At 36.9% G+C, this 112,943-nt stretch overlaps 4 protein-coding genes and 1 non-coding gene across 12 annotated transcripts; 2 read left to right on the plus strand and 3 right to left on the minus strand.

The window, feature by feature from the left end:
* Positions 1–8,136: 8,136 nt before the first annotated feature.
* Positions 8,137–11,781, plus strand: LOC131663183 (uncharacterized). Of its 2 annotated transcripts, none has more exons than XM_058933382.1 (3): positions 8,137–8,223; positions 8,846–9,019; positions 9,257–11,781. In XM_058933382.1, the coding sequence occupies exons 1-3, from the start codon at positions 8,206–8,208 to the stop codon at positions 11,408–11,410; spliced, it is 2,346 nt and encodes a 781-aa protein (XP_058789365.1). In that variant the 5' UTR covers positions 8,137–8,205; the 3' UTR covers positions 11,411–11,781. The 2 variants fall into 2 exon arrangements, with proteins under 2 accessions (XP_058789365.1, XP_058789366.1); XM_058933383.1 differs by having other exon boundaries at positions 9,392–11,781.
* Positions 11,782–13,071: 1,290 nt separating this feature from the next.
* LOC131663127 (sialin-like) lies at positions 13,072–21,194 on the minus strand. 4 transcript variants are annotated; one of them, XM_058933242.1, is made up of 9 exons: positions 21,140–21,194; positions 20,890–21,053; positions 16,690–17,117; positions 16,424–16,508; positions 16,164–16,330; positions 15,787–15,936; positions 15,294–15,426; positions 14,754–15,007; positions 13,072–14,402 (listed from the first exon to the last, which is right to left on the minus strand). In XM_058933242.1, the coding sequence occupies exons 2-9, from the start codon at positions 21,014–21,016 to the stop codon at positions 14,103–14,105; spliced, it is 1,644 nt and encodes a 547-aa protein (XP_058789225.1). In that variant the 5' UTR covers positions 21,017–21,053; positions 21,140–21,194; the 3' UTR covers positions 13,072–14,102. The 4 variants fall into 4 exon arrangements, with proteins under 4 accessions (XP_058789225.1, XP_058789226.1, XP_058789228.1 ...); XM_058933243.1 differs by having other exon boundaries at positions 21,152–21,168; XM_058933245.1 differs by lacking the exons at positions 20,890–21,053; positions 21,140–21,194 and adding an exon at positions 19,995–20,227.
* Positions 21,195–30,710: 9,516 nt separating this feature from the next.
* On the minus strand, positions 30,711–33,616 carry LOC131663119 (uncharacterized). Of its 2 annotated transcripts, none has more exons than XM_058933225.1 (3): positions 33,478–33,616; positions 32,693–33,226; positions 30,711–32,432 (listed from the first exon to the last, which is right to left on the minus strand). In XM_058933225.1, the coding sequence occupies exons 2-3, from the start codon at positions 33,127–33,129 to the stop codon at positions 31,952–31,954; spliced, it is 918 nt and encodes a 305-aa protein (XP_058789208.1). In that variant the 5' UTR covers positions 33,130–33,226; positions 33,478–33,616; the 3' UTR covers positions 30,711–31,951. The 2 variants fall into 2 exon arrangements, with proteins under 2 accessions (XP_058789208.1, XP_058789209.1); XM_058933226.1 differs by lacking the exon at positions 33,478–33,616 and adding an exon at positions 33,319–33,392.
* Positions 33,617–37,247: 3,631 nt separating this feature from the next.
* Positions 37,248–109,629, plus strand: LOC131663163 (uncharacterized). Of its 3 annotated transcripts, XM_058933346.1 has the most exons (21): positions 50,180–50,306; positions 59,334–59,886; positions 64,078–64,223; positions 75,864–76,039; positions 81,948–82,112; positions 94,145–94,637; positions 96,286–96,578; positions 97,299–97,675; positions 98,958–99,138; positions 99,690–99,788; positions 102,079–102,299; positions 102,497–102,635; positions 104,914–105,222; positions 105,445–105,956; positions 106,152–106,243; positions 106,366–106,976; positions 107,044–107,293; positions 107,391–107,633; positions 107,754–107,928; positions 107,994–108,265; positions 109,497–109,629. In XM_058933346.1, the coding sequence occupies exons 3-20, from the start codon at positions 64,079–64,081 to the stop codon at positions 108,259–108,261; spliced, it is 4,749 nt and encodes a 1,582-aa protein (XP_058789329.1). In that variant the 5' UTR covers positions 50,180–50,306; positions 59,334–59,886; position 64,078; the 3' UTR covers positions 108,262–108,265; positions 109,497–109,629. The 3 variants fall into 3 exon arrangements, with proteins under 3 accessions (XP_058789326.1, XP_058789328.1, XP_058789329.1); XM_058933343.1 differs by lacking the exons at positions 50,180–50,306; positions 59,334–59,886 and adding an exon at positions 37,248–37,354; XM_058933345.1 differs by lacking the exons at positions 50,180–50,306; positions 59,334–59,886 and adding an exon at positions 37,248–37,354 and having other exon boundaries at positions 96,289–96,578.
* Trnae-uuc (transfer RNA glutamic acid (anticodon UUC)) lies at positions 99,401–99,472 on the minus strand. The gene has a single exon. It is a non-coding gene; the product is annotated as a tRNA-Glu (tRNA).
* Positions 109,630–112,943: the final 3,314 nt, after the last annotated feature.

Below are 112,943 nucleotides of genomic sequence, written 5' to 3' on the forward strand. Positions count from 1 at the left end.
TATACGACTTTAAAAATTTTCCAATCAGCGCAGTTATTTTCGAACGATCGATTCTTCTATCTCGAGACAATCTATTTCTTGTCAAATTATCACACTTGTCCACGACCAACTCTTCAAAGATTTCCAGGAAAACAATGCTTCGTACTTACAACGCGTACTATTGGCGCGCGCAAGGTACACCGCAAACACCAAGAGACAGCGAGCTCTCTGATATACAGTGCAGTCTTTCTTCCAGTGGTAGCCGCGAGCGAGTGCACTTTACTTTCATTGGGTCGTATTATAGACACGCGAAACCAAACGAAGCAGCATTCTATAACGGTCGCTTACTCACTTACACTCACTTATGTGCACGTGCAGTTTCGCTTTTCACGAGTCACAGACCTCAAGGGATTTTGCTTTCTGTGTAACGAGGAAGACCAAGACACCTTTCCACTTTAGAAGAGATAACACGATCTGCATGACAATTAATGTCTAAGCTGATTCAAAGATTCTCTCAGGATTTATGAGAAAATAACCCAAACAAAACTTTCTCGCATTGTCAATGTACTATTGCAGATCGTGGTCACTTCAGTTGATGATTACTTGACTCACCACTTTTTTACGCACAATAATATCTCGGCGTAATGGCTAATATCCCTCAGCCTATATTAATTGTGAACTTTATTTATGTACTTATCATTATACACCGTACTGGCAATTTTATCATAAATTTTACCATTGTAATCTATCTATTTTGATCTGTAAGCAACATTATGGTCAGATGAATTTATCAAAATTAATTGTTAATGCTTAGCGAATATTTGATACTGCTAAAAGCCGCCAGTACGAATAAGTCAATGCCTTGTATTGCGACACTAATGGATCGTCTAGTTTCATGTAAAGAAAAATGGAAAGAATGGGAATAATTGTGTTTTTATTTTTAATTATTTTTCAATTTATTTCTTTTATATTGCATTCTACGAAACAATCGTTCAATTCTAATTAACTTTCAAGATCCATTTTGTACATATAATTATATTATTATTATAAACATATTATTACGTAAGATTTAATGTGTACTTATTAGACATACTTTTAATTGTAACGACTACGATTTATCAACTTTTATCAATCAATTATTATGAATAATCGAGATTATTTCGTTATAGTTTTTTTACACTGTTTGTAAGTTTATGATCGTGAAATAAAAAGTAAAATAAATACGTTAAAATCAGTGCGTTTTGTAAATACCAGGTATATGTTTGGGACATCTTTTACTCACCTACCTTTATATTTTTAATTTTGTGCATTTGCGCGGATAAATAATTTTTTTTAACCAAAAGTTTTCTATAAATTATTAATGAATGAAGTGAGACATAAATACGATCAAATATTCTTCATTAGTATAAAAATTACTGTTATATACTTTGTTACACTTAAATTAAAAAGATTCTTTTATTTGAGAAATTATGACTCACAACAAGATATTATGACTCGGCACCAATAATGGCACCATAAAGTAAACCGCGAAAATAAAATACTCCACACTACAAAGAACGTTGCTATGTTTCGAATATTTCGAAGCGATATTTCGAAATATCGCTTAAAACTTAACTACAATTTTTCTTGTTAATGCATAATACTCATTAACAGTGGTTAGAATTTGTACCGTAGAGGTTGTACATACGGATTATTTGCCACAAGCAGTGTAATTATTACTTGGTGCGTGCCGGCTTCGTTGGATAAACGAAAAGTTGTCGATAATATACCAAGAATTTGGTGGTAATTCCTTATTGAATAATTAAGCGTTACGCTCAACAACATACTTCATTTCGTAATCTTTCTGTATACATCACCATCGCTAACCGACTGAGCTATGGAAACAATGATTCGTCTCTAAAAATTAAACAGTACACCGTATCTATGTATCACCAGAAAGCTTTAGTATAAACTACTTATCACTTATAATTTCTAATAAGTTACAATAGCTTTATTTTCGTGTCAACTGCGCTCATCGTAATGAAATTCGATGCGCTCTTAAGCTCATGCACATTGGACTTATATGGAAATAGTTTCCGCATTTGGAAAATTAAACGGTATAAGCGAAAGAAGAAAAACCAGTGAATATACGCGAAAGCATTAGATTCCAAAGGAGTAATGGGCAGGTTCGTTACGATACCACATGCACTTACGTGAAAAACCAAGCGTTTGTACGATCTAATTCTATTACGGGAAACTTGTTTTTAAATTTTCAACATTCCTTACAGCTATTACTATTATTATGTTTTAAACAGTTTTTAGTTGAATATGTTAAGCTTTATAACATAATATGTGATATGAGTATTTCGTAATTTTTTTCAATTTATTCAGTTTAACAGAACATAATATTGATGGTGAAATTTAAAATATTGCCATAATAAAAGAAATTAATCAAGCATATTCTTCCGTTTCACAGTAATATTCATTATAGATTTTTAAGCTGGTCACATTATCAAACAAGACGTTTCAAAATTATTATAATGTAATCCAATGTCAAAAAAAACGATACGTTTAATTACTCTGTTTTGGTCTGCACTCTCGTGCAATAAAATCAGGACATGCGTGGGCTTATTATTACTAAAGGACTAAAAAGCTGGAAGATACGAGTTATGAAATCGAACCTTGTCTAGTAGATCTTGTTCTATCCCAGACACTTTGCAGAGATCGAGTTTAGCTAATCATGAGACTTATATCGATCCAGACATTTGCAGAACCAACATATAACATATAGAATAAGTAAATGGATGAGATAGCTGATACCTGTGCAAGCTAAAGAACAGAAAAGAAAAAAGATAAAATATTGATAAAAATTAACTTTTATTATTACAGTTTTTACTGATTCTTTTATAATAAATTTGTACGAATTCTTAGTATATTGAAAGTTGAAGGAGTCCCCTTTGAAAATACAAAAAAGAAATGTGTTATATTGCTAGATGACATTGCAATGCCGCTTCGAAGCGAGTTTTTTATTAATTTAAGATAGACATCATCTTTCTTATGCTCCTTTTTTTTAAATCATGTTACCATAATTGTAATTATCTTAAATAGACTTCCGAATTACTCGAAAAGACAAGAAAATTGAGCCATAATTGACCGAAAGTGCGATTGCTTTCAGCGACATTATTTTAAATTGAGTTATTTTAAACGCATAAATAATATTTGGATCTCTATAAAGAAAAAGGTACACATCACATATATTGAAAAGAGAGAATATTAAGATATATCCAAATATTCATCCACCGCCATAGTAAATATTATATACGTGGAATACGGTAAACATCCCAATAAAAAGTAAAAGAGAATAAATAAAATTATTCAATGTGAAATAAAAATTATATTCACTCTTAACACAAGTTCTTTTTAATATTAATTGTTTAATATTCTTTTTAAGTATTGAATAGTAGGAAAATAACAGTAATTCTCATAATAAGCCTTGGTTTTCACTTAATTTTTTAATGCTATAATAAAATTCCAATTAGTACTTTTCCAATGTATACATTTCGATACATAAGAGAGAACGTAAATTGCTTCCTAGTAAGGAATTTTTCATTACATATTTTAACGATCATGACTTGACACTCCTAATTATAATAAAAACATTGTATTTATTTAGAAAACTAAAACATCTAAAATCTATTTATAAAATTTTGGGAAATGAAATTTTTTTACTATATTGCGATTTAACCGGAAGTAAATGATAATTTGGGAATTCTGAAGATCATCAAATCAGTGAAAGTAAATGAAAGCAAAGAATACAGAGAACATGTAGTTAGCTACACTGGAATGTTAGTTTTATCTAATCACTGTAGTTTCTTTTCTCAAACGAATAATTAGCGTTTAATTTAAATATATAATGTTTTTTTCATCACAATCGAGCTACGGAAAATTGATCATTATTTTTTACATTATTTTATTATTCATTAAAAATAGAATTAGTAGAAATTCAACAGTTGGGTTATTTTATTGAACAAAAAACAGAAATATTTTAGGGTTGGGTTTTTCGTACATGAGATCGATGACAATATTTGATGAATTATTACTATAGTATATCAAAAGAAATGAGCGATATATTCTTACTATATTCTTTATTATTTAAATACAGTTCATATTTAGCTTAGAATAAAAAAAATAGCAAAATCATAGATTACAATGAATTTGAGGTGCACGTAAGGCCACAAATACTGAAAGATTGCTTTGACAAAGATGATACTATACTAAAACTGTATACCACATAATTTCTGAAAATTCATTTTACATTGATTAATCTATCTCCTTTTATAATAAACATTTTGAAATATCTATTCAAACGTACAGAGACATTTTTTGTCTTTATTCAAATTTATACTTGCTATATCTTTTAAAGCTTAGGAATACATTTTATTTCTGATTAAATTATCTTTTTGAACTCCCGCACACTAAACAGTACTCTTTCGTACCGATTTATCGACAATCTTCAGTGTCATGCGAATATAAAGATGTTGAACGTCGATAAATCGATAAAGTAGAACAAAATTTAAGGGCGCGAGATTTAAAGTGATCAGCCAGTATTGTGCATAGTTACAAGTTCCCAGAAAAGAGGAGAGACATACGGATGCAGTGTATATTCCGTATGTGCAATAAATCAATCGCGCACATAGATGATAATTGCCAAATCGTGGTTGCATATTTACGTCACTGAATTTCCACATTCCAGCACAATCAAGGAAATAGCCAATAAAAATAAGGGAAAATGGGTATATGTTTCAGGCATCATATCCATATCACACCAAAATCCCCTAAGATATATGTCGCAATTTTTAGAGATGCATCAATCCGAAGTAATTAGCAAAGGATAATTTATAATAATATAATTGAAAGTATCCACGGACGCTAATTAGTTCCTTTGTTCTTAAATTCTACATATATATATATATATATATATATATATATATATATATATATATATATATATATATATATATATATATATATGTCTAAAATTCACTTAATATAAACATATCCAAGTTTCTAATGCCCATCACACCAAGTTTTATAAACCGCCACCTATCAACAAGTAAAAAAATTTTGCAAGCAATGCATAACAGTCGATCAGTCGGTACGTCAGAATGTTTACAAGACCCATGAAATTTCAACAATAGAATTGGGTCAGGTACAGGAGAAAGGTAATTCTTACGGAATAGGCAGAGGCCGACTGACTTCCGTTTGCCTACCTGGTATACTAGTATAAACGCAAGTTTGAAACACGGAACTAGCAACTCATTATTCCTGATTTCATTAAGCGGCATTGCAAACATATTTCATTGTATATTGTATATGTCGTCAATTATCAAATTTTTATTTTGCTCTAATTTTTGCTTAATTATTTTTATCGAACGTTCATCATATCAAGTTATATAAGCTGCCACCTACCTACTATTTTTTCATTTGAATGCACTATATTTAATTTTAATAATAATAATTTTGTTCTATTATTCAATTCGAACTAATGAGAAATTACAAAGCTTTCTTTTGCTGCTAATTTTTTGTTTGTTTTACCATTTTTCTGTACGTGTATCATCGTCGGGATATTTGAAAATTTTTAAGTTATCTTTTTCAAACTGTCTATGTAGTTTTCGTCTAGCATATCTATGTAGTATGCTATTTATGTCCATTTGTAAATTATTGTTAAATATTTATTCGATTTTGAAATTCAGAAACCAATTTCCTAAGAAAAAGGCTACAGCTAACAATAGAACTGAGAACAATTATTGCGTACATCTTTTTCTGTTTAATTTGGTTATGCTGCAATATGTTTGCAAGTGTGCGTGTACCCTTCTTTTGTCAGATGCAATGGTTTTTGTAAGCCTTGAGTGCCGAAAGAAGAAAACAATTGGTTGATTCACATGCCAAGAATGTTGGTCATTTCGTGGGTAATGAAAAAGGCGTGTCAGTACTAAATCCAAACTTATATGTAGAATGCATACATAGTTCAAATCCGCCGCTAATCATTTTAAAGTTAAAATAATAAATCATCCCCTTATAAAAATACTAATTATTTAAAAACAAAGATAAAAATATAATAAATTAAACTATTTTACTTATGCCGATAATAAACAAATTTTTAATAACGATAAAAATGTTTAATTATTTCAAGAATTATCATTTCATTTAATATTAATTTATATTAATTCAGATTTTACGTAAGATTTTTGATTAAATTTATTTTTATGAAATAATTATTAAAAATCACATACAAATATTAACATAAATGAAATGTTACGCTACATTTATTATTTTCCAAACATCAATTAAACATAACAATGTTACGTAGTAAAAGTAAGTGTTATGAATTTCTGAATAGATGCAATTACTACTAAATAAGAGACCAACATTAATGCTTTCGTATCTGATAAAACACTCAAAGTTTTTCAAATAATGTTACTTTCTCGTGAATAAATCCCCACCAAGATCAGTAGGAAGTTTCAATCATGTACGATACAAAATATTTTCGAAGTGTGTGAGAGTGATGAACGTAGATGATAAGACAACTTAATCGATGCATATTAATAGGAAGTAGTACGCAAAGGAGTCTAAGATGGAAGGGCATGCAGGGAGTGGGGCGATTTAAGTAAACCCGTCACCACAGCTATCAGTAAGGAATCAAAGCCGTTCTACGGAGATGCGAAATATCCCCATAGGAAATTGCGTGGTGTAATAATTGTCCTGTGGGAGTGACTCTGCTGAGATTCGGAGTCGCGGCACGATGTGACACAATGCTTCACCGCCGTTATTGCTGCACAGTATGGGAAAAAGCCGACCATTGTTACACATTTTACAGTCTACTACCACTGTTCCTAAGAGCCCTCGTCAACTCCCACGTTTGGCTTTCACCTGTCCCCGCGAATCTCCGAGTCGTCTCTACGGGCGTTTCTTAGTGTCTGCGACTCTACGCGCTTATTTTGTGTATTTCACGTGTGCCTCGTTTTTCTCTCTCTCGCTAAACAAGCCTCTTACTTTTTTCCACCAATGTGTAAGTATCTTCTGTCGTAGATGCTATTTCTTATTTTTCCTTCACAGAAAAAGAAACGCATTACTAAATATAATTTTTGCAATTCTTGTGCAGAACCTTTATATACAACTGTGTGTGCATTCATTATAAGTTTTCAATTACTCAGGGTGTAAAAAAACTCTGTTCTACAAAAAACTCGTACAACTTAAAAATCCAGTTGTTTTTATTAAATTGTAACATATATTGATACTCAGCACTAAATAATAAAAAAAAGTTCAGCATCTAAAAAAAATTCATAGAGGAATTTAAACAACTAATAAAACAAAATTAAATTTAAAAATTCTGAATGAATAATTATAGTTTTTTTATTGAAGCAGTAATTTACATTGAAACAATAATAATTCAATGATCGATAAAATGAAAATAATTAACTAATTCTTAGTCAATGATCATTATCATTAAATGAGTTAGTTTTGGTAAATGGCAAAATTAATAAATTTCGTATTAATTTTTTATTGATTATATTTTACGATTATAAACATAACGATTCCTTATTGTTTACATAATTAATTTTTCTGTTCGTGTATGCATTTGTAATTACTTATCCATTAAGTAAAAAACTCTGAAGAAAAAGAGCAGTAAAGACATTTTATGTAAAATAAAATAATCGTGAGAAAGTATTGTAATGTTTAGTAATTTTTCATTTTTTATACAATAAACCCAATTTTAATTATTTAGAACAAGGTAGTGACGTTGATTCGGTGTAAAGAAGAAATATTTTATTATGATTGCTATAATTAATTTTCATTTGTTAACAATTACTCTATTCTTATAAACAACTGCACCTTGTTCTTAGAATATAAAATACTGTATTTAATAATATGTTTCAGATGTATAAAAAAAGTAATATTACGTATAGAAGAAATATTAAATAAAAAAGAATAAACTTTAATATAAATAGATAAGTTTTAAATAAATACGACGATACTTATTTTTCAGCGCAATGGCTAAAGATTTTCTTTTCTTAGGAGATGATGATTTGGGGAGTCGTCAAGGTTGAAAGTGTGAAAGAAATTGAGTTTGCGTACATTCGCCGAAGGCGTTGTAGTAGGGTAGAGGATAAGTATTGTGTCAGTCTATATAACGGCGCGTAACACCTCGCTCACATCATTGTCAACATTCACCGCATCAGCGGTACCATGGTTTCCAGTCCCAAGGTACTTGCGACGTTTTCTTACCGTGTTCTCGCTTCACTTTTCTTCTAGCAGTGATTAAGTGTGTTCGTTTATCTACATGTGCTGGCGAAGTTTATGTGCCATTAGTTTATTATGGATGTATTACAAACGTTCAATATCATTAGTGCATATTTGATTCGAATAAATGAAAATTTAATTTAAATTTGTTTCTTATGAAAAATTGTTGTTGCTTGGTTAATAAACATTAAAATTTTTAAGTGTTGAAATCAAAAGTGAAGTTTGAAAAATGAACAAAGTTAAAAAAAAATACTAAAAATGAAGTTATAAAAAGTAGCAATTTAAGATTTTATAAAAGTTTCAACATATAATATTGCTTTTGAAATTTATTTAAGTAGAATTAAGATTTACTTTTTTAATTTTTGAGCATAAATACATTGTGTGTATATATATATATATATATATATATATATATATATATATATATTACTATCATTACGTTATTTTAAAATACATATAATAATTTTTTTTGCAATATTATTTGTTCTAATTTATATTATATTATATCAGATAAAAAGTTGAAAAAAGTCATGTTTATTTGAAAAACTAACTAAATTATTGATTAATCTTGATATTTTTCATCAAGATGACGCCATTAATGGCATTCTTCTTATTGGTGCCGGCTATCTATGGAAGTGAGACAGATCAACAAACTTCTGAGAGTCAACACGATCAAGTAGCAATTCTAAAACAAATTCGTAAGGTCAATGATGACGGTTCATATACGTATGGATATGAAGCTGGTGACGGATCTTTCAAAGTAAGTTAAATATAGTAAACAGTCGCGCCAATATACATATGTAGCTTTGGCAAAGCGGAATTATATTTTTAATGACAATTTTGAAATATAAATCAATGTCATTTTTACGTTGTCAAAAAAATATTCGTGGTATATCATTATAAAAAATTTTGATAAAATCTGTTTAAAATTAATCATTGAAAAACGACATGTGATATATTAGATAAATATTTCGTATATAAATATAAAATTTGATAGGTCGAGACCCGCGACGTATTAGGCAACATCAAGGGTACATTCGGGTTTGTCGACGCGACTGGTGAAATAAAGAGAGTCTCCTATTCCTCATCAAATGGAACTGGATTCAAATCAACCACCGTATCACCATTGCAGGAACACGTATCTGTTGCTCAGAATATACCACGGAATAATAGGACTTCTACAACAAGAAGACCTACTGCTGTTTATGCTTCATCAACTGAATCGTCAACTAAATCTACTGTTGTGCAACCAATACCAAGAACGCGGAAAACTACAACGATCCCAACAACTTCTTCTACCACTGGGTCAAATACAGAAAGTGTCACTCGACCAAATTTCATACGTCAAAAAGGGAGACCTCGTTTCATTATCAATGGACAACAAAGGCCGCTAGTACTCGAGGAAGAAGCAATTATTGATGAGAATTCACCAAGTACTAAAACAAATACCGGCGATAAAGCATCTGCTTTACGAAAAGTAGTGTTTACCAAACGACCTCTTGATCAGTCTTTACGTCCAATAACAGAGGAGTTCGAAGACAAGGAAGAAGAAACGAAAATAACTACTGGTAATTCTCTAAGAAGACAACTTCAAGACGAAACAACTAAAGCGACTCCAGTCGTCGAACAAGAAGACGATCATGCTGACGTGTACGGTGGAGCTCTATCTACTTCTCGACCATTATTTACGACAACGACTCCACCAAGGGTTATTCAAAGACTTTCTGGTTTGCAACAAGAAAGACAGAAAAATGTATATTCGAATCAAGAAAAAGGCCCAGCTACCTTCGAACAACCACGAGCATATGAACAGCAAGAATCTAAAACAAGTACTCAAGAAGATAGGAATCCCGCTCAACAAGTGCTGTTTCGTACGGCAACGAAAGCCCCAACTGAAACAAGAGAATTCGTTCGACAAGCCGTAGATCCTCTTTATGTTCGTCAACAGCAAGAAGCCTACCTTCGTGAAGTTCAACCTGGAGGACTTTTAGTTCAAGGTCCAAGTAACAATTTAGAGGAAGATCCAGCTTACCGACAAGTTCCTTTGAGTAGATTACTTTCGAGACCAGATCTTGGGCGTTTACTCCCTAATCAACAATTATTGTACTCAGGGGCAACTGATGCCAATGTACATTATCTTACAGATTCTCCTCCGGCAGCTTTAGAACAGGAAGAGGCATCTCCTCGAATACCACCAAATCCCATCCATCCAGCATATTTGACGAGACAAAGACTTGGCTATCAACGACAAGTCGCTTATCCCGAAGGACTCGCAGATCCCCGAAGGCCTCTTTTACGACAGGTGCCAATACCTGGGCCAGTTCCTGGACCATTACCTGGGCCAATATCTGGACCAGTGCCGAGAACAGTATTGTCACAAGATGAGCGAGAATATCAAAATCTCAATATAGATTACCCATACCGCAGTCACTTGGCACTTCCCCCAGAACCACCAAATCCTATTGCACCACCATTGAGTCGACGTGATTTTCAAATTTTGCTTCGCCGTTTATTAGTCAGTCAATATGGCATCCAAGCATTAAACTATCCAAGAACATACTTAGAAGACGCGCTATACGATCAGCAACCATATCCATCTTATCAACCAGGTTTACAAGCACCGGTTCCAAGAGGAGAAGTACCTTATCCTCCAGAGCCAGGATTACCAATAGGACCTGGAGCACCAGTGGGACCAACTGGATCGGTGGTACCGGGTGGACCAGTACCTCCAGGAGCACCAATAGGTCCTGGTGGTCAAATCGCTCCTCTTCCTCCTTATCCAGAAAGAGTAGCTCTACGCAGAGCACATGTATATTCGCAAGCTCTTAATCCTCTTTATCAAACAGCCGGCTACGAAGATTATCCCGAAGCGAGGTACTCAAAACGAGTCTACAGACAAAAATATTATACACCAGAAGTACTGTCAGAGGAAGGTGAAGAAATTTTACCACCGCAAATTAGAGAAGCTCTTCTTTTAAGAATGTTGCAATTGGCTATAAATGCTGAAAGGCCCATTGCTGTACCCAACAACATGATCATGACCACAGCATTGCCAATGAATTCAAGATATCGTAAATCAGGACCAGTTCGAAGTGTTCAGATCTTAGGAGAAGATATGGAGCAAGAAAAAGAAACTAGAAAAAAAATGTAGGCTGATCATCATATTTTTTAAGCAACAAGAGCTTCACCGAGCGATTGTAACACTTTTTTAAGTATTATTTATTATTAAAATGATTATGTTATTGTGTATGAAACAATTGTTGTTCAAGTGCATAAATTATGACTTTTACATAAAAATAATATATTTTTATATAATAAGGTATAAATTTCTCAAGACTTTTTTTTAATTATTTTAATAATTGTCACATATATACATTTCAAAGTAACATAATAGTAGGTATTCAACCTTTATGTCTTTGAGGAGCTTGTAGATATTAATTGATATATTTTTGTATCTTATTACTAGTAACGCTATAAGAATGTGGGTCGTTATGTAAGCATTACAACTAATCATTTAGTTTTATTTTATAAATATATCTTATATAAGATCGATCACGAAATGTCATTGTAAATAAGATAAATTATGTAAACTATAGTGTAATAATATAGATATATCCGGACGTGCGTTTTACGTCCTTTTCCTTTCCTTACATTTACGAATAAAAATTGAAATAAATGGATAAAGTGTGAGAATTCATTTCGTAAGCCTGAAAAATCCTACAACGCAGACTGCGTGTACGCGAGGAAATATAATGACGTGCTGCTGCTCTTACTAGGTAATAATTAGCATCACCGCGCGACATGCAATTGCAACATTAGCCGCGACGCACTGTAGGGCGTAGTTCCATGGGATTTTACACGTATAGTTTTCCACGCATTGAAATCTCGTACGCGCGATCGCCGGTGAGCTATGTGGGATACGACTTTTTTTCGCATATGGAAGTGGCCTCGCGCGATGGCTCATTTCTCGAGAACGTCTCATAGTATGTACAGATCGCTTCGAGTATTAATCTTATGCATAATTATTGTCAAGTTATATTTAATTTTTTATTTGCATTTATTTTAGAAGCATACTTCAACATAAAATAAATTGGAGTAAATGACTGCTCTTTATAAATTATTGTGCAAATAAAATAAAAAAGAACATTTTTATTTTTATAGGACTCATGTCATCACATTTTTAATTGCTATAATATAATTATGTACGTATCATTGTTTACTTTTTAGTATATATTGAATTTATATGCTTCATTAAATCGATAATTTGTATTTTATAAAAATATAAAAAGCTTTATTACATCAAGACTTTGTCAACAGAAATATTCAGGTAGAAAAAAAATTATTTAATTCTCTTTTTAACAGCATATAACTTTAAGAAAAAAAATGCACTTTCTTGTAAATACTCTTTTTTTTAATTGGGTTACTATGTACAGTAAGCATGGCTCAAAGGATTTTTATGTTTGATAGACTATGCATGTCACATTGCCAAAAGTTGTCTTACTGAGTTTGTAAATGTAACATAACAAGAGAAAATATAAACAACACATCATTTTCAATACTTTTTCAAGTGAAATTGTATATTTTTTATACTTTCATAACTAATAAAAAAATAATAGTAGTATAAATAATCATAAAGAAATTAATATTATTACGTTTTTAACACGTAAGTAGAATAAAATATTGCTCGTTAGCAAATCAATAAAACTGCGCAAATTTCTATAAATTTTATAATGTTTATAAATAAATCAGCAGAAAATAAATATAATCTTAATTTTATTATAATAATACTGACGGTATTAAGCAAAATCAGTATAGGTATACAGGTATAAAAAAGAGGTGCGGAGTGGTGCATCATTCAAACATTTCTTTAATATTTTTTCAGATATACTTCTACATAAAATTACTATAAAGGTGCACTCTTGATTGTTTAAATAATTTCGCAAATACTCCGTACAACACATTTCTTTTACTGAATTTATATACAATTTTCTATCTATAAATAATAAGTTTTATATGTTACGTAACCTATTTAATAATAAAAATAATTATATACTTAATGCACATTAGCAGTTATAAAAACAAGGATTTTTTCGGTAAAAACTTCATACCAATAATTACAAATGATACATTTTCTATCTTAAAATATTAATATCTCATACATATACTTGAATAACTTGAATGATGAGAAAAAGTTATAACATAAAGTAAGATCACATTCAATCTTAAAGGCGGATAGGATACCACGATCACTGATAATGAACGGACGAAAGCAATGTCGATATATACTTTACAAGATGCAATGAAAATATTTTTTAGGATGCTATCTGTAAAAGAGCTTGTGAAATTAATTTTAATCAATGCTCGCCACCTCAAAAAATATAAAAAATTTTCAACAAATGATTAACCTTTCAAAACCCATTCTAATTTTTTATGAATATAATTTTATACAAATTATAATTTTAATTCTGTTTTTGAAACAAATGATTTTATTCCATTTAGTTACTCTAGCTTTGTATTAACTGACAAAAAAACATCTTTCGGTTTGTTTCTTCTTCTATAACACAGTAACTTTAGATAACGAACATGACTAGAAATTGTAAGAAAAATGGACTCTTTAGTGCTTCATTTATAATATTTGTGATTTATCGATGATGCGTACGGACGAGAAAAATAATCTAAGTTAAGCATAACAATGTAAAGTCAAAGATCTTTCACAAATATCTTGATTTTGAATTTGAGTCAGTCTGGCTTTTGATCAAATTCAATGTATCGATGTAATTTCTGCATTTATAATTGATACATAGAAAAAATTATCATTTTTTAAAATATTACCACTAAAAAAGTTATTTTGGTTGTTCTTCGTTAATGACTGAAATAGTCGATTGCACAGATGTCATTTCTTTCTGTTCTTCTCTCGCATTGTCTTCTTCTTCATACAGATCGAATGGTTCGGTCTGTACACCTACATCTTCATAATCAAGTTCATAAACATCCTGCTCATATATAACATCGTGGCTTCGCGGTCGAGCCACAGACGGTATCCACGGTTGCGGTACTCCTTTGCCAAGAGCCAAAAATACTGCTGCCGTAAGAAGTAATACAATTGATGCTACTCCAAATACCAGACGCCAAGATCCAGCAATCTAGAAAAACATGATTCGTAAAGTTTCAATCATTTTAATTAAATTCTATGCAAATAGAAGAATACGAAAAATAATGTTTCTTAATAAACGAAAAAACTTGTCTTTAAATTTGGACGACACATATGTCTTTAGAAAGATAGAATGATATCATGTTGTGCAACAGACAAAAGAGAAAACCATAAATCCATAAAGCTATCTCAGACACCTCGTTAAGAAAGATAGGTGAATTAAGTAATAAATAGATTTCAGTTGAGATGTAAAATGTATGTTTCTCACGCTCCGATTCGATAATAGCTTTGTCGCAATTGTATCTCAAGCAAGCGATGCTTCATACGCATGTCACATACTTACCGATCCGTGAAGCGCCTGCGTAACGAAGTAATTAGCTGCAAGAAGACCAGCAGCTCCGAGAGTTGAACAGAGTGCACATGCAGCTGCAGCGCACGCGGGTGATTCAGCTGGTGCCAGATCGGCAATTGCCGCGAGAGCACCCGCCGGCGCAGTGCCGCTTACGAGGAGGGCGGCAATGCCCAGCCAGGCTGCACCGAGCGCTTGGCAGCCTGCGTAACCAGCGACGAATAACAACGCTGCTGGAATGAAATGTGCTGCAAACAAACGTTCAATTGATATTTTTTAAATGGACTACTGAGCTTTCTTTGAAATTTGAGCTATAAAAACTGGTGACATTTCGAAAAATTGCAATTCCGTTATCAAATTTGATCATATAATATTCATTTTTCAATTGTTCAAGTGTAACTTAATTGAATGTTTAGCATACATTACTTTTAAATACTCACCGTAAAAAAGAGAAATTTACAAAAAATAAATGTAAAATCGGATCTCAGAGAAGCCATAATATCGTCAAAAGAAAAAGTATCGCAATTTACTCACCGGTGTAGACAACGAGTTTCCTTGCAGTGGTTGTAGAGACTATTTTAGATTCTCTCACGTGATCAACAAGCAAACCACACGTGAGTGCTGCCATAAAGTGCCCTATGTGTGGAAGAGTTGTCAGTACAGAATCCTATATACAGAAAGTTACGTAATTATACACTTTCATAAAAAGTAAATGGTCAATTTGGAGAATGTAGAGCGTTGAACAAGGTCAAGCTTTTAATCGTGCCGTTAGACCGACTGATGCAGTAAAATGTTATAATAATTATTACGAATAGTATGAGAAAAGAAGCGGTAAATTTTTTTATTTCATAATTTTTGTTTAATACTCAGCATGTTTACAAGCGAATAAAAAAATGAAAAAAGTAAGTTTAGTAAACTCAAATAAAATAAAGTAGAAAATTAAAAAAAAAAGGTCTCTTTAACAAACTAATGATCAATAAAAAAAATATTTTGCAGTAAGATTGAACAATTAATGAATGTTACTTACATTAGCAGTCGAAAAACCATAAATAAGTTTAAGGTACTTTGTCATTCCAAGCGCGAGAGTAGCATCACCCCATTGGTTTCCCATTGTCGCAATAGCAGAAGCCCAGACAGGAACAGACCTTAGTAACTTTCCCCACGGTATTACTGCAGCCTATTAGTAGTGTAATAATTTACTAATGATGACAACGTCTGCATAGAATTATATATCGTAAAAGTAAATCATTTAACTACTCTATTGCGTTAATTTTTTCAACGAAAAGAAACAAGGTTATTCCTTTGATTTATGTTACCACTGCAAAAAGTTGAAAAAGTTGCTAGATCAAAAAAGATTATGTGATCAAAATGATATTGGCGATTAAATATGACAACATGCCTTACATTAGTATCATGCTGGTAGGATTTCGGACTATCTTTCACAAGTCGCCCAAATGCAAAATACCAACATAATGCTAATATCGTGAGACCATAGCACAATGAATCTCTGCCGAAAGCTCGTACTACTGCCGTTCCAATCCAGCCAGTCATACAATAACCTACGCTTACAGCTACAAAACAGACATTTTCAATTATGCAATTTTGCAAAGTATGAATTACTCAATCGACGCTAAAGATTTTTTTGATATTTATAATTTTGTTACCTGCATAACAACTAAAATACCAACTTCTATGAGTACTCTTGAACCACGTCATGGCAAGCATGTGAGCAGCAGGCATTGTTGCCCCCTGAAATAATGATTGTAATTATTCACTGTAATTATCAATTTTTGTTACAGATCTATTTTCATATTCAAATAGGAGTGTCAGATACGAATTTTTTGCTTGTAAAATAATTTAATAAATGATCCCACATAAGTTAGTCTTTCGAAAATGCAAAAGACTGTGCCCCAAAATAGTGTGATCTCACCGTACAAAGACCTTGAAACAATCTGAGCGCCACGTGCGAAGGTCCCCTCCAGGCGGCTGGTATGAGTAATGATGCCAAACAAGCGCTCAACACTGCTCTAGAAAATACCATTGACGGACCGGATCTTCCCCAAACAAGACATCCACCAAGGATAGGTCCGGCAACCTGACCCCATAGAAAAGCCTCGCGCATTATCGACTCGGCACGCTCTTCTTGTGGCAACTCCATAAGAATGATCTCCGTATCTTCGGTTCGATTTCGACTCGATATATTGACCAGCATATCACAGTGCCATGATTTATCGATGATTGCATGGTTGTCTTCTTGATTAGCAAGTAATGCTACCGAAGAACTGACTTCTACAGCGCCGCTTAGTGCAAAGCCTACAGCTACCAAGCCTGCTACTATGTGCCTGGCTCGAACGGCCGCTAAAAATAATAAACAATTATTTTTAATCAGTTTATCATTTTATTTGAAAATATTCATCAAAATCTATTGTCATATATTTTTACACGTTTTCGTCAGTCATAATTAAACACTACCGGAAAAATTAAAAAATAAAGTAACACAGATCAAACCAGTGCAATGAGATTCAGGCCGACTATGTGATTTTTTCCTAATTTCATTAAGGCGATGGTTTTGAAAAGCTCAAACAAAGATTGAAAGACTGAATAACTTAATAGACTGAGCTTTTTTGAATAGTTATTAATACTTTTATATCGCATAAAGTAAATTAATTTATTTTTAGGAATAAACTAGTTAAATAATATGCTAAATGACACCTTGAATTATCCCCGATCATAAAGTCTATTTTATATAATGACTTTAAGCTAATGTTTTAAAATAGTCAGCTAATAAAACCAGAAACGCCGTCAAAAACATGCAGGATTAACAAAAGGACAAAACTATTTTCGAAAGTACCACAATCAAAAGAATTATCCATAATTTGCTGAACAATCTTCCTCAAAAAACATTATAATAACAATATATAGATGCCAAAACAATTTCAATAGCTTAAGAGAATCGCTTGGAAAGATAGGGGTAGAGTTGGACCTCAAATGCGACTGTGATTGTGAAATATAAGATCTGAATTATTTAATTTGACGGTGTCCTATCTACGACAAAGACTGGAAAAAACTAATAAGAACATTATTCAAGAATAAAATGTAACTTCCACTCGATATAAAATGCTTTTTAGGTGAGCCAAATATAAAATGTTATGCAGATAGTATACAGGTTACCACATAATATAACTTAAACCATATAACTTAAGCGTATAATTATTAAGTTTCTAGAGGGAAAATATCGAAATAAGTGGCTGTATAAAGTGAAAGCCTAAAGGTATACACATTGTAATGAGAAATAAACATATACGATAATTCTTTATTTCTTTTATAATTATAATTTTTATTTTTTGTATACAGCTAAATAATTTATATAACGAAAAGTTAATAAAGTTTTAAATTAAAAACAAGTAAATTAATTAATGTTCATTTAGGTTTTTCAAGTTTTCCAACTTTATAGATATTTTGTGTTACAGCGCCTTCTTTAAAATATTAATTTTGGACTACCTTTGACGCTTTCATTGTATACAGATTAGGATTACAGTTATATTTTCTATTATAAAACCATTTTTTTCAAAGTACAATGTGAGAATTGAATTCAAAGTTGTTTTTATGCTCTATGTAAGAAGATTACTAACATTATAAAGTATATGAACCGTTCATATTCATCAGTACGTAATCCATATATGTACAATTATATTTAGATAATTCATGTTTCAGTTGAATTGAGATAGCATAAACTATTAATTTTATGAATTTATTGTTAAATATTCAGCGTATAAAAGTAAAATTAATTTATTTTGGTGATACTTGAGAAAATAAGCAAATGTGTTGGTCAGTATATAATATCTACACTGTTATTAAAAAAAAAAGCACGGTTTGCTTACAATTATAGAATCGACAGTCTATATAAAAACAGAATAGATAAACCAGTCCGATGTTATCTACCAACAACTCACGAAATCATATCAGATCTAAAAGATTCCTAATAAAACACACTGACACATCACGAGTTACTCGACGTAATTTCTGGATATTCGATCAAAGATCAAGCGCACAGAACTGACCTTGCACCTCTTTGGCGGCCTGCTTAATTTGAACACTACTTCTCTTAACCAGCTGCACACTGCCTCTCTTGACGAACTCGGCCATTTCACGAATCCGCGCCCTCGACACTACGCGACAAGCAATTCAAGTATTTCGTTGCGACAAGTGTTCCCCTTATCTGTGACTCGTAGCGTCTTCTATTTGATCGAAACCAACACGCTATCATTTTTTCCTTCATTTTGACGTTTTTTTAGATTTCCCTTCAACTTGGTGTACTGCAGAGGATTATAAATTATAGCGAGTAGCTTTTTACGAATGCAATTGTCTCAAGTTATTTACCGATACGTGAGCGAATTTACGTGTCGAGTACACTCATATCGTTATTTCTTTTGAATTATTACTGGAATTGGGTAAGTCTATCAAGTTACGTGCAGATTTCCGCGTCACTTTTTGTGAAGTACTGCTTGGTAAACATTATCATATGCCATGTGCTTATGAAAATTCATACTGGAAATAATTTCTTGAGAACTGAATTTTTTGTGCTGTCGTTTATCGATTAATTGTCTAATTTATCAAAATAAAGTATTGTTAAAGCTTCCTAGCTGATAAAAATCATGTTCTGAGCAAATATTTGCAAGCGTCGATATTGACGACGATACGTTATATTGTTAAAATTATGTTGCGGAGCGAGACACATTTATTGTAAGTTTCTTGCTACCATATTGTCTGTGTTTCGTAAGAATTTTTTTTAGGATTAATTTTAGCAAATGGCGTGGTGTAGCACCAAGTGAAGAATGATTGAATACTTGCTAAAAATATTTACTGTTAGCAAACTGTATCTGTTTACAAAATTTCATTTTAAAGTACGGTTTGTTAATAATACAAAATGCTCCTGGTTTTCATTGAAAAATCTGGTTAAAGCAGTAATTTAATAATATACTACGCAATTGCATTTTGAAATTTTTTAGATCGGTGCTTACTACACGTTTTGAATCACTATCAATTCTTCACTATCATTCAAAACAAACATAACTGTTGTTCCACCTCTTATTTACCCACTCTACGAACTATTTTCAAATCTTGAGTTAAAGCTACGCTTCCTTAGTGATAGTTGAAATTAAGTAATTTCACAAAATCATGTAATACTTGACAATCACTTAAAAATGGTTTTGCACAGATTGCTGGTAGAATTACCTGCACGTTTTTTTGATTCTTCTTTGAAATTTATCGTTTTTCCATTTTGTCCCATATTCCCATATGAGTGACTCGTAAAAAACTCGTGAATACGACAAATTGAGAAAAAAAATAAACAACTTTTTAGCAAGTGAGTATTAATGAAAATGTCGCGCACAGTAGCGTTAAAACTTTACCGGATATCGGTTGATTATCCAGACAAGTAATGGCGTGCGTCTCACGGTACATATAGCACCTTTCGGGCTGTATGCCAGCGCGTAAAACATCTTATCATTGATGTATGGATTTTATTATCTAAGATACCAATGTCGGTGTCTTGTATTGGATTTCTTTTTATTTACTTCCCTCGTGACTGTAAGAGGTGCTCTCATTAGAAAACAAATCTGATTATCTTTATGGCCAAATTTTATTTTTGGAGCCTCACGGTACTACCGGCAGCATGTATAAACGTTGAGTTTTCCCAACAAACGATTTGATTAATAGCATAGTTTAGTGATAGCGTGATTTATCAATTTATTATCGATATCGTTGAAAAAACTTCAACATATAGTTTCTGTGTAGATTGCGTAATTACTCAATTATAAAATCTTTAAACGTAAAAGTTGAGTTTTGAAAAAAAGGTCATCGTGTGACTACCATAAGTTTGGAAAATCTTCGAAAATAGGTAACACAATGTAAATACAAAATAATCATACGCAGCCCATTCATAATGAAAACTAGACACATTATAAAAGTGATTTCACTCAAGTAAATAACCTAAAAGGATCTTATTTGATATTAATTCCTCTAATTTTTCAATAAGGGGTAACTAAATTGACATAGCATAGTTGGTCAAAGTAACATGATTTAAAAACTCCTCAGTGTGCGAATTTTGTCATTTTTCATCCATGTGTACCTTTGACTTCGCGAGCAGCAATCCTCAACTGCACGCTACCACGTTTAAGGCGTACAAGAGCAGCCATTGTAGTGAGATTGACAGTTGCGCCGATGGGAATCTCACAGGCTGACGGAGGCATCGCCATGGATGTGAGCAGCACGGCATCGCTACCGCGACTATCCCTTGAGATGATTTACAATAGTACAGTAGCTAATCGATCAACGACTGTACGCCTACCTAATCGATCTGTAATTACATATATAATTACTTTTATACAGACTTGCGGATGAGAGTGAACACGTTCGCACGCACGCACTTCGGACAGACTAGATCAATCTGTCGAGTGCGGGTCAGTCGAGCTCTACATTTCGTTCTCTCTCTCTTTCTCTCTCGCTCTTTTTGCCTCTCTGCGGTTATCATCATCATCATAGCCATCATCATCGAGTGCGCGCTTCGTAGCAAACCGAGTGAATGAACGTCTCCGTTAACGAGACTTGATACAATAAGTACCTATGGCTCTCTCGCGGGCAGCCTTGAAACGCTACATTGACGCGTATGTATGAGAGAGACGGCGCTCTATGTACCTATATACCTTGCCACAACCTCTCTGCTTTGAAGTACTGTCGTTTGATTCGTCGGAATCATACGTATGCAAGCTGTGCAAAAAATAGACAAAGAGATTTGCGGACTTCCATTTTGTCTGAATTGGACGCCCACTATGAGATTTATGAATAAAGTATCTTTTACGTGCTATTATTGAGCTGTTTTGATGGTACTATCAACACTTGGATTAAATAACTACTTGCTGCTGCTCATACGCATTTTTATTTTATTTTATTGTAGTTCATGTTCATTTCAAAAGATAACGAACTTTATCTTAAATAATATTACAATATTGAGATTGTTTTTTAATTAAATCCTATCATCAAAATAATATGTACGAAACGTAAACATAATGGTGAAATTGTATTATAAATTTATCTACAATTAGTATGAGAACAAATACAAGAGCAATGAAAGCTTAATTTCAATGTATTTAAAAAAAACGATACATTAAGTGTACTGGACTTTTCAAGTTTTTGATTTTCACTAAAGTATCAAACATTACGAATTATACACAGGAATGTTATTCTCAGTACTGGGAGTTATTCAATGTAACGCATAAATAATGTATCGCGTGCCGAGGATAAAATTCCTATGTACATGCGCGCGCACACACGCACACACACATTGTCCATGCTGAGCGTGAATAATGGTTTTTTGATTACGCAGTGTATCCTCTGAATCCGGTCTTATATTCGGATGAAAATTGCTGTTTCGAACAATTAAGATAATAATAGTAAATTTGGATACTAGTGCGAAAAAGTGATTTCAGCCTCGTGTGGACGTTTGAACCGAAATTGACTCGAGCAAAGCGAAGGTGAAGAGGCCGCACGAGGGTGAAATTATATTCTCGCATATGCATATAACTTTATTTTTCGATACGATGAGTGTGGGTCGAGATTTTAAGCATGCTCTATTCCTCGAGCGTGCATAAAGTTTCCGCGCAAGCGGAGTGTCGAAAATCACTTTTTTTACGTGTCGTGTCTTCGGCTACAATACACTCTTGTATAAATAGAAGTTTTTATTTCATCAGAAATTGAAAGGTATAAGTAAATAGCATTGGTGCTACTTCATTCTTCAAATGCTGTGATTCAGGCTGCTTCTACAAGGGAATGGCGGCATGTCTAGGCGCAGGCGTTGTTTCAATAATTCGTTTTTGTTTCCCAAAGTATACCATTTGGAAAGTAAAGAAATATAAGAAAGAAAAGTAACGCAACAAAAAGTACCCATCAGTTTTTACTAATCTAAGATAAATCAAAACATGAAAACTTCATTCTTCTTGCGTTAAAAATACATTAACTTTTAAAATTTAATATTTTTCATTGAATTAGATAACATTTGAATATTAAGAACTAAATTTAGGAACCTTTTTCGACGTATATATTAATGTAACAGAACTTGATTTTTCATATTCAGATTTTTTATCTCCAAAAAATTTAGTTAAAAATTTTTATTTTTTTTTTTAGTGATTTTTTATATTTGGTAATATTTTTTCTTAAATAATATAAATTTTGAAATATGTTATTTATCATGTTGAAATCGAACAAACGATAGGAGTTGATAGTTTACAATATATTGAAATAGTATGGTTATCGGTCAATGTAAATTTTAACGTTGTCTAAATAAAAAATAAAAATACAATGTCGTAAATATTATGATTTATTATTTATAAATAATGAAGGGCCAGATTGAAATGAGATTGAAAATTATTAAATAACGAGAGGTTTTTCAAAAACAATGAAACAGACATTACATGATCATCAATGATAAACTGTTTAAGTAAAGCTGAAAAGAAATCACTATTGCAGATGGTTGGTATTGAAATTGACTGTAGACAATAAGTGATTTTAAAATACAAAAGTGAACGTTATCATAAGCGCGCAAAATAAATTTCTACCTGCCGGCAATGGCGTGTTACAGTTGCGGCAGATTCGCCAGCAGATCGCGTTGCAAGTAGTAACGTAGAGAGCAAAGGTGTAGTATATATGGGCCCGTTTCTTCCCCCTCGCTGTGCCCCTCTCAAAGAGAAAGAGCAGCGCGGTCCCCTCGGCTCGTATACCTGCGCTACGATTGGCCGGCCGAGTCTAAACGGTATAGTACTCGCGTTGTAGCAACACAGCACGCGAGATTCGACGCGCTCTCCTCTCTCTCTGGCGTGTAGTCGGAGAGCACAAGCAACAGCAGCACGCGTGCTGTTCCACGCGCATTTTCCACCGGCTTTTCGTGTGGGAAAACGCAAGCATTGGAGCATTCCTCGTCTGCTCCGATTTGTTCTCATAAGCAGTTGCCTACGCTCTACAACAGCAGACGGGGAAAAAGCTGGGATAATTCAGCATCTCTCGCGCAGTCGAGAGCGACAGAAGCGAGAGACGCTCGAGATGCTGCGCGTGGTTTTAGTTTCGTGTGCATTGTGAAAGCGAAGTTACAGTGATGCAGTGGTGCAGTGTAAATTGTCGAGTGTTGTGAGCCAAAATTAGGGAGGAGTTCTGTTTTTTCTCTTTGCGTTTGACTTCAGGCAACGATCGTTCGTGAAGCAGTCGTTCGAAGGTGAGTCGCAAAACGGTCTTTGAGTTTGTTTCTCCTTTCTCCTCGCGCGAATGGAGGAGAGAAAGAAAGAAAGAGAAGAGATTCGTTGGCAATGTCGCGAGGCTCGCTCATGAGGCCCCGTAAGAACTTGCACCATGTGTCACTGCGAGCGCGTATAGATATAATTTTAGTGTCTCCTGCCGTTGGTGTATGCAGCACTGACAGAGCGACTCGCGCGCGCTCGCTCGTTTTACTCTGTTTTCCTCGGGTCCCGCCGTCCATATCTCTCCTCATCTCGCCTCCTTTTACTCTCTGTTTATCTTCCTCTCTCTCTCTCTCTCTCTCTCTCTCTCTCTCTTTCAGTCTTTTATACGTTGGTCCGCGCGACGCGGGCGCACTCACTCGCCGCGAGTCCTTAAACTCGTCGTTTTGTCCGAATAAAACCAAAACTCTTTTGCAGGCCCTTTTTTCCCCTCCCCATCCGCGCAGCCTTACACTCGCTCCTTTCTCCTACTCTGCATCACTCCTCTCATGCTCTCCCTCGCAGACTCTCTGATAGCGTGCACTTTTTCGCTTTTTGTTATCTCTCTATCTCGCACATTTCTTACCCTCCTACTCCGTTTAATCTTTTTTTCTTTCGCGCGGGCTGCGGTCGCCGCACGCTCGAGATGCCGAGGGTTTATGTATCTCTGTCTCTCTCGGTCTCATCTACACACTGCCACGGCCACTGCACAGCCAACAAGAAACGACCAAGATGCCCCGAACAATACTGTGCTGTCGGACGAGGCCAGCTTGCCGGCCTCCTCGTCGTTTCCTTGCTTGCCTCTCAGGACCTCCCTGTTCAATTTTCGAATTGCCTCTGGTCAGCCCTTCCATCCTTTCTTCGAATCCTAAACAGACACGTCACGTTTCATTTGCAATTCTCGGGGCGCAGCTTCTCTGTTTTTTCTTTTCACATTTGTCTCACAGACGCTAATGAGTTGTCTGTACGTTAGTTTCGGTTTTCGAAAAACGGACCGTGCACGAGTGGTTGATTTTCCGCTTGAAATTAGTACTTGGCAACGCATTCCGACACATCAAACGAGTGCGCCCAGTATTATTGTCTCGGCGAAATTAACTGAATCGTACAACAGGTGTTTATTATTCATCGAGATTGGAGTTTACGTTCAATTAATATTCGATTGCGTTACGCGAGCGAGAGAGAACTGCATTGTTCTTCGGCTTCGGTTTCGCCACGACAATATTAATTTAAATCAAACAATGAGATCCGTATACTCGCTGTTGAAATGGAATCGTACGCAAACATTTATTTTTTTCGCAGTAGCGGTCATAATGAGCAGATCCCATCAAGAGTCAAAAAATGCGCGAATAACGTTGCAAGGCACGCTTTGAATGTAACTGTAAATCGGTTGCTGAGTTAGTTTCATTCCGTTACCGTGCTTTCATATTTAGTCAGTTCTCTTATCGCATTCTCTCCAGATTTTAAGGTTACACCTTCAATAACGTATTTCACATAGTTACACGAGAGCACTGTCGTTGCCTTATAAACTTGAGTATTAAGTTCGAAGGAATAACTATTCACAGCCTACAATTTTCCACGCTGATTTGTCGATGGCTTATGATTTGGGATCGAGAAAAAATCTATCTCGTTAGTATCTTGGAAAAATCTGAGTGTGGATGTTGGTTATGATCCGATGAAATGAAAGAGAAGTCTTTCACCCTCGGCTTGTAATGGTTGCGAGGCCCGCACAACAGGTAGACGCGCCCCACCGGGCGCGTGCATGGTTCTGTTGGGTCTTGGCCGAGGTGACCGCATTCTTCAGCCTCGAGGTTTGTGCATTCCAATGAACCCCGAGTCAGAAAAGAAAGGGACCCACGCGAAGCACAGTGAGTCTCGTTTCCTGCCCCAACGACGACAGGTCTTACACACAGAGACACAGTGAGTTGTCCTCCGGCAAGAAAGTCCCCCTCACGAGTTTCGTTGCGCGCACGTGTGAAAACCAGACATTGTACTTTAATGCCGCGCACGTTCCTTAGCTTTTATTATTACCCTGCTACGCGTGAAGAGAAAGAGAGAGAGAGAGAGAGGCAGGCACTTGTTGAGGGAACGACGTGAGAAAAAACCACCCGAGTTATTCCGGAATTGGGTTATACGAGCTGCTGCGGCTTTTGCATATTCAATCTGCTCGCGAACCTCCCTCACGCCTTTTTGGCCGCCGCAGCGGCAAAACGTGGCTAATCCCTCGGATATAATGCGCCGTATAATTAACCACTTTGCTCGCGCTTATTTACGTGTAATGTAAAATTTTTTTCCAACTCGTTCTTTCTTTTTCTTTTAACGTCACGGCAACGACGCACACGCTCTTAATATAGAAGTATATTTATGGGCGTTAGGCAAGTTATATTTATTTAGCGGGTTGCGCTGCGATGATTCAAAGGCGCGCGGAATGCATTTCAATGTTGATGGCCCCGTAATTGTAGTTCTGATTTACATGCGCACAGTTATCGTTGCTCGTGATCGTCGTATGGCGCTCGCGCGCGAGCTGCGGCAACAGCAGCTGCTGCTGCTGCTGCTGCTTCCTGCACTCTAATTATTACTTGTAAAATCTTACAACTTAGTAATGAAATACAGCGCGCGTCATTTAAACCAACCGCGTTATTAGAGCCGACGCAGTGTCACCCCTTTACCTATAACGCTAAAGAGGCTAATGTTCACGATTTAATTTGTATACATTGAATTACTGCGGCAGACAGCTGTATGCGCTGTATAGTAGACATAACTGATGAAATAAAGCTTTATTACTAGAGTAGAGCTGACCTTTTTGTGTAAAAGCAAGCACAATTATGTAACATTTACAGTTCACGAGTGCAATTGATTATGGCGATCGGAAATAATTAATCGCAGTTGTGGAACGAAATAAAGGAGCATTGACCAAATTCTGTTCCACCCTTTTCATGGCACATACATAGCTATTCTTCTTCGGCAAGTCAGTTGTATTTGAATAGGGGGCTGAATTGAAATGCCAAGTTGAATTAAATTCCTAAAGTTTTGTAAATACTCACGAGGGGAGAGAAGGATATCAAAGTCGAGATTGAGATTGGCACTCAGTTCAGAAGTGCCCTTACAAACGAAATGGCATTGAAATGTCTATGTTGAGCTGGAAGAGAGGCGCACGTGGCCGTTAAAAAAAGGACATCTAAGAAACCGGATACCCCTGTAACTGCCGCAAAATCAATCCGAACGGCAGCGCCCGAGGTACTATGGGCTCGACCCTGCACGTGCGAGCGAGCTCATTTGAGATTATTGAGAAAATGTGCTGCTGCACCTTTTCCTAATATATAAAAGTCCTTTCCAAGAACTTGACTGCTTCGTCTTTGAACATTCCTTTGACGGAGCTGCAGCTCGTAACGTACGCTACTGTTAGCCCGAGAACAGACGCCTCGCATGCTTAATCGGACGATGTAGATTATGTGGCTCGCGCTCCTTTACGACGGCCAAGCAGCTCGCACAAAGGGATTACACCTACTGCGCCCGCGGGCAACAGATTGCCAAGAGCTAAGCCGACAGTGAAATGCGAATCAGTGCCTCCTCTCTCTCTCTCTCTCCCTCCCTCTCTCTGTGCTCATCGCACTGGAATCGAAATTTATCGTGTGTTATGTACTGCATAGTTGCCGTTACCGCCGCAAACGCAAATCCAACGTTATTTTTCCTTCTCCACCGCAGTTGCCGACTTTCCTGTCGGATAATTAGAAGGTGTCGCTTTATTAGCGCCCCCAAGCCACCTGACTGCACTTTCTTGCTTGCACACAGGTTCTCCGTGTCGCAGAGTTTGCGATTCGTCAAAACAATGCGAAAGCCGTGTGCACAAGTATGCAAGCAATTTGCGATAAGTGGAGCGCTTGCACACTCGTTGAGCTCGGCACGGCACGGACGTTTTCGCGAAATCGATATGCCCAGATGGAAAATATTATTTTAAAAATTATGATGATGCCTCGGAGCACTTTCTATCGTGTATAACGCATAGCGTGCGAACTCGGCATAAATCATTCGTCACACGAGATGTACCGCTTTCTTGCTCGGTACGCTCTGCGCTATTATCGAGCTATACAATTACTACTCAATTAATTCACTTCGGCGCGCAAACCTAAGCTCGCCTATCAGCAGCACCAAAGCGAGTCAATAGCAAGTCGATGATTGGAAAGCTTCATAATAACTTAATTGCCCCTAGCGGTGAAGAAACGTCACATAACTGCTGTGCACGCCAAGTATTTCACTTACAAGCGAATATACCAGCCCAGAATGTGTAAGCATAAAGACAATGGGGCGCTGTCAAGGTGGTTCACCGAGTCCCACATAGCAAAACTTGAATCGTAAACTACACAGACAACCTATATCTATATTGGTATACATATCCTTTCGGGATCGTTGCATAGCAATAATCAATATTTATTAGCCACTCGTACCCGTCTATCTTCGCGATGACTCCATCGTGAAAACTTGGAATGTGTAAATATTACATTATTAAAATTTTCAAAATCATAGTTGACATTTTCACAGGAATTTTATTAGAGAACCTTTTATTTTTCGCGTTCACTAATTCGCTACAATCGCTGTACATTTATACAACAATTACGGGGCATTAGAGAGTGAGATCATAGGAATTTTGGCAAAAACTGCTGAAGACGAGACTGTTGCTTCCCTTTCTTAATAGCATCATGCATAAAAATGTTCCCATAGTAAACAATATAATGAAATGAAATGCACGTACATAATTTCTCACAATTTACAGAGAGAGAGAGAGAGAGAGAGAGAGAGAGAGACAATTGAATTACACGCGATTACGTAAATTAAATATTATGTCCTTGATAGTTGCGATTAAGCGTTGATTCTGCTAAATGTTTGAAATGAGGTAGCAGCAAATGAAGGAAAAAAGAAAAAAATTAAAAACGAGTGTGCCAAGCTGTAAGAGTCGTGGCAAGCGATCCTACAGAAGCTTATCTCAGCGAAAAGAAAAAGAAAACGAATCAGCCCTCTCAGCAGAGTTGAAAAAGTTGGCCGCGTAGCTGTTGTCGTAAAAGGTGTAATTGCTATCTTTCGTGAAGCAAACGCCGGTGTGCTGTTTCAGTTGGCTAGGCTCTAGAGTAGCGCAACGAAACCTCGCGTTCCATCTTTGCCGGCAGCTATATAGCGAAAGAGAGAAGGAGAAATACGTATTGCACTTGGAATCGGAAAGTCGTCACGGTCAGTCAGCTCGCGTAATCGAACCACGCGCACTCAACGGTTGCATCTCTTTCGCCGGCGCGAGTGCTGTTATTGTCGCCGAGACACCGAGCACCACCGCCGGTTTCACGCTCGCTGACAGAGCAATGGGCTAACAGTTTGAACGCCCGCTCGAGCCAATGATCTCCGAGCCTTTCCTTCGGAACGGTTGAATTCGTAAAAATCGTCCGGTCGGCTGCACCTTTTTCTTGTACGTAGACGCGCGGCGCACTTTCTGTTATTTCACGCGGACTTGGCTTTGTGCGCTCTCCTTTTTCTCCGGCTACGATTTTCCCACTGCACGTTCTTTTTTATCGCTTGTTTGCTTGATGCGCTTTCTGCAATGTGCTTTTAATTGACACGATTTCCTAACGAAACCACTTTTTAGCGCAGTCCATTGACTTAGTTCCAAGTTGCCGGCATCTATTATCAAGCGTAAGAAATAATTGCTCGGAAAAAGGGGGCATTAGATAGCTGAAAAGATGAGAGTTGCACACTAATAGATCTTTCTTACGTGAAATTTATGAAAGAAATGGCCAATCTCTTTTGAAGAACATTCGGCTTTAATATCAAATAATAAAAACTTGGCAACTCTTTTTGCTCTTACCAGATTGCTTGTTAATGATCTCTCGCGAGGAAAGTGTTTATTTTTTATACACCATGCTAAAAACAACTACCAGCAAATGCACCCTGATGTAATTAACTTTTTGCGATGAAAACTGCATTACACAGCAGTCCACATTCATCGATTTTGTCATTAAAACTAGCAACTGAAATAATTTCGCTTCCGAAATACCAAAGCGGAACAAGATAACGTTCGGTATTATTATATAGTATCTGTTGCATGGAAAATACAAGTACGAATACTCTACCAGCAGGAATAATATCATTTAAAAAGCAGTGTCTCTCGTATTCGACATTCAGCAGTAACAGTACTTTTTGAAATATATTGAATCCATAAAATACATTTTCCAAGTGAATAAATCTTTGCGGAAAGTTATTTTTGTACCCTCTTCTGCAATGATGAACTCGTATTTGCGCTGTGTTCCATTTATTTCCTTTAAAAATTATAAACTGTCTCGACTAGTGCTGAGGAAATAAGTGCGATGCTTTAAATGCAATAACTTGATAAGCATCGAAACTTTGTAATCGAATTTCACGCCTTTTCCTTTGCTGATTTGCTATATACGTACTCCTGCAATAGAACACGTAAGGTTTTTCTTCGATGGTTTGCGCGGATGTGAGAAAATCACTACAACTGACCTACTTTTTTGCTACTACTTTCTATTACTATCAACATTGATGTTTGCACTGTAAAGCTGTAATATTATTGAATAATACTATTATACCATTATGAAATAATGTAGACACTCACGCATGTATAAGTCAACTCTACTGAAAAAATAAATGATCCGTATGAGAAAGAATGTTTTATACAACAAATTTCTTATGATAATGAAGTATAAATATCTTTATTCACTATTCCTTTAGAATTACAACAATTATTACTTCGCGTGCTCTATTCCATGATATTCCTATTTACCAGTAGTAAGCATTTTTTAAATGCATCAATCATCCAATCAAAGTGAACTGTTACAAAATCATTATTTCGTCCAAGAGAGAGAGAGAGACAGAGAATGAAAGCGAACTCTTACGCTAAAATGGTAACCAGAAAGCTTCCGTCTGTCGGCGGCTTGATAAATGACGTACCGCCACTTTATCAAACGCGTAATTACAATCTAGCATTTTAAACGCTTTGCACCATTGTTTGACTAGAGCATATAGATGCACATACAAAGTACACGTCCAAACTGATTGCAACTCTATAAATATTCATTTTACACATAAACTTAGCACCAACGTGTCCGACTACTTACAATCACGTTACATCGAGCATTCATGACATACTCTACATAGTACGTTTAGTAATTTGAAGACTTGTCGAAAAATTATTTAATTATTATACAGTTTGAAATAAAAAATTGTCAGATGAATTTTCAATACCGCATTTATTACAGAGTTCGGTAACTTTTTGTCTGTTTTCGCTTGAGTGAATATATGTCAAATGAAACCTATTCAGTTAACTTTTTTGCTTACTTTAATCGCAGTATTATATGCCCCACGTAATAACTGTCATGCATCGCTTCATTCATTTTACCTCAAACTTGTTTAGAGTGACACTTGAAACTGGTAGGTAGTACATTTACTCGACTAGTAATACGCTTTTGAAAGTTTTAGTGCAATAACTCATAGACGAAATCTTGAATAAGTAAGTTTTAGCTTTGATCCTAAGTATATTTCGGATAACGTAACATTCTTTTCAACTTATTTGATATTTTAAATATAACTGGCAATACTTGCACCTATGTACTAAAGTTGAATGGCTCTTTAAGAATTCACAAACAATCGTTATTTTTATGTAATCAATCTTTTCTAGCAATAGTAATTGAGCTGAAATAAAAAAATTAAAGTATAACGCTCTCCGACGTTAGAGTAACGTTAAAAAGTTTTTGAAATGCACAGGAAATAAAAAGGGTTGCTCTATATACGTTCGTTGAAAATAAAATTGAACAGAAGAGACATTTTTTACGAGCAGCTAGAGATTTCGTACCCTCGATTGATAGTAACAATTTTATTTGCCAGCCATAAAATCAAACGAGCTAACGTACACGTGTCAATCCCTATGCGCGCTTAAGGCCAAAATTGCAGCTCGTCACAGGTGGGATCGTCGTCAAGGCTGAGAGGGCAGTACTCCTCCTCCGAGATGCGCTCCAGGTCGTAAACGTCGATCATTGGCTTGAAGGGCAAATCCTTCAGGGAAATCCCATCGAAATCCTCGTTGTCAGCTTCGAAATCATCAATAAAATCCCGATAGTCATCCTCCCGACCGAACTCGAAAAATCTGGCAGTGTCCTCGAAATCGTCCTCGGTCAGTTGTAACATCGGGATTTTCAATCGTTGTTTAATCTTGCGCTCAGTAGTCACTTCTGACTTCGCTATAATCTTCGGCCTCTTCTTAGCTTTCGTCTTTTTCGGTGCATGCGGTGACGATTGCTTTTCGTCTTCTTTCGGCATTTCCCCCATCTCTTGCTGTGGTTTCCGTTCAAGAGCTGGTGTTTTTTCGGCACGTTCAGTTTCGCTGAAATTCGATGACTCGTCGATTTGGTAATCCCTGCGACATTTTGAAATTTGTGGAAATAAAAAAAAGAGAAAAAAAGAAAAAAAGGAAAAATCTAAAAACGTCAATTGAACAGCTTTTCGATTGTGCAATTGCTTGATAATGAAATTGAAATGATCGTAATGCAGCCAGAGTCGAGTACTGTTAGTCGACCGTGACTTCTCGGCAAATGACACGCAGAAATAAACAAGCTTAAAAATCCGCAAGAATGACAATCGGCGCGATAAAGAGGCAGAAACAAAAACAATAATTACCGAATAGCCTCTGGGGACGGCGACGGCATTTCCATTGAGAGCATGGTCGCGTCTACGGGACTATCGTGGAATACCGGTTGGTCGGTATGCGCTGGCCTGGCAACCTCGATTTCGGCTGCACCTGCTTCAAAGTCAGCCAGCCCACTTTCTTGGCTTTTCACCTCTAGCGCGACGAGCTCTGCTTTATCGATCGGATAGCGGGGAGATATTTCGGCAAGCCGCTGCTGCGTCGTCCCGGCGATAACATCGCTCGCAGCTTTGTCGGCAGTGGTGTAGGCGCGCACGTCATCGCGCATTCGCGGGTTTCTTTGATATTCTTCTTCGAGGTAGCGTTGAAATTGACCCTTAAAGTAGTTGTCCACGACTTTCCAGAGACTCGCGCTGTACCAGCCGATCACGCCCAAGAGGAAGACGCCACGGAGCAGTAACGCGAGCATTATCCCGACTAGCCCGAGGATATTGGTCTTCGCCTCGAAAGCTTTGACTTGGGCCGCCGATGAGGATTAGCGTTGAGCCTGCGCGCCCGCGCTCGGCCTGCAACGTGCGAGATAGTTATTTTAGACGGAACTTTGAGCACATTTATAATTAGCTTGGTGAGCTTAATACGCAATTATGTATCTGCCTACCAAGTGATCAGCTCTTTACATATAACATAATCTCGATTAGTTGATCGTCACTGTAATCGTACTAAACTGACTTCTATTTTAATAACTACACTTGAATGGGAAATTACATTGATATCGATTTAAATGCACAAACCAGTCTTTTGAATATCAGTAATTTACCTTCCGCTACAGTTTCCAAGGCGAAATATTCAATTGCTCTCTACTCTTCTTCTCCATAAATAAGTTCCAAGATAATATTGTAGCTCTGTTTCATCTGCGGCCAAGCCATAGTGATAAGTACAACAAGTGAATTGGCCAGAACAAAAAGTTTCATCATATCAACCCCATCGGTCGAGCGCAGCCAGTCTCCAAAACCCTGATTATCTGCTTCATCGTCATTCGAGATTATCGAGCATGATTTGTCCTTTGACTTTTTATTTTCCTTTGAGTTGCACTGATTATCAGGCTGCCGGCTTGATTTGCTGTCTTTCACTGAGCTGTCGAAAGTTATGCGCTTCTTGGCTATGGAACGAGTTTCTCGTCTGTAAAGCATAATTGTTTTTAGGCTTTCTCTACAAATTCTCTATTCGCTTTCAGCTTATCAAAACGTAAAAGTACGAAATAAAAAAATTACGGTGAATTGAAAATCGATGCAGTCTAAGTCTATACAAGTAATAGTTTTTGTCTAAAAATGCTCAATGCTTTGCAAACCACGTAACAAACAGATTTATAATTTACGTGTTTATAATGCGATTCAGATAGAAGAATGTATTTATTCGAACAATAGCATAAAGTCTATACAATATTTGTTTGTATTATTGATGTAACCTGCTTTTATTCCACGCAGACTAATATATAATATCCAAACGTCTCATAACAGGCACGTATATCGATGACAGATACGCGCGCGCGTATAATTACTTCTTCGCTTGCGGTGCCCCTTATATTCTCTACTTTCGTAAGTCATAAAAGAAAATGGAGCTGGCTGATCGATCCTCATAAATCCAGAAATTCAGCAGGAGACAAGCCGTCAAATGAAAAAATTACTGAGGAAGAAAAATGTGCGTGGACATCAAGGACATTGTAAATCTTTAGCAAAAAGATGTAAGAACTCTTATGTTTGGGTTGCTAAATTTTCCGTGGAAAAAAGAAATTAATAATATATTCATCTGGCAGTGAATCCGAAAAAAAGTTGGTGAAAATAATTGTTGAAAACGTATTAGATCGTGAAACTTATGACAAATTAAGAGGTTGAAGATACGTTCAGCTTGTTTGAATAGTTAATTTTCACAGTTGCGAAACTCCTTGCTGAAGAATGTAAACGCGCAACAATGCTTGCCGCGCAGCAAATGCACGACCGAATTTCTCTGGTGACGCGCGGCTCGAGCGAAATCTGTGGTCAGTTGCTGGTCACTGCCTCCCTAGCCAAGCGCGAAATAGCCAGGCTGCCCTGCAGAGACGCCAGGAAAGCTAATGTTATCAGCTAGATGCAGACTTGCTAGTGCTTGCTGCATTCAGCGAAATTCCCACTTGTATCGGCCTTATTTCGACGCTGCCCGGCTGTGTATACACTCCATCAAATTACTTTGGCTGAACTACTTTTATTTCGACTATTTGCGAGTTTGACAATTTTTCAAAATTTACTTCACCTTTATTTTTTACATTTAATTCAATAATTTTGAAACGTCATCAAATTAGAGCGACGTATGCTTGATTCGTTCGTTGTAAATTTAATGCTATTGTATTATCTGAATGCATAATACTACGCATCAACGATGTATAACACCATATATTATCCAATAATCTCTCGAAAAATTAGTTCGTTTGTCCATCAAAATATCGATCACGGGCTTGACACGACAATTTATATTACATAACACTATCAGTTTCCATGAATTTCATTCATAAATTTATCAAATGTCGGGAAATTCACGACGAGCTCCGGCTCAGTCCCGTCGGTCCATCCCGAACTTGCTATTGCTCTTTGTCAATGGCATCGCATATTTATCGAATTATCTCCAATTTCCAATTTTCCCGATATGATGCCCAAAGTCCTACAACGTTTATCGAGCTAACTGAACTGCACTGTCCACTCGTATATAATACACACAGAGCATCGCAGGACATACGGACGAGTATATATCGAACGCGACCACAAAGTTTGTGGTTCCATTATTCTCATTTGATCGGGAGCTAGCGAGAGGTAATGGACCGTCGAACTTAGCCGTGGAACGACAAAAACGCTTCGCCACCGCCAACTTTCAGGTGCTGCTGGCAACCGACTATCAGGACATTCGACTACTAAGCAAAATGACCGTCGCTTGTAGTCCTGACCCATGCTCTCTATTCGTCATACGATCTCCTCTCCCGAATTTCCAGATCTAAACTTTGAGCTCAACGATTATGTAGTAAGTGATTGCTTTCGCAATTTTTTAGTCGATTCTCGTAATTCGCCCTATATACGAGCAAATGTTCATTACAATAACGAAAAATACTAATAAGAACGTACCAAATAACTTTGTTCATATCTTCATTTAATCTTTCAATAAATTTATGAGTTTTTCAATGGATTATTTAATTCAATTTCATATTCGAGGTGAATTTCAGTACCATAATGTTTCTTATGCATTATATTTTATTTGAAATATGTTACTTGAAAATACAATACATTTTTCACGAGTTTTAGAAAAAAATTGTTAGAACAAAGCTAAAGCTTTAGTTTGATGCTCTTGTCCAGACGAACTTTGCACAGCTTTTCTCTACTTTCGTGGATTTTTTCTATTTTTTTTCGTGCAAACTAGTGCATTTAAATTTATTCATATCTCAGTTAACGTGTGTGAAAGCTCTGCAGCACTAGCCAGATTTTCGGCTTCTACGCGTAAAACTTTTCGAATGTATGAAATTGCATGTAAACAAAAATATCGTAGAAAATATGTATGCGTTATTAAAGTAAAAAATAGGAAAATAAAATTTTTCTATTAATTCTGTTACTAATTCGATCAAGCGAATTAACTAGCAAAGACAATAAGAAATAATGAATATCCAATGATTTTTACCCCTTACTTAGTCCGAATGCCGTCAAACTCGACAGTGTCCATCGTAGTAGTACTAGCAGCCACGAGTGGCGGAGTGTCGAGTAGAAACGTATGCGTCCACGCAGGCGGGAGGCTGATTATATCGATACCATGCGACCGACGTTTCAACGGTTTGCTCCCGCAACTGTAGCCTGTAGGAAATTGGATTGGGCCAAATATGAGGTGTGTGACAGAAACACACCAGCCGATGCTAACAGGATAGATCGTTGTGCAACACGCATTTCATTCCGAGAGGCCGACTCTGTCTCTCACTCAGTTCAATTTTGCAGTTAATCAGTGCAATACGCGCAAGCCACACAGAACTCTCATATAGATTATTTCGTTTGCTGATGACTCACAGATTTTTTGTCAACCGTACTGCAGCTGCTGGAGGTATATATGCAACTTGCGAAGACTTGTGAGAGCTTTTCTGGCGTGCCAGACGCAAAAAAGAAGTCTTTTCGGTTTGATTTACGATCCGGACACACGCGCCGGCCACTGACGCTCGAGTACACTCGCTAAAGGAACTGCTGTGGGCGAGCTACCGGGTTCCTCGTCCGTCAACTTGTGACGAGCATTAAAAAAGCTGCTAAGGTTTCCTTAGCCATGTAGTCTTGTTCGCTTATGCCTCTTACGTATATGTACCAAGATAATCGCATTAGCGATGCCCTACGGCTGCAGAAGTTCTTATTCCTATTGGTTTTCTTTTCTATATACTTCCCGAGGCAAACCGCGTCATTAGGTCAATTTTTTATTGCGTGAATGTTTGCCGACGATCAACAGTAATAGTAATTTTATTTTTGTAGTTGGGGGGGGGGGGGTTTAGGCTGATGCTCGCGTATCCTAACTTTCAAGCTCGTGGAGGACATATCGATGACTACTCCCTGGATGCTCTCTCATCGTGAAGCGAGACACATCGACTTCCTTAGTCTGAAGCACAATATCTCGGCCATCGAAGCCCGTCTGAACAATATTTTATGTTTGTAAGTAACGTCCGTCATCACCTACTCGCTAACGTGAAATTATTTTTCAACATTATTTCACTGCTGACGATCTGTGCTATCGTCTTTAACGACCTTCTGTCCATCACACCCTATTTCATCTAATATCTGTCTCCTGCTACCACTACGCGGTGCAACTCTAATCCTCAAGTAAACTTTTTACCTTCTTCTTTAGTATCCTTCCCGTGTACTGCGCTATCAGATTCTAAGGTACCGAAAGTCATCAAGTTTGGTAAGAGTAGACCCAGCATGGCACCCTGAATCACCCTGGCTGTAATAATTTCCCTTATGATCTATCCGTTATCTATCTCGTATATATACTACCTTCCTCTACCTACCTATTTCACAAGTAATTGTTCAACAACTTCAACAGAAATTTAAGCATACCAATGCCTGGAGGTCTTCAGTACGTCTGTCCACCTAATAGAGTAAAGGCATTCTTTATATCCAATGTTGCTATGAGCCCAATGGTCTCCTCGTCTAGTTTCGTTCATCTCGTTCGTTATTTGTCAAGGAGTACCAATCACGGAATTTCTCTTAGAATGCCGTCCGAAACAGAAGCCTTCGTTTCAATAATAGCTGGCCTTTTAGTGAACCAGATTGGCGTTTACGCCGAGCGTGGTAGCGTTGCAAATTCTTTTCAGCTTATCGTCCACGAGTAAATCTGTTTCCTTGTTGAGTTTCTTTAGATTCCACCTTGAAGCCCGAAATAGCGTTCTTTAAATTCATTCTACGCCACCTATCACCTCAAAATCGATGGTACCGGTAATTATCGATTACTCAACCATAGTAGTAGTAGTAGTAGAAGTAATAACAGTAGTAGTAGAGAGCTTCAGGAAGCTTCAGGGAATTGCAAACATTTTGAGTATAATCAGGCCAATTTCTAGACTAACGGAATTCCAAGCCCCGGTATTAAAGCCACTGTAGGGCCATCACTTGCTATATTTGTGTTTGCGTGCGCGCGCGTGCGTGTGCGCGTATGTGTACCTTTGCGCTTGATCTTCAATTACAGCGGCAAAGCTGAGGAAGCGAGATTGAGAAATTTACGCGCCAACTCGTTTCTTCTCTCTCCAAAGTGCACGCTATAGTCTGCCGGATAATAGATCGACACGCGCAGGACCCGTCACTCGCTCTATGCTGCAACTCGATCAACGTCTCCTCTCCCTCCCGAACTATATACAGTACATTCGACTATACTATCGCTGCCGCTATATTCGCACGTCATATCGAAAAAGCTCCTGCGCACGATTGATCGCCAATCGCCTGGCCAATTAGCGTCAGCGCGCTGTTAAACTATTACGCTTGCGAGTTTTTATTTTGTCTTCGTTGCGCGCGAGGTCATATATTATCCAGATTGTCCTATACGTAGATACGCGTTGTGGCTAGAAATAAGGAGGGTGTAGAAGAAAATTGTGTAAGTTTTATAGGTGGAAGGAGGGACACAAGTTTCTAGGTTTACGACGGGACACTAAATATTTTAAAGCTTATCAAGTTGTAAATCACGCGAAGTAAGAATCCGTCAAAATATTATGAAAATTAGTCATACTCGATTGAACGACGGCATTTTATTGCTACAGCTGTGAAGATCACGAAGCATTAATTCGTTAATGCGCGATCAACTTCTAACGAAGGAAGAAACGAAGTATGGTATAAGCTGTTTTTTTATTCTCGGATGATCGTGAAGATCATATCTCAGAACAATGCCGAGTTCCAACGAAGAACAACTTTTGCTCTCGATATATTCGAAAAGGAAAATTGGCAATAAAGCACAAACTGTAACTAGTTTAACGTTGTAAACGCGGCGGTCGCTGGAGCAATGTTTGAGTTTATGATATTGATTTAAAGCATAGCATTGGTATATACACATATAATAATTTAGAAAGCAATGTAAGACAAGGACAGTAGCTATGAATGATATATTGAAACGTGAGTTTCTTACATAATGGAAGAAAGAACGTTTTAGTAAAAGATCTTGAGGAGAAAGCAACTGAGCAGCTAGCGAAAATATTCGGTTATTTCGCCCGAGCGAGTAAAATTACTCGATACACTGAGCAGTGTTCTCGGCTGGAATAAAGCAATTATTCGAAATATCTGCGGGGGAAGCGGAAAAGAGTATATAGTAAAGTTATTTTATAATCGGCGCCTAAGCTCTGTAGCTTATCCGTAACAAAACAATAGCCCTCCGCCGAAGCACGTACGCCCTTCTAAACGAAGTTTACCTAATTCGAATAAGCCCGTCAATTTAGTTGCTCGGGTATGCTTATAGTAGCGAAGCTTCCGTAGGAAAGAGCAACGGGAACTGAGATTATTCAGAACAAGTTGCGCGGAGCAGAAACGCTTCGGCTTACGCTTTCGGCCGCACGTTTGCGTGTTGGTATGTAGATGTACGCCACTACAACTTGACGCTAATGCGGCTCCCAGGGTCAATACATCCGCCGTGCCCGACTCTGCTCTATCGCTCGCTAAAAAGAGCGTGATTTATGATCCTCGTGAAAACTATTTCATAGGACTTGTTACGCCCCGGAATCGAATCATTTTTTACGAGCTCACAATTTAGCAACCGTTCGAACTCAGCAAATTACGTAAGTAGGTCGAAAAATCAAGGATCTTGACGACACCTTGATTTTTCGGTAGTCGGGCTGCGACGCGCGATAGCCAAACAACTAATTTCAGTCGATACACTGTCCTCATATCTCAACTTTCGTCATTCAATTTATAATTAAAGTGCTCATGTATATTTATTTTTAATCCGTTAAGCTTATCGAAGAGGATAGCAATCAAGCAGCGAAACTACACAAGGCTCAACAATTACGTAAGGTCTAATATCATATCGAGTAGACATGTAAGATAATTAAAGAATAAAATAATAAACACAAATTTTTCCCGATATGGTTACGTTATCGTTTGCATATTGGGCAAAAAGTTTATATCACGAAGTTCCGTGTTTTTCGATTATTTATTTATTTTTTTGTTTTTTTGTTTCTCGATTAAGAATACATACTCTTAAATAAAAAAAGAATACTACTACAATGATCCATCAGTTATTAGAAGCTTCAAAATTATAGTCAGAACAATAAACTTTAAAAAAGTTATTATCAGGCACCTATCGAAGTTATTTCGTTTATATCGATGGGTTTGATCAATTTCAATGCACAGCTGCCGTTAGGTTTGCTTCATATTTAATTAAGAATTTTACTTTGTAAATAATTCTGTATAGTACACTTTACGTTTACTTTCCACGCATAAAAATGAACGTGAAATATGCAAATGAAATTGCAAATGAATTATAAATTATTTGAATTTTACTGCAACGTAACAACTTATCATATCACAAAATTATTTTCAAATTATCGAAGAAAGAGTAGAGTTAACTAGGTTACGCCCAGTCGGAATACGAAAATGTTTAATATTATGACATTTTGAACTGGTCGGACAGGCCCTCTTCGAAGTTATAAGATTGCATTACTTCAGAACTCGAAATTGCATACAGCTCATTCCTTTAAGACAGTTCACGCTCGCCGTTACTTTATACCGTTGACAGTTAGGATTTTTGGCCTGAAAAGTCTTTGAGGCTATTTTTATCGCACTGTACTTTACTGAAAAAAGTAAAAATCTGTGAAACTTTTAATTCCTCTGGCAATGTTGTTAAAAATAAAGAAAATAATTTACGATAACTACGAAAATCTCGACATTTGGTTCTATGTTCACAATAGTGAATGCGTTGGTAAGAATTACATTATAAAAATAACGAACCATTTTTGTACATCGCTTTGTACATATTAGAAATAATTGTGAATAAATGCCAGTTCAAGCTACGAACGAACATATTCAGTGCTGATTGGTGTGCCCGCTCCACTGTCGCACGCAGCCAGCGAGCTCCGCACAACGTTCTTCACTCAAGGAGGTAGATTGATTAGTAATCGAGTTTGTCTCGAGGCCAACGTCGCCAAGTTTACCCCTCGGCTAATCTCATTTCCATTGTGATGGCATTTAGCTTCGTTGGCGATGCTTCGCTTTTTATCGCAGTGCTCGCTCTGGGCGCGGACGACCATTTCTACGCAGGATTGAACAGGGAGACTGGAACGATTTGAATTAACTCGTCGATTATCTTGCGCGCTTAATCCACTGGGAATTAGCTTGTCAACAAGTCCAGACTGAAATACGATTTTAATGGAAAGCCAATCTTGACAGTGTCGTTGGCTGAAAGTGTAGCCTGATGATTCACGATCATAATGCCTATTTTGCTTTGGATTCTCAATGCATCGTTCCACTTTAGTCATTAACTACCGGAATCATATGTTCTCGTAGTCTTACTGTCTCGTAGTTTTAGTTATCTGTAATAAATAATCACTTGGTTACGAAGTTCCAAACTCGGATTCACTGGCAACTGGGAAAGCCTTCGAATAAAAAAAGGGTCGACACCTTAATTCAGGACAGATGCAAATGAGCATATATTGATAGCAACTGAACAATTATACATGCGCAACGTAGTGCGCGTAGTTGCAGTGAATGCCAAAAGAAGCCAAGAGTTGTCAAACAATAGAGAGAGAGAGAGATAGAGAAGCATAGATCATGCACTGAGAGAGATAGAGAAGCATAGATTGCGGACTGAATCAAGATAATATCTCTGCGTGAAAATGGCAAGCTTGGAACTTTAACAACGGGCTCAACCTCCAAAAAAATTATTTCATTCCACGCGCAAGTTTAGAACTCGTGAAAAGAGATGCCCTCAAAACTGTACATCGAAGAACAGTAAGCTTCTTAGATTGCGTATGTGAAATCGTGCTTGCGCAAGTTTGTGTACGCTTTAAAATTTCAGCTTGTTTACCGAAGCGCCCGAAAGTAAGATTCTACATGTATCCGCAAAAGACGATGCGGTTCTTGTTTGGACTTGTGCTGTGCCATAACGCATTTATGCGCTTCACTAATAACAATCAAAAAACAAAAACCAGAAGATCGTTCAATGCTGTTAACTGTAATAGCATTAGAGAACAAATACATCTCTATATAGCGAAAAAGAAAGAAGGCTTTTTGTAAAAACTTGGTAGGAAAAGGGCAAAAGGTCGAGAGTATCGACTCAGCTGAGAAGCGTTACAATTGGAATGCACAGGATATCGATAAGACTTTCCAGGTCAGCCTCCCGCTTCGCAAGCTCGAACTTGGGGGTATCTATAATACGCTTGGGTCCAACGAAAACGACTTCTTAATAAGATCCGATGGAAAGTCTTCCCTCCCACGCTGTCTTATGATTGACCGAGCACCGCATAAGTTCAGTTGAAATTACGTACCTTTCTATGCCTTGTGAAATTGAACAATTATTTTTTCTTGTTCTTTCTCTACTTTGAAACTCGAAAATGTTGTTTATATTTACCATCTAGAAATATATCTTAGTAGATACCTATTCAAATGACGTTAACTATTCTAAAGGATATATCCACAAAGTAAAGGTTAACAATCTATGTAAGTAAAATAACAAACTTTGTAATGAATCACCACTCTTGAAAGAAATTTTAAAAATAGAATGAAAAAAGGTAGCAAGTTATATCTTATCTAGGTTTTCTGAGCGAACCTGGGGAGGATATCCGATATCAGTAGTATTGCTATTTTCAGCATGAGAAATCACTCTGGATTACTTCGCCCTAATGCACGTGTAGAATTACTTTCAATCTAAAAGTGTTCTGTCTGCTACACTCGTGCAACTTATACTTGCTTGATCAGTGGACAAAAGCGAGAGCAGTGGCATGTACCAATATATAAATTCTTAATTTATCTTTTTTTCATCCTTGGCCCCACTTACCGAGTTCCCTTCACAATTTGGTTTCCACTGACCCTTGAGCTTTCAATAGACATCAGCCAAGAATAGAATATTGTACATCTTGCATGCAGTCCCTTCATACTAGATAGACCATTGGAAGAATCAGTTACGTGTTATTTGGTTATTTAGATTTTACCTTAACTGATTTGAAGCTATTAAAGTCTGCTGTTCGACTGCCAATCTTAGTTTTTCTCGTTCTCTTGCGTGCTGCATTGTAAGCTGCAAGTATTACGCAAGAGTTTGTAAAGTCAAAAATACATTTTTTCTGAAAATTGAAAGTTACGAAAATAGAAGCAAGAGAGAAACAAAGGGATAAAATACGGAAGACAGATGTACTAAATATTTTTGACAGCTTGCATCTGAATTGTCATTGTATCATTATTCTTAAATGAATGAGCGACCTTACACAGCGGAACTTTAGCTGATATGCATCGAATAATTAGTAAAAATATAAAAATTTAAAATAAAAGATACATTTTCATTATGAAAATAGAGTTATTTTTTCAATGTTTGATGTCGCGCTCGCGAACAAAAAGAAAAGAGTCGAAATAATTCGCTGAAACTTTCGAGTGTCTCTCAACTGAAGAGAGCCCGAGCGAAGAACAATATGTGTTTTCATTAGAAACTTCAAAAATTAAGACTGAAAGGCGTTCCTCGCAATTAGCCCAATTAACTCATGAAGTTTTCTTTTTTACACTTTGCGAAATAAAAGTTGAAAAAGCGTGAGGCTTTTCAAGTAATGTCGCGCATCCGACGCCATCGTAACTCATGATTTTGTCCCAGTGCGCTCTTCTCGCGCGCGCTCGTTACCAAGGGAGCCTCGGGGGTACAGTGACAATGAAAAACTTGGCTCCTTCGCGCCCCGGGGGCCAGTACCGCTGTATCTTTTTCCAAGTCTACGTGCGTGCGCATAAAAAAGAATTTACTTACATGTACGGCCCACCTCACTGTGCGAATTACGACTCCCTTCTCATGAGATGAACTTGCACGTGTTGCCATCCGTTTTTCCGCAGATTCAACTTTCGCTCTTTATGTATATCCTTCGATAGCTCTGAAATTTACTGCGCAAATGAGGCTTTGCATAATGTTTGCGAAACTAATTTTTCGACGAATGAAATACTTAATTGACTCATTTGAATGCTGGATCCATCTTTTATTTTATTTAAAATAATATGTCGATTGATTATCATTTTAAATGACATATGAGAATGTTCTTCTGGTGTTGTAATTGATTTGGAAAGTTCTTTCGTTTAAAATCACTTAAAATTCTGGAATGAAAATGATTTAAAATAAAAGTTTTGAAAGGAATCTCATTTTCCTTGTAACTGTTAAGATCACGAGCAAAGTCTAAAATGCGTTTGGAAACGACAGCTTCCAACATAGCGTTTCAGAGAAATTACTTCCTTGCCATCTCTTGTTGCTCGTAGTATGAAAAAAATGACGTGCAAGAAGCCGAAACTAGAGCAATTTAAGTGCTATAAAATTAAGCGTGGTGAATGCATGATTGTAAAAATAATAATAAAAGCTGCATAATAGTTATTATTTTAAGTCTGTAAAGAGGATAATATTAACTCACGTAAATTCGCTGGATAGAAATTATTATAAATACCGGTATCATAGGACAGTGCATATTTTGTTCCGAAATTAATTTATCTTATTGCAACAATACAGTCCACCAACACAACAAATATACTTCTATAATATCGTTGACGAGCGTTACAAGTATGTGCGTGAAAATTTTGGCAGTCGTATTATTCTACATGTGTAGACTTTAATGATTTCTTTTTGCACTTGCGCCTTTGCCTGATGAAATCGTATCTGCAGCTGCATCATGTTCATGCTTGTCGGTTTGAAATTTCCTGACAGCCTTTAGTGCTCTTCGTAGATAAGCTTCGTCGGTCTTGACCCCAGAATTAGTACTTAATGAGAACCGACTGACACTGAGTAAATTATGCGAGGGTGTTTATTATACTGCGACGGTGGGTCCAGCCGTAATTGCGACCGAGATTCCTGATGTCGCGCTCTATGTTCCATTTCTCTTTGGGCAGTACTTACTTTTTCTATTTAATGACAGAGCTAGTCAGTATTAACAGTGACCTCATGCTAATGAAAAGTTGATATTTAAACGTTTCTTTTTGCCTCGTTTTTTACATCAAAATTATCCTTAGCTAATGAACGAGGTGGAATGATATTGCTTCAAAATATGAAGAAAGTTACATTACCTCTCTTATATTGTTTGCATTAAATAGTATTTTGCGCCCTCAGTACAAGAAAATATCTTTATTATTTAAATTTATAACACTATTATTATAAAAAATTCTCAAGGTTTTTTTGGTTACACTGTTTAAAAAAATTATAATCATTTCTTCCCAAATACAATTTATTCCATATTAATAATGTACGCATAAAAATACCCAAGTTAAAACTTTTCAAATGTCAATGATTTCTAATAAATATAATGGAGAGTGATTTAATGTTAATGCGCAGCAACGAGGAGTAGAAGATGGGACTTTGTGTTGGGTGGCACTCTTACATTAAAGCTAATCCTTGAAGTCCCCAGACTATACGGCTCGTCGCAAGCGACGGCGTAGCTGTTCTTTTCATTTTGTACGTTGAGATAATGGATCGTTCCTGCAAAATTCATTATTTCTTTGATTCGAAATTTTCATTATCAATTATGGGTCGGCAGTACGGAAGTTATAATTAATTTAAATTCAACGAATAGTAGCGCGAGACAAAGCATTGAAATTAAATTAAATTTGTAATGCAAAAGAATATCAACGGGTAAATTAAACATCGAGCAGCTTTTTTAATAAAAATTCTATTAGAATCCATTGTATATTTTGTAAAAATGAACGTTTACCTTAAAATGGAAGTTATAACTACACGTGCGAGTCGAAATTCTGAGAAGCAAATAGTCAGTGTAATTACCGGTACTATAATTTCAAAGGATTGATTACTAGAGGCGTGTTATACAATGTTGGCCAATGTATAAAGAACACGTGTGTGTATTAAAACTGCTCGATACAGCACGTTAAAGTTTCGAGTGCATACAGTATGCTATAAATTTATTGTACTGGAAAAAAAATACATGTTTTACCTCTCTCGACGTTCAGCATTATTGCGGAACTGTAAACCTGATCTGTAGGATTCGATATTTCCATGGTGCGACGGAAAATTGTCTCGTCTGCAAGACGCTCTCCAATTGTCAAGTCCCCGATAAACCTGAGCTCCCTTTTGTTATCTCTTAGTTGAACATCCTTTGAACAAGATGTTTTCAATATTTCAAAATTAATGGATTTTTTTTAAACATTAATTGTTAAATAGATATGCCAACACTTGTGACGATTGAAGAGATAACATTTTTTATAAAAGTGCGTTAGTTTTTAGCATAAAATTGAGGAAATCCATACTGAATATTGATATTTAATTAACTGATTTCTTGGTTATATTTCAAAATGTATATCAACTAGTTTTCAAATCTAATATAAGATGAGAAAGAGACAAAAAGATTTCAACTAACCATTTGATCTTTCGAGACAATATCCTTGTCCGTTAAAACAACACTTTCCACGCGTTTCTTGGTAACGTCGAAAGCATCAGCCGTGAAGACAGCTGAGCTAAGGCAGAGGGCGCCGAAAATTGCGATGCTGTAGTGAAGCATTTCGTGCTTTTTTTTTACTCGGTGAGCAGGCAAAAAGAACGAACGATTCGCAATAACATACCCGACGCAAGAGCTCGCAGCTTTTATAAGGCAGCTTATCTGAGCTCGCTTGCTCTTTGGATTGCGCCCCTATCGCTATGTGCGTGGCTCGCGCGACGAATACGTGAACATTGGCTGAAAAGCGGGCCACGTACTAGTCTTTCTATTGCCTCGAAAGCAACCTATGATAGAGCAAATAACACACGAAAAAATAGTAAAGAAGTTCACTTATCGGCAAGCGGAAACATGTATACACATATATACACCAGCTACTCTGGACGCGTTCACGAATTCTAACTAGCTGTATATGTTATTTGCAAGACGCTTCAAGTAGGAATCGTTCTGTTCTATATGTGCTTCGCTTATGCGCAGCGCTTTCTATTGCTTCAAATCAATTTGGATTCTGATTTTCTCTTTTTTTTTTTCTAAATTCAATTATTAACATTAGAATGTTAGTAATTGGACTTCGATCTTCTCCAAATGCAAAAAATAAAATTCTTTTTATCTCTTTCAGGTATGTGACCTCTGGCTAATCGTTGCAAAAGAGAGTGAGTAAACTAACTTTGTATGCAAGTGATGAAGCTAAGAGATAGAAAATTCGAAATTTCATCTTAAAAATTGCTAAATAGTATGGGTACTAAAATCATAAGGGCTCACAGTTAATCTTTTTCAAATGTGGTTATATATAGTACACGCGATTCCGTTCAGTCTTCCAGAACTAGTCTACTTTCTCCAAGAAAATCTGACAAAAGGAAACGCGCAGTTAGAAGTGGCATTACTCAAGCCACGAAAGCTGCTGATAAACGCAATAAGTTTTATTCGGCTTTGTTCAATGTTCGACTCGTCAATCAAATTTCCATCTTGCTTCGCAAGGTTTCCTCTTTGAATAAAATCTCCCGAAATACAACGTTATATTCGTCCTTCTCTTCCGCCATCAAAGGACAAATCGAAAATCCTCCAATTGAACTTTCTCGCGTGCGCGGGGCACAATCCTTCTGAGGAAAATTATTGGTTTTTTGTCGTGCCGAAAAAGAGTGTTCGTCGTCGCACGTCATTGCAGGCCAAGCCAGGCCGAGCCTAAGGGTACGCTGTACCTTTTTTACAGGTCTTGCCCGTAGGCGCAGGCGAAAAGGTATGTCATGCGTGGGAGAGTCGCAGACTCGAGGATGTGGCGCGAGAATGGAAGGCGAAATAAAAAACGCCGCTGCACACTTTTACTTTGTCTCTGGCTCTCTTGAGGCTTTTTTCTTCGACGTCGTCGTTTTCCTTTCTCTCGTCAAGAGAGTTGGCGAGCTTTAAGCTGACCTATTTTATGGCTTTTGTATATATTTCGCGCGCAGCCGACTCACCGGAGAGGGGGAAACGTTGAGTTCATCGTCACGCCCGCCGCTCGCCCTGAGATTGATCCAATTCAGAATTTATGCTCTTTGATGGAAATTTAATACACGCTGCCAGCCAGCTCACTAGCTTTTTTAATCGGTTTGTTTTTCTCTCGCTCTGTAATATAGAATGCACGCTCCGTCATATATATCATACGATATTTAAAAAGAATATCTCTTTGCCAATTGCCTTTAAAGGGTAATGAGATATTAAAATAAACTTTTGCATACGAAGCACGCGATTACTCTTAAAAATCAATTTTACACGCGAGTGCTGTTTTTTTCTCTTTTATGGAAATTCAATTATTTCAAGCACGTGCGTTTTAATCGGTGTTGTAAGGCGATTGCGTCACCTGCGCCTCATATAATGCGAAATGTTGTCTACTTACGTTATCCGGATTAAAATGAATTCATAATATGGGTACTATGAATGCTGATGTGCTACTCTAAAAAGGAGGTTCGGCAGTACAGGCGCGTTTGGAAAAAATCTTTTTTATATTTTTCTACTTTTATCGGATCAAATAGAGAAATAATCTATGAAACAAACAATTTTATTTAAAAGACATAATAACTTCTGATGTCTTTAGATTGACATTAAAAAATCATGCAGAATTCATATTGTTATTTTTATTTATAATTTTTAACATTAATTTTTAACATTATTTTTAATGCAAATGACGTACTTTTCAGAGAAAAGAATTAACAACTTATTCCACATAAACTTCTAGCAAACTATAAAAATAAAATACGAGAAAATTCACGCGTAAAAAAAAGAATCTTAGAAAAGCAGTAATTTTTTTCTCCGCGGTTGATTTTTTACACCTTTGACAGAAAAGCAGACTTGAAATTTCTTTTCAAAGGGCAAGGCGTCACGGGGAACAACCAAAACTTGATGGTTATTTCATTCTGGCAGGGTGTCGCGTGACTACACAAACAAGGCACTCTCACACATACACAGACACATATGTACGTATATGGATTTTCGCTTTACGGAGAATAAGCAAACGTATTAGGAATTGAATAATTTCTGACGCTTTCTCAAAGCACGTCAAAAGAGGATGTGTCAGAGTGGACACGCGAGAGCTCTACGAAGCAGACACCTTCTTCGTACATTTTGTTTGCTAATGCTTTCCGAAGCTCGATTTCTTCACTTCCATGCGTGACAAAATAAAGCAGCACTTACGTTTTGTCGGTCTTTTTTTTAAACGTCAAGCTGTATTGTTCTCGAAAAATAATCATAATAAACGAGTATAAAAGAGCAGCAGTTAGCTGCATTCGACGGCTTTTATCATGCACAGCTAAAACTTCTTTCTTGTTTTTTTAAATATAGCTAATTTTTCACACCTAGACTCTAACGGTACAATGCATTTTCGCTTGATGGTTTGTGCTTTAATGCGTTTTCCGATTGAAATGTATGTCTGCGACCGAACAAAAGAAAGAGAAGCCCCCGCAGTAGAATAAATTGCAGGCGTCACACGAATAAAGCACTGCAGGCAGTAGCAGACAAGCGTTTTGGGCAACGCATCGCGATGAGCCAAAAGCAAAAGCAAAAACAACAAAAACAAATAACGATAGCGTCATTAGGACGGTGGAACGGCAGTTAGGTTTTGGTGGAAACATCTGGCAGCGATGTGCATTGGCGAGGGGTCGAAAGCGAACGAGCGAACGAACGCGAACGCAACAGTTGCGTATAGGAACGTACGCGCGCGAGAGAGAGAGAGGGAGAGAGAGAGAGAGAGAGAGAGAGAGAGAGAAAGAGCGAGAGAGAGGAAGCAGACGAGCGAGCGAGCGCGCATGCACACGGCGAGAACGTCACGCGGGGGCGCGAAACTGCTTGGGGGCGGAGGGGGTTGCCGAGGGAGCGAGTACCCGCGAGAGCGTCAGCCCGCAGTGCCATGTCCGCGAGCAGCCGGCGCTCGTACCCGAGCCGGAGCCTGACTCGCTCTCTCTATCTGATTCGCGCGCGCTCGCTCTTTTTTTGACAACGCACCTCGGCACACGAATGTTAGTCGATAACATTGCCCAAAAAAAAAAAAGGTGAGCAGCTGCGAGCCGCCGCTCCTTCCTCTTTTATTCGATTACCAATGCTGTGCCTACACAGTGCGTCACGGATGTAGTGCGACGACCTGTTCTTTTACGAGGATCCGTTTGAAGTGCGGCACTCGCGCGTTCGGTGCTTTTCATTTCCGATGAACGGGCGTCCGATTAACCAGGCTTTCATTTGTTTTCTTTTTTTCGTACCGGCTCACGACTTGGATCACGCAGCTTTTCAGCTGCACTTATTCGATTATTTTTACTCTTTTAAACGTGTTTTCATTTAAAAATCAGTGATCATTCCGCAGTTATTGGGAGTTTATTGTGAGTCGAAGCGAAATGTTATAATAAATAGGCACAAAATCAAATTTCATTTCGTCACGGAGAAAAATTCATTTCGTTTTCGCGATGAAATATCACTGTTGAACAGGTGTACTCGACACTATATCATTATTTTGAAAAAAAAAAACATTTCACTAGTATCGTCTTCCTTTTTTTCTTACATTCTTCCGAAGTAGATGTTGGCTAGTGTGATTGGATGCAGCCCGTGTTAATGCACAGTGAGTCAGTGATTTGTTACTTCCCTTGGGATAAAAGCCAGTGGTGAAAAGAAAAGGCATCTTAGCGATCTTTTCTCCGGGAAAAATCCATTATGAAGATACATAGCCCGCAGCGATATACATATTTACTGTATACTGTAGGGAATTGGCATAGTGCTTACATCGTCTGACGGAAATGTCTCGTCGATGAATTAAAATTATACGTCGCAGATGGAGGAACGTTCAAAATGTTTTTCGATCATTGTTTTTTATTTCATCTAATACATAAATATCATTCGAGATATTCTTAAAACAGTCTGGACGTAATTAAGCTACATGGAAAAATTCTGTAGAAAGCATCAATTTTTTGTTTAAAAATGTAGTGAATGTTATAAGCATGATGATATCAATTAATCATGGATACGTCGAAATCTTACGAAAACTTAGATACTTAATCATGCTTTCAATTAAAAGTTTTCTTCTTAAATTTTCCATGATTTGTAGAAGCTTAAACGATATGAAAAAATGTTTTAAAAAATGAATAAAACGTTCAATCGATTAGCTCGATATCGGTGGAAACTCATTTTAACTTTCATTAAAATAAATTTAAAAAAACATTTTTATTTCATGAAAATTACTTGAAAGTCCACACTGCACTTAAATTTACTTTTTCTGTAAACAAAGAGAAAAATATAGGATGATAGTATCGAAAATAGCTAATAATTAACGATCACCCAACATTGTGCTTCTTAAATAGAATCCTTTTTATACCGATAATTCCAATACCTACAATCAATTCTTTTTCATAAACGAGTGCGCTGTGAATACTGAATAAGAAAATCATGACCGTACACACACACATATATATATATATATATATATATATATTTGTCAGTACAATCTTAAAGTTTTATAATATTAAAAATTGTCTATAAGTGAATGGTTTTAATGTTTGACTTTTTATGTTTTCGTTTCATGTAATAAAATATTTATTTGTTGTATAAACATCAATAAAAAGAAAATTTGTAATTATACTTTTTTAGTTCAAACACGAAATATCTTTCGATTAAAACTGACGCCTTAAAGACTATAACAATAAGAGCAAAAATGAAAATTATAAGAGGCAAATGAAAAATCGGTGTACTATGCCAGTTTAATAAAAAATTTTAGAAGCTTTTCCATTCGGCCTATCCAAGTGAATCATTTGTAAAGTAAAATGCTAAAAGAAAAAAAGCTATCATTCCCGTGAAGGCAAACAAAGCGCTTATAATCCAGTTAAGCGAGCTATCGATAATATCCACAGAAGGCCCGGCAATTTTTCATTTTGCACCGTCCTCGGTTTGCCTTGATTGAAAATGTTTGATACATAACTCGCGTGCGGCGAGTAGAGAGAGAGAGAGAGAGAGAGAGAGAGAGAGAGAGAGAGAGAGAGAGAGAGAGAGAGAGAGAGAGAGAGAGAGAGAAAGAGAGAGTTTCCAATTAGGGGGCCACTCGGTTGGCGCCGCTAGAGAATCATCCACGAGCAAGTAACTTGTTATCTACACACATACACACGCTCTTGCTCTTGTGGTTGAACACACTAGCGGCGCACGGCTACCGAGGAGCTGCACTCGGTAGCTGAGGAATGCTGACTGGACAAGTAATTAATTTAAAGAATTCATCGAGCCACGGCTATTCGCCGCTGAAAGAGCCATATCGTGCGTTAGGCTTCAACACTTCTCATGATTTCTTTGTCCAAGCCAAGCTTTTCTTTACCTCCCGTTAAGTATTCACTCGTTTTCGGGAGGTCGGCTGCATACGAATCGATCTGTTGGTCCCGACTGCGCTTTTTAATAATTCAATTTTGGAAAATTATTATTAGCCAGCAGCAATATTTTCTAATATTTCACTCACTTTTCTTGATAGTTTTTATTGACGAATGCCGGAATGAACTATATTTCAACTAGGCCTGATTGAAATATAATTTGTAACGAGATTTTATCGAGAAAAAACAAATCGGCAGAAGATACGAAGAAGAAACTTTCAAATGCTTTTGCGCAGCAGTAGTTTCCATTTATCGGAATTTTATTGAGTACGGAAAACTTAGCCTCGACGGCAAACGTAAAAAACATTAGTCGCCAACACGATCAGGACCTTTATCGAATTCAGCTTCTAGTTTCCTGAAACTTGCCCTAATTGGCCTGGTATTTAATTTCTAATAGCGAAGGTAGTTATTTAATTAGTGAGGTACATTCCAGTCCAATATCTAGTTTTTCTTACGTAAAACTCGAAGACAATCTTGGTAGAAAGGAAAAAGGCAAAGGGGCCAGCAATTCATTCGGCAGAGTGCTCATCTGTACACCTAGCGGTCTATTCTGTTTATTCTACCTTCCGTTTTCTTGTTGTCTTTGACGTACATTTTAACGCTTCATTGCTTCATTCATTTTACTGAGATTTCGATAGAGTTCATGAAAATTCAGAATAACTTTCGTTTGTTCACTTCATTGTTTGTTCGTTCTTACTCATTTTCGATTTATATATATGACGATTGGCCAAAACGAAAAAAATTAACGGCAGTTGATTTTATTTCATAACTTAATCCATTCTACTTTGCTATTTTATCTGAAACTGTTTAATAAAATGTTAAAGCGATACTTTAAACAAGATAAATTTAACTGAAAGCCATATTCTCAGAAAAACGACCTTTTACCTTGATCAGTTATCATTTTAAATAAATCATCTTGTCGAGAAAGGAGTATCACTTTTCTCAAAATTATTAAGCTCATTATTTTGTATTAAATAGTATGCATAATATTTTCATTCAATGTATTATTATGTTTTAATCTTCGTCAATGGTGGTAAAAATTAGTTTAAAGTAAAAAACTGAACACGATAGTTCACTCGTTCGCATCCGAGTAGCTCATCTTTGTTATCGACCTGGTTACGCGTCCCATTTAAGCCAGTTTCCAACATTACGTGTATTCGAGTTTCAAGTTTCGCCAATTTTCCCATGCGACAAACGTCTTGCAAATTAATCCATTCGGTACATTTCGCACGGAGCGTGCAAACAGTTGCGCGTTCAACGTCTACCCAGTAGCCGACCCTTTTGAAGCTAATTACGGTAACCTTACCTTATAGTACGAATAAGTTGTTTGTTAAATATTGTCAAAACTTTACCATTTCTTCTTCTCTCCGTTCGTTATAGACATTCATAAGTGAATAGAACCTATTTTCAAATGGAACTGAATTTTTTTCCATTTCAATTTCTCCGAAAGCAATATATAATAGCATTAACATTATATTTTCTTAAAAAATATATTTCGCTCGACTTCAGATGACAATGTCACGTAATGAATAGGTATGTGTACAAAGTGTGATGTGACCAAGTTCATTATCTAATTACTATTGAACATGAAATTTGATATGGTCTAATTCAAAATGTTAAGCAAAACTTAACCATTTAATTTGAAATATTATTCTATCTAGTAAATTAAATTTGTCATTGGAGCTTTCGCCAAACTAATCGATTCTTTGCCTGCTCCGAAATAAAAAAAATAAATGTATCTCTAGTAAGGCTTACATTTTATACAACTCAATACATTTTCGTTCGGTAAAATATTCAAACTGTACCACCGTTTTCATAGTATATTTCAACCATAGCAGAATTGCTCGTACATGTTTATATTGGTATATGACTGTGTAAAACATACATTTAATCTAACCTACACTGGTAATTTGGAAACATTTGTAGTGCGTAACGACGTAAATTAAGCTCGCTATTTCATTTATTTCGATGAAAAAACTTGATTTGATATTTAGCTTCATTAAAAGTACACTGGGTGTATTCATCGTGAAGAGATGGTCGAAATTCCCGGTTAATTTTAATGAGCATTTTTTTATCAACTTTTTCGTGTTTAAACAAATGTTGATCAAACTGCATTCAATTTAAAATAGTTGTACCATTTATTTTATCCAGTCACATACAAAACAATTTTGAATGTTTCTATAATTGTATTTCTATCTCTCAAACTCTGTATTAAATTTGTTAAAACAACAGCTCTTCTTAAAACTAGAAAACAAAATTCATATCTAATGATTTTTACAGTCAGAAAAATGTTATAGATATGCGTCGGCAAATAACAGACAAAAACGCGTCGCACTAAAACAACGAATGAAATAACTAGAGGCGAAGAAAAAATTAATCAGCAAGGAGTTTTTTTAGTTCGAGAGGAAAGCGGGATAACGAAAGCCATACTTTTGCATAAAAATAAGCGTTAAATTAATGTCTAAGTAGTTTAACACTTTACACGAGAGTTTACTCAGTTCGTATGCGTGAACTGAGCGTACAAGTGGCAGAAAAGCTCACCGACGTTTTTTTTCTTAATATTTATCGCGCTTTTTGCTTTTTTTTTTATTTTAACCACTACGTCGGAAAACACAGAACTAACTGCGAAAAGCGACCGGCTTCTCGGTAGCTCGCCTCCACACTTCTAGCTCTCGCTTTATTCTTGTCGAGCCGTTAATTCAGCTTTGCAAGGGCACGCGTTTAAGGCTTTCCATGCTCCTTCCTTTTTTTCGGGCTCTCTCAGTGTGCGAATTCTATTTCGACTTATGAATATCGTGCTTTCGACTGACTACATGCCTCGTTGGGTCATTTCAAAGGAGCTGAAGTACGGAAGCGTGAATACGGAATAAATTCAACGAAACTCAAGTACTGGAGATGCAAGCGAAATCGTGTCATGACAAAGTCATAGCTTCAAACTTATCAGATTAAGATATTTTAATAAATTAAATTATCGCATATATATTTTTTAAAATTATCTGTCTGCTACAATAAATTAAACTGATAAGTTAAAATCGTTGAAATCGCTCTGATAAATTCAATTAATTTGTCTTACTACTCGTTATTTCCACGGTAGCCATAGACGTGAGAGCTTGAATTATAATTGAACTACATTTTTTTCAATAACTCTACTGCTGTTTTTTCATCATTAGTGCGGGTGTGCGTCTTTTAAGGCAAACGAAGGGATTGCTGTAGAAATGTTCATGTTTTATAAAAATATATAATGAAATATAATTTTGAAAAACTAAATTTTCTGTACGTACTAATAACTATTTTATCAAAATATCATTAATTTTTATTATTAATACAATAAAGTAATAAACATAATGAAATTAATATTTGTCAGGACGTGCAAGAACAACTCTAAGAACGTGTTGTAGTAAAATATTGAAAAATCGTTGTTGTGATGTCGATATCGGCAAGAAATGAACGAATGACGACCTATTTTACGTCGATTTTTCATTTCCAAGGTCCTCTAGATTTATCCACAAAAGTAAGGAAAGTTGTCAACCGAAAAAGAAACAGATAAAAAAAAAATGAGAAATGCCTCGTCTGACTGGAGCTTGCAGCCTTACATGAAACAGCCATCAGGAGGATGGTGGCTTCGAAATACAGTTAAAGGTGGAACGGGGCGCGTGTAAATAAAATCCACTCGTCTCTCGCGCGCGAACGAAGCATATTAATCATATTTCCGGCATCAAGATGACGAGAAAAGAGAGATAGAGATAGAGAGAAAGAGGACCGCGAGTATACGTGAGTGTATGCGATGTGCCCGTACAAGTCCATGAAAAATAAAGCTATAGTGTTGGAGCGAGAGGTGCTCGGTCGTTCTTCAGGGAGTCGCGCGCGCGAGAGTGCAACTGACTGTGTCTGTATTATGTTTCGAGCAATGTGTCGTTTATCCCATGCCCCAGGCTTACAGCTGGAAGATAAGGGTGCACATTTTGAACTCTACGCACGAATAACGCTCGTCTCGAGTGTAGAGTATGCTGCGCTACTTCATTGTAAATTAATTGTAATGTTTCATTGTAAAATTAATCAAATGCCTACCGATATTTTTTTCGCTCTTAATTGCAAGTTTTTTCAAAATTCGACGTTTACTTTTATTCAATGTAAGTTTTAATTAAGAATGCATGAGCTTCCGTGTATTTAGGATTGCGCTAGCGTGAAACGTAATAAGTCAACTCTAAAGCATCAGCAAATTCACAGTAGAAAACAAAAAAGGAAAAAAGAGCTCAAGCGGAGGTTTGGATTAAGGCTGCGGAGTGAAACTCACGATAGTCGGCTTCTCCTCTTTAGGATGCAAATTGCTATTTGTCTGTCGCAGCGAAAGAGTCGAGTCGATTTAGTTTTTTTTTTGTTCCGGAGTTGCCGTTGAGGCCGGAATACGATCATCAGATTAAGAAGCTCTAGAGCTCTCGATAAATAGATTTATTGCAAATAGAGCCTTAGAAGTGATTTTTAATATTTTTCGATTTCTCTTACAACCGAAGCATGCAAACTCTTCTTAAATTACTTTTCCAACTATCGTAGCTTTATTTTTAATTTTTCCTCTTCACCATCAACGCCATGAAATAATTCAACTTTAAATTTACTTCTAATCAGTTAGTTTCAATTGCATTACTCCGTATTGCCGTACTTTGAAGCGTTATATTACATTGAAAGGAATACAGGTGCTATCAAGTAACGAGATAACTATACTGTTTGATCAGCGCTTATTTTTAACGAGTAGATCATTATTTTCAACACTCGAGTCTGCCTTGAAGCGAGTGTCAAGATCAATTGATCTGGAGTAACGATGCAAGGTCGTATATTCAAGGCAGTTAGAGGATATAGCGGCGCGCCGAGTATATCGTCAGGTTGATCCCATATTTTTTCGTCGGAGGTCTAGTAGTAATATGACATGTGGCACGTTGGACTTCTCCCTCGAAACGAAGAAATACCGGGCCATGATGCGCGCGACCCTCATATAGAGAGCCACATAGTCTTAGAATCTAATCTCTTTTCGATCGGCAACCTAAAAGCAACGATCCTTGCCGGCGGCTATTACTACCTCCTCTTGTACTATAACTCGCACCGCTCCTTTCTTTCTTACTTGCCCGAATGTAATGAAACGGTGAATTCGCTTCTATTGGTACTACTATAGATTTATACATATATATCGGACGTTTGCTCTTAAAATACTTTTTGCTGTACAAACATTAGTTGCTCGCTTTTCCTTTCCGCGAGCTGTATTGGTCTTTTCGAACAATGTTCTTAGTTTATCACAGCGTTATTAGTCCGAAAATACATTTCGAACCTTATCATAGCTACGATGCACTAAGCGAAGGTGAGGAGAGAACGTTAAAAAAATAAATAAATGAGAGCAGGCAAAAGTTGAGGAATCCCTAAACGAAAGGACAATGTACAATTAATCGCGTTAACTTCTATTGCGCTCAGCACTTAGCATAAAAATCGACGGTACTAATGGATACCGAAGAGCGACAGCATTAAGCACTTTCCAAGCTTTAATCTACTATCTCTCATTCTGTGGCCGTCGGTTAAAGCGAAATGCCAGAAGGAAACAAATGACCCAGCGCAAGCATTATAGCTCTGCGATGCTATCTCATCTGCACGACTACTTGCACCTAAAGGAACACTGACTCACTTCGTTCTCATAAACTTATGACAATAATTTTATTCTATACGATAAACGGAGTCGAGTTTCTGTTTTATGCTGATAAATATTAAATTAATTAAAATATTGGAGCTTATAAATTGCCAACAAAATGTTCCAGTAACTCTCGCTTAAATAATTTTAACGGAATCTAGTTTGAAAGCGTAACGTAAAAGAACGTTTAATTTTTGTTGTTGAAATATTATTAATTTTGCTTAATGCACGTGCACAAAATATGAAAACATGTTCTTCGTTTGTCAGACGAATTGGAAAAATGTTTGCCGGTTGAAAAAAAAAAATTCTTTACGCGTTTTACACTTGAGCGGAGAATTTCGCTCGTAGGTAACATTATCGGACTTGACATTTTTTTAATTTTATATTTTTTAGTTTTTTGCTTTAGCACGTATCGCCCTTCGACGAACCGACAGCTACACGATTGCTCAGGCTCGCAGGAAATTTACGAGCATGACGTAATTTCCGTAGCAGTAGTACCTACACATAGTCTCGCGAGTGAGCGCTTTTTATGAGACAGTCCGCGAAGCGCGCGTCCAACAAGAAAGTTCTGAGCGTTCATCACGCTACCCAATGCATCCTGTGGCAAGCTCTTTGGGCTCGGCAATTTATGGAACATCGACCTCTCGCGAGCTTTTTAATATTGGCCTTTTTATAGCTGTATATACTATACGCGACGCGCGATAAATATTTTCTCTACTTTTGAAGACACTAAAATGATGCTAAGGCTGTACTAAAAATCGCAGTACCGATTCATTACTTCTTGTACTTTAGAAACGGACATTTTTCATTTTAAGCGTCCAACAAATCATGAAAATAACTCACGTACAGCGAGAAATGTCATGGATATTTAAATATCCAGAAATTGACAGTCTCTATTGACTCGAATCATAATAAATTTAGGAAATACATATTATTTATATTAATAGCAAGTCGCGTGGGTATATTTATAGAAATTAATACGTGTACATAATTTAACGTAAGGCATTTAATATTAACAGCTGAAAAATGTACGTGAAATTTAAGCTTAGTCAATCATGATCAAATCGCCGATCAATATGGAGTAAAGTACAAAGGAGAATAACCGATATTTGCATGCACCTAAATGCATTATTCAGTGAGCTGAAATGAAGGAAAAGTGCGGTGTGTGTTGACTTAGATTTTGAAATGTTACCCAGAAGACTATCGAACGATCGATTGACAATGGCCTAGCGCGCGAGTTTGCGATCGAGAGAGAGAGGGAGAGAGAGAGAGAGAGAGCTAGTGCCTAGGAAGCTAAAAAGTGAGAAGGGAACAGTGCAAACATACGTACAAAGCGTGTGAAGCTAGCAAATCAGCGCGTGTGATATGGTGAAGGAGACTACACAATGCAACTGCTGACCTTGAACTCACTTCTGATGTTCGACCTGGTCTTCCTGTTCTTCCTATTTCTCGTTGGCGTCTCCTGTCTGGCATACTACCTGCCCGGCTCGCGGCTCCAGACGGTCGCTCCTCACGAGATCATCAAGGCTAAAATTGCGCAGCGTACCGATGCTCCTATCGAAGATGTTTAAGGTGGGTCGTACGACCTCAAGCATGTGTCTCATTCTCAATGTCAATATGCATGATTTGTTAATCTTTGTTATTTGTTGTTATTTTCAATAATTACGGTAGAGAGTTTTTAATGAGTTTGATGTAAATTGTCATTGTTGCACGTTGCATCGACAATCGGTATTTAATCGCTTAGTTGTACGAACACGAAAGCTCGGCTTTTTTATTTTAAACTTAGTTATCGAGTTTAAGTAGAAATAACTGAATGTGGTCAGCTCTGTTATAGTTACGAAATGTTTCAAAGTTTATACCAATTTGCGTAGAACTGCGGACATTCCAACAAGTTTTTTATGGAAAATAATCACTGTATATAATAATCTTAGGAAAAAAATTATGAGTTGTTTGAACTTTAATTAATATTATATAATTCTATAATCTTTAACCTCAATCTCTATAAAGTTCAAAAGTTTAGCATTTTATGTACGGACGTATTCAGAATCACAATCGAGATTTACCCGTCGGTGTCTATGCAAGCAGCACGCGACAACGAACGCGGGGCTTGCGTAAATTCTCGCGCAGAATACATTCTAAAATGAAAATCTGGCAAACGCGTGCCGTAGGTCGCAGCAGTTTATGCTTTTCTCTTGTAATGCATGCTCAATGTACTTTTCAAAGGCTCAATATGAAAGCGTCGATAGATGTTGCGAAGAAAGTTATACGATACTAAAGCGAATAAAAGCGTTGAATGCTATCCCACTAGCTGGCTTTAAAATTTCATTTTTATGACGACGAACAGTCTTTGACAGATATATTAACGTGCTTCTAACGCGCGAGCGTGTAAAATGTTGATTATGGCACTTTGTAAATATATAATGGTTGGGAACTTTCTGTGAAATAATAAACTACTCTTAAATTGTTTAGTTTTAATAATGCAATTAAGTCTGCGAGAACTTTGACGAATAAATTATAAAGTACTATGACGAGTTCTTTTTTTGATCCGAAAACACGATACGCGACCTTTTTATGAAATAGTAATTATACTTGCAATGCCTTAAGCGGCGTATGGTTTACCTGGCACCTCGGGCATTTATTACAAATGGATTTTCGTCGTCACGGGTCGCAAAGCTTGCTCCACTTTTGCATTATTGAATGCGCGGCTCACGCCCGTAACGTGTATTCAGGTTTGAACTTCTGAATGTGTCATTGTTTGCTTGATCAGCAAACTCGAGCGAGCGAGCGAGAGAGAGTGAAACCCATTCGAGCTTTTAACTAGGAAGCGCGCTGTGGTTTGAGTATAACCCCTATATATATATCGATTGCTCTTTTCTCTTCACTCGAGATTGCAAGGCACTCTTTCTTATTTTCCAAAACGCATTCGCAATCAAATTCTTGAGTACATTTTACCCGTCCATTGGAACGCACTCTCCAAAACAAAAGAATGTATATTTCCTACTTTTATGCGCGGAGAAGTCTAAATCACGATGACGTTGGCAAACAACGACAGCACGTCAACAACTATGTATGAGGATGCTAGCAATAAATGACTCTGCGACCTTTTGTTGATTGATTCTCAACATGAGTTGTTGAGAGTACCAAGATGTATTTTATTTTTCGAAAATCGACTATACGGGTTTCTTTTGCTCACTAAATACCAAACGCTATTCTTTATTTCCCCAGCGACGAAAAATATTTCCACTTTACCATATGCATTGCTTGTGAACTTGCAATAATACAACGTATGCCTTGTAGTAAGGTAATTTTAATTTATACTGAAAATATGCTTCATTGACACGTTAAAGTTTTCATTTTGTTATTGATTATTTTCGCGCTTGCTTTGACATTGTTAACTAATAATGTGGATACAAATATTTTTATTAACTAGCATCGTATAGCACACTCCTTTTTTGTTTTTGTAGTATTTACTACATTGACCAGAATTGTTATATGGAAATTTGAAGATTTTGATACTATAAATAAATTATGTAACTTTGCACACATTATGATCATTGATATTTATTGGTACATAAAAATTCAATTAACATTCATTATTTGTCAAATTTTAATCATTCCAAGATATATAAATAAATTATCCAAAAATATCAGTAGACCTACATTTAATAATATTTATTTAAATTTTACAGATAGAAATCTGATTAGCAATTGTATTATTTCTGATCCGATGATACTAATCAAGTAAACGATATAATTCCGAAATAATTAAACCTTCCATTTTTTTTTTAATCTGCATATTTTCATTATTCATTAGTCTTAGAGATTATTCTTAATATGAATTTTTTTATAAAGTAAATTTATTTCAAAAATATAAATTTCCTTCTACATATATGATATATTTATTTTTAAAGTATGATAAAATTAAAATCTTTGAGCCGAACCAATCATAATACTCGATATCGGTGACGTAAAATTTTTGTTAAGACAGGGGGGAATCAAAACTATATTAGTTTAAAATAAATATTATACCGTATTTACGTATCGAGCAGACCATGAAAAGATGCCTTTCAATATCAGCGTGAAACCTAATCAAAGTTTGAGCAACCTTTCGGCAGTGGATAATAGATTCATTAACGAAATTTCTAACAATATAAAGTCTCGCGACTTTGACGAAGTTTTCACTCGACATAGAATTGTGAAAAGAGACACTCGCACGCGAACGCGAGCTCGGCCTAGATATGGCGAAGTTGTTCCAGACTGTCCTAACTTGTCGGTCTGGCGCGTCTTCTCGGCTGGAAGAAATCAGCTCGCAAGCTCGACTTCAATTCTGTTGTGTCGACAAAGAATACGGATCGAGACGCACGACTTGTAACCTACTCGGCGCAAACTTTCCTTTTCTTCCCCGGACCGACAACCAAGTTCACTTCGGCTTATCGAAGCGAGGCTTCTCCTTAAAGTGCACGTCACATGCATTGCTAGCAGACTTTACTGGCCTGCCGTCATATAGTTGGCGTTTGGAGTAAAGCTGTTGAGTGCAAGTTATTTATTGTCACATTGCGCCCATCAATAACTTTATCTCGCTTTTCTCTCAAAAACTCTTGTAATCTTTTATGTGACATCAATATCTTCTCGACACGCAATATTCTTTCCTCCGCGCGTGAAAACAACCCGCCAGTCCTTAACAATCAATATTAATCTTGAAGTTGAATTTCTTTGGCTGCTTAATACTTTTAAATTTTCCAAACAACAATATCTGTCAAAACAGTCTGGAAGAAGTCTGGAAGAATTAAATAAAGCATGCTGTAAATATTGTGTACTTGCTAAACTTAAATTGTAAACCAGAGATTTCGATAGGTCTCGAAATGTTCCAGAAAAGAATGAAATATCGATTCATATTTGAGCGGCGTTGGCGTAGCAGAAAATACGATCACTGAAATTGTAAAGTAAAAGATTAACGAAAAGCACACGTGTCCCGAATAAACATCCTGGCGTACTGAGATGCCGTACGTTTGAACGTTTGCCACTGGTAGAAATCGTCGTTGTTGGTGGTTGGAGGGATTTGAACGCGACACGAGCTTGATGCCCATTGTAACTCTAAAGCTGGAAGCTCATATATAGTCGGAGTCTACGACGATTGTTCCGCGCCGAGCAGTTGCTGTCTCTATTTTCTCTCTGATATGTATTTATTGTAACCCGTACCTCTGCGTGTTCGTGAATGTGCGCGTCTGTGTGTTATGTATGTTATGTGCAATGTAAAGACCTGAAATCCAAAGCTACGCGTTCTTTCCTTTTGTATCGTCTGGCATGCCTCTTGTTTGCAGTAAAGCACGTATAGCGCTTGCAAAAGTGAACTGATGTAAGCCATCCCTCTAATTAGAGCTAATTATATCTGTGTAAGCTACTCACGAAAAGTCGACGTAGGTCGCTGCTCTTTCTTTAAATCAAACCTGTGAAGCGTTACGGATTAATACTATAGCACACAGGATACATAATTATGGTTATGTTGTCTAGTATTGAAGTAGAGTTTATTGTTAGTCTGTCTCACTGTTAGTTTTCCACGAACTAATGATGCCTATTCATACCAAAAATTTCTTTGAGATAACTTTTAAAGATGTATTTGACATTTCAGAGAATCATTACAACAATAGACAAAAACGTTATTTTTATATATTTTTGTGGTATTCTATTTGCAACTATGCAGTTTATATATTTACATTCATGGAGTAAAGCATTAGCTCACAATATTATGTAATTGTATTTCAGAATGCCAATGAAGACCGTTGGCGACGCCGGCTTAGGAGTCGTTGCGGGAGATGTCCTTGCTCTGAGAGGAACAGGATTGGCAGCAGCAGAAACTTGGGCTCTTTTGTGCCAAGCTGCCCAGGCCCTCCAAGATCTTTTTTTATCAAGTGAGTCCTTCTCTTTTTTATATTATATTCAAAATAACTTTTATTATTATGACAACGTAAGAGTGTTCAACATAGTGTTTTTATATAAAAACTGCCGCAATCATTCAATCAACGAAACAGCTGAATATTACTCACAAAAAAAGAGTTAATAGTACTAACATTATTGGCTCTATTATAAGAGTACTCACGAAAATTTACATAAAGGAATTAAAAAAATAAACAAGACAAAAAATTCCGGTATCAAGAATCGAACGTTTTCTTTTCAAAATAATTTTTATTTGCTTAATACGTTACATGTATGAGGTACAGAGATAGACGTAAAAATATTAACTATAAAAAAGCCTTAAGATTTATGATAATAGAATAATAACTATGTTTATATCATTCAACAGTTATTAACATGTTTTAACATGGTTAAATATCGATATTGGGCAATATGTATTAATAGCATCAACAAATTTTTGTTATATATTGTTTTCATGATATTAGTATAATGGTAACACGAAAAAATTAGAAACCTGCGTGACTGACCGAACGAATCATGTGTTTAAAGATACAAACGAGGGTGCAAGAGAGAGAGATAGGAAAGAATTTTAGTGAGGGTAGGATTAGGCGGAGTGAGGGAGTAGGGTGTGAGGTCAGTCTTACAAAGGCTGCAGCGCAGCTAGCATAAAACACTTTATGCTAAATTTAAATTATTTTATGTATTGGGTTATTAGTTAGTTTCCTACTTATAGAGATATATATCAATTTCAGTGATACATAACGTTTATTTAATGTTTGTGTCCGATGCGCTTGATTATTTCAGCTTTATCTGCAGATCGTCGATTAGATGGCGGTATTTCTTATTTTTTTGGTTAAAATGGCTCTTTAAAAATAATAGTCTCGCATTTTGTGAGATTGGGTTTGAGATTCCATAATATCTATTGATTACTGGCGTCATTTATTAGTTTCTGAAGTTTTGTCTGTACTACTGTCGGGTCGTTGTCAGCTACTAGTGCATTGTAGTCGTCAGCGTATTTAGTCGTGTGTATACAGCCGTCATTGTTCTCGGTAGGTATCGCAAGGATATTAAATGTTAAAATATTAGTGAGAATAGGAGTTGACAGTGCCTTGCTTTCTATGCATTCTACGTTTGAATCCGAATTGGTTGTCGGGTATGACTGTTTTTATTAGAATAGTAAATTAGAGATTTTTTAATTATGCATTCGAAAACTTTACTGATTGCGGGAGTTAAGTTTATTGGACGGTAATTAGCTGTTTGGTCCGGAGGCTTACCTTTCTTCAATACAGGTAATAATTTCACGCGTTTCTGTGCGTCGGGAAAGTATTTAAGGTTGATGCAGTTATTGAAAAGCACTGTGTAGTGATCGATGATATTCTGCGATAGATGTTTGAGGACAGTGGAGGGATATTATGTAGTCCCGATGAGGATTTGTTTGATAGGTTATTGAGTATGCGATCAGTATATCGTGGGCTAAGAAAGTGTAGCGAATTTTCTATATGATTATGACGATAGGCTGAGTTAGTATCAGAAAAAGAGTAATTGTTTTATTGCTGGTGAAATTTTCTTTAAAGGCTGCTGTGAGATTAGTTACGTGGACTTCGACGATTGTTTCATATCGGAGTTGGCATTTAAACATTTTAGAGCATTCATTCTCTCGTAGTGCGCTCCAATTACATTAAATATATGTCCGTTTTTCTGTAGTTTATTTATCATCGATACTCGGTAGATTATTGACGTCATAGGCGCTTCTTCGTAATATTTTGGTGTCTTTTCTGACAGAGAGTTTATCGATTTTTATTTGTAGTTTGGATCGGAAATTGTTGATTTTAGGAAAAAAGACAGTCGAATCCCTATAATCGATATATTTGACGAGTGTGTCCCAGTACTTGTAAGTGATCTGGTATTCGTTTTTAAGAATGTCGTTACATTATTGCATGCTTTCTTTCAAGAAGGTAATTCTATTAGAATAATTGTGTTTGCCATGTTTGTAAGGCTTATTCAATTGCGAGACAAAGTGTGATTCAGTCTTGTGAATTTATTTTATTTTGGTGTTAACGTAGTTTAAAACATTACTAGATAGCTTATATTCTGGTACGTGGATCTCTATTGTATTGTGTTTTGTATTGTAAGTAAATGTGTGTTGATTTCGTCTATTGTTGGATTTCTGTCTGTCGGCATGGTATTGGAGTAATGAAGTGCTAGTTTCTGTTAAAATTTTATCCATTGTTTTTTTTCTACATAAACCGAAATTTATTGACTGGGTCAACCGTTTTAAAGCAGAGTTAGTGGATAGATGACGATTTAGCAAAATTGCGTTGTGTTCACTATTGTAATCGCAAGTCATAAATGTATTAGTTGTATTTGTTATTTAAAACCTGTTATCAATGATACATAAACCTAAAAAGGAGTTAATGTTAGCAAATGTAGCCTCGCTTGGTGAAATGACGAGCGCCTTGAAAGCAAACGCATTGTTATCAAGCTAATTCTTAAGAAGCTTGCCTTTCGTTTATGTGACGGAGACCCCCAAGAAGTATATGTCTTGCATTCAGATCACTACATATGATGTAGAATTTGTTATCACGATCGAGCTTGAGTTGAGCGAATAAATGTTCGATTTTACAGACAAATTTTTTTCTTTCGCCGTTATTAGCGTACGCAGAAATAATAACAATATTATTGATATTTATTTTGAACTTGATTGCAGTATACTCGAGTATCGTGTTTTTCCTTAAAGACGGGGTACAAATAATTTCGTATGGTATGATTTTTTTAAAATAAGTATGGCAGTACCTCCTCTATCCCCTGTTACTCTATCATTTCTCCGAGAACTCTAACTTATGTCTATACTTTAGTTTAATTCCGAAGACCAGTACAATATCTAATTTTCTTGTCTTAATGAAAGTATAAAGGTCATAGCGTCTATTTAAAGCTACAATAGAGTTTACATTTATTGGTGACATATTGAATGAATTATTACTTATTTATACGTCAGCAGCGTAACGAGCGCCATTACATTACATTAGGAGGAAGAAACGTTTTCAGCGCGGGATAGTATAAGAGCTGAGATAGCGAGCGTACCGACCATCGCGGGTTTACATCGCGGGATAAGAGCCTATAGGCACTCGCTATCTCAGCTCTTATACTATCCCGCGCTGAAAACGTTTCTTTCTCCGGTGTAATGGCGCTCGTTATGCTGCTGACGCATAATAGTTATTTATGCGTCAGTAGCGTATCAAGTTCCATTACACCGGAAGAGAAAATGTTTTCAGCGCGGGATAGTATAAGAGCCGAGGCAGCGAGCATAGCGAACGCCGAGGCTTTTATATCCCGCGATGCAAACATTTTCTTCTCCGATGTGAAGTCGCTCATTGTTAGCTAACTTACGCCCCATATAGTGAGTGAGTTTCACTGGAGAATGAGTTGTCGTTCAGTGTAATGAATCCCCTCTTCTGCCTCCTTCTAGTTCAATAGCGCTATTACATTAGGAGGAGCTGCTGAGCGTATGGGACCCATTTACCGACCGAGTGTGCTCTGTATGTAAAAACCCGAATACGGTCGCCTGCAGTGAAAATAACTATTATCATTCGTATTGATCAGTGCCTTACAGTCTTTCTCCCACCTGGCGCGTTGGAAAGCTTACGTCACTGTTACTAGACAGCTGAATGTGGAAGTAGTAGAGATCGTGGTTCTTTTTAATGAAGTGTACATTGGTTATTTTGTTACCTTGATTTTTGGAATCTGCATATCAGTTATTTTGGTTTTAATTTAATCTGCACTAGTCACCGTGGATGCCCTTCAGTACGTTTTTTGTTTCCTAAACTTCGACGAGTATGTGATATACGATATAGGTGATACCATTCTCCTTAAAGGTCGTGATCATTGTGTCAAAAAACTTCGATATTGTTTGTCGAAACGGTGTGACAGTCCGTGTCGGTTTGTCGTATCAAGAAGTCTTTAGTATCAAAATTTTTGTTCTTTATAATGATAATGAATATTTTAAGCACAATGACTATCACGAAATCGGCGGGGGCTTATTACGCACTGTCGCCTTCTGCATATATCGAGACCGGACCGTGTGCTGCTGTACGTCGTATGACTTGCGCTGCTCGGTCTCGCAAGCAGACTTTCTCGGCGTTGCATTTTTCTGTCACCTTTTCGTGTTTTTGGTGTTCGCCGTAGATTCAGTTTCAGATGTTTCGCTGATCACGATACCGTTGCTTTCAGCATCTGAGTTAGAAAACTGTTTGTGTTGGTTCGATGAAGGCGCTTCTTCAAACGTAACTCGAGACTGCTTGTATGCTTTTTTTGATTTGCACGGGGTTAGCTAGCCGCCGTCATCAGTGCTATCGGAGCTGCACCGCTTTTTCGAGTTAACACATGGGCCGCTTGCAGCTCGTACGTTCGATGGTTTCTGTCTTTCTACAAGGTTGGGGGGCTATTGGACATCTAAACTTGCCACACTCGCACATTACGTCTTGATATATTCTGTTCAACTTCGTGGGATTTATCCCTTTTGTGATTCCTTTAAATGCAGAGTCTATAAGTGCTTAGGCCGTAATGGCTCTCGCGTTCCTGCAGCTATTTTTCTTTCGTAGTTGCGTCATCGCTCGGTTTTCCTTCAATCGGTTAGTATTTATGATACTTAAAGGCCGAATTTTTTTCTCTTTTCACCATCTTGATTTTTATTATTGTTTGCCATTATGGCAGTTTATGTTCGTTGTTTCGTAAACAGGGTTTCCGATCGAAAAATCTCTCCCAGAATCCCTCAAAATTATTCACTACGCCGTCTGCTCAGCACGCAATAACAACACTTATGGAACTAGGAACTCGGACTGAACCGCAGAAAAAAGTGAAATAATTTTTAGGGACCCTGATCGTTAATTGTCAAAAAAAAAGTTTTGGTAGATTGGCAACCTGCTGTACCACGTATTGCCGTAGTAGCGCTGTCGAGCATACTTATAATGACACTCACTATTACGTATTTAGTTTGTTTTTATCGTAATGCGAACAATTAAGCATTTGCTGATTACTTCACTAAATACTTTAATCAGCTAGATGATTGGAAACTACAGTTTTTTTAATTAATAATGCATATTTTTTTTTTTTTTTTTATTAAGCATTTTAGACCTCGTAAGAGGTTTACATCTGCATTACATTGGTTTTGTTGTTGTCTTGTATATACATAAGCTTATGAACTATATGGTATATATTTTACATTTATGTACTTATTTGTTTTCTAATTAGTGTCTTGAGGTCAATTTATTTTTTTCTCGCTTTTAAACATATTTGTTACATTTTTTGAGAAATATAAAGACATATTTACAAGCTTTAATATTTGGTTGTGCTATTATATCTTCTATTCGTGATGGTAGTTGTATATTCAATTTTCTGAGGTTTTCATACAATTTTATTCTTTCATCATTATACAGGTGGCATTGCCATATAAGGTGATTAAGGTTTTCGGGGAATTCATTACAATCGCATAAAGGATTTGTTACAACTTTTATTCTGCTTAGGGATTCACGCAAATTGTAATGATCTGCTCTACATCGGTTTATTGTGACAATAAACTCTCTTTGGAGGTTTTGCTTTGCAAACCAAGGTCTGCTACTTTCTTTGTAGTAGTTTTTAAAGTAGGCACACCCTTTTTTTGTTCCTTCGTGTACTAAACGTTTATTTGTTTCAATACGAGCTGCTGTTTTATATTTGCTATATAGATCAATGAATGGTAGGCTCATTTGTTCGTGTTGTAGGTTTGCTGCAGCGTATTTTGCTAGTTTATCGGCTGCTTCGTTACCTCGTATTCCTACGTGAGATGGAATCCAAACGAACATAATAGGTGAATTTTCGCTGTTTGTCATAATGTTATTGTATATTTCTTTAATGTCTAAAATGTAATCGTTTGTATTTATGTTTGTATGAGGAGACTTGAGACTCAGTAAACCACTTAAGCTATCCGAGAAATTGATAAAGTTTTCATTGGATCTAGTGTTTGCTATTTCGACTGCGTCACGAAGGGCAGTACATTCAGCCGTATAAATAGATGCGTCACTTGGGAGGTTTCTTGCGATTTTTATGTCTAAATCTGGGCATATGCATGCAGTGCCGATTTTCGAATTCGATAGCTTGCTGCCGTCGGTGTAAATAGCGTGAGCTCTGTTTGACTTTACGAAATTATCTATTAGTTTATTAGGGTCGGTTGTTTTCTTGATTTTTTCTCCTAATTCTATATTTATATCGATTATAGTTCTTGTAACATTGTAATTTCGGCAGTATAAACTGTAATTTTGCGGAACTATTTTTCCCACATCGAATAATTCGACTATGCATTCATGCAACATTGTTGGGTTTTTTTCGTTGAGAAATTTCTTTTTTTGATAATTTTTGTATATTTTGTGTACAGTTTCGTATAGACTAGAATTTGAATTTGAAAGAGTTTTTGTTAAGAAGCATCTACACAGTAGTTTTGCTCTCTCTTGTATAAATTGTTGCTTTGATTCGTGTATTATTACGTTAGTGGGTGTGGATATGCGGTAGCCCATAGCTGATCTTATGGCAGAGTATTGGATTTTTTCGATTTTGTCTATGTTAGTCTTATGTTTAGGTAAATATATGAAGCTACCATATTCTATTACCGACCGGACAAAGCTCTTGTATAGTGTGAGGAGGGATTCCGGATTTGAACCCCACCAAGTACCACAGAGAAATTTTATAATATTATTTGCTCTTGCACATTTCTTTTTGACGTATTCAACGTGCGGATTGAAGGAAAGTTTATAATCGAAGTAGATTCCTAGAAATTTTACTGTTTGGCTCGATTTTATAGTGTGTTCATCAATCTCGATTTGTGTTTGACCTGGTCTTATATTTTTCCTATTAAAATTTATAAAAATCGTTTTGTGGGGGGCTAATTCTAATCCTAATTCGGCTAGATTATTTTTCAATATTTTGACTGCTCTTTCTAGTCGCTTGCTATAATTTTTTGCTGTGGTGCAATATAGTGCAATGTCATCAGCGAATTGTGAATTTGTTATACCCTTTGGTAGGTTTTGCGTTATATCTTTTGTATATATTATATACAAGAGCGGACTTAATACACCTCCCTGTGGTAAGCCTTTGCCTGCAGTCCTATATCCAGTACCTAATGCGTCACAATGGACGATTCGAGAGTGTGTTATAAATTTTACAAAATTTATTATGTTTATTGAGCAACCTATCTTGGCTAATTTTTTTAGTAGGATATCGCTATTTATATTGTCGAATGCGCCACTTACATCTAAGAAGGCCGCTAGTAGCTGTTTCTTTCTCGACATTGCTTGTTCTGCGTGGAGTTTCAAGTTTGACAGATTGTCCATACAAGATTTTCCTTTTCTAAAACCCGACTGTGATTTTGGTAGAATATTATGGTGTTCGCACCACCATTGAAGACGATTTTTAGTAAGTGTTTCGAGGAGTTTGCAAAAGCAGGAGGTAAGAGCAGAGGTAATAATGCATATTTCCCCAAATTAAACGTATTTGTTGCGGAGCGCAGTAGCGAGCATGCTGCTCAACCGGCGTGTACGGCGCAATTACTTTTAAAGAAAAAGTGTTTTATGTATTTTCCTTTGTAAGTTCATGTCTGTAGTTGTAAATTTTTAAATGTCTTAAATGAATAGTCACAAACTATGTTATAGACACAACCAAATAACACAATTACAAAGTTAGAACTTGAAATCGAATGCACATTAAATTGCCATGATTTAATTTTGAAAATAATATAAACTAAGAATTTTATTGCATTTAGCTATTTCATCAGACTTATCTTTTATATTCGAAATGAAGATCTAAATTGATGCGTTTTTCAAAGGATCTGATTATGGAATTGCAATCGTTAAACCTATTAGCTTACAAGTCGTGAAAGGAATAATGCAATATATTACTAAAGGAATAAAATAAGTCATAAGAACGTAATATAATAAGATATAATTTCATAATTACCTTCTTTACAATGATTATCGAAAAGTTCATATGTTAGAAATTACTTTTTATAAGTATACGAACAGCACTGATTATTATGAATGTTCTTTCTAATAAAATTAATGAATCTGTTAACGAAACGTTAAAAAAAAATTTGTATTTATTTATTGCCTACAGTGACGATTACACGCAGAAATATGTCAGATGAAAATGAAATTAAAACAAATACGAACAGTTTACAATAAATTTTGAAAAGTTCATTATGATATTCATCATGTGACGTAAAACATAGCAAATAACAGACATGATATATCAATATTATGAGTTTTTTGTATATTTTTCTGCGTAACCGAACTAAAAATAGCGCCGAAAAGAGAAACGTTATATCGTTGAAACGCGCTAGTCATCTATTGACGTTTGACTGTATCACGTGTAAAAGAACGTGCCCGAAAAAAGGTTGCAAATAAAACTAAAAGAATAGAGAGTGAAAGATCAAACCCTACAGGCGTTGATAAGAGTGTGCATTTAAGACTTTTTTTTCTAGAAAGCGTAGCTTTTTAATTTATCAGACTGTATGAAAAAAGTGTTGGAAATCCGGAAATTCCATGGGGAGTGAGCCACGAACGAAAAAAATTCAGGTCATTCGCTGCAAACTGTTTTTACGTACAGGAAAAGACATATATCCACGCGATATTTTCTTTAAAGTACGGCATTCACTAAGAGGATGTTAGCGGCAATGAAACGCGTATTAAGAGATAGACTATACGGTGACATTTGCTCTGAAAAGCAGAGTTTACGTCGAGCTTTTAAAAGTGAACGCACTCGCCGCTATGTATATGCTACATACACTCGACCCGCCTGTACTTTGTACTAGAAAAAAGTAGCGTCAGGTGTAGAATGGGTGTATCCAACGTAGCTTACTGGTACTTTTCTATCACGGAGTATGCATCATGGTATACTTTACGCCGTACAATTTTTTTAGATACAATACATACTATACAGCTTATAATCCAGCAATGTGTTTCATATTGATTAGTAATATATCAGTTGCAGGCTAGTAATCGTGCAATATAACTTTGATTCAACCTAAACTATTTATAAATATGTCTTCTAAGCTAATCAAGTACTACTTGACAAAACAGCTAAACTAACGTATTGAACACTAGAGGAATTAAACATTCTCTCTTCCTTTTACTCATTTTTCGCGTTCTTAACCTGCTTAGATCATTAGAATTGCGAAGTATAACCTTGATCAATTTTTGTAATGAATTCAACTGGATATTCACATTAAATATTTTTTGCATTGATAATCATGTGAATATATTGAAAATTGATCACATGATTCTTTTATTGAATTAATATGCCTCAATTGCAGCTTTTGTATTATTTAAATAAGAATTTATTAGAATGACCCGATGAAAAACAGTAATCTTTTTCAAAAATTTATTGCTAAATATTAATTTTATTTATCATAGATTGTGCTACATCAGAAATGATTTATTGATAGTAATTTGAATGGAATTAAATTGATTTTATTATGACATTTCAACATATTGAACAATATGAATCTTCTCCTTGTATTCGATTACCATTCGGGCAGAGGCTTTACCTTGGCCCCTTCGTATGCGCACTACTCATCCGACTGGAAAGTTATGCAAATTGAAGCTACTCCCGGAATTTACGTCATTTTACACATGCAGTAGTAGAGATTCCGTTTTCCGGTGTCCCTTTAATGAAACGGAATTCCACTTGAGGAAGGATCCATTCAGATTCATATAATTTTATAAAACAAAGATTGACCATAATTGTTTCTTCGAAATATACTTTTAATTTTGCTTTGTCTCTGCGAGAAATGGAAAATATTTTATAATTGGATGCAAAATATTACGCATACGGATATAATATTACGTTTATCGTAGGCGTGATATAAAAATATTAACCACTTCGATTCTTGCGAAAAATTTCTGTAGCAGACATTTACGTAGGTTTAAAATTAATATAACTTTCAGCTACACAAATTGAAAAGTGAAATTTCAGATCTTTTCATTCGCGTACGGTCACCGATAAGCAGCAGCGTCTATAGCGTTCAATCTACTATAATCTGCACCTTCGCATACTTCATATATGTGCACTCAATTTTTAGAAATAATTTAGAATAAGCTTAAAAATTAAACTGTATAACAAATATAATTGATTATTCTTAACTTTATTAATTTAAATTTCACGTATCGCATTACATTATACTTATAAAAGATACTTATACTTATAAATCAGTCAAGAAATGAATCGTCGATCAATCAGTTATTAGAGTACTATTCATTTGATGAAAAAGCACTTCGTAAGCTTTCAGACTAATCGATCTGTTGATTTTGGTGAGAGTTCTCGGAAAAAATTCTGCCTCATTTCGACTTATTGATGGTTGTTACAGACGTGTATATATTTAATGAGAATGATAAATCGATAAGACTGCAAAAGAATGTCTGATGTAGAATGGCTTCAGAGGGATCACAGGGGAATTGAAATCGGCGAATCAGTGATGAGGTGGGTGGCCTCGTTATATAGAAGGGAGGGAAAGCCATGGATATATCCGCACAAGATCCCGGTGAGATTATACATGGGCGAACAAAACGACTGGATGTGTGCCGTACCAGAACTGCCTTTTGTGTGATTTGCGCCAAGCCAGGCTTTTAGTTAGGTACATGAGGAACGATATATATATATATATATATATATACAAACGTGGAAATATTATTATTTATCATTGTCGTTACTTAAGCTCACTCGAAGCTACTCCCGCACAGATCTTTGTATCTGAAAGCTTCGAAGATTATCTATAATTATTCTCCATAATTTTTCCTGGTGATTGTTTTAATTAATTTGGAGGTATTTTATTGATATTTTTATCTTTTTATTTTTATCTTAAGACATACTGGTTGTTGTCGGAAAACTACTATATGTCAGATCAAATAAAGTATTATATGAAATGTTCGATTTTGCCGTAATTAAAAATTAGAGTATAAATTTTAAATTATTCGTAGACAATTGAGCGCTGAAAGATTGTAAAAATCTGTAGGTGAAATATATGGTTTGTATGGTTGTGACGTGACAGATTAATCACGAGCGAGAATGTCAGGCTATGATGAATTACTTCAACTAAACTCATACCATTGGAGAAATCTATCACGATTTATATGCCCTCACACAAATTCATGATAATAAAGTGGCTAGCTGGATTTTCATTCAATAATTGCAAGGTATTGCTTTAATGATTACAAATTTGACGTGAGCATGCGATAAAGGTCGGTCGTAAAAAATAACGGAGCTCGTCAGGAAAAAAAAATGTTCGACAAAAAGTATAGCGTGCTCCAGGAAGACACCAAACTATGAAATTTAACAAAGAAACTGCACGATAACAAGCATCCCAAAAATCCCACAATTGTAAGCGCGGGGAGCGAATGATGGAGGAAGCGCTAACGGGAGAAAAGCGGGAATCCTTGCTTGGATAGCTGCGAGCTGCAATTAAAAAGGGAACGCTCGGGAAGGATCGATGGAGAAAAAGAAGAAAGGGAGAAAAAGTGGCAATTAATTACTCTGCTTGGCGGGTCGATAGAGAGAACGACTCTGTACACCTTTCCGGCCAAAGTAATGAAATTTTCATCGTTTAATGTGTGTCATAGATGGAGGAGTGGTCGGGGGGGACTCGAGGGCGGGGCCCGTGGTCACTCCGCATACCCTTAGGCTGACTTCGCGCGGCCGGGTGACATTGCTTCAGGCGCCACCGGACACCGCCAGGGCCTACTTGCCACCCGAATATCGGCCCGGCCGCATCTACTCTGACACCGACTCCGAAAAGGTAAGCTTGTCATCTGACTTATTTGGTTTGAAAAATAAACATCCTACTTAAGATTCCCAAAGGTTCGGCTAGTTTATCCAATTTAATTAATTTCAACAAGCCCTTTGAACTTGTACCAAATTAACTTCATTGTAAGAGAACAATGTTATTTTTACAATTATATAATGAGGTCCTTTTCATTTGTTGAGAGATCACTATGAATCTTGCATTTGGCTCCAATTATTTCCATTATTTTCATTAGCCGATTTACCAATATCGCATTTAGCTTTAATTGTATCCGTCGTTTCAAATGGTATGATTTTCAATAATAAATTGGGGTTTAAATGTGGCCTTTGCTACTGAAAATTCAGGTAGGAAACATTCTTTCTGCTTACGGCGAAACCTATCGACCTGCTGTCCATATTATCTAAATATTCAGTAACATTCGAACGTATAAATAAATATAAAACGCGATGGGCGCGCTTTCCGGTCAACGGTAAGTGATAATCCCAATCAAGCCAACCGAGATGCTGTTCCATGCATTGCTGGCGAAGCTAAAACGCGACGTGAAATCGATGGTATCTCTTAAATAACTCACTAGAGAACTTACTCGAGCGTACAGACGCAACATTCGCAATTGCGCCGCTCTCGCCGAGCTAAGTTTTGCGTATCGATTAACCGAGGGATGAAAAATGAATCGCAAGCCATTGGCTATTCAAATCGTAATGAGGTTATTCTGCGTCTTAGCCTCAGGACTTTTATGTCTGGAAATAGCTATTGGAAATCGATATCGATCAACAGGATCAGAGAGAGAGAGTGAGAGAGAGAGAGAGAGCGGGGGAAAAAACACGAGAGCTTAAAACGAAGCTAGATATATATACGCGAAAAGAAAGAAGAGAAGCGAGAGAGAGAGAGAACGATTTGGCTGTGACAGATGGCTGATATGAGAGATAGGAGAGGTTCGCTGGCGCAAAACAAGGATTGCCGCGCTAATCAATTTGCTGCCGTGAGAGACGAGCCTCAGCTGGGTTCGAATCACATTTGCTTTCAGTGTTGCGAGCGCCAGCCTAACGCCACGGCCTCATCTGCGTGTAAAGTGAATTTAAATAGCCGCAATTAACGTATGAGCGAGCTGCCTCTGTTACAGTGCTGAACATGTAGCCCTGCAAAGCTCAACTGACTATATATCGAATTGAGGCCGATATGATGAGCAGACAATATGCACGAGTTAATTTTGCCCGTTATAAATAATAAATCATTACATTATTTTGGTACAAACTGTAATTTACACTTTTACTATTCAATCGCCCATATTAACGAGAGCAGCTTAGATTTCTTGTTTTATGACTGAGTAATCAATTGCATTTTTTATTTCAACTATTTGCATTGTGGTCTGCTATTTCTTTTCTGTCACTTTTAATATACTATTATTTTATTTGCGACAAATCTATATATAAAAGAATCGAAGTTCGACATTGGCAACATATCGACAAAATATATTTATATTACTCTTTCTACGCTATAAATGTAATCGAAGAAAACCGTTGGCATTTTATTGTTTAAATAAAAATATTGGAAAGAACTGAAATTGTTACATGAAAATATATTATTTTACAGCTTAAATAGAATTTTGGAAATATATATATAAAATTTTGAATTATAATCGTTATGAAATAAAAATGCCGTACTTAAATATAACTATCTAAAAGCAAACTACCCATTTAATTAGCCAGTATTAAATAATAATAACTTTGATATTTAGGTCTAGAATTTCGTAATATATGGAAAATACGACTTAGCGCAATGGCTATTGTGTAATATACGTACGTGCTTCATTCTTACTGTCATGCATCAAAAAGAAAATCCGACCATTGTCAGGGAATCTCATAACAATTGCATCGACATGCGTGCCCGTGGACAATGAAATCGTCTATTATATCCATGTCTCTTGGGTCTATGATTCTCTATCCAAAGTTTTCCCTCTAAACTATACGGGCGAACAGAGCAACTTGCAAATAAAACTGCAAAAAGCCAATAACCAAAATGTTAAAAAAACAAAGCATTGCAGGTGCATTTCTCTTCATTGTTTACGAAGCTCTCATTTTCCATTCTTCATTCCGAAAAGCTTTTCAATTTGCTTTATATATATGTACGGAAACACTTTTTTAACGCGAAAAAGAAGAATTTATATATTTTTAAGAATTTATATAGAATGAAGAAGTGTAATAAGACGGATGCCAAGTCAAATGTCAAGTCGAATAAATTCATAAATAATATCGTTTTTTGAGCAATTGATACAGAGGAACAAATAAAATCTTAAGCATAATATAAACAAGTAAACTACTGTATGTAATAAATCTTTATACTTCTTTTTTTTTACTATATCAACTTCATCTCGTTAAGTTTGAATTTTTGTGCCGTAGTTGCGAGATACTTTTTTCGAAGTTTTCTTTGCATTTTCAATGAACTTACGAAAGGACTTTTTTATATTAATATACCTGTTTTCTTATAATACTGCTATTCTAATAATATTTTCCATAAAAAAATTTGGAGACACGTGCGTATGAGTATTTCATTTTTACAATATATACCATACTTGTACACAACAGCCATCCAGCGTAAAAGCTTTTTAAAAAAAAACATATTGTTTTTCTTTCATTTTTTTCTCAATGGGATCAAATTTCTTCGACAATATTAAATAAAATATGGATGCAACTTTGCAACTTAAGAATTTTACAATTGCATTGGTTCCGTAATAAGACAGACATGTAAAAATAAAATACCGTATAAAGTATAATTTAAAGAATATATCTCGAATTTATATGTGAATATTTGAACAAAAAATGTGACAAACGAAATCTCTGGAGTATTAGAGGACAGGAATTGTCGAACCTTCTTCACGTTCATTGAGTTTCAAATAAATTTGAAATCAAGTTGAAAGTCGCTCTCCCGGGAAATCCTAGGCTGGCCATATACAACAACGAGTTACACTGTAATAGGGCTAGGCCAACGAGGAATGCGCTCTCGTTTAAGAAATATCGGCAGTTGTGCGTTTTTCTCGATTTTCTAATCGAAATTCTATTTTATTTTCGAAGTTTACTTTGATCACTTCATTTTTTAATTGACTGTTGTTACACGTATTATAAACCCTAAATATTGACATCGAGTGTTTGTAACTGAAATACACAAAATTGTAACTTGTCTAAACGTTGAGATTGTATTAATTTTGTAAAAATATATACGATTTTTGGTCGATGAACTTCGCGTGTCTAATAAATTGTATAAGTCTTTATTTTTATTTACTGATGGTTGGAGGTGCCTGACGTAGAAAAATAAATTCTCCCAACTTTTGGGTGTAGGTGCTATAAACAGTATTACTTTTTCAGAGCGGAAAAACGTTGAAAAAGCAATGGAACGTAGTTTTGTTTACGTTTTACAGTCTAGCTCTCAGTCTTATGAAAATTTGAAAGTGGTGTTAATGTAATGAAAAGAATTAAAAAAATTATTTCCGCGTTATAAAACCCAGGAAGTTCAACATTAAAAAAATAATTATTTATGTAAAATATTAAGCAAGGGCATAAATCAATTGATAGGCTGTGGACTCGTTTAATTCAATCGTCAATGGATAAAGTATATATGTTAAAACTCTTGCTATAATTGAAATGCTAATTAACTATAGAGGCTTATATATAGCGAAAATGTAGAACAAATGGCACGTTAAGATTGCAGAAGCAATTTAAAAAAGCAATTTTCGCGAGCGTGATTCATCAAGGGTGTGACTTTCAAGGGCAATAGGCGTTCATTTTCAATCTCGAGAGTATCTCTCTGGGAATTTGGCCCGTTGTCCATTTCCGCCGGGACTCAATCATGGACCAATCAGCGAGAAAATGTCTCTCCATCGGTGTTCGTCTCTGACTCATAGAGAGCGGGAGGTTTGCCGGCTTCCAAAGATACGAAACGGAACTGCCTCTCGGGAACACGTATTCGCGCCCCGTGCGCCGGTACTTAGCCGTGGTAGTTTCTCCGAATCCCGGTCACACGTGACTTAATGTATTGACGACCATATTCAAAGTTTATACAGCCTCATTGACTTTTATTACCATATCGCGCGTGCAATAGTTCCTTTGAGCAATTACTTGGTATACCAACTAACTCTTAGGTATATAATTACTTGCTAACTTTCATGATGGTTAATAGTAATTTTGCTGTTCCTTCTGCGGATTATCAAGGCTGATTAAACTATCAATTATTTTAATAAAAAAAATACTCACATTTCGTTAATGCGGGTTATGAGAAGCTACTGTCGTAATATGAGTTCAGTAATTTCGAAGCAATTTCATAAGTTCACTTTGAAAGAACTAAGTCCATACAGTGCAGTTTTAGTTTGTATTTATTTCCGTAAAAGTTCTATGACCAAGTGCCAACAAACCATGTTACATATTTATATTACTTTTACAAACTTGAATTCACTTGTGTTCAAAAATTAGCACCATATCTAAAGTAGCAGCGTAAAATTGCTTTGAGTTAAAACGTCTGTGGCTTAGCGCTTTTTGCAATGTTTAATTGATAGGTAGTTATACCGGTATGTCGACATTTATATGTATTACGAATAATGTAGCTACGAAAATTTGTGCCGCCTACTAATTATCCGGATCAAACTGTTGAGATGAATGCTGACATTGCAAATATGTGCCATCGGGTAATTGAATGTTTGTAAATAAACGTGTCCAATCAATAATCGCAAGCTCATTACACGAGCGACTAGCAGCAGCCACTGGAACAATATCAGCTGTCTAGCGATTTTACTTTGAGCTATACTCGACGTAATTTTGCTCTCAACTCTGAATTTAATATTGGAGCTTTGAGAGTGAAGTCGAGGAGAATTATACGATGAGAAAGAGAAAATATAGCTTAAAGGCGCCGATGCTAGAGATGACGAAGTCGAACCGCAAGCTAATAAGCGGTGGTTTGACGCTCAACGCTCTCTCTCTCTCTCTCTCTCTCTCTCTCTCTCTCTCTCTCTCTCTCTCTCTCTCTCTCTCTCTCTCTCCCTCTTTCTCTCTCTCTCTCTCATAGCTACCTTCCGAAATATTGGCTTTGAGACGCAATTGGTGCAAGTATATTGAAAACCAAGAGCCCGCACTGAGGCCTGACCGTGACATGGCCTCTCTCTCTCTAACTTATAGCTTTCTTCGGCTGGCGACGGGCATACTTCTAATTAGCATCGCATTAATTCGTTCTCATTACCCCTTGCCTTCCGCCCTTTGTCCCGTTCTCTCTTCGCCGTACTTGCCTACTGCTGCCGCTTCTGTCGCTTCTGCTGCTGCTGCTGCTCTGGCACGATAATTAACGTCACCAACGCGCGACGATGCCAAATTCACTAAAGCGCTTCGATATTCCATTTCCAGCATTCTTACTTGCACGTTATAAACTTTCTTGTAGTTTTAGACGTTCACACTTTCACTATTTGAGTGTTATTCATGCTTCTCTTATGCGTTTTGTAATATTCGCTAGTGATATTATTTAAAGGCGATAGAATCACTGGCTGCTACAACAAGTCAAGTAAATTATACGATCGTTCGAAAGACATCAGTGGGCGAATAGTGCATAGGTGAACGACATTGGCACTCGTCAAAGTGAAAAATTCAGCTGGTTATCCGAAGCACTTGACACTGTGGCGTGCTCGCGAGTCGCTCGCGGGCTCTCACGCGCGAGTGAAATCTCGACAGATGCCCAACCTCAATTGCCGGCACAGAGGCTACTCCTCGAAAGTAATAATTGTCAGTGGCAATAGCCGCAGTGGCCTAATGAAAACACTCGCCGAGGCTAGCAGAACCCCGGCAAACAGAGAATAGCGACGTAATTAAAACGCGCGCGGCAGCCACACGGTATTGTCCGAACGCTGATGTAACTATGTTTATCTTTGCAGATGTGGATGTACTCGCTGGGCAGGGCTCTGCTGGATACGACGCCCCGAATGACAGCGTTGACGGGCACAGTTTCCGTCTCGCCGACGTCCGCCCTGCAGTCCGTTCTCGCTGCTATGACCGAGCCTGATCCCCGACGACGTGCTTCGCTGATGAATCTCCTCGACGTGAGTATTAAAGCAGTATACTCTATTTGCTGACTCTCTTTCGCGCCAGATTATTGAAGTAGCCTGCTTGCTGCCACGGCTCTGTACAGAAGTGACTGGCTTTATGGATACCTACATATATACCTTTATCTATACCTTCCTTTGTGAAATTATGTTTGTCAAAGCTCGACTCTATTCAAGTCAATCCATTTTTAGTTGATCCATTGATTATTCACGTTATGAAGGTGTCGTGTTATTCCGTTTTTTTCAATCTTTTCAAGCGACAATATTAACGCCGCTTGTGTAGTGTGATGTAGAAAAAGAGGACACGTTTCATTACTCTCTTTTCGGTCCACACTCTCGTACAATAAAACCGAGAGCAGCATGGACTTGTTATTACTGAACAACGAAAAAGCCTGACAACACGAATTGTGAAAACTAACTGATTCTAGTAGATGTATTCCTATCCCAGAGACTTGCAAGGGTCGAGTCCAGCCAATTCTAAGACTAATATTGATTGAGATTCTTAAGGGCTAATATAACGTAGAATTAGGAAACTAATGTCATGTAGGTTATTCGCTCGCCAACTAAAGAACAGAAAAGAGAGAAAATAAAATATTAATAAAAATATACCTACTTTCATTCATATAGTTGTCCGATAAATCCTGACACGGATTCTCAAAAATATCGAAAATCGAGGAAGTCTCCTCCGAAAATTGTATAACACAATATTTGAACTGTCTTCAACGAAAATCAAAGTACAAATGTGAGAAAGTCTTTCTCCAAAATAACAAAATACGAAATTGAAATCATATCTAACGAATACTGAAATATATTTGAATGCCGAAAATACGATAACGAAATGTGTTGTGCTGCTAGGTAACATTGCAATGTCGCTTCCAGACGTATACATATCTTTTATCAATTTCGAACAGACATTATCCTTCCTCTGGTATAGCAAGCTTCTCCGTAACCATATCGCCATGATTGGCCTAATGATCTTAACGGGCTTTCAAATTACTCGAAGCGGCGAGTAATTGGATAGAAATGATAATTGGCTAGAAGCGTGATCAAGATGTATGTTTATAAATGATCATTTAATAAACAGCTTTGGAATTCCATATCTTTAATGTATATTCATTGAATAAAAGTGACTAAAAAAGTATTCATGAAATTAGATAAAAAATTTGAATTTCATTTATTTTCACTAACACTAAATTTCATTGAGAAATACAAATTTTATAAAGTTCAATAGTAAATATGATTAATAATATATAACTGTGTCTTTATTGGATTACTTATTGTATATTAGTCAACTATAGATAAAAAGAGAGAGAATTCAATGTCTGTAAATATAATTTTTATTATGAAATATTAAATTTTATAGCCTCCCGTAACCGTTTTCGCGTTAGAACTCCTTATCATATGCACTCGTGTCTATAAATCTAAATATATTAATTTATTCTAGTTTCTTGTTCCACACATCATTATCGACTTTGGCGACGTTTAAGATTTGAATCTCCATGTAATGATAAAAGTTTTAGTCATATAGATTTAAAAAAACCATATAGTCAGTGATACACGTTTTTGTGTGGATCAAAAACACTTTTCAGCTCAATTTATATATAAACTTACTGCAGCAAAGCTTTGCCATAAAAGATTATGTAATGGATACATAATTAATTCAATCGATAAAATTAACACTTCTCAACATGCCATACGAAAAGAACGATTTTATTGCATGCTCTCTTCGCTCAGGTATAATACACCGTACACTAAACAAGAATTTACTTTCCTGTGCTAGTTAGGTAAAGTACTAATAAGAACCACTATGGATATGACATATTAAAAAAATAATAGTTATCTATAACAAGTTCAATATATGACAACTTTGGGATACTTAATAGTATTACCCTTTTCACGAATTTAAGAAAGTCTGTCAAATCGTCTCTTATTTGTGCGTAGATAATGAGCGAGGTGCTTTACAAACCGAATAAACGATGAAAGGGTCCATCCGTTTACTATAAATTTATAAAGGGTGTAGCATACGACGCGTAAGTAGTACAAAGTATATATAGTCAGACCTAACTGGCGAGGATTTTAGACGTATTTTATAAAAGTTTATTAACCTCGGGCAAATGAAAAATCTTGTAGATCTGTTTAATTATAATGATGAATACAAATTAAGTGCAAGTTGGATTAGCTGCAAATGAAATGGGTAAAAAACCGTCGTTGAGCTCCGACCCGTTTAAGTACTCGAACAGGGAACGAATGTACGAATGCTTCAGAGTATCTCTGAAAGCAAACGTTTTTCCTTCTTCTTTTACACTCTTTTCTTTTCTTTTGCGCCGAGGAAGAGTCGTTACGCCTGTAGCAACGCTGGGGCTAGTCCTGACTTCTTGAAAGAGGGGAACTCTTTAATCCGCGTCTAGGCATTGTAGGCTTGTTCAATTGAAACCCTCGATTCAGAAGGTGCGCAGAGTATTGTGTACTATAAACTTTAGCAAGGCGGAGGAAAGAAGAGTAGTTTGGCAAGTTTTCACTGCAGATTTTTTTTTGTTTACTGTAGTGTAGTTATTGATTGCATCACATTGGTATGTATCTTTTCGCGATATAGAACCATGTTATGAGAAAGCTTTGTGCTCATCAAGAATTTTAAAATAAACTAACCAAATAGTAAATTAAAAAGCTATATTTTACACACGAAATTAGAATATAATGAGAAATATTTTACATACACGTGCGCTGTTTTTTGTATTATTTTTTTCAAATCATTTTGTTGGAAAATGTATTTTTAACAAAAATGAAAGTCTTTAAATCACATACAATGTCACTTACAATTTATTTATTCAGCATATTATTAGCATAAAACATTTAAAAAAATACAGAATATAATTTGGAATCAGTGTTGGATAAATGTGCCTCAACACTGATGTATATACACACCGAATGAATTAATGGTCTCAAGACCAAACGGCTATTTAGCATCGGTGCTTGCGAAAGAGTCGCGTTGAAGCTATAAGCGCCAGCTGCTTGTAAGTGGCACCCCTTGAGGTTCTTCCCTCCTCGCACGCGATGGCATAGGATCGGTTCGCTCTTTGAGAATAATAAAGCGATTATCGCGTTACGCTATGCGCCGCACGGATTTCTATCTGCTAGACTCGGCTCTAACTAAATTAAGCCGAGCGCTGTTTTTCCTGCACCAAAATACTAATTGCTTGGTTTCTTGTATGATTAATGTGTACTTGGATTATCGCTGTTATATTACAACGGATGAGATTTGAGGCAGTCAGGAGATTATACGTCACTTGCATATTCTCACCTTGCAAAATAAATTTGTTTGGATATGATTTAGGAATTAGGGTGATATCGGGTATGGAGGGTCATTTTTAATTACAAAACTTAAAGCCAGATTTGACAATCAACAGAAGCACATATATTTGCAATATAACATAAATCGTTGAAGCGCAAACATTTCTTTTGTTTTTTTAATTCCAATTTTATTTAAAATCTATATACCTAGTCCATTAGCCAGTAGTATTTTCTGAGTTGTAGATTTAGTTGTTTGCGTTTGGTCCATATATCGTCTCTCCACGTTAGGCGACGATCCAGATGCATTCCAAGGCTTTGTCTATTTGAGGTATTAGTTGGTTGTTTATGTGTACTGGAGGGCAAAGTTTCTTTTTTTAAGGTGTAAGATTCTTGAATTGATTTTGTTTCATTGATTTTTATTCTCCATTTATCAAAGTAAAATGTGGCTTTGTTTAGATATTTTTGCATATTATTACAGGCAGTTGCTGCATTTAAATGAGTTGTTAATATATCTGCATCGTCTGCCTAAATGGCGATATTAATGTTTTCCATGGTTGGAAGATCATGGATGTAGATTAAACATAATATGAGGCCAAGAATACTACCTTGGGGAATACCGGCTTTTATTGGGTAAAGTTTTGTGGTATCATCATTTATTTTTACCTTAAAAATTCTTTGATTTATGTATCATTCTAAGAGTAGATAGAGATTTTTTGATGCGATTTTATTAAGTTTACACAATAGGCCTTCGTCCCAGACTTTATCAAAAGCTTTAACTACATCAAGAAACACGATATTACGATATTTGTTTGTTTATTTATTTCACGCGCGCGGGTAAAATTCTTATCTATCTTCGTAGTTAAAGTTGCAACAGAGATACACTCGAAGGAATAACAACTGGGGGATCACTAAATGTTAAATGGAAGATATCATGAAATGGCGACGTAGTCAGTTTGAGACATGAGAGAATGCAACAACGTACAGCTGTATAAACAAGGCGATCACCAGTTTGCTATGTACCAGAAGGGCTAAGAAATTCTAAATTCTTTTAATACTGATGAAGCGGAGAAAGAAAATTAGGGGCATAGAGGGAGGGGGGAAGAAAGACAGAGGGAAAAGACCGAAGATGTAAAAGCGTTAGATGCGAGCGGTAAGTTATAGATGGCTCCATGATAAATAAAAACCGTATAAATAGATAGTAGTGTTTATGAGGTCACTATAAAACTACTAAGGCTCATTTAAATAGATTTTAGATCTCATTTAATTTTCTCGACTCTCTTGTCTCTTCGAAAGACGTTGACTGTGACAATTTAAAAATTGTGGATTTACATAGTGTACTTAATTGATTTTTAGTTGCGAAAATTTCTCATTCTTACACATTCAATGAAATAAATTGGCGTCGTTGCCAGATGTTTGCAAATAAATTGAGTAACGAAGAATTATAGAGTAAGCAAAACCGTTTACCATTTCAGTGTGTACGATATACAGCATAGAATATACTTACAAGTTTTATATAAATAACCGACAATTAGAAAAAATCAGTGAATCATTTACTAAAACCACAGATAAATATACTACTTCAACAGTAAGTTAAATATCAGTGGAGTTTAACGAGTTTCGTGAAATCAAAGCTAAGTCTGTGAGCACTTTGAGCCGTAGAATGTCTCTGGTATGCGAGATAGAACGACAACGTAACCCAAATATGTACTAATCAGGTACACATTTGGCTCAGTGTTCATTGCCTTGGTTTCATTACTTTACAAAAGCTCGAATAAATGTTGTTCGTGTAAAGAGTTCTCGATTGAATTTCAACAATTTCACAAATATTTTCTCGAGATTTTATCATCACAAGCCCAAGCCGCAAACGTAATGCAGCTGCTCTGCGATCTTTGAAACTTGCACTCAACAAAGCTTCTCGTCGAACTTTCCCGTCGGCTCTATTTGTCGTGCTTTTCATCTGACTTCACGACAGGGGCGGCAGCGTTTCATTCAGCAACGGTTTTTCCTCGCATCATTGCTCAGAAGAGCATGGCCCCCTTCCCAACCATGTATATTCATGAAACCCAACTTACTGTGCACTGCCAGATTTCCTTAAATCAACAAGCAAGCATTTTCTACCCCCATATATTTGCTTGCTGTTCGCAAATCCCTCACCTGTTTTTATCTTCCCTTTTCGATTTAGTGTGAGAAACGGAAAGATTTTTCTAGCTGCAGTATAAATAAGTAACCAGATACTCGGTTGAATCGATATTACAATTACGTCACAATATCATTTCTGAAATAATTTGTTAGATTAGACAAACACTGAAAAAGCATTTTTTTTATCTTAAATTTTTAATTAAAATTATATTGTGACCTACTATGTAACATACTAGTTTTTAACAAATATTCATTAATTGACGGTATTTTGTTTGGCAACATTTTCTAAAACATTTTACGTTATTGCAAGTTCCGTTGAAATTCAACTCTATACCTTTCTTTTGACTTGTCGCGATTTTAATTAAATTCCTACTTTACACTATTTGCAAACTGTTTGAGTTCCAAAAATGTTGAAAATAAACGTCAGTGTTTTTTCCTTTTCAAAAACTGCGTGCTATTGAAAGCTTTTACTTTGAAAGCGTGTAGTTGATTGGACCAAAATTGCAAAAAACAAGATTGTTTGGGAAAAGCGATTCGGGTACACAAATTGAAAATCAAAGACTTATTAACATATAAAGTAACGAACATAAAAATCACTAAAAGCTTTTCTTATGAAATAATCAACTGTCAAATGATTTTGTATTCGTAAGAGCCAAAAATATATGCGCACAACTGTTAAAAAAGTGAGATTTAAATGTCTAAACGAAATTCGTCCTAAGAAGCCTAGACAGAGGTGTTTTTCATCTTAGAAGCTTCAGTCTGACCTGTAAGCTTTCTCGCAAATGCAAAAGTAGCCGCGATATACAATCTTGAAAAGCTAAGAGTTGATGAAAACATCAATCTTAATTAAGTTCATCGTAGGGTATGATACAGAGTGTTAACGATAACAGCTCTCTCGATGAGAAGGAAAATCACGCTCGCCCTCTTTTCAATTTTGCGGACATATTCGTACTTCTTTCGTTGTGTACTGGCTTAATTGGCTTTATTAGTCATATTTTTTATTTAATATCGTGAAAACTCTCCTGTTCCGCACTTCTAGGAATGTTTCGAACGCAAAATTGCTCGCATTTACACTCCATCCTTAAACTTGCATTTATTTATTAAAAGCATTGTTTTTACTTCTGTCCATCACAGTATGTGCATAACTTTAATAAGTATATGAAAATTAGAAACCTTTAGGTTTTAAAAATATGGTTATTAACAATTTTGCTTTTCTTTGATGTTTTTAAATACGTTTTGAACTTCAATTACGCGTCCATTAAAAAATTTTTATCGTATCAAAAGTTTTGTATGTTACAGTGCGTTGTTTCATAGTATCCGCAGAGAACTTTTTATTTAATTTGAAATGCATAATTCTTAGCAAGTTAATAATTTTGTATGTAGAAAGTTCGATGCTTATATATTTGAACTGAATATTGTACTTTGATATAAAACTTACATATCAGCTACACGACTACTTGATCCCGCATCCATAACACGTATCATTGAATTTTTCATGCTATAATACACTTTAATAAATCTAGCTTCAATGCAATTTCACTTTCTCATTCAACAATTTAGCTCTTCTACCGTACAATCTAAATCAATTTAACTTCATGCAAGAATAAAAAAGTCACAAACAAAATTTGTCAAAGCGGTTTGATTATTTAAATCTGCATAGCAGAGATAAAATTAGGTAAAACATTAATTATGTTACGTTAATTAAAATGACTACAAGTTAAATAATATACATTCGATTGTTAATTAACTCATAACATTGATTCCTATAGTTCGATCGCAACGTGAGAACTGTATATGTGAAATCGTATTGTTGCGAAATCAAAAAATATGGTAATTACAACGTGTAATTTGCATCATAAATACCGCAAGTTATTAAGTAGTAATTAACGTACTTCATGAATTATAGACTAACATTATTCAATTGCTAAAATGTCTTCTAGCATAGAAATGATATCCGTTTAAAACCACGACAACCAGGTCGATCCTACTAAGGCCTTCATAGCAGATGAATTGTCTGCGACCTACGGGGATCCTAGTAGAATTCAAACATTTGGAACATGCTACTAAGTTATCGTCTGATATTCATTTTTCATGTTAGAGGCATAATTATTTTCTGAGAACGTATTTGCAAGGTTATATGCAATTGCTTTCTATAAATAGTTTTTATAGCATGTATAATCTTTTATTCCTAAAATGGATAAAAGGAATACGTTTTAAAAATGTTAGCATGATTTACGAAACGCATAATATTTTGAAGATAATTATTGATCGGTTGAATTTTAGATGGTTTTGTTCGCATAAGGATAGAATCGGCAAAATATTTTATCTAAGAAAATGACGTATGACTGTGAATCGAGCTGGATATAGCACTAGCTGTTTGTTCATAAACGGAAAAGGTATTGTATCTGGATCGGTCGATCTTTCAATATTGAGAGACAGGCAATCACACAGTTCTGTGAAAAAAGTGCTATGATACGAATAACGGTGAGCATGTTCGCGCACGCATTCTGCGAAATCCAGGAATAGAAGAGCTAAATAGATCGAAGAGATTGAAAGTAAAGGCTCGTGAGTGTAGCTTGGACAAATAATCCAATTAATTGGTTAAGCAGCTCTTACCGGCAGCCGTTAATATCTTAATACTGTCGCGTGGTCACGCGCGCAAACCCCCATCGCCTAGATCATAAATAGTATCAGCTCGGTGCCGCCCACACACCTCGATGATCCATATTGCTTCGCGCCTAGCTATTTGCGGTTCTTGACGCTGTCGAGCTTTTACTTTCACGCCCTTATGACAACCCACTCACTTACTTTATACTTCCTTTTATATCGAGTGAATAACTTTTGAGCGCGTCGCATTATCGAATTTTCCAAACTTTGCACGAGTGTTTTTTCTATTCTTTTGGAGCTCTAAGCTTCAACCATTATTTTCTTTTTATTGTAAAAGAATTCTTCATTTTTATAAAAGTTGAAAATTACTTGCACCATAATTGTTATGATATCAAAGTTCAATAAAATTTTTAATCATCATATTTTATATTGGCCTTATTAGTATGAAAAAACTGTAGCATTTTTTTATCGTAGTATTCAAACTTTCAATAGAGGTACTTCGTTTTTCATTACTAACATTTTCGTTGAAAAAATAAAAAATGCTCAAAAGAATTAACAGACAATAGCTTGCTAAAGTGTCTTCTAAAGGCAACTTTCATGAGTAGAAAGTTTTTATTAAGAAAATCTGTATTTTAATCTCATTAAAAAAAAGGAGCATCAAATCTCTGTGGATAACATGAATTTTTCATACAAAAGATCATTAGATATAGCAAGTAAATTTAAAAAGCCGCTAACGCTCTGAGGACATTGAAATAAAATGCAAAAATATTGCCATTTTTATAGTTATACTTTGAAATTCGTAACTACAAACAGTAAAAGCGTAGGATGAAAAAAACTTATGAAATGCCATTCAAGCGAGTATTTGCAATTAAAATTTATTTTGAGCGAAAAAAAGTTATGCGCTTTCATTATCACCGTTACAATGAGCGAAGAGAATGAATCCCAAAGACAAAAAAGTGTTATCTGGAAGAAGACCGAAACAAAGTTATTTCCGATTTGTACTGCGCGTCTCGATTATCTCCGTAAAGTTTGAAAGGGAACAATAGGACATTGCATTTCATGGCTACCTGCTGTCGCAGCAGCTCTTTCTTTCACCAACACCACCGGCCGCCCGTCTTTATCAGTAAAATATTCGAGATCTACCCTCGCACTTAACGTTCTCCACGATCTACTATATCTTCGCTCTCTTCTTTTCACGCTTCATCCGATCGACTCTTATTTTTCTTCCTAATGTCTCCCTAGTCTATTTCATTGTTTTCCTTGCTGTACGCGTTCAACGACCGTACCTGAGAGCAAATTTTATTCGAGTAAACCTCGAGGTGATAATCCAATTGCTAACTACGTTGCAAAATATAATAGAATGGAAGAGTTTTTATTGCAACGAGTGTTAATTTTTAACAGCTACGCTTAGTATAGCGACATAAAAACGTCGCTGCAATCGAATATTCTTGGCAATGTCGCTGGCCTTTCATCAGTTGGCGAGAGCTCATCTGCATACGAGCCACAACGCAGCGGCGGCGGTTAAGGCGCGCGCGTTACACGACGGCCCGTCAAGGGCGGTTAGCCAAACCACGCGAAAGCGCCGAGCAGCTATTATCACCGCGCCGTAGAGGCCACACTCTCCCGACAATGATAAATGCCAGAAACTCGACTGCTGCAATTAAACTGTCCCTTTTGCCGTGCTCCAGCAGTCTCATCTCCACTTGCACAACAACTTACGAGAGCCATTTTTCTTGGGCCTGCACCACTCGCCGGGTGTCCCTCGCTATTTCTCTGGATGCCGTGGCTTCTTTCACTTTTACCTGCTTTTTCCGCTTCTCGCAGTCTCGCTGTTCTCGGCTCGCGTACACTCATAATTACACGCCAGATGAATATTTGAGAGCCGCGACTGCTTACGGATTGCCAGTGCGCAAGTGGTCTACGCGTACGCTCGCGACGCCAATTTTTGTTTGCACGAGAAACGCGCAGCGCGTACTTTTGTGCATCGCTGCTACGATCGTCGCGGGAAACGTTCTTTCGGAACTAGGTCGAGTGCGTCGCCGTTGTCATCTGATGTGTACTGTTGATACGCGAAACAAAAGCGCTTTCTTTCCTCTTCTTTTTTTTTTCAAACCACCGGAAGTCGCGTGGAAATCATCTGTTCGCGTGGAAAAGTTCTCTCGCTTCTGAATTCTCGCCGCATTTTTTTTATTCTTTCCATGGGAAGCTATTTTTCCCGAAAATGTCGATAACATCTTACTCGAGACCTGCCTCGTTCTTTTTCATTTTTTCTTTTTTTTTTTCTTCCTTTTACTTTTCATTCGACACTCGACTCTCCATTTGAAATATCGAAAACAATCGCAATAAAATGTCAATTGAATTTTAATAACTTTTAATTGCAAAGCTTTCAATTTAAAGATTGTCAGCTTTTTATATTAAAAAATTAGTTTGTAGTGTTTCTAGTAATTTTCAGTCTTCAGTGATTCAATTCACATTCCAGTTCAAACGAGAATATATTTCTGTTTTTCAACTAAAAAGAGCACGTTCTTTTTTACTGTTCAGGAAAAAATTGAGTATGAAGCCCTACCGTAGATTGTCATGCTCTCGCATTGGAATAAACGTTGCCGTTAAGGGTAAAAGATTGGACAATCAAGATATCACGTTGACGGAAAAAAATTAAGAACGATAAATTTGGATTTGAATGAAATTTAAAAAAAATAGGGTAAACCCGAGATTATTACATTCGGAGAGATATTGGACGCGTTAATGTGCAGACAACTATGCTTACTGCCACAGAACACGCGCGGTAGAGTAAAACGAGCAGCCCACGGATAGGTTGTTCGGGCGGCGCGAAAGAATTCGCTGTCCGCGCGCACAGAGCTTTTGGACGTTGTGCGGCGAAGCTCTCTATCTCTCTCGCGCAATTTCGGCAACATTTGTTGTGGCCCTGAATACGAGCGTAATGAGAGCCATTTGCCTGCGTACGCGAGCCGACGTGAGCCAGTTACAAATGACTCGATTTGTCATTCGGTCTGAGGGTAATGAAGGTCGATATTGATTGCGAGCGGTGTAGTAGTAGGTATAACCAATGCTCCTTGACCAAAACGCGCGCCGGCACGAGGCGATCTTCCAGCGAGATTGTGTAATCAGCCAATTTCCAGATAATCGATCCTGGGCGGCGCACGGAATTCAGCCAGTTTCGAGGACTCACGGCTGAGCTACATAATTTCTTCAATGCTCCCACGTCAATTCAATAATCAATAATTTAGCGATAATGTCGATCGTGTTCAATACTAAAGCGCGATTCAAATTTAATTACAAGCTGCGATCCATACCAGCTGGGATTATGTGTGTGAATGCGCGAAGTGTTCGCAAACGTTATGACTGCGAATCATTTCCCCTCGCGTCAAAGGCTGTACATGCGTACTATTTGATTAATATTCACAATGTGCACCAATAGACGTTAGCATAGCATGCAAAAAGAAACAAAAGTGATTCGAATTTTTCATCATCGTTCTAACGTAGTAGTGAAAAAGTGTAAATTTGTGAACTACTCAATTTACGGTTAATTAATTCTTAGATAATGCCGTTGATGAATACGGGGCGAACAATAGAATTAGCGAGGCCAAAAGACAATATCATAAACGAAACTATGATAAGGTGGAAAACAATTGCATTATCGTGAAATAATAACGGAAACTATTTTCTGGCCTTTTTTTGCGATCGAATAGTCGAGCAGACCAACGATTGTCCAAGCACTCGATGGCTTGATCGATAGAGCGACGCTCCAATTACGTCGTCCACTTAACACCCGCTTGCCACCCCTTTCCCCCTCGTTTAATTCCAATCTCTTAGAAATCAAGCTCTCAATCACGGCTCGTCGAGTCGCTTTTGCCGACAAGGAATACTATTGGCCAACAACACAGTACCAGCTTATTCCCAATCTCTCTGTCAACGGCGCGATCGCGGCACTCTCGGCTTAATTAAAAAAAGCTCGCTTTGCTTGCTGCTTGCAGGTGATCTCCGAGTACTGCAGGACGAGGTTACAATCGCGCCCGTTCACCCACATCGTCATGGATATGTATCGAGAAGTGGTACGCTCCACGCAGTACGCCGCTCGGAAACGAGCGGTCCAACAGCCCACTAGGAGTTTACCATGCGCTCCAGTCGCTCAACAACAACAACAACAACAACAACATCAGCAACAGCAACAGCAACAGCAGCAGCAGCAGCTGCAGCAGCAGCAGCAGCAACCACAACATCATCCACATCCACTGGGTGCAAACGCTGTACCAGCACGACAAAATCCACCACCGGCACAGTCGAAGAGCCGAGCAAACAAGGGCGCACTCTTTCGCGCGCAGTCAAGAAACTCCAGATCGCAGCCGAATTTGCTGAGCATGGCGGCAGGACCGAGAAGTAACGCCGACGGTGCCAGCTATTACGTCATCGACGCGCGCAACCTTCATCAGAGAACCAACTCCCAGCCCGAATGCTGCTTTGAGCCAGGTAAGACAGTCGGTTGCGTTCTTGATTCTTCTCATAGCGAGGTACAGCTACTATTGCGGGACAATAATTAAGCAGGACGATAGGTATGGGTAGTCATCCGAAGAAAAACCGGAATAAATGATAATGCAATAGATAATAAATTTCTGTCCAATAAAAATTAACTGATTTATTCTCGATCGCTTTGAGTGGAATATTAACGCATTGCACTTGTGTTGTCACGCGGCCGGGGTCAACCTCCTTTCGGGATTGTAAAAGCCCACTTCAACTCGCTCGACCCATAGCCACGCATCCCGCGCTTTCCCTTTAAAGTTTGCGAGGAGAACATTGTTCACAATGAACACATTATGAAGAAAGTTTTCCTTGTAAATCCAAACCGCTTTAGTTCCGTGTAAATACCTTTAAGCTAACATAACTACAATATTAAGTTCAACTTTTCGATGCTTAAAAACATGGTGATTGCTTAATGATAGCTAATTAGGGTACGAGTTGAATTTAGCGGGCAAATCCGTTTACATATACAGCATTATTATGGCTGATTGTAAAGCGATACCAGCCACAATGTCGCGCATCGAATTCTATGGGTAATTCTTGGCTATTTCGATTGACTTGTAACCCTTAGGTTGCGGATTTTTTTTTAATTTGGCACAATTGTTGTACACATAAAAGTGAGATTTTTCTCAAATTTTGAAGACGATACATTAATTATATCAAAAAGTTATTAACAATTAAAGAAAAATGATAAAAAATTTTCAAACGGCTATATTTTAAAAACTAATAAAGATATCGAAGTTGGATTTTTTTGAAAATACTTATAATGCCTTAAAATTTCGAAATAATTACAACAATAAACAATAAAAAATTTTTTTCGAAAGTTATTAACTTTTTGTTTAAACAATTGCTAATATCTCAAAAAGTATATTTTTTTTTTGAAAAATTCTTGCTCCTGCGTGTTCCTGAGGATTTTTGCTATCGAAAACAATCATAAAATTCAAGGGCCTGACATATCGTAGCCCTAATCAAAAGAAGATCCCTCGGTGTACGTCGCAACGACAGCGGGACGTCTTCGTGGTCTTACGCTGAGGCGTCTTCGTTTGATTAAGGCTACGCTTTCCAATATATCGGGCCCTTGAATTTTATGATTAATTTCGATAGCAAAAATCCTCAGGAACACGCAGGAGCAAGAATTTTTCAAAAAAAAAATACTTTTTGAGATATTAGCAATTGTTTAAACAAAAAGTTAATAACTTTCGAAAAAAAATTTTTATTGTTTATTGTTGTAATTATTTCGAAATTTTAAGGCATTATAAGTATTTTCAAAAAAATGCAACTTCGATATCTTTATTAGTTTTCAAAATATAGCCGTTTGAAAATTTTTTATCATTTTTCTTTAATTGTTAATAACTTTTGATATAATTAATGTATCGTCTTCAAAATTTGAGAAAAATCTCACTTTTACGTGTACAACAATTGTGCCAAATTAAAAAAAAATCCGCAACCTAAGGGTTACAAGTCAATCGAAATAGCCAAGAATTACCCCTATATTAGAAGTCGAAACAATTCATTTTGCTGCAACGACGCCCAAAAAAATGACGTGAGCACTAAAGACCAACAAGTATTGATAAACGTGCACGCGTAAAATGTGTTGAAGCAGGAAAAGGGGGAGGAGTCGGCACGACGCTGCCGCAGGTGAGGAGCAGTGGCGACCTAGCGACAATGGGCGACGCACGGAATGCAAACAATCCGTGCTACGTAGACCCGGTGTACGTGATGCCGATGAAGCCGTTCCTCAGCTCGCAAGACATACGCAATGGCGCGGCAGCCCGGAACTATGGCGGGAACGCCACCGCCACTGCTGCCACCGTCGGCCTCACCGTGCTCACGCCGGCAACATCCTCGCAGCCCAGTATTGTTGCTACCGAACTGCATGCGCACAATCCCAAGGTAAACTTTTGTCTTTGGCGCGCACGGCAGCCTCTCGCGCCACGCTCTTCGCTACACGATGCGGGGCTCTAATGTCTCTCGCGACGAGTTCTTCGGATTTGCTTATACGGATTACCGGATAAGGCTGCTTACCTAGTCCGTCATATGGCTCTGCGTGGCAGTCCCCTTGCTTATTTTCATATTGAAAGACAAGTAAATCTTGCAATTAATACGCACTGATGAGTGATTCTTTCAGCTTGCATTTGCACAGCTTCGCGACACGTTCGATCAACGATATCGCAAGTTCCGACAGTTCCGTGTTGCAGTGTTTCATTTTATCCATCTAAAGCGTAATATTTACTGAAAGCTCGCGAATGAAACGTTTTATTAGAAAAGTTTCGACAGCTCACTTTCCTACAGACTGAAAGTTTCAATTAAAGAAAGAATGAACTGACCATTAACATTATTAAAAATAGACTTTTCAGCGTATACGTACCGTCGCTGTTTTATAATCATTAGCGAAGTCTGAATGCTTTGATCTTTTTGACGATCATTTAAAGTTCATTTTCAAAGGCAAAAAAGCCGAACGATGTACTAATTGTACGAGGAATCTAAGTAGCAGCGTTCGGAAGTAAGATATTTGACAGTCAATTAAGCTCACGTCCTTCTCCCTAGCAAAGTTTAATTGCACGTACGAAAACGGTGAATCGGTACGTGCATATCACGAGTTGCAAATTACAGGAGGAGCTGTACGCGACGTCGACGAAGAAGAGCAATAATAATCCAGGGATGGTGGTGGGTCTGCAACGACAGCACTCCAGTCCGCAATTCGCTTCGATTCGTTACGGCCCCGAGCAAAAACAAGCTTGGGAGTTCGGCAGCAGCAGCAGGCCGCTCGTGGAATCCGCCAGTGCCGAGGCGGCGCGACAACCACAACGCCAGCAGCTAACCGCCGAGCTGCAAAAGCAGAACGACCCCGAGAGGCAGCAGATGCCCTACGTACCGAGGGGACCGCCACCACCGAAACCACCCCGGATAATCACCAGTCTCAAGAAGGCCGCCGCTGCTCAGGCAGCCCTCGATGCCGCCGAGCTCAAGGCGAACGTCAAACCGCTAAGGTAACACGCTCAACTTCACTCCTTGCATTGCTCACTTTCTCTTGAATATATCTATATAGGTACAGCCGTCCTGGGAGACAGCGCGCCATTGCGTCATTCATAGTTTCCATAAGCTAATTGAGTATCATCCATCTATGTAAACTTCTATTTCACTTGTGCAATTCTTGACTGTATGGTTGTGGTTTATTTTAAATGTTAACTCCCAGCATCCATCCGCAGATGAGCGAATCGAGGCTATCTCTACTACCGGCTCAAATTTATTAAACTCAATAAGATGGTGTTGGATTTGAAAAAAAGCCAATTAACGGGCATATGAAAAAAATGACCAAAGTTATTCGAAACACTTGTTAACTTCCAATGAGAGAGAACGAAGCAGCGAGTTTGTAGAACAATTTTTCAAGTACTTTATCAAACAGCGTCCGAGTTAATTATTTCTAAATAGTTCAAGGCAGATATACAACTTTGCGAAAGTGCTGGAAATGTTCATGAGCCAGTCCATGGAATATTTGACTTTTTTCTCATCAAGTTTGGAACCGTTCTAATTTGCGCAAGAGGCACTTTCATCCATAAAATTAAATTAGATAGAATCACTTTTCTTCTACAAATAACAGACAAAAATAAGGGAAAAGGGGGAATATTTTCCCCCTGCGCGCGCGCACGCGCGTGTGTGTGTGTGTGTGTGACGTCTGCATGTGGCGGCTCCTGAGAAAAAATGTTTTTTTAAGAGCTGGACCCCAACATTTTAGCATAAAAAAGACGACGGCAAAAGCAAGACTTTTAAAAAGACAAGCGCTCGCAGGCCGCTGCGAGTTGAGGAGGTTTAATTAAACTTGGCGTGGCAGGTTGTTAACGTGTCGGCATGATATTCCTTGCGACGCCTCTCTGCGTTGGCTAGGTTTTATTAGCGTCTAAATTAGTCTATTTACAGGAATATGAGCAGTCTTTCACAGTTGCTCAATGGAAAAAAAGGTCAGGTCTGCTGGGCAAACAATTTCAGTTATTGTTCGTTTGGTTACACGTCATTAGTACTATTTTGCAAGCTTGGTTTCTGTCATAAAGTTTTTAACTCTGTGGGAAACGCGAGTAATAATTTTTACCAAGTTTTGAAAATAAATTTACATTACATATGTCTACATTTACTACAATACATGCTCGTTCAAAATAAAATAAAATAGCAGATATCGAGTTATGTTTATGAATTATTAAAATATTTTTGGTAGAAAATGTTGACTAGTTATGTAAGTAAATTACATGTATAAATCACGCATCAATTGATTTATAGTAATGACTTGAAAAATGGACCTAGAGCGCGGAGAGGTCGCGCAGTTCAGAGAGCTCCATCACGTCTCTACAGAGCTGTAAATGGCCCAGCACGCTCGTTCAATAAAACACAATGTGTGGGACCTGAATTTGTCGTTCGGGCTAATCAACCAGCAAAGTTATTGACTGTCGGTGATTTCAAGGTACTTACAACAAAAGCTCTTTACTTTACGATTATTGTTTAAAAGCTTGATATAGCCGAAGACAACATCAATTTTATATGAATGTTTCCTCAATGTTCGAAGATAATCGCTTGACAATTAAACTAAATTTTATAAATTCATTCACAAGAAGTTTACTTATTTTTACTGATTACTATTAATCTGATAGCAAAAACAATTCGCAAAAGTTTCTTAAAAATTCATTATTTATAGCTTATATTTTTTGTTAACTTTAACAAAAAAATTCCGGTACCGGGAATCGAACCCGAGCCTCCTGGGTGAAAGCCAGGTATCCTAGCCACTAGACCATACCGGAGATGGTTTTCAAGTATTATCTACAATGAAATCTATTACTGAAAAGCTTTCATAGCTGCTGAATTTAAATAACTGAAAATAATACTTACAAATACATCGGCCACAATTTGTATATCTTTGAAATAGTATTTGTATACATATATTATTTTGACATTCGAAAAAAGTCACGTAATAATAATTATTTGTTCAATTTATTTTAAATTAAAAAAATATTATAGATGAACAACATCGGGCGGTTAACTGTGATTCACTTGAACGGACAACGTCTAGAAGTTACCTGCGACCTACAGAAAGTCACCGCTGGAGAACTCTTCCAAGTAAGTTAATGTCATTTGCGTCACTGGCGTAATTCAATTTACGAAAACTTGAGAAAAAGCATGAATTGCAAGCTGTGCGCAAAGCAGCAAGACGAGCTGAAACTTTGTACAACGTGGTCCACAGGTGTTACGGCACTTAACTTAATGCAACGTTAACATTTAATTAATACTTAAGTGTCGGATTTTCTTTTTGTTGGTAATTCTAACATTCGCAGATAAAATTGTAATAAATGATGTCAAAAAGTGGCACGTAGCACGTAACATAAAACAATGAGCGCGAACGCTTAGGTGGAAGCTATACACGAACAAACGTCTGGCCAAGTAGATTATGTCTATCAACAATATGTGAGCGACTGATAAAGAGGATCGTGATCGAAGCCCGAATAGTTGAGTACGCGAAAGCTTCGCGTGATTCATTTCGCAAACTATGGAAATATCTTCAAGTCAGTAGGTCAAAGTGTGCAGCTGATAGATAAGCCAATCAATTTATCAGATAACTTTTTTTTTGTGAAGAGCTTTAGCAAATTAAAACTTACTATAACTCTTCTTTTTCTTTTCTTTCGAATTCCGATAAAATATTTACCGAAGTAGATCAATTAGTTATACTTCAACTCTTAAGAGTGAAATGGCTATACTTTTATTAAAATGTAAAGTCATTTATTTATTAAAGTAAAACTTCGTCAGACCAATAAACATTTACACTGCCGTTATTGCTCATTGTTTAAATTTATTACATAGTACTGATAATTTCATAAATATGAGCAGTTTAAAATCCATTTTATAATAATAAACTTAAGGGGATGTAGTAGCCAGATTACATGAACATAACCTAACTTATCTCCAAATAATATACTATTCTCATTCAATTTTTAATTTTTTCAAAATATTCCAGTAATCCACCAGTCAGATTAACTTAACGAATGGTGAATTATTGAGTTATTGGGTTCCTTCCATAAAAAATTCAAATTTTACCGCCATAAAATAGTCTGACTCATCCTCGATGTAACAATAACCTAATGTATTTTATGTATGTTATGATCTATCATCTTCCCTGGATACTATTCGCAAACTTAACTAACTTGGATAACTTTTGAATAAAAATGTACTGGTTAATGTATAAGGGTGGGCTTAATCGAGATCTTATGAAAGTAGTTTTAAAAATAATAATATGTAGCTCGCAAGCCAGAGCACTCCAAAGTAACCATTTTTTCCGGATATGTGAAGAAAGTGAATCCAATATCTGATTATTCGGAAAAAAGCGTTTTTACGCATCGGAGTCATACGTGAAACCTATAAATAACTTACGTTTTTTTCACATTTTAAGTATATTAGCTAGAAATTTCGCAGTTAGTTATAAAATTGATTTTGAAAAATAAAACAACAATCGTTAACGTTAATAACTGAAATAGCTAAATTTATTTTAATTTATTTTCAATGACTCTCTTTACTTATGCACCGAAATTCAAAATTTATTTATCAATAAATATTGTTATATATGCTGTAATGGATAAATTATTAATTCACTCGAGTTCGCGTAAAATTACCCGCACTCGAGCGCGGAAGAACAGCACCGACCAATCCGCGAGTTACCACCGGCTCGAAAGTTTTCTCTCTCTGTGTTTGGACCCTGCTTTACCACCATATCCTCGCTTTCGAACCCAAACGAGCATCAATAACAGCGGTATCGCGGACGATTTCTGCGCTAGTTTACAGCACAACCTTTCGCTATGAATTTCCATGCAAGGCACACGACGCCTGAACTGAACGGACGCAGTGAATGGTGTTTTTGCGGTAGCCAACGACAACGATGCAAGCTGCCTGCGCAGGCAATATCCACGTTCCAAGCACAAAAGTTACACTCTGATACAATATATATATTAGTAGGTTATTGTCATATCGGGTTATTGTAATTTCTCTTATTTACACTTTAGCACGAATTACTTATTTTCCTTACGCACGTATCGAATGATGTAAGCAACTAGTGCGTTGAAAAATATTTGGTTATCTTAAATTTTATATAAATATATATGTATTGTGACGTACCACTGCAGTACTTATTATGATAAAACTTTTCATGAAAAGAGCGGATGAGCCTCTTACGAAGCATTATTTCCGTAGGTTTTTCGTTAATTAAATTTTTCCGTTAATTATACCTAATAGGATCAAGTTAATAAATTTGCTCACACATTTAATTGTCAATAAATTACTGTTGTTAACTATTATTGTAATTTATTGATATTTTTAGTAAAACAACCGATTGACTCAAATCTAAAAATCATTTCCATTTCAGACAATAGTCCAAACAGAAGGTCTCGAGGAAAATTTTACATTGGGATTAGCGGTTTTATTAGCTGGAGACTTTGCGATATTACCACCCGATACCAAGCTGAATAAAGTTGCACCCTCTGGTTGGGTAAATAGTAACAAGAGCAAAGGCGTGCTGGTAATTCCAACGAGTTTTATGCTCTACTTAAGGCATCGCTTTTTCTTACCATCTCTTCGAGGATTAAGGTAATTAATTAATATCATCTTTATACCGTCGTTTTACAGAATTGAATTCTTATCTAATGGATACTTGGGTATACCTTAATTAGTTTCTCTACTCTGTTTCATTTGAGCGTTAAATATTTCGTGAAATAGCGACAAATTCAATTTGATTAACAAGTAGAAATAACCAACTTTGCACTGATAAACCTTTTTTCATTCAGAAGTTGGATATCGAAACATTTGCTATACCTGCAAATTCGCCGCTGCATACTGGAGCAGCAGTTGGTCTGTCCTTTGGCACAGCTGATAAACTTGACCGGTCTCGCTCTTCAAGCAGAGTTTGGCAACTACAATGCAAACGTGAGTACCTTTATTTGCCAGCATAAATTAGAGCGACTGTAATTGACATCCATTTATAAAATTATGACATTTTGAAATATTACTGTAATATTCTGCCTGATTATCTATTGAATTGAGTGCTATGCTGAGAAGATGCCTGATCATTACGAAACATGATTATCCAAATTTACTGGACTCGAAAGAATTCATTCATTTTGAATTTACATAAAACAATGTATAATTAGTGAACACAGATTACAAGACTTAAATCCAATTATATAGAAAATGTAAGAGGTTGCTTTTCACAAAACAATTAAAAAATATCGCAAGTTTAGAACAGAATTCGCGTAACTTAAGATTATTATTAGATACACAAATATAAAACCTCGAGAGAATCAGGCGCGAAGGCGATAATTGGTCGGAGGGGTAAATAACATAAGAATTTTACTTTCTGGGATAAAGTACGACTGAAGAAAATTGTGGAAATTTCCCTAAAAACAATTTTTACTTTTTCAATCTGTGTTCTAAAATAACCGTTAAAACACACAAGTCTATTTAAATAGACTTTGCGATATTTTACTGTAACATAATGGAGAACTGCAATAGGTTAGCTATTTTCGATAATTTTAATCCAGTTTTTAATAATCCCTCGTTTATCTGAATTGACGCGATTGAAGAGCTCTAAACACTATTGACTCACATTTAGCTCCGTTTGGTTTACGGTTCCACATTTTATGTTGTAAATTTATTTCATTTGTGATTTTTCGAGTCTGCTTTGCACTATGGTTGAATTGGAGTCAGCTACTAGTGCAATTCAGTAGTGTTATCTTGTTCATTGCGAGCGGTGTTTTTGGGAATTTTACAAATGAGAACATTAAAAAGTATGGGTGAGTTAATTTTGCCTTGCATAAGTCCTTAAACAGCAATTATGAGTGACATGACGATTTCTCCATTCCAAATATCAAACGAGCAGCCCTGTATTATATGTCATACAAATTGGATTAAATCCAGCGGGTATTTCTCTATGAAGAGAATATATAGCAGGTTGGCGGAATCACGAGCTTTCTCAAGATCGACTAGACATGCGTGAACGACCTCACGTTCGTTCAAGTGGCTATAAATGTTCGCGAAAATTTTATGAACTGTATGATTGGTGTAGTGTTGTTACTTGAAGCTGAAACAATCATCGAAAATGGCTGTATTGTTTTCGGGTAGCGCACTATGGTTTAATTGATTGCGCGCTCATAAACCTTGCCATAATGGCTGATATTGAACTGTCTGAACGGGAGCTGGCTGCTTAATTGGGCAGTTTGAAGTTTTTTTAATATCTATGATTCTGGCGCATTTTCATGATTTGGAAAAATATTTGAGATTAATGCAATAGATAAAAATGATCTTATAGTGAGTAGTAATATCAGGGGGTACAAGGTGTTTCAGTACTACGAAGAGAATACTGTCTAGATAGTTGGCAGTTGAAAATACGATTTATGTAGTACACATTTTTTGAGTAGTTTGCCTTCTTTACGTTCTTTCAGAGCAGCATTTGGACATTTGTTCGATTTCTTTGTGCTGTTGCCGCTATCCCACTTGTATATATGATAGTCTTTCCGCTATCTTGCAGATGTTCATTATCGATGTTATCATTGAAAACAAAAGGTATTATTGCTCGGCAGCCTCTTGCGACATGATCTCGCGTATCGGCTCTGCCATACAGATGCGATCTCTATGATTACGTTCAATAATCATAGTTTGTTATTCACGAAATTGCAGAAAAAAATCCCAACTAAAAGCGCATTAGCTGCAAAACGAAGTGGTCGCGCCGTCACTCTACCGGCAATCGAATCCCAGCCTCCTCGGTGAAAGCCAGGCTCTCTAACCATTAGATCATACCGAATAATATTTTCATATTTTAGAAGTTGTTAAAATATTCTCACATTCGTCTGTGATTTTTATAAAAGCTCTTATTTTACGTCTGAATTGATTCAAATTAGGAAACAAAATTTTAATCCAATATTTAATTGACCGAATACTTTCATTGGCGAATAAAATATTTTTTGTACGATCGCGTTTTAAAATATAGAAAAAACATGTAAATAATACGGTCTTACGGCAAATAAAAGAATTAAACGATCTTTATATGAAATGAGATTAAAGATAAAAAATATTATAAAATAATAAAAAATTTTACTGTCCAACGCGTAATTAACAAGTATAGTAAAGGACTTCGATTGGCTAGACAAACATTAGGAGTAGAACGAGGAAAGGAGAGAGAAAGAGCTTGAACGTGGCATGATTACAGGAGCACGGCGCCAGTGATTACTTTCTGCTGGAGCACTACGTGCCGGAATCACTGATCCTGAATTCGGAGGAGCAACAGTACCGACATCCACATCTGCCGGACAGTGGTGAGGCGCTACGCAAACGACTACAGCAGGCGCACCGCGAGAGACGGGGACTCGATGCCACCAAAGCCGAGGAGATGTTCATCACTCATGCGCAATCGCTGCCGGATTACGGGGCGCACTATTATGTGGCTACCGTCGATGCCAAGGAACTTGGCAAGATCGTCGCCCGGATGAAAAAGTTCGCAGATAAAAACCAACAGCAGGTCAAGGTTTCAATAAATCTCACATACGTGATATCACTTTTTTAAAATTCACACTTGACGTCCTATTGACTAATTCGTAAAAATTAAATCTGAAATAACGCCTTACTGTCCCGATAAATCAGTGCCACTCACCGCTATAAATAGATTCCAATTATAAGACTTGCGCAACGAGTTCCACGCCGATTTCCTACGAAACAAGTCACATTGACGTTTGAATTGTAGGATGGGGAACAACAGCAGCAGCGTCAACAGGAGCAATACGTTGACGAGAATATCTACGATATCGACAAGTGCTCGGACTATCCCATTTACGGAAAAATCGATTTCAACGGGTCGGAAACGCGTGAGCAAAATTTCCAAAGAAGTGCCTACACGGACGAGCAGAAGATAATGTTATCCAAGAGCCCATCAAACGCCGGAGATGACGTATATGCGTCGTCACTGAAAAAATCTCTGGATGCCTGCTGCAACCACACCGGCCTCGGCAATAACAACAAAAGTGCGAACGGCAAAACGAGCAAATTCAAGAAGAGCGACAGCGACGTCTGGCTGGCCATTCACTCGCAGGGCCTCAAAGTACTCGAGCGCGGCCCCAGGCTGCGCGAGAGAGTGGAACTCGCCAAATTCCTCTGGAAGGACATTCAAACTTTAAGTTATGGCAAGAACTGCTTAGTAGTCTATACGAGAATCGCCGGCAAACGCTGCAAGTTCAAGCTTAGGATGGATCATCGAAAGTACGTATACCCACTCGCTTATCGATTAAACCCGTCGCTGCTCGCTTACTCTGACCTACTAATTTTTTTGTGACTCGCGGCTTAATATAACCCTTGCGCTCATTTTCATCTCTCGCATCAATCAAATGTCAGCGCCACTTTCGATTACACTTGTCGTTAAATTTCTCGTTTTATTCAATTAATCATCAATTTCAGAAGCTACTACGCCTTCAAACTAACGTCATTGCATCACCAGTTTTTCCTAAAGCTTCGCTCGGAGCTCACGTCATTACAAGGTTTGGCAAAAGGTACGCAAAAAAGCATAGCCTCGTGACAGCGCCGTGCTAATGTAATTCACAGTGAGCCCAAAGGTTTGACTCTCGGCGCTCGCTGCCCAGGTCCACTAATGGAACTGATGTTTTTTTTATAGACTTCGGGGTACCTTTGATCATCGAGCCGAACTCGCCCCAGTCGAAAATGCGACCGGCGAGCAGCAAAACAAAAATTTCCATAGCGGACGCGCTGAAGAAACAGCCGGCCGTCCAACAGCAGCAAGCTTCGTTGCTGGAAGAGCAGCAGAACAAAGAGAACGAGAACCCATTAAAGGATCCGGTGGATGAAAAGCAAGCGAGCGAAGAAAGTAGCAGCGTGCTGTATGCGCAAGTTAACGCGCGGCTCGAGCCCGAAGGCGAATCCCGCGACACCGAAGACGAGGCGGACCGTGCTTTGATTATAAACAGAAAGATCTTAACGTCGCCGAGCGCCAACGCGTTGCAAATGCTCGACTGTCCGGAGAACGCTAGATTGTACAACTATGCCAACATCGGCATCCCTCATGCCGACGACAAGGAGGAATACGTCTACACCATTCCGAAGCCCTTATCTACCAGTGATATCGATCGGCTTAACGAAAAAATTCCAAACCCCGAGGATTTGTACGTGGCAATCAATAAGTCCGGCTTGCCCAAAAAATCCGAATTTACAGTGCCTGAGTACGTGGAGCAGTGGAGCGACTGTGAAGCTCAAAAGATTTTGAATACGGTTGGTGTCAGCAACCATTGCACGTTATTAATTTCTAACCGTTCATCATTTTCCATTGCTGTTTCAGGTAAAAGCGACGAGCATACCGTCGAACTACAGTGTCACGCGGCTAAAAAAAAATAACGAAATACCCGCCAAGCCTCGTCGCGCAGACGTGAAAACGGGACACCGAGCGCCCTACAGTAGTAGCATGGTGCAGCGAAATCCCAGCCTTACCGACGACCTCGAATTGCTCTCTCTCAAATCTGATTCAGCGTCGATATGCACGACGTCACCGAAACCGACTGGATCTCCTATTCCCGAAGCATACGTGCTCAGTAAGTATCATCAACATTTTCAGAAAAATTCCTCCACGCCATTGGTTATACTTTACTCGTGTGGAAATTTATGACTAAATGATCGAATGAACTATAGATGCGGATATTCGAACGGACGAGGAAACCTTTCGAATACCGGACGATACCATGTCAAATTCTTTGATGGCAAGGCTGGATGAGCTTTCTTTCGCTGAAGAAAGAATATTACGTACTATAAAATTAGAGCGAGGTCACGGAGGCAGCATTGGACTACAAGTCATGGAGGGTAACGACGGAGGAGTATACGTGCAAGCAGTTTCTGTCGGAGGGTCTGCCGATATGGCCGGGAACGTGAATAAAGGTCAGTGAGTCACAGTCGGTAAATTTCATTACTGATGAATCTTTACAAGAGTAGGTCGAAATAAATGTTATCCTCAGTTTTTTCATGGAAATCTCATATTTCTTTACTCTTGATTTTTAGGTGATAGAATAGTAGCAATAAATGGGCAAAATTTGTTAAATTTCCGATACGAGGATGCGTTAAAAATGTTGCAAAGCTCGTCTGAGACTGTGGAACTTGTTTTGTCACAATTGGTACCATTACTCGACAATGACGATGATCACAGCCAAGAACCTATTGAAAATAATTATTTACAGTGAGTAGTCGTACATCTATAATTGCATTGAATTGTCGATAAGATGAAGAACAATGGTTTGATAGGACGATACGCTTCAACGTTTCCTCGGAGACAGAAAGTTCCGCAATGATGTCTTCCAAGTGGCTCCAGAAAACTATCGACGTTGCTTCTGTTCAAAATACGTCGAGCGCTTATAGCAGTGCAGCGTCTAGTGCAATGGGCAATCACAATGTTAACAGTCTTTACGTCATGGACACAGATGAGCACAATGCAATTAATTCAGCTAGTATGTTTTTAAGTTTGGAAGATCTTGACATAAGTCGAACGAGTACACAACAAGTATTTATTTAAAAAGGTAAATTTAGAATCTGAATTAAATTAAAATAAAATGTTAGTTCCTACCTGTAAGCATAAAAAATCAAAATTGATATAGATATTGTACAGATTTTCGGTAAAGCCATGGAAAACCTTTACATCAGTATAACAATTGGCTCGCAAACAAATTTACTTTTCATATGTTAACTTTTGTATTAAATTAAATTCTTTGATATTGACTATCTATTAACATTGTCAAATCATTCTATGTAGGTATCTTTTATAACAAATTCCATTACTACAGTAATGAAAGGAGAGGGACAGAACGACGACGACGACCACCACCACCTCCACCACCACCGCTTTCAATCGCTAATCAAATTGTTTTTATCCGTTTAGAGAAGCCCCTATTAGGCTGAGGTAAAACGTTGTCTGCCTCTCCATTTTACTGACGCTTTTCGCGATTGTGACCACAATTTTCCAAATCGTTATTAAATAACTTTTAATAAATATGTAGACATTTCAACAATTTTTCATTGTGCTGCATGATCAATTAAACTCTAAAATTATTTTAATTTGGTATCAAATTAATACCCTTGTAAGAAATTAATACCCTTAAAAATTGTTTACGGAATAACACCACTACTGCAGCGTTATCCCTTTAAGAAAAAAAGATCCAAATGAAAACAATATTTTCAAATGGTATTAGATTGTTTTAATATTATTATATTTCTGAGCAGTTTTGTCCAAAGCCTTCAAATAAAAGCTAAAATAATTAACAATCATTCATAGATATGGACCGCAAGGCCTGAATAAACATAATATTAAATTAACTGTATAATTTAGTGATATACACATTTTGACACGTTTGATGAAAAGCGTAGTATCTTACGCAATGTAAATTTATTCAAGTTTATAATCGATATTGAATATTTGTAGTACAAAGAGGGGTGAAGAGGTCGTATAGCACTTATAAGGAATCTCCGATAGTGCCTCTCGGACAGTTGCTTACTAACTCCGAGCTCACCCGCGTGTTTTTGCTTGCCTTGTGTTCAGTCTTTTCATTTTTCCAGTGAAAAAACTTCGTTTATTTTATAACCTTCTTTTCATTGACATACATGAACAATTTAACAAGTCTGTGACTGATTATGCAAAAAAGTTAGAATAATTTTGCTTACTTAACGATTGAGGATAAACTATATAACATTAAATTTACGAAACGAAAATGAGTTGAACAATGTTGATTGAGAAAATTAACTTTTGTGATGCAGATGAGTCGTCGCTGCCGCCGCCAGTACCACCACGTCGTCGCAAGAGGCCATCCATCGCGAACGAGCGTCCGACAATACTCGAACGCAAGTACCGAGCTGCGCCTCTGCTTCCTCCCCCTACTGTCCCCCAGAGAACGAGAGTCGCACGGAAAACACCTTCGCCTAATCCCAATGAGAGTTGTTCCTTGGCAATTTCCAGCAACTTTGACAGCTTGGACTGTTGCGAAGTGTCAAAGAACAGCCTTATGGAATTTGATGAAAATGTGCCCGTGGAAGAAGAGCTACAGAAAAGCAGCACGGGGAAATCCAAGAAAGCCCCAAAGAAACCAGATCGCAGTTCGCGATCCTCGTCCCCATTTGAGAAGTCACCAGAGCCTAACAAGTACCCACCGCTGTACTTTACATTCCAGGACTTTCAAACTGTCATGGAAGGATCGTTGAAACACGAACAGAAGTCCGAAGAACATTCTGAAGTAGAAGCCATTCCATTTACGGAAAATGTTGAGTTTTACAACGACAGAGAAGAAATTTATTTCCGCGTCACCACCACTGATCAGCCATTCAAAAATATTCTCACCGATGGGAGCAAATCGTACGACGGCGATGTCGAAGATTTTGAGAAAGAGTCTCAAGGAGACCACATTTTTGACGATTATATCGATCGAAATAACGTAGCAAATAAGCATTTGCTCATTAATAAACAGTACTTTTCAATGACTGAAAAAGAGGAAATTAGCGTATACGCGGAGAGATCTTCAAAAGTGCGATTTGCTATACAATCTCCAAGCTCATCTACCCCGGACACTGACTTTGATTACGTGAGTTACAAAAATTTTCTCGATAAGCATCTTCAACAATATGCAGAGTCATCTGTGCAATTGACCGAAATTATTGACGACGACATTCCGAATTTCGAGGCGAGTGAAAATATGGAAAATATATCAGTGAGTGAACTCGATATCCTAAATAAATCGGAGGTTTTGGAAGATGAAAATGTATGCTGTGAGAGTCTAAATGCAGTTAACACTAACACGATACAAGAAGACGCGGAAGTTATAAGTGTATCAAAATACATAGGCGACGTACTACTGAATTACGACGAGGAATCAGATGAAAATATCGAAGCAAATGTAGCTCTAGAAAATGAAGAAATTGATGTGTACCGAGACGATACGATTGATAGCGAGGAATTGCATGAAGTAAACAAAAGAAGACAGCTTTTTATCGACTCATCTCTGTATAATTTATCAAACGAAGGAGACGATTGGACTGCTTATTTGGACAAAGAGAAAATCAAGTCACAAACAAGTGAAGACTCGTCAGCAAAAATAAACGATGGTACAGAAATAATTTCTGAAATTTCAAAGCAGCATCAAGAAGATCCGACTGAAATTTCTGAAATCTTAACAAAGGTTGTCCCGCAAGAAGTGCCAAAAATTGAGGTATCGTCATTCGATGAGAAATCAGTGCCTGAAAGTGTTCGTCGGAATTCTTTTCTAGAACACATGCTCAATAATGATCCACCGAATGCCAGCTCCAGGCTTGCAGAAGGCGTGAATTGCGAAATCATAGCAGCTCATCCAAAGCACGAGCAAGAGCAGCTGGAGGAGGAACAAGGTGCGACGTTATCGAGCGAGGAAGTCGTAAAGGCGCCGGCAGACGGTAGCTCCGTAATCAAATCAACGGATGCTGGCTGCCGACCAAGCAGCGCCCCAAGCAGGATCAATGCGAGCCCCAGCACCAATAAGAGCGTGGGCGAAGTGAAAAGCGACGTGTTGAACGAACTGTTGACCAACTTCGGAGCAATAAGGTTGAGGCCGGTAAACGGGGCCGTAGCAAGCGTTCAAGCGGACGCGGTCGAAGAACGAAATAAAGAGGACAAGACGCTGGTAGTAGCTGCGCCAAAGACTGAGGATACCCATGAGATTAGAGCAGCAGACTCTGCGGAAGCGCCGACGCAACGGATTTCGGCTGACAAAGACACGAGTGCCATAGTTAAACAAGCTCCGCAATTAGCCGAGCGCTTTGATACTGACAATAAGGTCAAGATGCCCCTAGCTGTAAATAAGGACCAAATGCGCGAGGCTATTGCGATTATTCCCGGTAGCGTTAAGAACTACATTAAGTACTACGAGATCCACAGCGAGATCAATAGCATAGCTAAGCTTAAGGATAGCATGTACAAGAGTAGGCAGCAGCCCAACAAGACAGCGGTCAAGTGCAGCACCATAAATGCAATCGCCGATATGAACGAGGAGACCAGAAGAGCCAAGAAGTCATCAGCGAAAAGTTTCGCTGCATCCAAGCTTTCTCAGGTGTCGTTATCGCCAAACGGCAGCCCGAGTCCCATACCATCGTGTATGAAGAGCTTGAGTCCCAAATCCGAGAGAAAAAAGAGCGTGCAGTTCGACAATGAGTTCACGTTGATTAATCCACCGTCGCCGCCGAAAAAGAGTAAAAATAAAGCCAAGGAAGTGCAAGAAGAGGATGGGACATTTTCTTCGTTCATAGGCGGCATTAGGACAAGGCTCGAGGGGAAAGCGCCCGTAAAAGCTGACGTCAAAAAAGAAGTACAACCTAAAGAATTAAATATCAAGAATGAGCGCCGCACCGAGGCTGCTGCCATTATTTGCATTCAGGTTGGTACCACGACATGTTTTATTGCAATAATGTGATTTCTGTTGACCTGAATTTTTATTCCGATCGTTCTTTCTTGACAGAAGTCACCAGAACTCAAGGCTCTAACATCCATACCAGGTAACAGAAGCTTTCTTCCACAAACTGAGACCCTACAAAATAGCTCGAGCATTGTGTTTTACTGCACCGTATAAAACTTATGTAGCTTTTTTATCGACATGCTTCTCACGACTCCCCGTCAGTATAAGGGAGATCTCCACGCACGTACACCAGATTATGAAAATATTAGCGACTGAGAAAAGATTACCTCATTTTTCATTTTGTAAATTGCTTATTTCCGCCTGACACAAACTGCAACAAATTATTGGCAATTATTGTTCTGTTGTAAGATTTTAAATCGATTTCAACTCGGCTACAGTATGCTCGAGGTGAGAAATGCGGCAGGTTTAGCCACGGTGATATACATATAAATAATATTAATAGTCTTTATTGTACAAAATATTCGTCTGCAGTTGTAAATGTAATTATGATTGAAAAAACGTAGCTACTGGCAGATAGCTTAGATAATGTTATTATACATATGTGTAATATCGAGTGATCATCAATATTATCAATTCTTATTACTCACATATTTCAAATTCGTGAGTAACGCTTCTACTGAGTGAATAAACACAAAGTAACTTGTATCTTCCTTTACACGTGCAATTTCAAAGTATATTTAACATGCAGATATAAATATAAATATATATAATGTATAAACGAGCAAAACTATTGCAACATTTATGGAATTTTATTAATTTTGATGAATTA

Source organism: Phymastichus coffea, unplaced genomic scaffold, assembly GCF_024137745.1.
Source record: "Phymastichus coffea isolate CEN01 unplaced genomic scaffold, Cenicafe_Pcof_1.1 PCOF00031, whole genome shotgun sequence".
NCBI classification, from domain to species: domain Eukaryota; kingdom Metazoa; phylum Arthropoda; class Insecta; order Hymenoptera; family Eulophidae; genus Phymastichus; species Phymastichus coffea.

Bases quoted from the DNA above. Each gene is read 5' to 3' on its own strand.
- LOC131663183 (XM_058933382.1), top strand. The intron at 9,020-9,256 runs GTAAGTTAAATA...AAAATTTGATAG, and splicing joins CTGGTGACGGATCTTTCAAA to GTCGAGACCCGCGACGTATT.
- LOC131663127 (XM_058933242.1), bottom strand. From the start codon at position 21,016: ATGGCGATGCCTCCGTCAGCCTGTGAGATTCCCATCGGCGCAACTGTC. The intron at 17,118-20,889 runs GTACACATGGAT...TATTATTTTTAG, and splicing joins TGCTGCTCGCGAAGTCAAAG to CGGCCGTTCGAGCCAGGCAC. The intron at 15,937-16,163 runs GTAAGGCATGTT...CACTACTAATAG, and splicing joins CCTACCAGCATGATACTAAT to GCTGCAGTAATACCGTGGGG.
- LOC131663119 (XM_058933225.1), bottom strand. From the start codon at position 33,129: ATGCTCGCGTTACTGCTCCGTGGCGTCTTCCTCTTGGGCGTGATCGGC. The intron at 32,433-32,692 runs GTAATTATTGTT...AAAATGTCGCAG, and splicing joins CCGTCCCCAGAGGCTATTCG to GGATTACCAAATCGACGAGT.
- LOC131663163 (XM_058933343.1), top strand. From the start codon at position 37,260: ATGCTCTCTCATCGTGAAGCGAGACACATCGACTTCCTTAGTCTGAAG. The intron at 82,113-94,144 runs GTGAGTATTAAA...TGCTGCTTGCAG, and splicing joins CGCTGATGAATCTCCTCGAC to GTGATCTCCGAGTACTGCAG. The intron at 106,244-106,365 runs GTACGCAAAAAA...TTTTTTTTATAG, and splicing joins ATTACAAGGTTTGGCAAAAG to ACTTCGGGGTACCTTTGATC.